Source organism: Pezoporus flaviventris, unplaced genomic scaffold (genome assembly GCF_033815535.1).
Source record: "Pezoporus flaviventris isolate CSIRO_AGI_PZ_B2104156 unplaced genomic scaffold, CSIRO_AGI_Pfla_v1 ptg000021l, whole genome shotgun sequence".
NCBI classification, from domain to species: Eukaryota; Metazoa; Chordata; class Aves; order Psittaciformes; family Psittacidae; genus Pezoporus; species Pezoporus flaviventris.
In genome coordinates, this window is record NW_026892569.1 from 11772508 (window position 1) to 11916686 (window position 144179).

General features: G+C 44.8%; 1 protein-coding gene across 2 annotated transcripts; it reads left to right on the plus strand.

Moving 5' to 3' along the window:
* The first annotated feature begins 49286 nt into the window (after positions 1-49286).
* On the plus strand, positions 49287-109309 carry TXNRD3 (thioredoxin reductase 3). 2 transcript variants are annotated; one of them, XM_061456069.1, is made up of 17 exons: positions 49287-49291; positions 90403-90536; positions 96798-96858; positions 98374-98483; positions 98656-98769; positions 99919-99991; positions 100828-100947; positions 101346-101488; positions 102848-102963; positions 103072-103297; positions 103525-103620; positions 104043-104119; positions 105426-105582; positions 105768-105875; positions 106702-106797; positions 107655-107789; positions 108058-109309. In XM_061456069.1, the coding sequence occupies exons 2-17, from the start codon at positions 90414-90416 to the stop codon at positions 108118-108120; spliced, it is 1818 nt and encodes a 605-aa protein (XP_061312053.1). In that variant the 5' UTR covers positions 49287-49291; positions 90403-90413; the 3' UTR covers positions 108121-109309. The 2 variants fall into 2 exon arrangements, 1 of the variants encoding a protein (XP_061312053.1); XR_009743864.1 differs by lacking the exon at positions 108058-109309 and having other exon boundaries at positions 105811-105875; positions 107655-107696.
* The last annotated feature ends 34870 nt before the right edge of the window (positions 109310-144179 follow it).

Consider the following 144179-nt stretch of genomic DNA (forward strand, 5'->3'; position numbering starts at 1 on the left):
TGCTGGTTGATAAGAAAGTCCATCCCCCAGGAGAGTCTGGAGTTCTGCTGTCTCTGGGGGGGAGATGCTGTGATGCTGAAGAAGGGGGATAGAGGAAAGGATGCAATTTTCTGAGCACCAGCACTGTGTGCTCCTACCCAGCCTGCCTTCCGCAACAGGAGAGCTTCTTGAAGTCTCTTCTCACCCATTTTCCTTGCTAAAATTTCCCCAAAGTTGATCACAAATTAGTGAGAAATTGATCCAATTGAGTTAGGATGAGACAGTGCCTCGTCATCCTGTGTCTAAACCCAAGCTTCTTGCACTTCAAGAAGCCACTTTACAAAGAGGGACTGTTCAAGCTACTCAGACTTGGGTCTTTTAACCCTTACATAAAACCTGAGGGAGCATTTGCTTGAAATAAGCTGCTGTCACCACTTGTGTGATGTTTCCACCCTGAAGGTCAAGAGAAAGGAAACGAAAAGGGCAGTAAGAGGGTCTGGAGGGGTTTTGAGGGTCTTGCCTACAGTGAAAGCAGAGAAGCTAATGCGGGACCTATGTATTTTGCTCACACTCTCTGAAACCAGCTCTTCATTCTCCTGCGTTTCTGGTTCTCTTAGCGCTGTTCAAGGGAAGGTGAGTTCTTTGCTCAAGTCCAGGCCTAGTTTCATACTTCAATGGGAATAATAAAAAGCTTTGTCAGACAAAGCTTGTTTTCCTAACACCCCCTGCAAGCATATGTCCAGCTCACATGCAGACACACAAACAAACACAAAGGCTTCCTCATTATCCCTGGCTTTGTACTATCCAACTTCCACAACTGTTTTTTCCTCACTGTTTGCACGTTGACCTGTATTCAGTGCAGCATCCCTGCGTGAGTTGTGTTTCTCATAGTAACCGTGGTACCACGTACCCGTACAGATTATGCATGCACCAGATCTTCACAATTCCCTTGTTGTGCCTGGCGCAGGTTCAGATGAGTTGAATTGGAAAGCGATGGCTTTCTCCCTTCTCATCACCACATGTAAATCTTCATCAGGCTGGTGACTTTCCAGCACATCACACCCACTGTTACTGTTTTGTTTTGTTAATTTATTAGCTCAGCAGATAATAAATCAGCCTTAGAAAGAATTAGCACTGTGATGATGCCTTTCTGCCTCCCAGAGCACCTCTCTTTATGAAGGTGACTAGTATTTCTTCCCATGAAGAGTCAGTGTGTGAATTCTCTAGCCACCAGCAGAGCATCTTCTCTAACTCCACACTCTGAGCATCTTCACCAGCCTGTCAGCTGCTGTTTCTCTTGTGCTATGGACTTTCACACTGCTCTGGGAAAGCTTCTCAGCCCAAAGATGCCACCTGCTTCCTTGTGAACTGCTCCAAAATTGCTTTGGAGCCCATCATGTAGGACGAGTAGCTGTGGGAGATGAACCAACCTAGAGGGATGTTAAGGGTGCCAACTGAATGCAAAGTCTACTGATGAGGTGGGTTTGATTTGGTCCTTTCTATCTGTGAAGCTTAACCCTTGGTTTTCAGACCTGATGCCGTGTTCAGCCCTTACTTCCCAAAGTTCAGAGCTGCTGTTAGTGTATTAAGAGGTGGTTTGCACAAAGAGCTGAGATCCAGCAAATAAGATATAGAAGGTTCAAACTGAGCCCACGTAAACATTTAGTCCCTAATTTTAAGACAAAAGCAGACTCCCATTAAGAAGGTAAGCTGAAGAAGTGGCTTATTTCTTCATAGCATCCTCATATATATGCTGAAATGCATTCCTTCCCCATCAATCACAGTAAAGAGCATATTTGCTTAGAGTAGTTGTGAATGAAAGCAATGTGATGAAATCGCTGTCAATGGTCAGGCTGGGAATTCATCAAGATGTCTACTGATCCTCTTAAAAACGTATCATTGTCTGTTGAATTGTGGAGCCTAATGGAAGGGAAATTAGTCGGCAAAGTCGGTTTTATTTTCCCAGAGTTATGGACTTCATCGTATTTCCAATTCGCTGCGAAACAAAGCCATGAGCCTCCCTTTTGTTCAATTCCAAGCATTTAATGACTTCATAAAAAAAAGCCCAGGCTGTTGAAATTTATATCCATAAGTTGCCGTCTTTGCCTTATTTTCAATTTTCCTGTGAAGTTATTAAAACATTATGTGGTCGTAATATATTTATGGGGAGGGGGAAACGAGGTGTAACTCTGACTGAGGCACAGTGATTTGATAAGAACTGTAAAGCATCAAGAGCCACCGACTTGTACAGAGGAAGACGTGTGTGTGTGTGTGTGTGTGTCTCTACACTGAGTGGAGTTTTGAGGACATATATTGCATGCTTGTTGCATGGAGTTTTGGTTCTCCCAACCTACATAAATATTAATGAGACTCAAAGGTATCAAACTCTGCTCAGCAAGTTGAACCTGGACTCCCTCTTGCCTTTGAACTGCTCTGCCTTTTTCTTTTGGATACTGCATGACAGAGGGTAGGTGTTTTGGAGCAAATTTGGTGGCAGTGTTTTGCTGCTAACAAGCCCATTATTATTCCCTGTGCCTCTATTCACGGGGGAGAAAAGAACGCTATTAATGGCCATAAGTAGCTTTCTAGGTTTCTGTTCTGCTTTGTTCTGTTAGGTTATACTGCACCTTCCCCGTGGTATCTGAACTTCTGGCCTGTTTAGACAGATGGGTGCAGAGCCAAGCTTACTTGTGTAAGGATGCTGAACACGTTGATGGTAACAGCTCTGGACAGGGATTTTCTTTCTGCAGCATTTCTGCACAGTGTTTCATGCAGGGCTCCTTCCCTAGGACTCCTATGGCTATGTTAAGAGCTCCTAGGGCAGCACCAAAGACAGACTGACAATTTAGAGAGACCATTGCTCTCAGTCTTTAGGCTTTCTCTCCATGGAAAGAAGTTATTGAAATGTCCAAGCTGAACATAGCAGACAGGTCTGAAAGATGTTTGTATTGAAAGAAAAAGGGACCCCTGATTTTCTGAACAAAGCCACAGCCTTCTTTTCACCCCAATGTGGCACTGTTTTGAACATATTCATCATCGTAGGCAAAAGCTGGACTTGGTATAAATCAGAGTAACCCCTTGTCTTGAGCAGAGCTACTCCAGCGGTCGAGGAACAGTCCAATCAAACTGATGGCATGTCAATATGAGTGATAGGAGGCGTATGTTTCTGTGTGCTAAAAGCAGCACAACACATTGCAAGGGATAGGAAACTGGAGCGGTTCCGACAGAGTCACATATGGCTTCACATATATAATGTGCAAATTCATCAGTCAAAAATATTGAAACACTTCTTGAGGGTAAAGCTCCGCTCCTGCAAGGGCTGCGATCCCACAGGCTTCAGGGGAGCAGAGCGGAATCAGTGCCAAGTGCTTGCCGAATCCTCCCACAACAGTGTTTTCCAGAAAGTGGCTCACATGTGAGCAACTTTCATCTTGGGAGACCAGGCTTCAGGTCTGGCTTCAGCCATATCCAGCTGAGTGATTTCACTCATCTTCCTCTGTCATACACATAATATCTTCAATCATCCTGGATCAGGAGAAGGTCTCCAGGAGAAGGCAGACCTGTGACAGTAAAGGAGCTTGCAAGTCAAATGCTTCACCCTGTGTCTGTAGACGATGAAGACAGGGGGTTAAATCATAGCTATGGTGGTGGTCTACAGCCCCTTGCTGGCCAGGGTGCTCCAGAGCTGATGTAAGGGATGCCAAAGGTTGTTGAAATCAAGCACAGAGGAGTAGAGGCAGAGTTAAGCCTTTGTGCCAGAACGAGGCCATTTCAGGTCAGGAACAAAAAGCCTTGGCAGAGCTGAGTGGGGAATCCAGCAAGGTATCTGCCCTCAGGATTTCTGTCTCAAATCTGAACTCATATTTGCCTCTTTCAGTGTTACATCCACTCATTAAAAAGAAGATGCAAAGAAAACACATGCAGGAATTTTTCCCTGCTAAGTGTTCCCCAACAACATTAAGCTTCATGTTTGCACACCCGAAAAGCTCTCCAGCACCAAGAAATGAGTGTCTGGGCCCACCAAAACTGTACATTTGTCTTTCTGGGACCATAGCAGTGCTTTGCACATACCTGTGCTTAGCAAGGTGTATTTCAGTTGCTAGTATGGGGTTAATAAGATACATGGAGCTCCAGAGTGTAGCTCCATGCACAGACAGTGCTGAACTGAGAGGACAGGTTCATAGGGCCGTTTGCTGGCACGTAGAAGAAATGACAAAAGACATCAGCTACATCAGAGCTATTGAAGATAACCCTGAGAGTCCTTCTTACAGGCAGCTCTGCTCCTGCTGACTCTAACTGTATAATGCTAGAGCAGGAAGCCAGGCCCTGTGTGGCTGGTAGGAGAGGGGTTTAATTATTTTCATTCTCCATTTCCATTTCAGCCTTCCCAGTAATTTGTGTTGCCTTTGTCAGCAGAACAAGGGAGACAAAAGATTGTAGATTCCTTTAAAAAGCAGTTCTCATGCTAGGGAAAGCAGCCTGCCTGACAAGCTGCTAAAACCAAAGCCCACAATCCCACACAGGTTCAGCATGGAGCACAGACCCAGGGTGGCTTTTCTGGATCACAACCCTCTAAGGGCATTAAAGGAATGCAGTCTTCTGGACCAGTTCTTACCCTATGTGGTGGGGTTGCCAAGAGCAAGATCAACGCAAGCCTACCCTCACACATGTATTATTTACTGTTGTAGGTCATTCCCTGGCAGGAGCTGAGCAGGACTGCTGCCCTCTTCCCCCTGGATCACCAAAGATGCTCTTGATGGAGTTAGCTCATGGTGATGGCCACAGCAGCTGATTTGGAGGCAGGAGCCGCAGAGTGAACAATTCTGTTACTGTGCTTGATAAAACTGCATCTGTGTGTTGAAAAGGAAAGCAAATCACTAGCACTAATGGATGGGTGGCTTGTTTGAGACAGTTCCAGACACCCAGGAGACCATCCTGTTTTCCTCTTGGAGTTAAACTGATGGGTGTTGTTCCAGAGTGCACTCATGGGAATGCTCTTTGTTTTCATTTCCAGCTCAGAAAGCGTGTGCCCACCATTTTCTCATTGGGAAAACACACTGTTTTCTGTCCCTGCTTATCATAAAATAAAAGCCTGATTGTACCACATAGCTTTCCTTCCTAACTGCTTGTGCGCATAAGAGTAGCAACTGCAAAACGCTGTGAAATAGCTACATCCACAACCAGAAATCTGTGTGTCCTCTCTGCCTGTCCTCTGAGCTGGCCATTAACAAACAGGCAACTTTCCAGCAAAACATATTAATGAGGAATTCTTCCTTCAAAGATACAGGAGTACAGCATCACCAGGCCTTTTTCTCAGGGATATAGAATCATAGAATAGTTAGGGCTGGAAAGGACCATCTAGCTCCAACCATATCACCATATCCATATATAACCATATCCAACCATAGATATAGGTTATAACCATAGATATGGTAATATATAACCGTATCTAGTAAATGAGGAGAGGGGAATAAATAGGTCTTTGCTATTAGCTGTCCAAACTGGGACAGAAGCAGCTGAGCATTTGAAGTAGGAGGTCACACAAGAGTCCATGAGCTTGTGGGTGAATTTACCTGTACCAGAAAAAAAGGAAAGAGGAGCTCCATCAGAACTGTTCAGAGATGGATCTCTCTTGTTGGAAAATGCCAGGGTTTTAATATAGAGATTACAGCATTAATCTGTTGCTGGAGGCAAAATATGGCTCTATACATTAAAAATATTGAATATGGCTGGCTACTGCGTGGATACACACAGCTGATGCAGTCGGAATACATTCATTATTCTGGGAACAGATTCTGTGCTTTGCTGCAATTTGCTGATGCTCTGCTTTTCATTCCATTTGAACCTGTTTCCCTTCGTGTTAAATGTTTTCTGAGTAGAGCTGGCTCTGCTGGTTTTAATGTCCTTAGAAGAGTTTGGAGGTCACTATAGCAGCGCGACTGGTGAAGACAGCAGAATTCCAGCAGCAATTGAACTGCTTCCATGAACCGCTCTTCATTGTGTCCTCTGGACATCTGTTGTGCTTCCTTAATGGGGACTGTTGGCTTTGCTCTTCAGGAACCAAGCACATTATTCTCGAGTTCAGAAATGCTCTTCAGAGCTGGTTAAGTCAGGTCTAAACACAAGCAACAGAACAGTTTGCAATGCTTTGCCTCTCTTCGCATTGGTTATACCTACACCAGCGCAGAGGAAACTCTGATTATCAACTGCAATTCCCTTTGCACTTCTTAAACAGCATGAGTCTCATAAAACCTTAAATCCTTTCAGCCCCACGTGATGATGAGGAGCGAAAAGTGTTGGCAAAGGGAAGGTGAGAGAGGAAGCTGGAAGGCTGTGGTGGGCAGGAGTTTTCCATATGCTGCAGCACAGGCAAGGGCAAAATCTGGCTCTAGCTTGACTGCAGAAGGCAGAGCCTCTTCTGAGCAGTCATAGAATCGTAGAATAGCTAGAGTTGGAAAGGACCTTAAGATCATCCACTTCCAACCCCCCTGCCAGGGGCAGGGACACCTCACAGCGAAGTTCCATGGAGACCTCATAGCAGCCTTCCAGTGTCTGAAGGGGCCTATAAGGATGCTGGGGAGGGACTCCTCATTAGGGACTGTAGTGACAGGACAAGGGGTAACAGGTTAAAACTTGAACAGGGAAGTTTAGATTGGATGTAAGGAAGAAGTTCTTTACTGTAAGGGTGGTGAGGCATTAGAATGGGTTGCCCAAGGAAGTTGTGAATGCTCCATCCCTGGTGGTGTTGAAGGCCAGGTTGGTCAGAGCCTTGGGTGAGATGGTTTAGTGTGAGGTGTCCCTGCCCATGGCAGGGGGGTTGGAACTGGATGATCTGAAGGTCCTTTCCAACCCAAACTGTTCTATGATTCTATGATTCTAAGTTTCCAGCAGCTCTTTGGTAGAGGGAGTTGGTCTTTCACAGGACTGTGCTGCCTGAAAACGTTAAGAGGGTTTTTTCCCCCAGTGCAGGCTCCTGTATGCTATGTTGTCATACTTGGCAGGAGGACGAGGGGTAAGGAAGTGTTAAGTTATAATGTAAATTGAGTTTATTGCTGTCTGGCAGAATATTTTGGCAGCCTCTTGTGACAAAGCCTCTGCCACAAACACTTCTTTGCATTTGGAACCAGGTCAAACTGTTAATCTGGGTGTCTGCAGGGACATGCACAATACTACAGCAGCTCCTACTGTCAGAAGACGGATGCATCCCTGGCTTCCCACTGAACACGCTCACTTACAATGATGTTAGAGGCGACAGGTTTTGCTAGCAAGAAAGGTTATTGGGGCAGCAGGAAATGCTGGATTCCAAAGGGTCTGCATTAAAAGCTATCCGAATGTTTCCAGTTTCTGTTTCAGGACAGGCACCACATCTTTCTTGAGGCCATCAGAATGAGAGCACAGATAATTGCTAATCTGCCAAGCTGCTAACTTCATGGCTATGGAGGAAATCTATCCCAGCCTGGCCCTGAGTAGTTCCCACTTGGGATTCTTGCTGTCATAAGTCATGTTTAGTGTCAGAGACCATCACAAAAAGCCCTAATGATGTGGTACCCACAGAGCACAAGGGGAGAGGTTGGTCAGTGGGTCTATCAAGAGGAAGGACTCATCCCATGTGTCCGCCTAGAAGGGCCTTCCAGATCACTGTGTGCCTGTAGTATCATGGAAAACATCCATCACATTATAATGAGTGTTTCTGTCATGATCCATTCTTTGTCATTTCAGCTGAGGAAGGGAGGGAGGGAAGGATGGCATTGAACTGCACTGCTTTCCTTTCTCTGGTCCAGTTAAAATTAATGGGCCTATTGTGCGTGTGCACATCGGAGAGGATTTATTTGACAGAGCTGCAGATGGAAGGGTTAACTATATGCATAAAATGGCTTCACTCCTCAAAGATTTTCTTGGAAAGCTTTGAAATGGGAAGGCTTTGTAGTGGGTTTTGGTTTTTTTTTAATTAACATTGATCATTGGCTGTAGCAATTAATGCAATTACTTGGTCCAAAATAAAACATCCTATCAGATCTGTATCATATGCTGGTCCTCTCAGGAAAACAATTTGGGCAGAGCAGGCTGAGGAAAGGGATTAGCCAAAGAAAATGTTTCTGTTAAGAAGAATTATCCTTTGGGTTTTTTTCTTTAGAAGCAATGATACATTGGCTGCATGCGGAGTCATAACCTGGTTCCTTTTCAATAGGAACTAAATGTGTTTAATCACTGGGCTGTCACGTTAACGATCTATTACTCTTTATTTTTAAAATGTGAAAGAAAAGAACATTAGAATCCAGGGAGTTGTCTCAGTATTGGAATTTTCACTGGGAATACGAGGTAGGGTTTGAAGGTTCAGCAACGGTGGGAGATGGGGGCTCTTCCACGCATCCACATCTGATTTTCCCACTTCATTTCAGTGATCAAAGAAGTTTAGAGGTGCTGTTAGTTTCCCAGTTCTGCATCCAAAGGATACACTGGCAAACAGAAACATGACCTGAGTGTAACCTCCCTCTGATCTATAATCTACATTAACATGACTGTGGGTGGTGGGGATTTGTATGCTTGGATCCAGCGCTTCTTTCCTCTAAAACATTAAGCCTTCACTTGAAACCCACATATAAAAGACTTGGCTCTTCAGGACCAGATCATGTGTTTTCCAGGCTGGTGGATGCTTTTGCAGATCTACTGGTGGGAATTTGTTACCTTCAAACCCAAAATGAGAGCTTAATTCTGGATTTGCCTGAAGGCCAAACCTTTTGCACAGTTCTAATCCACATCTAAACACCAGCACTTTGATCTCCCCTGCTTCATGGACTCCGCTCTTTCACCCTTAAAAGAGAATCAGCCAGATTTGTGGTGGAGATTACACCTTCCTTCTTCGTGCTTGCGCAAGCAACAAACCCCACCATCTCCCACCCGTTCCCTCTCTCTGGGTGGTGAAGACCATCCTGCAAAGGTTTTCCATCCCAGCTCCCTGAGACAGTGCCCTCCAGACAAACTCGGAGACAGAAGCAAAACAAATGGGAACAGAGAGAAGACCTCCAGCTTCAGTCTCCACCCTGCATTTCCCAGGCTCTGGTGGGCTCTAATGGGGTTGCTCCTTGGCATGTCTAACCATGATGCCACACATCTTCCGAATATCCCTCCAGCACAGTAAGCAAAGTTTAGCTCTATCTATCTCTGCAATGGACTTTTTCCATTGCTTTGTGGGGCTGTTGAAGCAAGTCCCAAGGAGGCCATGGAGCTGCTGGGAGGGCTGGAGCAGCTCTGCTCTGGAGCCAGGCTGAGAGAGCTGGGCTGGGTCAGCCTGGGGAAGAGAAGGCTCCTGAAGGGGAGACCTTAGAGCAGCTCCAGTGCCTAAAGGGGCTGCAGGAAACCTGGAGAGGGGCTTTGGACAAAGGCCTGTAGGGACAGGCCAAGGGGAATGGCTTTAACCTGCCAGAGGGGAGACTGAGATGAGCTCTTAGGCAGAAGCTCTTCCCTGTGAGGGTGCTGAGGCGCTGGCACAGGGTGCCCAGAGAAGCTGTGGCTGCCCCATCCCTGGCAATGTGATCCATGATTCTATGAAATGTTACTTTGCATATGAACTTTTCTATTCATCAAAGCTGCTATGGGGTCAGGGGACTGGGATTTATCTCCCCCACCTATGCTATCAGCATTCTTTACTCTTGTCAGTTACCTGAAATACCTTTTTTTTCCCCCATTGATCTTTAAAGATTACCTGAGCAATCCATACCCTGAGTTTTGGCATGGGATGTAAAAAGATGGGTGTGAGGGGTTACCTGCGGTCCCTTTTCTAGGTCACCCCTCTGGGGCATGAAGCACAGAGGAGTTTGACTTCTGTAAGCAGGCATTTGCATCCAAGGACAGAGATCACAGGAGGAGCACAGAAAAGGGGTGGACTTTGTGCTGTGCAGATGAATGGTGCCAAGCCTGGAGGACAGAAAATTAGGGCACTCATTTGGCAAAAGGACTGCAAGACACAAAGCGAATGGCACTGGTTCAGCTGGAAGTCTCTGGGGCCATGAGAAGTCCTAGGATGCTGTATGAGCCCTCCAGCACCCACTGCCTCAAGGGGCTAGGAGCTAGAAATGATTTAAATGATTTAAAAGAATCAAAGCCAATTGGGGGTTAAAATCAGTGGGGATTCAGTGTGAAGCAGATGCTGCTGGGGCTGCTTGAAGGCTGTATGAGATCTACACTTACTAGCTAGGAACTCCCCAGAGCACTGACCAGGCTGTTCCGTGGTTGAGAAGTGCTCTCCCTCAGGTATAAGTTGCAAAAGTGCATGTCAGCAGCCGGGTATGAACACCACGCTCAATACCTGCAGCACCATAAGGGAGCTTAAAAGTAGGTCACAGCTCAGTGTAAACTCAGAGTAAACTCTTCCTTCTCAGGTGCACCAAGGAGCTCTTTCATGTGCTACTGAGGCAGGAGTACATGAGCACACAGAGCATCTGCAGTCCGTGTCCTGCAGTACCTGTGCTGCGGTCTCTGGAGATGCTGCCTTCACTGCATGGTGAGGGGTCTGGCAGGGGGATGGCAGCACTTGCCACATGTCACAACATACAGTGAAAGCGGTATCAGACAGCTTTCAGGTCTTACGATGCTTTTCTGTGCCCCTTAGCACTGTGTGGTGCTGCTGTGATGCCCCGCAGCTCACAGAGCAGCCCTGCTCTGCTTTACTTTCCATGTCCTGGCTGCACTTTTTTCTCTCTGCCCTTATCAAGTCCTTCCTGGCTCAAGCACATGTGTTTTCCCATGGGAAAATGCACTTTTTCTTAGCAACAAAAGCAAAGCACGAGATAAACCATCTGAGAACAGCGAGATTAACAGGGAGGTGGAGAGAAAATAAATGTGTGGTCATCACCCAGTGTCAGAAGCTTCAAACAGATAGGAAGTTGAATGCTCCGCTCACCATTTTTCCAGGCGAGAGGCAAAAGAAGCCAGAGAAATTGCAGTTGTCAGTTACTTGAAGAAACGAGTTCTTTACCTCATCCCTTCCTACCTGCAGTGAATGAATGATAAGACTTCCCCTTCATCTCTAGATTGAAATCCCACACACTTGCTTTAAATATCACCAGGGCCACTTCTCTTGATGGTTCCAGTTTTCTGCCCTGGGAATATGGAAATGTGATCATCACCTACACTGCTTCCCTGTACAATTACAGCCAAGGACTGAAACAAGCAGACTGTGAATGAGAGATGGTGCTATGAAAGCTCACCAGAAAAGAAGGGAAATGTGCCACATGATGAAAGGATGGAGCCAGCGCGAATATTTTCCATTGGAACTGACTTTCTGAAATAAACAGCACCTAAATAATCCCATTTGCAGGGAATACATGCTTCTCATGGTAAAATGTCAGTTCTTCAGATAGAGAAATACATTCAAATGTCACATGTCAAAATACATCAACCGTATTTTGTCTGAGCTAAAAGTGAGGTGGGTTTGTTTGCAGAAAATCAAGCAGGGAGAAGTTAGACTTCTCTGACTTTGCCAGTGAATAATATCCAGCTCACCTACAGCTGGCTTCATCCACAGTGCGTCTGTAACTGCATCCTCGCCTTTCCACATGCAGGAAAAACCTAAGATACTTGAGTGATGAAAACGGGAGAAACAGGGATCTTGAAATGCATTTCAGACCCACAACTGAAGGGCTCTGCTCTGGCCCGTTTCACCTGAGATGTGGCATCTCTTAAATGACCCAAATTTAGCAGGCACCAGCAGGCAATTAGTTTGTGAACATAACTCCTGTAGTTGCATATGCCAATGAGCCACACAGTGACCATCAGGACTGCTTTAAAGACATTGGGGTATAATTCTGACCCTGGCTTATACCACTAACAAAAAACATCATCTCGACCATCCCTGTGCAGAGGATTCTCAGTTTGAGGCAAGGTGAGTTATGATGCAGCAGGCTCATCACAGCTATAGAAATCCTTCCTAAAGCAGTAAGAATCGTTTCCATCCTTCAATACACAAAGAAAATAAACTTACACTGAAGTCCCAGTAGCTTGTCCAGGGTTTCCCTCTTAAATCACTGCTGTGCAACACCTGAAAAGAGCTTCCTGAGTGGCTTCCTACCCAGAAAATAGAGGAGACATCAGCAAGGACACACCGACAGCATCACAGATGGGTACTTGGATGCAGCCCTAAAGATTAGAGCAATAGCATCATCCACAGTCAACTAGAACTCCTCTTTTACAGGCAGCAAATATTGGATTATTTATTTTGCATCATGACTGCCTTCTCCTTTCCTCTCCTTTCTTATTTCTTTCTGTACGGTAAGGAAAGAGCATTTGATGAGTGTGGTATATAATAACTGAATATTAATCTCTTCCATTCAGTCAGTGCATGCATTCATTTATATGGATGATTTGCTAGTTTTGTTTGACTACACACACACATATTTAACAGTGAGGTTTATTATGAAAAATGCCGTCAAATTAAGTCTTTTATAAGATGCCAATGTTATTGGCAAGAATTGCATTTTATTTTCTTTGTAAATGTGCTGCTTCTTTAGATATTAATTTCTTTGGAAATCCAGTCCTTTTCCAAACGCAAAGGCACTGGTGATGAGCAACTGTCATTCCCACATTAAAAAGCAAAACCAAGCCTTGATCTTTCTACAGCAGATTAGGGAGTGAGATAAAAATGAGATGAAAGCCTCAAATGTCTGTTCCACTAGGTTCCAGGCATTCTTTTTGTTTTAGTTCCGCACTCTGCCTCTTTAATTCCCCCTGGCTCAAATGCCAATTTTCTGCTATGTTGGCATGACTGCAGAAGAATTGCTTCTGTTAATAAACTGCACAAAATAGCTGAGCAATTAGGCAATTAAACTGTTTTAAATTTAATTTAAAACCCTGGCATTTTGCTAGGAGTACTCTCTGGGTTTTTTCCTCTTCCTTTAATCCCATCTTTTCCATGTGGAAGGAGGCAAAGGGCAAGTTGGAAAGGTGGGAATGCAGCACGATGACGAGGGAAGAGTCTGCTGGGACTGGAGTTTGCTCAGGCTTTGGCTGCAGATAAGCACCAGGGCTGCCCGCTTTGAGAAGCACGTTGCAGCCCATGTCCCTTATTAGAACAAGTCATTCTTTCCCAAACATTTAACACACAAACAAGCTTAATCTGATTTCTGTCCTGATCCCAGATGGGTATCAGGGCTTGTAAGCAAATGCTTTCAAGAGCTGCCTACCTGCTCCTGCCTGCTAATTCAAAACAAAAGGAGCAGTGAGGAAAACATAGGAATTATGCCCGGGGGTGAGCAGCCAGCTCTGCTCATCACTGCTTGTTCCCACTGCATTGAAGGGCACTTCTCCAAGTTACCTGAACCGTAGGAAAGTTTGTCCTTTGAGCCTATTTGACCTGTACTTACAGAGATCCCTTTTTTGCTACAGCTTCTGTTTGCATTTTGATAAATGCTGTCTCCCTGACATGCCATTGACAATGGCACTGGGATTTATGCTTGCTGGAGATGGGCTCAAGAGGAGATGGCTTCTTCCATCATGCCCTGGCTGCATCCCCAATCCCACCACTGGCTGCCTTGCTCCATCACCAGCCAAAACCTCTCCTGGGCCACTCACACAATGGGGACAAGCTCTGGCAGCGCACCTCCATCTTGATACGCCCTTCTCCAACCCAGTCATCTCCCCAGATCTCTGTTCCTATCCACACTTCCAACCCACCCTATTCATGAACCAAATCAAAGTTTTCCCAATGACCATAAAGCTTCATCTACCCAGCAACATCCAATCCCTTTGCTCTGCAGCCACTCTTCCACCCTCGCTGCTCTTCACTGTGCATCTCAGTTGACCCCTAACTCTACCACACATTAGTTTTTCAGAGCAATCTGTCCTCTTCACTTCTCAATGCATTAAATCACTTTTCTTACCATAATGGCTAGAGGAAACCAAACATTCTCCTCACTGCCCTGCAAAAGCTTTCCCCTAATAGAAACTGCCCACATCTTCTGAGCCTTTCTGATCTACCTACCTCTGAACAAATGATGCCATAGTTAAGCAAAATATAGCACGATGTTGTATGTTCTGCAGTGCTGAGTGTCTCCTCAAGGAAAACTCATATTTCCATGGTCACGTAATGGCTATTTTTAGTGAACCAGTCATTCTTGTTATTTTCCTAGGCTTTGAAATTAAAAATAATGGAAAAAGAATTAAGAGGATTCTTCTAAAGGTTACAGTAGTCACATACTGTTTGCAAAATCCAAACTGAAACTTCCCCCTCTGAGCTAATTTGGGGATATCAACATTAACAATATTCACGTCATTGCAATCAGGCTCACATTATCATTTCCACTTAATACACCATTGGGACCAATCCTGTGCTAGCAGGGGAAATGTACTATAAGTTAATTCATTATTTCTGGTACGATTCGGTGCTTAATCGAGATCTCCTGTTCTGTGCAATGAGCTTACTTGTTACAGGGAAGTCAGGTGCAGGAAGGTCCTTACTGCAGACCTGGGTATCTGCACACCTCGGTGCTGCAGAGGAGCTGTCAGCAGCGCAGGCTACACGAGGGTGTTAATAGAGATACAAGGGCTGGATGTACTGCCTGACTTGGAGAAGTGAGATGTGCCATGGAAACAGGCTGCTCGTGGCGGTGGTTTGGAGCAATGCAGAGGATTGGGGCAGCAGCGAGACTTTCATGTCCTGCTTTCTGGACATCTCAGAGCACCATTTCAAAACCCTTTTCATCTCCATGTGTTAGCATAGATTGCAATATTCATTTCTGTCCTCTCCTCCCTCCTGACATTGACTTTCCACCACTAGCCCTTTGGCTGTCCAGTCTATTTTGACAGCAGGGTCTTCAGAACATCCTCTCTCTGTATATTTATACAGTGCCCAGCATGAAGGGAAGCTGATTTTTTGCTGGACCTTTCACTGCTACTGTAATGCAGCTAATAATAATATTACATCCTTAAACTATGTGTCCTGTTTCAACACATCTGACAACCTTCTTAGAAAAAAAGAGGTATGTATTATGCGTATGTGAAGAAGCTCTAACATCAAGTGGACAGCACATAATTCCAGATCATCTTCTGAGCGTCACAAATAAATGAACTGTCACAGGCATGACATGCGGAAGGATAATTAAGATAATGGGTTGGTCAGTATGTTTGCACATCAACGGCCATCAACAGAATTACTGGTCAAGGCAGATCACTCCTCGAGCCTCCCACCTAGCAACGTGTAGTCAGAACTTCAGGATAAGAGAGTCTACGAATTATTCTTGTCCACGATGAGATTTTCAGGCACTGTAACGCTTAGAAGAGAAACATCAATTTTCCTTATCCTGCAAGTGTCATAGCAAAATCTTTGTGTGGCCAACACCATGCTCTGGCAGTGCCGCACATGTAGAAGGTGACAACAGTTCCCCATGGGGTGCCAGCTCTTCGCTGGCTTGGATTGGACACGCAGCTACACCCTTGGCATGATAATGATGCCATCCTCAGTGATCAGCACTGCTTGATTTCTACCAAGCTTCAGCATTATCTAGCAGGGCCTTTCTTCTGGCGAGAGAACTCAGCTCTGATGTGGTTCAAGAGCCATATGTTGGTCATGAACCACACCTTGGGCAATTCTGCTTCGTTTTGTGACATAATCACTAAAGGAGATGCAGGGAATTCAGTCCTTTATTGTAGTTCCTGCAGATACCAGCAGAGGTTGTATTGAAATGTAAGATAAACATGTATGCAAATACTACATTGACTCTGATTCAGTCATGATGACTTCGCCAATAAATATACAATCACTTTATCATGCATTGCGTTTGTATGTTTGAAATGACCGAATTGATAGGAGCATGAAAGCATTAAATTACCATATAGCAAGACAACTACACCAAACTAGGCATCTATTAACATACTACACGTCAATCAGTGTTTTACCAATTAATGGCTATCTAATTATCTTGCTATAATGAGCTTGTTAAATGCCAATTAAATGGCAAGATGTTTGAATGCATTAATAAGAATGTAATTACACAGTTATTGGTGACATAATTTTCACACCATTAACTAGTAACTTATCCTTATTGGATTTGATGAGTATATTCTTTTAACTTCCCATTGATCCCGATTCAGGATACAATCACTGGTGAGTTAAGACTGAACAAGATGGCTGTAATTATCAGGATCATTATTGGAGAAGTTTCATGTCCCTGATATTATAAATAAGCAATAACTGAAGAATGAACTGGAGGAAAAGCCAACAGGAAGTATAATTACATGCTGCGCACACAGAGGCAAACCTGGGATAGCTCCATCCCTGGCAGCGTTCAAGGCCAGGTTGGATGGGGCTTCGAGCAACCTGCTCTAGAGGAAGGTGTCCCTGCCTGTGGCAGGGGGCTGGAACTGGATGAGCTCTAAGGTCCCTTCCAACATAAGGCAGTCTGGGATTCTATGATCACCAATGATACTGAGGTACCCAAATGTGAGGGGCTGCACAAAGATTGGTGTCAATAGCAGCTCCTCACAGAGCAGGTCTGAGAGCAAGTTAAAGCTGCCCATAGGAAGCTGAATGAGATCTTTGTCATTAGGGTGTCACAGCTTGTATAAAAGAAAATAGCCATCCCAAAATCTTTTATTTATGAAAAGGAAATAAATCACCTAGTGCATTTCCACACCAGGAAAAGCTATTTAACCAAGAGAGCATGCGTGAGCCATGACAAATGCACAAATAGTTGAGTTAATCTCTTCCTTCTCATCCCTTTTTTGTGAAAGATTGGGCTCATACTGTATCTACTGTATTTAAAATGAAGAAAGAGATTGACTGTCAGTTACTGAATTAGGCACTGTACTGACAAATGTAACTAACTCGGCTCTCAGCCCCAGTGACTTAACTAGCCACCCCTCATTAACCTTGATGAGTGCTGCAGATCCCAGCCCAGTATGTGCCCTGCATCCCAGCTCTATGTGCACTATGGAGCTTTGCCAGTATTTCCCAGACACCAGGAGACAAGAAGATGCTCGGTGGTCCACCACGGCTCAGCAGAGAGCTGCAGCCTGCATGATTAAGTGTTTTTTTCTGAACTCGGGCCAGTGGAAGTAACTCCTCAGTCCCAAGGATGTAACCAAGCCGTCTTCTAACAACTCTTCTTTCTCTTTTCATCTATCTTTCTGACTCCTTCGGTGTTTTATTAAGAGAACCAGGGAGGTCTGCTGAATTCCTCTGCCTCCTGGGATGTATCTAACAGGAATGTGTTCTTCCCATCTTGGACAAGTAAGATAGGCAAATGCATACGCAGACACCACAGTAACATCATCTTCTATTGATCTCTACTGATCCAGGCACATTGCGGATGTGCTTTGTTGGTTTAAAGAGTTGTTTCCAGTGGATACTTGTCAGGTTCCTTCCCTCCCTCATTTTCATCTCCTCATAAGACAGTTTTGTGTGAAAGCACAGAGGATGCTCTCCTTTTCCTCAACAAAAGGGAAAAAAGAAGGAGGGGCGGGAGAGAATTCTCAAACCCCTACACAATGTTTTTGTCTTTCACCCCAAAAGCAATATGAAATCGCTCTGAGCAGGTATGTTAATAATCAGCACTGACTGGAGTAATGATGTGTCTCCTGCGCTGAAGCTCCTGACAGCAAAATCATGACCTGCTCCCCACAGGTATCAAAGTCACTAATTACCCATCATGCGCTCAGGATCCGTATTCATTAGAGGAACTGACACTGTGTTATTCAGTTACGGGGAGTCTCTTTCAAGTCCCTGCACTTTTCCCTTCTGTAGAAAAAGACTGCATCAGCACAGGCTCCACGTTTGCTTCCTGTCATTGGGCACCATCCACACCTCACCGCGTGGCACGTGAGGTTCAGAGCTGAGGATGTGGCAAGCTCAGCTGAAGGAGCAGCTCTCATCGGTGCTTGGGGAATGTTTAATACCAGAGCATGGATGAGCACATTCCTAAGCTCTGCTGCTGCTGCTGCTGCTCACTCAGGTCTGCAGAGCCAAAGGGTCTAAATCACCTCAGCAATGTTCCCAGTGCTGTCATCTAGATCCAAGTCTTTCTTTTGCCTCGCAGATGGGCACCTGCAATATCGTAGGATCCCAGACTGGTTTGTGTTGAAGGGACCTTAAAGCTCCTCCGGTTCCAACCCCTGCCACGGGCAGGGACCCCTTCCACTAGAGCAGCTTGCTCCAAGCCCCTGTGTCCAACCTGGCCTTGAACACTGCCAGGGATGGGGCAGCCACAGCTTCTCTGGGCACCCTGTGCCAGCGCCTCAGCACCCTCACAGGGAAGAGCTTCTGCCTAAGAGCTCATCTCAATCTCCCCTCTAAAGGTTGCTTTTCCAGGGCTAATCTAATCAAGATAGTTCCTCTATAATTGTATACATAAGCTAATGGGATGATAGGTAGGGTCCACCTTACTAAAATCAAATCCAAACATCCTCATTATCTGCACAGACCGGCTTTGCCTGAAGCCCTGTTTCAGACCCATCTGTGGTGGGATTTATACTTCTAGCTCATATCCATTTCCATGTTACAGCCTTTCTCCTTCCAGTTTTATTTTCCTAGGTTGCTATTTGCTTTTACCCCATGTCTCTGAAACTGAAAATGGTGGTTAACAATTAAGAATAATTATTTTATTGGCATATTACCTCTACAGTGGCACTCACCAAAAGAAAATAATAAGGACTCAGCACTGGTAATGTGAAGCAATTTATAGGTTGCTTAGTTCAGAGAGACACTAGAGCCCTTCTTTACACTGAAACATCCAGCACTGATCACTGTTATAGCGAGAGTATCTTGCTTGGTGAACCATTAGTGTATTGTAGCATAGGAATCCCTATAGTGGCTGTAAAACATATTTATACATCTATAAAGCCAAGATGCTTTCGTCTACTGAAAGCACTTAGATACTTTGATAAAGACCAACATATAGAAGCAGGATGTATGGTGGAAGGGAAGAAGGGAAGCTCACATTCCGAGAGCAGTGCTTACTTTCAGCTGTCTGCGAGGAAAGCCCATCCCTTCGATGATTATCTGAACCTATGTGGAACATCTGTACGAAGCTGAGAGCATTCCATTATGTGGAAGCTGCTTTAAAAAGCGCCTCACTTAAGGTTATTACATTGCTGCTTTGGGTTATTTTTGTTTAATTCAAACTCTGCAGTGGGTGAGACCCAATTTCAGTTTAAACAATCACTTCAGTGCCTTATCTTTCTCATCATCTTCTGTACCTACTGAATCTGCAGTGTGCGATTCAGATAAATAAATACATGATTACACACACACTCCCTCATCATTTGCTCCATGACATTCTGTTTTCTGTGAATAAAGAAAATGGCTTTCAGGGTTGGTTTTTTTCCTTCTCCTTTCAAGTGAGTGTTTCCAAAGGGCCTGTCTGTCCGGAACAGATTAACTCTCTTGCCTTAGAATGAGGCCAAAGCACAATTTCTCGTGTCAGAAGCTCAGTTTTGAATCCACAGTAGTTTCTGTTCAGAAGCTACCTAAGAATACACATACAAAGAGGCTTCTCTAACCTCCTCCATCTGAAGAAAGGATTCAAGTATTTACCCATTGACCCAAGAAGATTCTTCAAATGAACAGCCCTATTGATGAAGTGAATAAGATAATGTGGGCTGTGATTTTGCCCCACACTCTTGCCCATAAGAAAATGGGTATTTGACAGCTTTTGAATTAGCTTGAGATCCCAGTGAAAAGGCTGTGTGATGTTTCCAGACGTACCAAATGCAAACTGTCAGCATCCAAAGGAAATACTACAGCAACATCCTCTTTGGAAAGACCTTTCCACCAGAAGAGCTGGTTAAACCCTTTCACCTAAAAGGGGTCCCAACCACGTAACAGAAACCAATAGTCATTAAAGAAGGGACCAAAGAAAATGCTTTCAGAATGAATACTTCTTTTCTAAAGTACTTAAAACAGAGCGTTAAAACCCAGACTTCCCCTCAGGAGAGCCTTCATGGAGGAACCTGCTTCTGGGAATATGCTTCTTTCACCATCCTATTTTCATGTCCCCATCCTTAAGATTTCCTAAGTCTATGTAAGAAGAAAGGGACATTTTCTGTAGACCTCTTTCAAACAGCAGCTCTCCTCTCAGCCCTGTGAACTCCCCCTTTACACTTAAGGCAAAGTGAATGCCTGGTTTTTAGAATTCAGCCCAAGCCACTCAGGTTCAGGTCCTTTGCAATGTCACAGCAAAAGTTTGCAGCCGCTGCGGATTGTGTCTTTCCTCTCCTCGTGATAACTTCTTTCCATTTGGGGGTGGCAATGGCTGGGCTCTGTGAAACAACACTAAATCGTTCTCTCAGGCATGATCTTCACTCCCCACATTAAAGGGGAAGTGTGAAAGTTTAATTGTGCTTCCCTCTGCGTCCCTCCTCACCGAGCGGTGGATTGGGGTAAATAGTGAATGCGCTTTAATTCTGCTTTAGCACAAGCCTGGTAGCTCATTACGCCCTCTGTTTCTTCTCCTGAGATGCTATAGAAATACAACAGTGTAACTAACACTTCTCCTCATTTAGAACCGCAGGTGGTGGGAATACGTGTGATTTCATTGTCTTTCCTTGGTAATTACAGGTCTGTTCCTATTCCCACTGTCTCAGCAGGGTGCTTGTATGGTACACATAGTTAAGTCCTTTCAGGTGCTTGCAAGGTGGATTAACAGAGAGTATGGTATCTCTGCAGAGTGATACCCGCTCTGGTGTGCTTATGGCTGCTGCAGGTGGAAGGGGTGCTGGCACACAGGCTGGTCCACCTGCTTGGATTGACTTAATGGCAGCGTAGAGTGTGGCTAAGTCAAAAGTCATGCCAGGAGGATGAGGATAGCTGCGATTTGGGTGCTCTCCACACCCGTGAACACAGCGCTGACCCCCAGCACGCACACATCAGCTCACTGCACTAACCTGTACTCACTCTCTATCTCCATTCGTTTCCCCAGCTAAAGATGTCTGAGGATGTGAGATGTGATGAGCTGTGGGGGCAAGGAGAGCAAGACTGGCTCAGCCTGTGTTTTAATGCACGTGGCAGGTCCATTTCAAATTGTAAGTATTATTATCCTTTGATTTCAGCTTCTGATTCCTCCAGACGTTTGTGGTTGATAAGCTGGGCTCCCTTCAGGTCCTGCCACCTTTCATCAGTGCATATTATGTTTACCAGGCAGAAGCCAATGCATAGTAGGAAGGCACATTGCATATACATCCTGTGAATGTGCCTCTGTGTTGACTCTATGTTTATGCACCACATTCATGTTAACACTTTGGGAAGCCCAGTAGCTGGAGCCAGCGTTGCTGACAGAGCAGATCCTTTCTGAATTTCTCTTTGAATTCCCTTTTTTGCTTTGAATTGGGATATTAGCATGAAGGCTGGAAGCCCTAACTTTCTCCTATTAAAGCGCTGATGATCGTTGCCTTTCTTCCATTGGAATATGCTTGTGAGTTCAAGGACTGAATTCAGCATCGTTCAGAAGCATATGCTTAAACTGATAGGATTAAATCTTGGGTAAGGCAATGAAGCTTGGAGCATGTGTTTATCCTTAAGCACAGGCTTAGATACTGTGCTGAGTAAGCACTGCAGGACATTTGAAGCAACCCAAAGCCCTTCACTGTCTCCTAGTTAAACAAAGCCAGAGGTTGCCTGTGCAACCCACAGAGGAATGTCAAGCTGCAGAGGTGTAGACACCCTGATGTCTCCAAGGCACCAGTGTAGGTGCACAAAGCTATTCTGAAGCATCTGGAAATGATGAGGACTTTGTCTTCAATTCTTGTATGGAAAGAGAGAGAAAACCCAGAGTTACATAGACTAAAATAGGATTCCACAAAAGGATGTGGCTCCAAAAGATGCTCGCGGGAAAGGCTGAACATACGGGGTGCCAAAGGGCTGTCATCTTTGTGTTAGTACATTCGATGTGGCAGGTGATCAAAAGTCAGAATCCAAGGTGCAGATACCTCTCTTCATTGGGAGCACTTGAAATGTGAACCACTCCACATGCTTTGGACACCACTGGTCCCAGGCACCATTTAATGTCCAGGAGCCATACAAGAAAGAACTAAAAGCTATAGTTTTTGTCTGCCATTCCCTAAATGCCTAAAAAGCAATCAAATCCATAGTTATTCATGGAAAACTGTCACATTAGCCATAATGGAAGTTTGCTTGTTTGTCTTTAATAATAGCTTACTCTTCCATCTCTATAAATTAAATTGCCTCAATGATTTTTAGTATCAGTCTGTATTAGCTCAGTAGTAGCTTCAATGGATACCTCAAAAGCTTGCTGTTTCCAACCAGTGCCTTAAAATCCAGGGACAATTGTCCTGCCTCTTTCCATCTGAAAGATAACTAGCTCGAATGATGACTGGATGACAGTCTTATCATAACAGATCCCCAAAACATCATGGACCACTGAGCTCTCCTTTTCCTCCTGGGTTTCTTGACCCATGGCAGGGCACAAGCTGCAGTCAGACAAAGCACATCACTCCACAGTGCTCACCAGTATCTCCTCCCATTTAAGGGCAGATGAATGGGGATGCATTCTGGCTCTTCACTTGCCTTCGGGTTGCACTGCAGGAACAGAATGAAAACACCTATTTTTCTCCAGGGGAATGGAGAAAACGCTGTATCTAATAATAGAAATCACATTCCATAGTCCTCCCTCCATCAATAAACAGGTCCAGTGTGTCCCAGCCCACCTCAGTCTCCTCCTTCCAAGTTTTCTCCTATATTTCCTATATTTTTTCAGTATGTTTGCTTATAAACGCAACCATTTCAGAAGGAAGCACTTGAGGAACATTCACCTGAGGTCTGAAACGATGTTTTTTGTGGTATTGTGAGCACTGGAGAAGAATGCAGAAGGCATCAGCAGAATGTTGCAGCGTGGATTATAGATTGCCGCTCAGCGGTTGGTGGGTTGGCTCTTCCATTTAATCGCTGATACTGTGTTTTCAGACAGTGCTGATCTTATGGCACTTTTTTGTTCTGGCCTACTTTTCTGCAATTAAGCAATTTGGCTGACAGTTTTAAGAGTTTTTCTCATAAAATAAATGCTCCATCGTACAGGTACACGTCTGCCTGTGCATGTGTCAATGGGCATGTAGACAACGCAGCTCGCACACACACAGAGGCGTGCATGTAAATCTTGTTCTGACAAGGGAGATTTTCTTCCATCTCACTTTAAAGCTTTTCTTGTACTCACTGAATACCCCAGGATTTTGCTTTCACAGACAGTTCTCGTTCATGAGGAGGTATTTCCCAATACTGACTTGAAAAACCCATATACCCAGTGCAAAGCTGTTCAGTGTGTGCATGTGTGCGCGCACCTCTTCCAACCGCAACGTCCGTGTCCCAGCTTCAGCTCCTGAGCTCAGAATAAGCTGAGCTCACCTCCAAGAGTTATGGCTTTAAGGAATGTAGGTAACTGCAGCATTACCCCTTTTCTTTGTTGCATATTTTCCTCCTTCAGCCCGTTCTTTTAGTTTATCACACATGTGGGCTAATTACAGCTTCCTGCAGGACATTTCATCCAGAATAAATAATGACATAGCTCAGGAGGGCTTTAGCTCCCTTTTTTAAACTCCCTTCCAACTGTGCTGAAAGGGAGGTTGCTGTCTAAAATATCTGTGCCTGGGCGGAAGAGACAGTTTTATAATTGCATTTCCAGTCTTCTTTGTATTCTTTTGTGTTCTGTGCTTGTACAAGGAGAAGCTGGACAGGCCTGTTGGATAGCAGCCAGGCACAACTGTCAGCGAGAGAGAGACCAGACTGAAAATGAAATAGGAGGGGGGAGAGAAAGAAAAGATATCAGGAGGATCTCCAAAAACAATGACTGAGATAGTGAAAGTGGAGGAGAAAATAGCAAATTTGGTTTGTGTCAGCTTCTGAGGCTTGAAAATTGTCTTTTACTTTCTGTTTTTTCGGGGGTTGCCCCCAATTGTGCAGAGAAAACAAGATGGGGGGCATGTGGAACTGGGACAAAGCATTCATTTTCTGACTATAACTTGGGAGAAACCAGGATGCTTGCTCAGAAAGGACATGGCCAGGGCTTGAAAGTTGAGGCTCTGGGAGTCTCAAGGTCATATTCCTATTCTGGATGAAGGCAGCAGTTCTTGGTTGGGGATTTCTATGTATTAATTCATTCATTGATTAATCGGTGAACATATATTCTACATAATGTATATTCTATATAATGTGTATTCTATATCAGGCAGAGAAGGATCAGGATATACAACTCTAGGGACGGTACCTTGACCCCGATGCTGCTGAGTGTGAAGGGCTCTTCTGGTTTTCCTTCCTCTTCTCATCTTTTCTAAGTCCCTGCTGACTTCAATTTCCCAGGCTGACGTACTGGAAAGTCAGTAGCAAGCAGGTTAGCCCTGCTTTGAGTAAGGGTGGGACTAAATGACCTCCAAAGATCCCATCCAACCTGACTTCTTCTGCATCTATGAGCACCAGCTAGCTGTAGTCTTTGTTCCAGACAGCCCACAAGTCACGGTCAGCCAGCCTTCACAAGTGGTGAACAAAGAAAAGGAAGAAGAAAAGGAAGGCAAAAAAAAACCCCACCCTTTTGAGCCTTGAGATGCGATTGTTTGTGCAGGGGCAGATTGAGAACAGCTGAAATGAAAGGAGAAAAGTAAATGCGGGTCTGTGTGTAGCTGAATGGGGAGCACATCTCCTCCACGCTTTCCTTGAAGGCACGGCGTGGAGATGTACTTTATTCATAATGACAATATGATGTGATTCATAGCAATTGCTTCTTCCTGGTGAATTATTCTAAAGATGCGTTGTTGTGCCACGTTGCAACGGCACAAATGAATGATGTTAAAGTACTGAGCAGACAAAATGATAACACCTGTTACAGAGCCACTTATAAACCAGTGCGCACGGAGGCATTTGTACCTGTCTCCATCACACGTTGTGAGTTACATGTCTTAGGATGGTTTATGAAGGAGAAGGCAGTTTCTGTTATTCTGTATTAAACATTTCTCAGTGTTCCCTTAATTCACAAACATCCTCTTGCTGTTTGCTTGACATCAGCTCCTGCTCTCTGGCACACAGTATAGGAGAGAAATCACATCTACCTCAGCACTCGGGTCAGGTCTGGAAGGAACAGTCACAGCATCACCACATGTACAGTGGCATTTTTAATCCTGCCCCATGGTAGCACATAATTACCCACACTGAAGAGGAGGAGGGAGCTGTACCAGTGCACAGTGGGGCAACCGAGGCTATGAGATGGCATGAGCAGTGAGGGCATTACCTCTAAGGGGAATGGCTTTAACCTGCCAGAGGGGAGACTGAGCTGAGCTCTTAGGCAGAAGCTCTTCCCTGTGAGGGTGCTGAGGCGCTGGCACAGGGTGCCCAGAGAAGCTGTGGCTGCCCCATCCCTGGCAGTGCTCAAGGCCAGGTTGGACACAGGGGCTCGGAGCAAGCTGCTCTAGTGGAAGGGGTCCCTGTCCGTGGCAGGGGTTGGGACTGGAGGAGCTTTAAGGTCCCTTCCAACACAAACCAGGCTGGGATTCTATGATTCTATATCCTAAATTTCCATTGATTTGCACAAGTGCTCAACACCTATGTGGGATCAGGCAGGTCAATGCCTTTGTAGGTCTGCCTCTAATGAGCCTGGTTTCATTGCCCAGCCAGACACCTCCTGTCAGGTCTCTCCCACGGAAATGGAGCCTTAGCCCGATCTGCTTTCCTGGGGTTTTGGGGCCAGTTTCTAGCCTTACAAATGAGACACTAAGCTTAATTTCTTCATTTCATCTTCTTCTCCTTGTTCTTTTTCCTTGATGCAATGTGCTGCTTTTATTAAGATGCTACCTACAGGACTCTCTCCTAATGCTCACAAGTGCCTCTTCCATCCAGAGGCAGCTGGTGAAGCTGCTTCTCATAGCACCAGACACTTAATTAACAGTGAGATGAAGTCTCCAATTCACTTGCTTTCTCACTCATTTGTCCTCTTTCACGCTGTCTAGTGCAGCTAGAGAACGTGTAGCAAGGTCTTGACCAAACACTTTGAACTGCAATCATCTTGGGATAGCCAAGGAAGCTAATTACCAGCTTTGTTTCTCTCTCCCTTACCCCTTCCTCCCTCTGATGACAAGGGGATGAAGCGGATCCTCAACATCTCTTCCTGTAGACAGAAAGGCACAGATTTCCCTCTCGCTTTCCCCACTAAGGAGTCCCCTGTGAGATATACTCCATGCCCTCTGATGACAGCACTGACATCTCTCCTCTTAACTAGCCCGGTCCCTCTGGGAGGTGGTGGGGAAGTAATTTGGCTCCCAAGAAACTTGGAAGCTCAGGTTGTTTCGGGAAGGTTTGTCAGTGTGGAGACAGACAGCAGGGACTGGGGTCAGGATCCTGGCTTTGCCATGGAGAAAGACAAGCCCAGAAGCTTTGAAAAGCCTGGTATTGTTGCGCTGTGCTGCAACACTGTCCTCTCTCCAAGGCTGGGAGCTTTAGGGCTGGTCTGGAGCTATGTCATGGGCATGTAGGGCAGACCCCTGCATCACCCTGGGGGAAGGAAAACTCAGATACCATCCTGGAAGACCACCACTGCCTCTTATCGTCATAATTTCTGCTTTAAGGCACAGATTTTACTGTTTATCATCAAACCTGGCCCCTGAATACCAGCCTACAAACCAGATAAGAGGACAGGTCTGTAACCCAGCAAGCTAAAACCCTGTTTGCCAACATATTCTGCCTCTTCTTTTTACCTGCAGATCACTGTACAGCAGTGGAAAGCTCAGTTAAAACCAAGCCCTTGACATGTTTAAAGCTCTGTGCAAATATTAGCTAATCAGTTCTCCAAAATCCCTTCTCTGTACCAAGCAAGTAAATGTTGCTGGGGCTGATTCAGTCTTATGGTGCAACACAGCCTCACGAGTCCCAGGCAGGAGGAGGTCAAATAGGAGCAAGCACACAATCACACCAGGTCGGAGGAGACAGGCTTTCCACTGTCTAAAACAGCTCTTGGCACAGTGTTGCTGCAGATTCCTGTACCTAAAACTATTTTGCCCCAGGCACTCTAATTTCCCTCTAATCCAGTATCAAATCTCTGCCTCCTCAAGCCCTGTTTCAGACCCGATCTGTACCTCTTTTAACCTTGCCACAGCCACCACCTGACTTTACAAACTGGTTTCTTGGACTCCAACCATCTCCCTTACTTCTCTGTTTTTAATTGTGCCCTCGCCTTGCCCTTTGGATTAGCACATCTCTGCCTTCCCTTGGGTTCTACCCAAGGGAGCTGATTCCTGCCTTAGTTTCCCTCACTCCACTCCTTGGGCCTGTAACGTACCTCAGTCTGTTCAAGCTCATTTTTCCAAGGCATTTCCCAGTAGAGTTCTTTGACATCTCAGCTGTCCAGTGAAGCTGAAGTATTTGGCCAGGGTCCTGGAATCAAAGTGGTCCTTTCCCTGGAGGTGCCTGATAGTAGCAGTGGAGCCCTGACGCCAGCTTGGGGGGATGCACTTACAGCCCCCCACCTCCTATATGGCATTCATTGCTCTGAAAAGGTTTAAGACAAATCTCCCACCCTTTTTACTTAACTATATGCCTTGAAGATTCACATACCTTTAATTTAGCATCTTGGATCTACTCCTGCCTCCCTGCCCAGGGTAGATCTGCTTTTGCTTTCCAATCCTGCTTTTACCATCATCTTCTATTCCTCCCTCTGTCTGTTACCCTCCATGTGGCTGTAACCCCACAGCGTTATCCCTGCTGGAGGGAACCTTGTGCGTTATCAAGTGTGCATTTGCAACCTCTTCAGTCCTGGTAGGCTGGGCTGTCTGTGCATTGAGGAGGGCTGAGGGAGATTTCCCTACCAAGCTTCATAAACAGCACACCCCTTGACTTTTACATGATTTCTCAACAGCAACGTGCTTTATACACACATCTCTTTTGGACTCTACATGACAAATGCTATATCGATGCCAGCTGTATCAACAGCTGGGCTCCTCATCTGCAATGGGTTTGTATAGCCTGAAGTCTTTAGACTTAGTCTTATTGCCTTCATGGCCCACAGATCATTAGCAGTACGAATCCTTCAAATGTTGACTTGGCTGATTTGTGTGTCAATGGGGTCTGTGTTGCAGTTTAGTGTGAAGCTGAGAATGTGAAAGTGGCTGTTGTGTTATCCCATAGGGATGCCCTTAGTGCTAGTTCTGCAACAAGGAGTTATGCTTCCAGAACAACTGAAGGACACCAGGCCACCAAGCTTAGGATGGAGACAGGACTGTATCCTTTCCTCTTCTGAGAGGCCATCTCTGTTGGAAGATTAGGAAATCACTTGTTGGCTGGCTGCTCCCTTGGTACGTGTAGGCTGTGGGGAATTATCAGGCTCCGAAGCAAACTCATGTTTTCTAGTGTCTGAGCACCAGACACTCCTTTCTCTGCAGAAAATGAAGGTGGCCATGAGCACTGGCCAAGAAAAGCTCACATCAGTGGGTGTTGCAGCTTTGCTTCAGCATTTTATCTCATTTGCTCAGCCTCCAGCAGAGCCAGGCAGATCCTGCAAGAAAGAACAGGAAAACAAATCTCCCCTCCAGCATCTGCTCATATGCAGAAGTTAATTCGTTTTATGCTTCTCCGTTGTTGAAAGCTCAGAGTGAAGGAACAGTGGTGCTGCTGCCTTGGCCATCTGCCTGGGGCTGGGATCTGAGGGTGCTCCCCAGTCCTGCCACAGGGTTTCTTTGCTTCAGATTAGATAAATAAGCTATTTGTGTCTCAGCTTTTCAGCTGAGAAATAGGAACAGCACATCTCTGTGCCCCAGGGACACCTTCTCCCAGCCAGCATGGGAATAGGTTACTGTGGCTATCTGGGATCCCATAGCAAAATGCTGCTAGATGTGCCCAGCCATCCTGGCATGAAGAGAGGTACCCATAGCAAAAGACACTTCCCTGAATGTCTGCTGAGGCTAATGCTATGACATTGCTTTGTTGCTTACAAAACTGCTTCTCCATGCAGCCTCTAGACCCACTGAAACCAAAGCAATCACGACAACTCAGCATCACAACTCGCTCACCATCCTGGCTACTTGCATGTTAAACCAAGATTCACATCTTGGTGTTCACTTTAAGGCTTCTCGAACCAAACCTAGATTTTCTGGTCTTTATTTCTTCCTTCTCCTAATATTGTGTGTGTTTATTACCTAAATAAATAAGCGCATGAAATGCAGACAAGAAGTAATGGGAAAGGGTTTGTTGCTGGAAGCTCCCCCTTGAAGCCTCCATCTCCTCCTACGGAGCCTGTATAAAAGCCTCTTGAGGCAAATAATAGAATAACAAGCCAGGCTACTAAAGTGGGGAACAATCAGAAATCAAGTAAGATGGAAAGTGGAAAAAATTACTACTAATAAAAGCAAGAATGAAAATGGTATTTCAACAGTACGGGTGCGGAGAAGATCACAGTTTTTAAGCCAAAAGTGTGGTTTGCAGATGATAATAAAAACAATTAACTTCAAGACTCTTCCTTATCCTTCCACCCTTTGTTCCAAACTACAGACTCTCCCAGGATCCTTTGACACAAAAGCAAACGTTATCATGTTGGGTTTATCCTCTGCAGTTTAATACAGCAGTTTTAAGGCCTGGGCCGTGGTCTTCATGAATGGGTGGTTAGTTTGGCTGAGGATTAGGCTCTGCAGGGATCCTCCTTTCCTTTGATTCTCTTCACAAGGATTTGTTGGAAAAATCTGTATATTGATTTATGACCCTTCAGCTCATGCAACGCAGCATGGCAATTCCTGGGTCTCTACCTCTTGTTCTCTAATACTAGCGGATAGGATTGTTTTGGTCTAGCTTTGCGCCTGACTAAAGGAAGGAAAGTGGGGGTTTTTCACAAGTATTACTCATTTCAAACAGATTAGCCTTTTTAATCCTTCCCTTTGTGCCTGCCACAAGTCCCATCCACTAAGGCCAGACTGGGAAACACATTCCACAGCCTCACAGGGACGGTGGTTCCTTGCCACATCCACTACCAGCATCCCTCTCATGGGGTGCTGTGACTCTTGCACCAAGGCAGGATCAGTCACACCAGACAAGAAGGGTCAAGGCTCTTGAACACAGTGCAGGAGTGGGATCCAGAGGGAAATGCTTTGAAGAAGGGATTGCTGGAGTAGCGCAGTCCCCTGCTTCTCTGCTGCTGGAGCGTGTGTCTAAAACAGGAAGGTCAAAGTCTGAATTGTTGGATGAATCATTGTGAGGGCTTAAAATCTGTGCATCCAGGGGACTGGCAACCGCTGGCAGGGCTGGGTCGGATTATTGCTGTGCTTTGACCCAAGAAGTCAGCAAATCATTTGCCTCTTTGAAACTGTTTCTTTTGCAGATTTTGACAACGGAGCCAGGTGTTTTCTTGACAAGCAATTCTATTTCTTTACAAAGCATGTCTGAAATCCCAGTTCCCAGGACGTGGTCAGCATTGAGCAGTTTCCTCGCTTACAGCTCCCAAAACCTCCTTTTCCAGAAAGTTCATTGCTCCGAAGAGCATCTCCAAAGTCCATTGTTCCAAAGAGCATCAATGGACTCTAAAGAGTCCATTGCTTCAAAGAGCATTGGTCCAAAGAGCATCATGTGCTGTCTCACACCCCACATGGGATACACTTATTTTTTGGTTGTCCCTGACTGCCAGATCTCTCACCAAGGCTTTGAAAGCCCAAATCAGACTCCCATGAAATGATGCAGGCTTCTAGCAGGATATACCTTATGCAGTGCCTTCTAGCATTTCAGTTCTCTTGCTCCTCCTGATTGCTTATGACTACACTGGAAGTTTGAGCAAGATCTCTAGTGACACATCTACTCTCATCTACCTTTGAACATGACATATAATGACTCAGCTAAGTGTTGTACCACTGAGCCAAGGCTTTTCTTTGAGAAAGATGAATTATGAATAGGTTGGTTTTCTTTAAATATCTGATCTGCTCTAGTCATTATCCTTAATGCATCGCCACCCTAGCAAACACCAGCCCTTACTGACGTTTGAGCATGTCTATGTCTTGCACATAGCCTTTGGGGTCTGAGGGAATCTATTCTCAGCCTGGGAGGAAAATGCCTTGTTATAAAAGCCAAGCTGTGAGTGGGATGGGGAGGGAAGGGAGAGGTGGATGGAAAGGGGAGTTATACGCTTCAGTCCTCCTGACTTCACTCAGCAGAGCGTGTCCAAGGAGCGGGGCTTGGAATTCACAGCTCAGTGGCAAGCACTGTGTAAATCTGGCAGCATTTCTGTTTCTGATGCACTCAGGTGGAGCCAGCAACACATGCTGCTCCTTGGTGCCTCTGTTTTCTAAATTCCTCTCCTTTAAGTACTCCCCAGATCCCCTTTTTCCATAACTGAGGTTTTTTCTGCAGGACCCCAAGCCCCATGTAACTGAGGCAATGCTTCTAAGGGGGAGGCAGAGCAGGGGACTGATCCTCTTCATAGAGTCATAGAATAGATAGGGTTGGAAAGGACTTTAAGATTATCTAAGAACCAGAATGGGCATGGAAATCTAACATTAGACCATGTCAACCAAGGCTCTTGCTCATCACTCATGTGATGAGACATGGAGGGGCAGGAGATCTCAGATGCTGTGTGACCCAGCACGGGGCTGTTCAGCTCTTCAGAGCTTTCAGGGCTCCCTTCCACTGCAAAAACTAGAAAGAGGGATGTTCCAGTGGAAAATGCATTGATTTTCTTACTCAAGTGAGCTCCAGATCAGCACAGGCTTGTCTGTTCCTTCCTGAAGAAGATACCCAACTGGCCTGGCTTTGTTCACACCATCACCAGTGATGTGGTATAGCCAGAGGAGAGCTGTATCACCCTCCAAACGGGGGGGGGGGTTGAATTTTTTGGCATTAAATGCTTTTGCTTGGTATATTGCCTTTAAAACAGAGAGAGGCTTTTTTAAAAGCACTTTTCCCTGAGGTGCCATCAGATGCTAATAAAATCTGTAATTAATTCAGATTCGGATGGGCTCCCATTCCTCTCGCTAGCTCACAACTTCAATCAAGGGTTTTTTCCCTTTTTATGACGCTGCTTTCATGCCACTTTTCACTGCATTTCTGATTTATCTGGAATTGTGCTATACGGGCATATTGGCAGGAAAGGCTGGGATAAAAGAAGACTGGGATGAGAAAAATCATTAGCACAGGATGTATTTTTTGGGGTGTTTTTTTTCTCTCTTTTTCAGAAGAAAACCCAAAAGGTCCTATTGTTGTTACGAATCCCCCAGGAACTCTTTAAATTACAGACAATTTGCTTGATTGGTCTGCACTGGTCTTAAGCATTAGAGAGAGACAAATCACTCTTAACAAATGTTAGATCAAATAAGATGGACAGAAATCTTGATAATGCGAAATGAATTCTGTAAAATTAAGACATCTGCCGAATGCTCACTCCATAATAAAGCAATAATCTCCCTGAAATGGGGCCTGTCTCATTATCAGTGTGATGACTGCACGAATGGTCTTATCTGATACTGGTTAACTGAAAAGAAGGAAGTGATATATTTTCTCTTCTGGCCCCGGTAAGTGGGAAAGGCCCCTGTCAGTCCTTCCCCATTCACTTGTCATCTTTTGGATTAAAGATTTACTGTACCAGGCGCTTAAACCATCCCAGGATGGTCAGAGAGAAGCATTTCGGGTACCTTCATCCAAAGGTGAGCAGAGCAGGCTGCTGGCCAGGAGGGACACTGCATGCAAGGTGATGAAGGGCACTTAGGAAGGGCTGCTTTCGTTTATAGACTCTCATTTCCTTTCCTACCTCAGCTCCTTGCTGGAATGATCTTAGAGGGTAACCTGACCTGGAGTCTCTTGTACTCTGTGCTCTTAAATGGCTGATCAATAAGCCCAGGAAGGAAGGAAAAACCCCATGTGCTTGAATTTCCTTAAAATATACATGTAGACATGTTCAGTAGCTAGGGATTGAGTTCAGTGCTCAGAAGACCGAGGAGCATTTAGAGCTGCTTCCCTCCCATGATGCTTCCCCATGCCCCTGCTCCTGCAGGAACACGTCCCTGATGCCACACTGCTGCAGGGAATTGTAGTCTTTCTCTCCCTTTCCCCTCCAGGCTCTTGGCATAACTTCTATATGGAAAAGAGGGAATTAACTGCAGGAGAAATGCCTGATGCTCTAGGGACGATGCTCCTGCATGCCCCTTCTGCTGTGAATTACCACGAGGTGATCCACCCTGCATGTATCTTGCAATCTCACTGCAGATCACAGAGCACTCCCTTCTGCATAAGCAGAGTGCATTGGCCAAGGGCAATATTCTAATTGAATAGATAAACCAGATTATTATCTCTTTGATGTGCAGCACAGAGCTGCAGCACTCCCTATCATATTCCAGTAGACTGAAGCCAGGGAACTCTTTCTAAAGCATCCGTGCGACCAGGAAATGTAAGCAAAAGGCTCTTGAAATAGTAATAATAACACAACATATCTCTAGGGCTGACAAGTGTGTTGAGTACTGCAGTTTCACCCATAATCTGTCATAAAGTCAGACAGTTCTATCAATGGGGAAATAAACAGTCGGGATAATGAAAGGTGAGTGCTGAATAGCAACCCTTCGGCTCCCTCCAGGCTTTATTAGGGTAATTGATTTCAGAACATTAATAAGGATATTGATTAGCTTTAAGGAATTGAAACTCAGGGGAGGGAGGGAGGGAGCAGGGGAGGAGGGAACTGCTGCTCTTGACTACAGCCTCGTGGTAGGAGCAGAGCCCTGTTATGAAGAGTCAATCAGGCGTGCCAAGGGATTAACTTTTATCTTCGGCATGAATTAGGGAAGTGGTTTCTGCATCCATCCCATCCACGCGATGAGGGTGCTTCAGACGCCACGAGGCTTGTCTTGTCGCGGGTCACCTCACACGCAGTTCCCATTTCGTGATCCAGCAGCTGGGAGCAGGCAGAGGGAGGCTTCCACCACATCTGGGCTGAGGTGGGCGGGGGGAAAGTCAAGCAGGAGGTCTATAGGTAGAGGCTTCCATGCAGTAAGGAACTGATTAGATCAGGAGCGCAATCAGCTCCCTGAGCAGGGAGGTTTCACTGATCACTGAATTTCCAGGCTGAAAGAGAATGCTCATAAATATGGAATCTCACTCACTTTCTGTTCAAGATCGAGTGCTTCACGTGATTATTTTTTCCCTTGCGAATTTAAAGCACCGACTTTCTGCTACATTTTAGCAGACAATTGTTTCCAGCCATCGAGTGAACTAAAGTCATGGGCATCATGTTCGCTCTTCCAGTCAAATGGTAGCCTTGAGAAGCGCTGCAGCATATGGCGAAATGAGAGCGCTCTTGCATCTTAGATGCTGTTGTGGCCTAACAGAAGTGCCAGGGGGTTTCCCAGGGTCTTGTTTTGACTGATTTAAAGACAAATCTGGACCTGAATATGGCTTGTGGCCACATCTCCCATGCACTGAACTTGTGAGTTGTTACATGCAACGTCCTACACAAGCACACGTACGTGTTTAAAGGAGTTTTCATGTAACTGGAGAGAATGTGGAATGAAAGGAATTTCGAGGCAGAAGCTCTCAGGAGCAGCTTTGCGTCTCAAAATCATGCAAATCCTTCTGCACACCAGAATGTGAACATCTTCTTTGATGGGCCTCTGGTGATTGCAAGATATTCAAATTGGAGAGTGAAGCTTTCAGTAGTTTCTCACTGGTGCACAGTTAGGTTATATGGTCCCACTGGAGCACCCAAAGTACCCCACAAAAAGAAGACCTCCTATTAAATTCAGGTACATCCTGACCCAGGAAATGGCTAACAAGTCATGAAATGCAAAGACAGCAAAAAGCTGCAGCCAAATCCCACCTGGTTTTGAATAAAGACGTTGTATTAACACCTTTTAGCCAAACATCACCTGGCCACCCAAGGAAACCACTTACTATACAAGACAAACAGGCCAAAGAGGTCTCTTAATGGGAGTTATGCTCCATCTGCAACCATTTGGATACTCATTCCAGGATTGCCAGTATTTCCTCCTTGTACTCCGCCTTCATTGCCCAGCACAGCTATAGGAGAGCCTCATACTCTGTGACCATTCACAAGGAGTGAGATCTGAGGGTTATTCCAGCCCCACAATTCCCTTTAACTTCGGAAACAAGGGAGATGCTTTTGTCACATTGCTGCATGTGGGCACGGGGAGCATCACTAGGGCAGCAGGGGCTTACAACGCACAGCTTGACTGTTCCACGGCAGTCACATCCATGCAGTACACACAAAGAGTAACTGATGCCCACATTTCCTTCTTCCCGCAGCTTGTCTTGTGTCCTGGCCCCAACGAGTAGGCAGTGAGTGGAATATTTGGAAGAATGAGGCAATGGATAAAGATTATAATAGACATGTAATTATAATAAAGAAAGAATTATTAGATAACTGGATAGATAACCGAGTGGATAAATGTGGATAGAGACCTGATGGGGTTTTTTCTCTTTTGCAAAAGCCCTAAAATAAAGGAACCCTTGCACATACATAAATCATCTAACTCCGGGATAGGAGCAAAGACAAGTTCCCATAGCAACAAGATCTATGCTGTAAAGCTGCGCTGCCCTTTGTTATGTATCATTGTGATATTTCTCTCAGACATGTCATTGGCAATTACCCACCGAAAGAGAGCTCAAATTGTTCAGGAGCCCGGCGGATCCACCTTACATTATTTTCTGTAATTAATGAGATTATTGAATTTCCACGCTAAGAAAGCATGGCAAAGAGTCTGAAAACAACTCCTCTCTCAGCCAATTTAGGGTGATCCCTCAGTGCAGCACCCCCAGCCCTGCACACACACACACACACACACACCTCTGCACAGACCTTGGTGCGGAAGGAGAGAACAAGCGTGAGCCTTCCGCAGCGCTCTCCTGCTCTGCTATGAGTCAGCTTGCCAGAGCAGCATTGACGTTTGTGTTGCCAGGAGGTGAAACCCTGTGTAAATGTTCCTAAAAGCAGTTTTCAAGCTATTCATCTTTGATAACATTGTTTCTTTATGAATGCTTGAGCTTCACTTAGCTGCCTATGCATCACTTTTTGACAGGTCTCCGTCTATTCTGCTGCTGCCTGCATGCAGAATGCTCCCTTTTCTATAGAGAAGAGGCACTTGCTTAAGTCAGTCCCCTCTGAGGCTTTGTGCCGATGAAGTTCGCATTCCAGGCGGGATCTATCCTGCCCTGGATGACAGCAGATTACAGCCCCCTTGAAGTGGGGCAGGGAAGGAGCAGGACATAATGGCACTGTAGGGTTGTGCTGCACTGGGAGAGGCAGCTCAGGCACTTCACAAATCAGGATGTCATTTGTGCGTTGAGCAGCAGTGATTTTGTACTGGCTCCTGAGGGGCACAATGAGACAGGGCTTTCCCTTCTCCTGCCCTCCTCCTCCAGCCTTCCTCTGTTCTTATTTTCTATCTTTAATTATTTTTTAATATCTGAGGAGAAAGACATATGTGGCAAGAGGCAATTTTAGAGTAAGGACCCAGGAGGGGACTCTCAGAAGGAAAAAACCACAGTGGGGTCTGGTTCTTTTATTACTGAGTGCACGGAGGAGGACAACCTTCGCCTTGATGTGCCTCCTGCAGAAGAGAGGTCAGCATCCCCAGGAGACCACTGGACTCACCCTGCATCCACTTGTAAACACTTTAAGATCTTCTAATGCTACATTGATAGATCGCGAGATGAAACACAGAGGACTTGTGCCAGCATATTGGAGAGTACTGAAGAGTCATTACCTCATTTTGCAGCTGTTTTTTTCTGCAGTAATGCCGTTGTGGGTCTTTTAGAGATGCTTCCTGCTATTCATCTCTTTCAAAGGTTTCTAACTTGCATCTGCCTCCTCGGCTCCTGGAAGCATTCTGAAATTCTCCCATGACACGTGCTTCCTAGAGGCAGAACGCTGCTGGGATCACTGCAAAGCCCTTTCCCTACCTCTTCCCTTCCTTGCTATAACAATGATTTATTGGGAAGGTGTTTGCCAGGCCCTCGCTATCATGGGGGAGATGCAAGGAGACGAGGCCCCAAGGACCTGACATTCTCTGTAGACGGCAGCGGTTCAGGCAGAAAGTGCAATGGACAGCTGGGGGATGATCCATCGTGGAGCACAGCAACTCATCTTACCATGGTTTGAGGGAGGTGGCACTTCCCCACCCCTCTCCCTCCTGATAAGTTATTGTGCTGGGCTTTCAGAGAGCAGCGGCACAAGGAAATATCTCGCCTCTTTTGGTGTGGAGCTCTCCCATCATCTAGATGTGCTCGGTGCTGTCTCATAGAGCACCATGGGGTGAGCAACACGGTCTTGATCCTGCTCCTAATTCGAGCACTGGCCTTTTGGGTCCCCATTTTTCTCCTCCTGCCTTCGCAGCTGTCCTTGTAGAGAAAACCCTTATGTCTTTTTTCTTTAAGCACTCCGAGTTCCACCAGGGGAAAGCCCTGAAATGGCATTTACACCCTCCTTTTATTTCACTAGCCTCATTTATCTCGCTTCTGTTTAGGTTTCTTTGTGTTCCTTTCTCTCTACCTACCAACCTACCCACCTATCCACCCATCGAGGCTGTCTAATCTCTCCACGGTAATTCTCTCCATGTTGCCAAGACAAAAGTGGTTATGTTCTCACGTTCAAATGCGTTCTCTGCTGAAACTCAATGGCAAACCTGTCGTTATTTCTCACAGTGCAACTCATGATAATGATCAGATAAATATCTATGCTCAACATTCCGCTATTCTTCTTGCTGCAGTTTGCCAACTAATTGAAGAGCATTGTGTTTCCCTGTGAATGTATACTGAAAAGCTCAGCTAGTAACCTGCCAGCAGCAAACTGCTGTATCTATAGTTTGGCTTAGCCTGCTTTTCCTGAGTTATTGGCAAGTCTCAGGATCAGAAGAACCAATGCTACTCCCTTTAAAGCTGAATGGAAATGTCAAATTCTGCTGCTTAAGAGCTGCATAATGTAGAATTTCTGCTGATGTGACACAATATCCTGGGAAATTGGGTAAACCATCTTAGAAATGTAGCACACAGCTTCCAAAGTGAGCACCCAATCCCAGGGAACCCCATCACAATGAACTGGTAAGTCATATCCCTATGCTCACTGAAAGCAGATCTTTTTAAGACTTCTTTCTAATTTCTAAGATGAATTGTTATCCTGTCACATGTACATGCCTTTGTCAAACATAAGCACAAACGACCCTGCAGCACTGCTTACAGACCCTATGGCAATGCTGTCCTATGGCAACCCTCCTGGCTGAGGAACACGTTTTCCTGAGCATCTCTCTGCAATCCTAGGCTTAATACACCTGTATTAGGAGAAACTGTTAAGAGCAAGAGTTTAGAGTTTGACTACAGATTTAAGGCAGGTTCAGTATCAGTCACATCCCAAAGAGGGAAATGGGATCACTGGTTTCTCCAGCCTACAATGAAGTCTGCTCCATAACTCAGCCTCACTGCTGTCCTGTGCCCCTGCGCTGGTGGGGAAGAGATGCTGCTGCAGCTCTCTATTGCTCATGGCTGCATATTAAGCCAAATGGGTCCAGTGTCAGTCTTGGGAACATTGTTTTATTGGCTTTGCAAGGCAAGGTTTGATAGGAGGGGGGCTACAGGGGTGGATTCTATAAGAAGCTGCTAGAAGGTTCCCCCATGTCCAACAGAACCAATGCCAGTTGACCATGCTGCAGCAATTGCAGCCATAGCAAGGAGTGAGAATAGACGGGGAACACACAGACCCTGCAGCCCCAAGGTCAGGGAGAAGGAGGAAGGAGGTGCTTCAGGCACCAAACAGAGACTCCCCTGCAGCCCATGATACAGATCATCATGAGACAGGTTGCCCCTTGCAGGGAACCCACCCTAGAGCAGTGTGAAGCCCTCAGAGCCCAGCAGAACTCCAATAGCTGCTGACATTCCATTAGATCCCAATTTCTAACTCAAGAAATCCCTAAAGGGCTCATTGCCAGGGCTGAGTCGATGTGATTGGAAAAATCATTCTACCCAGGAATTGCTTTTTATCTCCTTTCCCTGGAAAATCCATTCTATTTCGGGACAAGATACGGGGTGAGGAGAACTTCTGGTCTGATCAGTCCAGCAGACATGATGTTAAACAAAACATAAATCAAGCTGAAAAGAAGCCCTTTAACATGAGAGTAGTTTGCTCTTGAGATCCAATTGGAGAGGAGCTCAGACCCAGCAGCTGCCTCCTCTGGTGTTGCTCAATGCAGAGACCATCCCTGGACAACTGATGCGATTTGGGCTTTGCCCAGCGTTGTCTGGTTTTACCTTTACTTCCAGTCCGGTTTAAAACCAAGCATGGAAACCTACCTCATTCCTTGCAAAAGGAAATCTACCCCCCAGGGATTCATTTAGGAGTAATTCAGACTTTCTAGATCAGCAGTGGTTGAGATTCGTTGTTATTTTATGGACAACCCTTAAGACATTTCAATTAGAAAAATGGGTTTAAATGAAAATTAATTTGGAGAACAAAAATAAGAATGTGTTATTCCCAATGGTATTTTCAATATTAGCATTCTTCCCCTTTCCTTTCCTCCAAAACAAAATTGGGGCAAAATTTGGCATCATTCAGGAGTCCATTCCATTCCAAAGCTGCATTCTCTGATTTTAAGTTCTTCCAAACTGTTCTACCTTCAATTTACCTCTGGCCTTTCCTGGTTTACCCCCTCCCCTGGCTCCTGCAAACTATTACTTCAAAACGAAAATACATACAGATGACAATTTCCTATGAACCTTTCTGTTCAGACCTTCTATTAACCTTTCCCTTTGTACATAAAAACACCACTAAAACAGAATCTCCCCTCGGAATCCTGCAGAGATTTGTTCCTTTTTTGACCTAATGCACAGGTTTTAGCCTGACCGTGTTTCACTTACTGTTTATTTTCTTTCCTCTCTTCTCATCAGGCTGGCCAGAAGAGAATGAATCCCCAAATATCATCCAAATTAGAAGCTTTTTGGGCACATCTTTCCGATTGTCTGTCAGTGCGATCAGGCTATTGTGTGAGGAGAAGGAAGCAAGAGCCTGTGAAAGAAAGACTGCAGTGAAATATTAGGCTGATAAGTGCTAATGTTCCCTCCAGGTACAAGAGCAGAGAGATTCTTACACACAATGTGCTTCCTGCTCCTTGTTAATAAACTTAGCTTCCTGCTGAGCCTCACTGAGTGCCTTTAATCCATCCTCCTCTCAGTGAGGAAGATAATGGGATGGTTTTCATGGCCTAAAGGGTCAGTCCATCCATCACCCCTTTGCCCAGGGTTAGGCTCATGGGGGAGACCTTATTCCATATCCTGTTATGTGACAGTGTTTACATGGTTTATAAGCACTTCAGGACTAATCTTCCTGGATGTGACATCCATAAACACCCACGATCCTGCAAAAATAATGAGTGTGTTGAATATTTGAAAGCTGAGAAGCACTCACATTCCTGTATTTTTAGTGCCTGGCACAATACTGAACAACGAAGGGGGAAAACTTTTACTGGCAAGTGAAGCAGGGGAAGGGTCTCTTAAATCTCTGCTTTTGGTAGTTTTCTGCCATATAGTCAAGATGCAGTTCAAGCATTGCAACAGCAATCTGCCATGCTTTTGTGTTCACTAAGAAACTCAAGGAGGCCATCAGGGTGACATCATTCAGCATCCTTGTCCTCTCTTCTTGGTGACATGGGAATAACACAAAGCTTCCAAAACTTTCAGGGTTTGGGATTTTTTTTGCAGCCCACAGCACAGAATGGCGAGAATCTGTTCTGGGATGTGCATTAGGAAATAGGCATTGAATTGCAAATGTTTTTCAACAAGGAACCCACAAATTGCTTGTTTCTTCATTTATTCTGCTTGTTATTCATCTTTTGCAGCTGGCTAGCTATGGACTATTGTTTCTGCTCTCCAATGGCCTGGCTAAATAAAGGTATATTGGGAGAGCAACTCACTCAGTGCTGCACTGTATCCCACCTAAGCATGACTGCGAAATGAACGTCTGAGTTAAGCTAAAATACATGAAGCTTTGGGGAGATTTGCAAATAACATCCAGATATTTGCAAGTAGCAAATAATCTGATCCTGAGAATTGAAATAAGACAAACTCAGCCCTTTCCTTTTCAAACAGAACCACGCAGCGCAGGACAGGAGCAGGAGGCTGTTTATTTGATGATGGATTTCTTATTTTCTCTCCCAACCCAACTGGCTGTAATCTTTTGCATCCCACAGGCTTTCCCCCCTCCTTTCTCCTCTTTCCTGATCCAGCACGGGTCAGAGCAGCTTTCTAAAATGTAAAATGCTTTTTAGCTGTAATTCTTCCCTTACAATTTCATATTTTAGAGATTAAGCCAGCATGTCCAATATGATTTCATCCCAAAGCCTGATTGCCACATTTCTATTCCCAGCATGTTGAGAGGCAGCCCTCATGGTAACTGTGAGCTTTTCATTCTGGACACCTACTCTTTGATCTTCATAGCACAAAGCAGGGCCTGCTGCTTGGGTAAATTTATGGGAATACTGCAGAGCAGGACAAGGCGTGTGGGGAAACGTGAGCTGTGATGGTGACAGCTCTGCTATGTGGACACCAGCTTCCAGCTCCTTCCAGCAACTCTCCACCATGAACCTGTTACATAGCCAGGCATTGCTCTTCCATAGCTTGAGGTTTTGGAGGTGGGAAGGGGTCAGACTTTGAGAGAAGTGCATGGTGAGGATCACCTTTTTGGTGCCTTTAGAGTTTCTTCTCTCATCCTTACCCTTCTGGCTGAGACCTCTGCAGAATAAAGGCCTTTGAAAAATAGCCCTGAAAGAAGATAGGACTGGAGTATTTTGGATACCCTGGCCCTAGGGAAGTGGATACATCCACTCTGTGCCTAAGTGCCCAATCCATATAACAACGTGGTATTGCCCCATCTCCCTTCAGGGGCATTGTAGTGATGGTGTGTATTCATGACTGCTGAGTTCCCAGATACCACAGTAAAGGGAAGCCTTGGCAACTAAAAGGCAGAGTTAAGGGAGCACAGTGAATACTGACAGCTTTATTTCAGTTCAGACATGTTCCATGTTAAGCAGCAGAAGGATGGCTGGAAGTACGTGGGCAACACAGTCATGAATATAAATTTCCAGTGGGATGTTTACAAGGGTGAATGAAACCTCTGATAAAATCACGTCTGGTCTTGTCCTTACACGCTATCAGCTTAAGGAGGAACTGGCCTCTCAGATGACAAAGCACTGGGAGTAGGAGCTATGCACATGGGGCACTTAATGCCCTGAAGTGCTGATGTGTTTACACGAATCTTCTAGAGGACCACCAAGAACACAAGTAAAATCCTTCAGGGCATCTGCAGTGCTCCAGCAGTTTCCCTTTGTGCAAGTCTTCGTGCACAACTTCTTTCAGGGTAAGTTTGGCCTTGAGAGAGAAACTTTTTGCTACACAATGGTTCTGCTTGGAACATGACGGAGAGGTCTATTCCACTTGCATCAGCTTGAATCTGAGTATACAAACCTCTTGAATTTACATCCCTTGCTTTGTTTAACCAAAGTCTGCTTTAGTGGTGAGGCTGGCATCCCTTCAAGTATTTGGTATCATCTTAATCTCCCTTTCCTTGTGCTGTATCTTTGTTGATACCCAGTCCTGGGAGCAGACAGCACAACAGTAAACACATTTATTACACCCTTGAATGCCACACTTTCCCTCCTCATATCTCCTTTTACTGCATGGCACCTGTGTTTTGTTTTCATTTCCTCTGAGCAAGCAATAAAGCCTTAATTTCATTCAAGGAACAGGGAGGAGAGCTCATGCCACTGAGCTCCGAGAGGGAGGGAACGCAGGCAGCATGGGTGGGTGAGACGCCTTCACCCTATGCCAGTGGGGGAAGATTCCATATGCAGACATATCTGCTGATGGATACAGTGTGCTTTGCACCATCAGAAAGGTTGCCATCAGTTTTGGATGGCTTTTATGAAGCGGTCCTCTAGTTCTGGGGGTTGAACTCACTCAGCCAACAACAGAGCAGCGCTTCAGAGCAATCTGACAGCTTCTGTGAAGAGAAAGTCCTGGGGAGTTTGAGGTACTAAAGGAAAGCCCAGCGAGGAAAAACAGCCATAAACTAAATGACAGGCAACTAAGTGGGAATAGAACAGCAATAGCTTTGGTTCACCTTTGGAGAGAAAGGAAGAAGTGGGCTCTGAACCATCACTGTTCCAATGTCAAGACCAGAGGCATCCCCTGCCTAGCACAAGTCTTTGCTGTGAAGACAGGGTATCTGGGTGTAACTAGATAACAGTTTGGCACGCTGGCACACTGTCTTCATGGTCTCTTCTAGCCATAATTCTGTTAGTTAATCAATACAAACTATTAGCCAGATAGTAATAAGATTAAGGTGCATGTATATCCTATCCTATACAGAAGGACTTGGACATGTGTGAAGGGTGAACATTGTCATGACTAAAGGGTGAACGTGGTGACTCCAAGTGAGGAGAGCTGCCACCCTGCACACCCAGTGAGACTGAGGGGCCATGCCAGTACTGCAGACACACATGAGAGATGTTTATCCCCCTGCTGCAAACTCACACCTTGATCAGCATTGACTTATAATGAGCCAGGCCAGCAACTCGTATAGCCAGCCTATTTTGTCTTAAACATTCCTCCTTTGAAGTGACCATATTTGCAGTGGCCTTATGAGCTCCAAGCATCCAAACACAGGCCACTTAATTAACTGCATGTCCTCACATCTCCAGTACTAACGTGATGGCACTGGGGTAAGTTCTAGTGCTTTTAAAGGCTGCAGGCTATCACCTAGGGCAAGTGACACTGATTGCCAGCAATATACTCCACCACACTCAAGCAGCTTTTCAGTAGCTTTTCCAGTTCCCTAGCAACGAGGCCAGCAAGAAGACCTAAAAGTCTTCCTTAACAAGCTCTGTTTGTCCAGAGTATGCACTTATCACTGCATTGCAAACAGCGAATGATCTCCCAGGCCAGCTGATTATTAATAGAGTGAAATGCAATGGAGACGGGTACGTCAGGAGGGACTATGCCTGTAGATTTGTAAGGCAGTCAAATATTTGTCAGTGCTGGGGGGGGGGGGTGTGTTAGAGAGGGACACAGATGCCCTAATGTGAAAGCTTTGTGTTTCTGTAGTCCACTGGGCTTTTCTAACATGCTTCAGGGTTGTTTATGGGCAGTTTTCCTGAGCTACAGAGTGGGTATAGGGGAGATCAGAATCACAGATTGGTTTGGTGGGAAGGGACCTTAAAGCTCATCCAGTCCCAACCCCTGCCACGGGCAGGGACCCCTTCCACTAGAGCAGCTTGCTCCAAGCCCCTTGTGTCCAGCCTGGCCTTGAACATGGCCAGGGATGGGGCAGCCACAGCTTCTCTGAGGTGCTGTGTCCCCTGCTCCCCCCCACCAGGCCTGTTTGTTGCGTCTCACTGAGTTTGGGGTGCAGTAGGAACCTGTGCATTAGTGAACACACACATGTAAGAGCAAGGAAGCAGCCTCGGGATTTAAAGGACATGTGAGGGTTAACTCCTTTAATATTGTTTTTTTCCACAGCTTACACAGCTAATTAACTTCTTTTCCTCCTCCTCCTCCTCCTCTTCCTGCCATATTTCTTTCACCAGTCAATGGATGTGTTGAAAGACATCCCTCCTCCACACAGGTTCTTTTCACTACATCCCCCTAACCATGATACACTCAGGATAATATATGTGGCTCTGCCCCCCAAGCAAAGATTTCCTTGGATAGCTCTGAAGGGACAAATCCAGGTGATGTGCTGAGCCACTGAAATGCTGAAAGTTTCCAAGACATGCTGGAGAAGTTGTGCCAACAAGCGGAGACGGAGAGAAGTGGAAAAGAGAAGGATAGGGAGTGGGACACAGCCATCTGCTGGGATTGGAATAGAATAAGCACTGAGGGGATATAACAGGAACTTCTTCAGATGCTATGAGAGGGCACAAGTGGCAGCAGGATGCCGACACAAACAGAGGCACGTGTTGGCTGGGGAATGGGACACGCTCCTGACCAGCAGCCCAACTCCCAGATTCCCTGGTCACCGCTCCCCTAGGCACGAGTGCAGTGCTGGAAGTCAGAAAGGATTAAAGCTGTTAGGATTTACCCATAGAAGAATATTTAATGTCTGGGCAGCAGACAGAGAAGTATTAGAGAGAGCTGTCTTGTACTGCTTTTGCATTGCTTAGCACTGGAATAACTCCTTTCACTTCAGTGCACTTATTCCCATTGATTTATGCAGGTGTGAGAGCAGTCTAGCCGACAAAGCTCAAATAGATCTTTCAGACTGTAGGTTTTGCCAGTAAAAGTGGTAGATCCCTCATAGGAATATTTATGTGTGCTTGTCAATGTCTATTTAAGTTTTCCATGTAAGGATATTTATAATAAGGCCAGGTTGGAGCAACCTGCTCTAGTGGAAGGGGTCCCTGCCCAACTGGATGAGCTATAAGGTGCCTTCCAACCCAAACCAGTCTGTGGTTCTGTGATTCTATATTCATATCATCCTCCTCGGGTACCCTCTTAGAAAGGAATAGCACTTTGAGGTGTTCTCCATTGACTAACAGAGCGCATTGGTGTCAAGATTAGGCACAGATGACTTAACTTTTAGATGAATCAAGTAGACCAAGGCAAGGTCCTTCTGTGGTCACACACTTAGGTTTTGTTTCTTGAAAGACTCACCCAATTGCCTAGTGGTTGTGCAAACAGCCAGGAGATAAGGACAGGAGTATTCTGCTAAAAGAAGGTGATACAATGCAGAGCCCTCCGGTAGTGACTGAAGCAAGGAGAAGATATTTCCCCTGTTTGCTGTCATTTCCACTGGCATTCTGCAACACGAGGTGCTGTTGACTATACCCTGCAGGTGCTCATTTCTTTCCCCTGACTATAAAGGCTGGGGAGGCATTTGGAGGCTGCTTGCATACAATTTGGGGGATTGTGAGTTTTGAAATTAAAACAGGAGAGAGAAAAGCACTTACTGAGATTTGATCAGAGCAAGCAGGGAGGAGAAAGCCAAAATCTCCCTCACCTCAGATGTGAATTCCTTTTTCCTTGAAATGAAAGATCAGGATGTTCTGAGGAAGTTACATCCCAAAACTTAAGTCTGGACAGTCCTTGAACAGCAAGTGATGGCAGAGTCAAGATCCAAAGGCAGCTGCGTTTTGAGCTTGTCTCAGTACTTTGGAAACATCTGCATTCTTTATCAACATCCATAGCTGGTAAAGAGATGAAGCAGTATTTCTGCAGCTGCAGTGGAGTGATGTAACTAGCATACATTTCATTTTACTTCAAGTTTTGGCTACCTCTCATGCAAGGCAATAGGGGATGTTACAGATGGCTTGCATGCCAAAGATACTCAGGGACTGTGGAGTGATGAGAACTGAGCTTTTCGTGTCACACAAGTGCAGAGAGAGTAAAGAGACAGAAAAAGCAAGTCTCTCACATAGGTATGAATCTGCAGTGGGAACCTAACCCTGGTGCTCACTGGTGAAGGCTAAAGAGCAAGCCTGTTGTATGTGTGGAACAGAGGGATGCTTGAGCATTTACTCCAGATAAAATGAGAACAAGCCCAAATATGGTGTCTAATATGAACTCTGAATGATGGCTGTGATCAGAAAATATGTGATTGAGAGATAGTCTGCTTTATTTTCATGCAGTCAGGTTTTGGCTGTCTATGCTGAAATACTAATAAGAGGGTTTGATCCCATGCTATTTCTTGCCTTGAGGACAGGGAGATAGCCATACCACATGCTAAGCTCTTCTTAGCTATCAACCTTTTGAAGTTTGCCTGTGCTGACTTATCTGTCAATCCCCAAAAAACCAGAAACACCCTAGTACCTGGCACTCCAGTGATCCCCTTGATAAAGATACGGATTTCTCATTACATGAACATATCTATTTAGGTATCTGCTAACACAAAGATTGGACAACAGCCTCTGCATCACAGATTGCTTTGATGAGACTTTAAGGGACTTCTCCAAGCTTGACAAAGACCAATTGTAATGAACGTCACAGTCTGATTTAGCATGAGATGCCTCCACAAGTCAGAAAAATAAGCAGTGCCCAGCTTATCAAACAGAGAGAAGACAGCTTTTATTAGTAATTAACCAGTATCGGTTCTCTATCTCTCAGGGCAGGATGGCTCCAACTACTTTGAGCACACCCTTCAAGAAGAAGCAAGCAAGCTCAGGACCAAACATACGCGCGGTTCCCGTGCCTGAGTGTGCAAGTCTGATCAATGGGTGTGCAGGCTGCTAATGAGCCCCCTCATTAGCTGCAGCAGGAATACTCACCCAGCAGCCAGGCACTGCAGGGTAATGGCACGCTGGAGCACAGCAGCACATTGGTGAGCTCTGAACCATCCTGACATCTACGAGCGGGGATCTTGTTCCCATGCTGCCGCTGCGTTAACACGGCGCCGTGTCGTCATGGGGTGATATTAACCCGAGTTATCTCCTTCTCCACCACCACCAGCCTCAACCACCTCACTGCATGTGAAAACAGCTCTTTGCAGCTCTTCACTCCTGCACGGGCTGCTCTCCATCTCCTCCCAAGTCCTTGATGCAGCTCTGTGGCTTTTCATGCCAGGAAACAATTATGCCTGGAGCAGGAGCGTTCCCCAGCCTGACTGATGCTCGGAGAAGATACATGTGTGCTTACTTTCAGATGTTCATTGCTCTAATGGTGAATCAGGCCCGATGTAGACTCTGTTGTGCTTCAATTCCTGATATGACTTGGCAAAGTAATACAGAAGAGCCCATGCTTCCCACTGATTGAATTGCAGTCTGACCTCTCCTGCCTCTTCTCTGGCAAGACTTTAGTTCATCTTTTTTTCTGTGCAGTGCTATCCTCCTCTGATAGCCCCCATTCCAGTCTGCCAGCAGTATTTATTACCTTTTCCACAGTATGGCTCTGTTCAGTTTTCTTACATTTCCAATTATACTGCACAGTTGCCATTGATCTGTTTTCTGTTAGCATGAAAATCAGAGCTGGGATCTATATAATTTAAGACTCTACCTTCATTAACCTTCCCTTTGTTTTTAAGGCAGACTATTTAAATTGATCTTTATTAAATAAAATTACAAGGGCTATCAATCCTCGTGCTTCATGGTGTAAGTAAGTTGATCAGTGCCTAACTCAGGAAGTAATTGCCAGAGGATCTTTTTGTTAAGCCACTGTACAATTAGATGTGTTTGAGCAGTTTAATTCCTTCCGAGGAGTACACGGCCACCATCAGGGACAGTATTCTCCACTTAGAGCATCACTGGTTCATTATGATGTAGAATAAGACAACAAATGGATTGGAGATGTAGGAGCTCATCTCTCAGCTGCCACAGTGGCTAACACCGCAGGGCTGATGTATTTCCAGGGCCAGCTCCTTCAGTGACATACAACAGCACAGATCATTGACTTGATGTGATACAAAGCCCCTCAGCTGGTGTAACTCAGCTCCAAGCACTGGAGGGAGGGACCTGTTGTTTTGTCCTCTCTTGTTGCCAAATAGAGATGGGCATGTGAATGATGAACCTACTTATGAAAGACACCATTCTCATCCCGTTTCTCCACTTAGGCTGCAGCTACTGATTGTCAAGGGGATACCGCACAGAATCAGGCTCCTGTGCCATGCAGGGAAACAAAAAAGCTTTAGCTATGGGATGCCTGCATTCTCTAAGATATCTCCTCCCTTGCTGTGGCTGTATGTATCCTAGCTTCTTAAATTGACTTTTCACAATGTCTAAACATATTTAGACACAAGATTTCACAATTACGGGGAAGTTGCTTTCAACCTCCTCCTCCTCTCATTCAGATCCATTCTCTTCTGCTCTCATGTTCTTATCATATTTAAGAATTCTGTGTAAATGAGCATTAATGAACCAATTTCAAATTATTTTTCTATGAGCAATTTCAGCTTCAAGATGCTTGATTATGTGAATCCAAATGATGGGGTGGGGGAAGGGAGAGCATAAAACGTGTCTTTGCTGCAGTAACCCGTGACCAATTTAAGTGATGGAGCAAAGGTAAATGCAGGAGGGCTGAGCTGCCACCTGAATGCTGTCTGCACAGCTCTGGGTGGAGAGGAGGTGGTGCAGGGCTGTAGGTGCAGAGGAATGCACATGATCGCATAGGGGCAGGCGGAGGGGGAAAAGCTCTTTTTCGCTCTCTGTTGAAACCCACTTCCCTGCCCTACCACTGCAGGACATCACATTGGTGTCTGCAAACCCATGGCCCTTCTTTGGATGGGGAAAGCAGCCGGCACAATCACTGGGTGGCAGAGAAACAAGCATTAGGTGGTTTGTGGGATGGCTGCCAGCATGAGGCACAGGGAGGCTGGGATATTTACACTAGGGCCACGTCGGATGGGGCTTGGAGCAAGCTGCTCTAGTGGAAGGTGTCCCTGCCCGTGGCAGGTGGTTGGAAGTGGATGAGCTTTAAGGTCCACCCCAAAGCGTTCTATGATCCTATGATTTGTGTCACCACACACAGTGCATCAGTCCAGGGTCAGAAGGGATTTAACAGCCATGCCTGTAAGGCACAGTAGCTTGTAGGGACTGAGAAGATGATATCTTAAAACCTGGTGTTTTCTACATTAATACATTGTTTTCAATGCCAGGTACATTCTACCTTTAACTCTACAGATTTCAGAGTTAATACAGAAATAAGTTATTCAGCAGTGCAATAAAACATGACTGCCTTTTGACAGCTTTGTTCTCTTCTTTCTTCCTGAGGCATGAGCAGAGGAGCTGGTCTGGTGCAGAAACCTATAACTACAAGTTAAACCACAAGAGTTCAGAGGGCTTGGTCCACCTCCTGTGGAAGTTAATAGGCATAGTCTACTGCTCAGAAACCAATGGGATCCAACACACAGCAGCTGAATCATGGCTCCGTACGTCTTTGAGAAGGAAAAATCTCAGTCCCTTTCTGATTTTGGGGCTGCCTTCCAGCTTCAGGAAAGGGTTAATGGAGTGGACACTGCTGACTCTGGACTTTGCTCCCTCTGCATGAAGGGCTGCCTGGTGGTTGTAGAACAGCCACTGGTTTCCATACTCCTGTTTTCCCCCCTCAACTCTGCTATTGACTTTCTCTCTGACCTTGGGTACGTCAATTCTTCCACTGAAGTAAGTGGGAACTCAATTGCATTTTATGTTTCTTTATGAGTCAGATTCCCTTTCTGCAAAATGAGGATCATAACGCTTAACTACCTCTCGGAAGTGCTCTGAGGCCGAACAACAAATTAATGTTCAAGATCCTTGGATATATATTTTTAACAAAAACCCTTTACAGATACGCGAATTTCACTGAAAATAAAGTCAATTTGGGGAAAAGTTCTGCAGATGAGGATTGTTTTCAATGCATTTCTTGCCTTGGAAAAAAAAAAGAAAGAGATTGAAAGCATCATTGTGAAATGGTTGAGATGCCCTTTTTCAACATTTCACAAGTGAAACATTTTGGGTTTTCATTTGGAAATTACTTTCCATTTATTTTTTTTCATTATATTCTGTTCTATAAATATGACACAAAATCAAAGCAAATTGAGGCATCGCATCTCTGTTTGTTAAAGTGAACTGCCTTGAATTACCTGAAAGGACATTACCTTCCTTTTTCCCCCCTGCCTTAATTCCCTCTGCAGAGAACTCTGACACCTCCTGGATTTCTCTGGCTGAGCATCTGACCTGCTTTCAAAAGCCACTGGGAAACGGGATTTTGATCCTCCTCAGAACCTGTGAGGGCATCAAGGCTCTGTGATGCTGCCCCAAATGTCAGTGGGGCTGAGTCCTGAGGAGCTATTCTGCTAGAGTGATAATATATCATAGAGACGCAAGAGCTGGGGAGGAAGGTGAAAGGCATCATCTAAAGATGTCCAGTTAAATGCAGTCCTGTGACTGGACACTGATTTACAGAAACCCAGTATTTGAGCTCTGGAGGAGGCTGCCTTCAATGGCTGCAGAGTCTCTGTCATGGGAAACTTCAAAATGATCCTAGACACTTGTAGGAAAGGCAGAAATGAAGCTGACCCTCTATGAAGCAGGATGAGGAACAGATGAATACCTGCGGTCCCTTTCAGCCCTGCAGGCTGATGCCGTTGTTTGCTTGGGCAGCATGGTGCTGATACCAGGAGGTGCCCTCGCAAGGCAGAGGGACCACAGCAAGGAGAAAGGCAGGGGAAAAAAAGGAGGAAACTGAGTTTTGAAAAGGCACATAGAAGCAAAAGAGAATGAAAGAGAAGCAGAAGGGGAGCTGGCTGGACTCACGAGGCATATTAGCCAAGGGAGGAAGCAGGAGGTAACGCCAGAGGGGTCCAAACACAACAAACACTAAAAGCAAAACTCAACTCAGCTGAAACTGGGTCTTTAATGACCGTTGTGCATTGGATCTACAACAATTTGGACAAGAAATGAGTTACTGAAAGTTATGCTTCTTATCATGAAAGTTTCTTCTCATGTCCTGTCCTTTCCACACGAGCCACAACATCCCAGCCCTTCCTCACTCACATCCCAAGAGCAGCTTTAATTTGGGCTCCCCTTCTGTGTGTGTTTGTTTTTCCCTTGTTCCAGCAGCACAACTACCCCAGCCATTGACCAGGCAGGATCAAACCTGCATCCCTGAGATGAGAGAGCTCCCAGGCAGAACACAGGGATGTTCAGCACAGCGAGCGGCTGATCCAGCAGAGTTCAGGGAAGTTGGACAAAGACCAAGCTGCAAATCCTTTGTGATGCCAGCTGCCAAATGTCTTAATAGCCAGCAGCCCACTTTATCCTTGACTGCAGGGCATACAAAACACTGCCTGAGAGACGTGGCATGAGGTGGGAAAGGGGCAGCTTCAGCCCTCCTATCCCAGTCTCTCTGTATTTGTTCCTACACCTTGGTAAGATCATAGCAAACACTGCACACCAGTGGGGCAGCCAGGGATGTGTGACAAGGGTCTCCCTGCTGTGTGAAGGTCAGTGGGCACTTGCAAACTGATCTGAACTGGGTGAAATGTACCTTGGGGTTGCACAGTGGAGGTTTCTAATGCCAGTGTGGAGCCTGCACTGCTGTCAGCACCCTCCTGCATTGCCACAGCCCTCCCATCTCAGAGGACATTAAGCAGTGCTGCTCCATCCCTGGCAGTGTTGGATGGGGCTGCTCTAGTGGAAGGTGTCCCTGCCGGTGGCAGGGGGTTGGAACTGGATGAGCTTTAAGGTCCCTTCCAACCCAAACTATTGATGATTCTATGACATCTCAATGGCCTGTGGGCCCTGTGACCTTTCTTACTACAGTTCTCCTGGAGATCAGATTAAAGGCAGCAGAGGGATCTGAGCTCTATCTCTGCTGACACTCTGGATTCCCACTATTTATCAGCTTCTCTTTAAAAGGATTTCAGATTGCATTTCCGTATCTGGCATATGGAGACTTTCATTTATTTGACAGGTTGATTCTTTTATCAGACATTTATAAGGATTTACAATACTAATGCACTCCACATGCAGTACAGGATTTCACACAGAAAAAGGGCTGGCAAAAGGACGAGGTGTCCTCAGAGGAGTTTTCCCTTCTCTTTCTCATTCCACCTTTCCTATGCCTTACAGAATCACAAAGGTTGTGATAACACTAATGCCCTTTCCAAGCATTTTCTGCTGGGATACGTGATGATGGATGTAGGGTTTCTTCCAAAAGCAGAGTGCATGAGGCCCTTCTTATGGCTGCATCCAGAGGGATGGGGATAGAGGCAGCAAGAAAGACCTTGGCAATAGTCAGCAATAGGCAAAAGAAGAGGAGAAAGGTGCTGAACCCTGCAGGGGATGTGCAGAGAGGAGATAGATGCTGGCTCTGCTATAGACTGAGCTGCAAAATAAAATCCTCTGGGACAGAGACCATAGGGCAGGCATTTCTCCTTTATGACAGCCTACATACAGTGAATGAAGCACAAGATAGCCTCCTTCTCTGCAGAGAGCAAGGGTATTGGGAGACATCAAACTGCGGTACAGAGGAGGCACAAGAGGAATGGAGACCCAGCTAACTGCCTCCCAGACTCCTGATTTCTTGTTCCAAGCAGGAGATACTGAAATAATGTAAGTCTTCCTTGTGTTCCTGTTGGAATAACAGAATATAACTTCTTTCTGCTTAGGGGTAGCAGACGGAAATAAAGCTTGTTTGGTCTCCATCTTTTGCCCTCACCTCCGATTCAAAGCCTGCATTATTTCCAGTTGCAGCAAAGGGCAGGGGAATAGCAGTGGTATTTGCCAGGCATAAAGTTGACTTTCCCATTTCCAAACTACACATAGAATTAGTTTCTCAGATTCTTTCAGGGCTTTATAAGGAGAGGTTATTTCTGCTGCCTAGCTGATGATTTGCCTAATATAGCTCCAGTCTCATACTGAGATTCGCTCACTGATTTGACTTTGATTTGACAGTTGCATTTGGTCTACAACGATCAATAACAGATTCACTTTGGTAATACAACTCCTTGATTTTCAGTTTGAGCTGGTTAAGTGCATGGGTAGAATCTGTAAAGCACCAGAGGCCCCTCTGGCTCAGTTAGGACCATAGGAGCAGCCCTTCAAGAAAGGGCTGACCTAAGACTCTGTCCTGCTCCCTGCCTGAGTGCCCTGGGTACAACAGGGTGATGCTTGATGGCAGCAGACCCTGCCACCTTCAAGAGTGTTGCCCTATTTACCCTTGTGCAGACACCCAGTGAGCTGGTTAAGGGAAGCAAGCCACCAGAGAAGGAAATAAGAGAAAGAAATGCTTTTGTCCTATTTTAGTTCAAACTGGCTCAGAGCATCAGATGTGCTGGTTCCAGGGGCAGAGCAGCAGCAGAGCCGGGTGGATTTAGAGAAACAGCCACAGGATTGCTCCAGCAATGTTCCTCCAGGATAATTACAATGCAAATGCAAAGTGGGTTGAGGAAACTGCACTAACCCATTTATTGGGATTTCCTCATTAAACATTAAAGGGGCTTCAGCTGGTGATGCTAAGCATCACATGACACTGCCACTGGAACTGTGAATGGCCACATCTACTTGAGCTTAATGAGATTTAATTAATTGATAGCCACACCTTACTTCCTCAGTATTAATCTGCCTGCAATGCCTGTATTGTCTTTAGTCTCTTCCTCAGTTTGAAGAGGGAGAAGATATGTTGGATGACTACATGGCACTACAAAGAAGGTAACTGGTGCTGTCTGTACAGAGGCCTTTCTGATACTGCGAACAAGGTATTTTTGCTCTTGCAAGGGGATTGTTTTAGCCTCCTATTCTGCCCATGTCCTGCTAAACAGACATGAAAATAAAGGGAGAATAGGGGAAAGCCTCAGGGTGTTTAAGAAGGCGCAGCACTGAGAAGGCTATTAAGAGTTTGGTTTAAACCTTCATCTAAGAGACTGGCAGGCAAGTGCCATCCATCCAATATGCAAGCACAGTTGGATAATGTTAAGGGTGATGGCTAGCTGCAAACAAATCTTGGGTGCCTGTTATTTTGCTGTGAGTTTCCATGCTTTTTGGAGAGTTTAAATCAGAACTTTAATGGGCTTTTGATGTTGTTGGAGTTTGGTGAATAGTTTGCTGTTGTATCTGCTTATTCAGTGAAATAGCGAGGAAGCGCTGTTACAGTGGGAGATGACAAGAGACTATAGAAGCCTATCTCAGCTGCATTTGCACAGCAGAAGCCTTTAAAAATCACTGTGCTATGAACAAGGCATTTCCATATTTCACGGCTATTTTTGCCGAATGCCAAAAGTTGTTGATACAGCAAAAAAAGATTTGAAGGGAAAAAAGGGAAGGAAAATGTCCTTCTGCTATTCCTTTCTTTCAAACAATTTGCATTTCAGCCATGTTGCTTGGCAAAGCCAAGTATGTTGTGGCTGTAAAATGATAAGCACATGGGCTACACCAAGGATGTTTTTCCCCTGGCATTTAGTTAGGAACACAGGGATTCGGTATGAAGTGGAACATTATCTTCATTTTTAGCTTTGATGCTCCTCTCTGCCCTAAAGCTTACTAGGGCAGCTATGTCTTTTGGGACAAGAAGGTCAGAAGAAATCAAGGACACTGATTATCAATGTGTCTTCCCATTCAGGCATGTGGCAACAGAGTAATTAGCTCTCTGCATTCTTGACAGCCATTATCCCCTATACCCCCCTTACTTAGTCCTACAGCAGCCTATGAGGCTCTATAGTTCATGGTCTAAGAAAGCATGCATGAAAAGCCCAATAATGGGGAAAGGCAGCCCTGCTATTTGGTTGTTTGGTGAGTCTGTGGGACATGGCATTAGACTGAGGATGCTAAACATTAGCAAAGGGAACAGAAATGGAACTTCAAGGAATGTTTCCTGCTGTATTAGTCTGCTGTGATTCCAGAGAGGTTGCTCAGGGCTTTGGGGTATTAGGTCTTTCCGTGGTGCTGTGCCCAAAATTGTTGGTTGCTTTTCAAAGCCCCTGGAGTCTGTGTTTGCTTCTGTATCATTGATGCTAATGATCATCTGTGACCGTTCCTTAAAGACCTTCCATGTGTTTGGCAGTCATTTGGGACCACTGTGAAAGGCATAGTGTATATACTGAAATGCTCAAATGAAAGCATGTGTACCTCTGCAATTAGCTCAGTTCTTACAGCATTGCTAAAGAAGGCAAGTCTGGGGTATGTTTTCCAAGGATTTGGAAAGATTTCTTGGGCTGTGACTGGGAAATCTGCTTGTGGATGATGGACAAAGATCCCATCCATGCTACGTACCAATGGAGACTACCAATGTGCTGGGTGTCTTGAGCCTGCCCTGTGACTACCTGGTAGCCCAGCACACTGAGGGCTTTCAATGTGCACCACAGAGAGCAAACACTGCTCAACAAGCTCTTTTTAACCCAGCTGCAGCATCTTGTCCTTGACCTACCTTCAACAGCTGTGAAGGGGATGAGGTTTTTCCCTTAGACCAGCAGCCCAAATAAAAGCAGAGACCTGCAGTTATCCTTCACTAAAGACTAAAGTTTCTCTGGGTTGACATCAATACAGTGACTACAGGCAGCCCCAGACTGGCCAAGGGGCTGCCAGTAGGGACACAGTTTTAAACTGCAGGTTGGGACACTAAATTAAGCTGTTCCACCCGAAACCTCAGGCTCTGGGGCTCAGGCGTGTCCCATATGAGGAGGGGGAGGCCACAGCACAGGGCTGGCAGTGAAAACCCAGCCAACCCCTCCCAAATCGCTGAGCATCCCTATTGCTCAGTGTCTCCATCTATAAAAAGGGATTTTAACACTTGTCTCAGATGGGTGTGTGAGGGTCTGTGGCTGTAATAAACCCTGCAGCTGTTGGCTGGAATGCACCGTACCATCCCTTCACTGTTACTAGGGAATAATGCTTTACATATGACCACAAACTGAATGAGGTTGTGGAGGGTAGCTCCGTGCTGTGTAAGCTATGGTGGTGTTGGCTCAGGATAAGCAAAGGGTTTGAAAAAGTCAACTCTCTCCTGAAGGTTGAAATACAGAAAAAGCCCATTTGATTGGTTTTTAATGGTGGGAAGATCGCACAATTCTTTTGTTCATATGCTTTGGGGTCTGGGAGCAGTGAAAGAGCGTCAAAACACTAGAAAAGCAAAGTGAACATCTACCATTAACCTGACCCTCAACAGAACAAGGCCGTTTTCATCAGGTTTCCACCATGTTCATAGGAGGACTGGGAACAATTCTGGAAATAACATCTAATGCGGATTGCTCTGCTGAAATACCTGCAGAAGTGAGCAACTCGTCCTGTGCACCAAGGAGGGGCCTGTGGAAACAAGTACAGCTTTCCATCAAGTAAAACTTTCCTGGCTTTGGCTCCGTTTGGGTCAAAATTTAGGGGATTACGGCAGTTTCCCCAGGCTAAGAGCAAAAAGCCAAGGGATGAAACACAACTGGAAACTTCCCATTCACAGGGCCATACCCTAACACAGATGTGCCTATAACATGGAAGAGAATCCAAGCCCGGCACAGCCACTGAGTTTTTCCTTTCCCTTTACAATCCCTGTTTGGATTCCAAGCTCTCCCTAGGCTAAAAGAGGCAAAATTGGAAATTAGGTCAGAGCTCTGAACTCCCATTGGAGACACTGAGGTCACTGGGGCTGTTACCAGAATGAAGTCTTTGGCTGCAATCGGTGCACGTTGCATACCCGGAGAGGAGCCAGTCCCCTGTGTTTCAGCGAGGATCCACTGGCCGCAGCATGACATGGTATAGGGTTTAATCAGGTTAGCTAGGTTTTCTCTCTTGATTTCACAGACTCCGTTCAGCACACCAGATTATAAACTTTCAACATGTAATTGAACCTGACTCGAGCAGCCAATTGTGTTACGGTGAGCTTTAAAAGGGGGAATGGCAAGGGCTAAAGTTTTCATTCAACGAATGCAATTTCTATGCGCAGAAATCAATTCAATTGACATCAGTTGAGCTTTAATGCTGAATTAAAGAGCTGCCAGGTTTCCCCCATGGGGCTTTTACAGTCCAGGTTTTATGAATTCATTAAAATGCACACACAAACTTTTAGGGAAATAGCATTACACTGTAATAAGAGCTACAAATCGACCATATTCCTCGGAGAGAGAAGTCTAATTTGAGTTGCCTAGTTGGCAAAATTGTTTTCCATCGCTTTGCATTTATTAGCAGAGGGTGTCATATTTTCCCTTGTTTCCATTTTGGTTTCCTGCTGTTTGCTTAGCAGGGGAGAGCATCATGTTTAGAAATAGCAAGGGGAGATGGAGCCTTTCAAAACTAGGTGCCCACTTAGGAAGCTGTGAGCATCATAGGGCTCCTCGAGGCAAACCGTGCCTCAGTGATGGGCTGGATGACTGAAAGATTCATAGAAAGTTTTGGGTTGGAAGGGACCTTAATGCTCATCTGGTTCCAACCTTCCTCCAGTGGAAAAGAGTTATTATTTTCATTATTGTGGAAGACTCGGTGGATATCTCTCGATTGATGGTCTCTGCCAACTGGAAGCTGGAGTTGCTCGGCCTCGGATGGAGGAGATAAGCAGGATGTCTGCAAAGACATCTGTGCCGAAGGAGAACTCGGCTTCACTGAGAGCTGAAGCTGATCTGAGGGCAGTGAAGTGAGAGAGCCAGACATTTTAGAAGAATATGTGTAGTTTCAGTGCCCTTCCCCTCCATTAATCTCACAATCCCACTGCAAAGCAGCAGCCCACAGCTTCCATCGTCTCCACTTTATGTGCGGGCACAATTAGACTCACACATACTGGCTTCCTCTGAGATACTGCCAATATATGGCATATATGGGAAGCTGCAGGGACAGCCACAGAAATCATACCCATGGAAAAGTTCTTTGACCGGGTCAGCATCACCGGGCTGTGTTGTGCTGCTCCTATCTCGCGCATTGCAGCTCTCTTTCTGATAATAAGCATTCTCAGGGTTTTGTTAAGTGTGCTCTCTAATTGGATTGGTGACCCTGGTGATTGGAGGTCTTGACCTATCCATAAAGCAAGTGGGACTCAGAAAGCACTATTTCCTCATCCCGCTGTTTTCCTAGCATGACTTGGCTCCAGCTTTTGACGGATGAGGGAGTCTCTAGGGCTAATTCAGCTCCTGCGGAGAAGGCACAGTCGATGTCATTTGGGATGGTGAATTCTGCATTGGGGACACACATGCCTGTGCAAGGAGACTGTACAGACAAATCTGACAGGCAGCCAACCCTCTGTCGAGTGGTAATAGATAACAGTCACTGCCAACTCCCATTTCCAGGCTAACTTAGTGATGTGGAATGACTCCATATGCTCTAAACAGATCTGATCTCCCACTCCAGTGGGTCAGGAGGACCTACAGAAGCAACAGAAAGGGGCACAAAGGGAATCACCCAGGACAGGGCCCTTTGCTCCCAAGGTCTAAGGTATTCCAGTGCTTCCTCCTTTGCTGGAGGCATATATGGTACTCCCTTCGAACAAACAAAACTAAACCGCACCTCTATCCCTAGCGATGGCATACGAATTATAGAGAGTAGCTTAAGGAGACAAGTTAGGAAACAGATTTATACAAAAGGCATATGCATCTGTTGGCTTTCTTCACTTGATTCTATTGATGCCAAAGTAGCCAACAGATCACAGTGTGACAGCAGTGGGATGGGCAGTGTAGAGAGGGATTCTTCGTGCCATTTCCTCAGTGTTTTGCGCAGACTGAGTTTCTTGTAGCTGCTCATGAAGGGTTTCGAGGAGGAGATTAGTCCAAAGATTACATCAGTGCATTTTGCTGGACAGCTATCACTTTTAAATAGCAGATATTCTCCCTTTTTTCAAATGCATCTCTCTCTTTTCTTCCCTACAGAGGTTTGCATACACCCAGGAAAGAAAATACAGCACAGATCTGCTGATGAGCCAGCTAACGTATTAGAAGTGGGGCAGTGGGGGTCCTCTCCTCCTTCTTTTTCCCTTTTCAGTGGATCATGCTGAGTCTTTCTAGATGAAAAGAAGAGTTATCATCTCTTTACACTTACAGAACTCACAGGAGAAAAGGGGAGACAAGAGGTAACTAGACCAAACTCTTACAATGATCCGAGCCAAGAAGGAAAGGAAGCGTGTCCTTTACCCATATCCCCAAACACTGTGACTACCCAGGTGGAAAGCTCTACCCAAGCTGTCTGGAGACCCAGCAGCAGCAGGACTGGGACCCTTCTTTTTAACCTGTAAATTGACACAAATGGGCAAATTACAGACCCAGCAGGAGGGATTATGCCTGAGGCTGGCAAGATGTGACTCACGCAGCCAAAACGGGGAGAAGGGGAAAGCTCAGTGCATCCGTTCCTTGCCTAATCCCTTTTCCTAGGTCAAGAAGCAAAACTCCTTGGAAATCACAGTGGGCACAGCAGGGCAGGGAACCTGCTGCTGGCCAAGCCCTGCGGGCAGGGGCAGAAGCCACGTGCTGCATCAGCTTCCCACCTGGCTCACACGCCAGAAGCTGCCAACTCCAAATGTGAAGGCTTTCGAGCTGGAGAAGCTGAAGACACTTGACAGTGTGCCTGTGGATGCAGGGAGTGCCTGTGACAGATAGACTGCTGGAGAGAGCTTAATAAGAACAGTTCCTCAAACCAAATGTTCCAGAACTTCGGCCAAAAGAGACAAATCCCATGGGTCTAAGGAATATTTCTTAACAAATTTGATACTAACCCCTTTCCCATTAAAAGACATTGGGAATCAAAGCCCATTCAAACATCTCCCATTCAAACTGTCTCCTAGGCTAATATTAATACTACAGGTTATAGAGAATCCCCTTTTATTTGACTCCCCTCTTCTTCTTTATACTCCCAGCTGCATCCTCTACTACACCTGACAGTGACTGCACTGGACCGTGGAAATCCATATCCCGGGGGATGGAGAAGGAACAGACAGGTTGGATACTCCTGCAGCATCCTGCCTATGGGGAGTGCTGTGAAAAACAGCCGCGATTCCTGACCGGCAGCACCAAGGTTTGTATTGTCTTGCTCTGGGGTCTATCTAGCACAGGCACCCGTCCATGTCCCCCCTGCCCCGGGAGGAGCTCGGGATGCGCCGTGGGGTGGTTCACTCGCGGGGTGCGAGTGACACCCTGTGGCCACCTCTCCCCACATCTTCCCGGAGCGCCAGCGCTGGCAACGAGCAAGGGATGGGAATGGGATGGTTTCAGACCTCTCTGACCGCCCTTCCCAAGGGATCTCTCCCCTTTCGGGGTGTACAGAGATGGGGCTCTTGCAAAGGAGGGGGAGAAGAGGAGCCACCGTTTAGGTCCTATGGAAATGGCTCTCTCCGCCTCCGGAGTGGGACCACAGGTTTTCTGCCCCATGTGGCCAATCCGTTTCGAACTGCTGCTCTCCTGCCCCTGATTTTAGTTGGCTCATCACTCCGTATCTGCGGTAATGTGCCCAGCTCTGGGGCACCAACACAGGGACATGGACCTGCTGGAGGTCTCTGATTCTGTGATAAGATTTCAGGATCTTTCGATAGCTCTGGCCTGAGCAAAGTACTTACACTTCAGGATATCTTTGCTTCTGAGATTGCCACTCGTGCTCAGACAAGAGTGGAGAGTTGAATGGTTTGGGCAAAGAATCACCTTGTGCTCTCCCTAAGCCAACACAAAACACAGCAAAGAACCAGTCATCTTTGGACCCAGATCCAGACTCTCATAACTGTTCAGGCATGATGTAGATGCAAGATCCCCTCTACTCTGCTCTTGTGAGACCTAACTTGGAGTATTGTTCAGTTTTGGTGTCCTCAACATAAAAAGGACATGGAACTGTTGGAACAAGTCCAGAGGAGGCCACGAGGATGATCAGGGGCCTGGAGCACCTCCCGTATGAAGACAGGCTGAGGAAGTTGGGGCTGTTCAGCCTGGAGAAGAGAAGGCTGCGTGGAGACCTCATAGCAGCCTTCCAGTATCTGAAGGAGGCCTATAGGGATGCTGAGGAGGGACTCTTCATTAGGGACTGGAGTGACAGGACAAGGGGTAACGGGTTCAAACTTAAACAGGGGAAGTTTAGATTGGATCTAAGGAGGAAGCTCTTTACTGTGAGGGTGGTGAGGCACTGGAATGGGTTGCCCAGGGAAGCTGTGAATGCTCCATCCCTGGCGGTGTTCAAGGCCAGGTTGGACAGAGCCTTGGGTGCCATGGTTTAGTGTGAGGTGTCCTTGCTCATGGCAGGGGGGTTGGAACTGGTTGATCTGAAGGTCCTTTCCAACCCACACTATTCTATGATTCTAAGGCCATTAACCCAAAGTGCTCCCAGGCTCACCAACACCAGATCTGGATGCAGGTTTAGACAGAGCTCTGTCATAGCTCAGACCCAAGCCCCAGCTCTACAAGTGTTTCCTTTCATGGATAACTGCATATTTGGATGGTTTGAGGGCTTCTTCTTAATTTTTCCACATGATGACATGAAGTAAGGAAGATGTCTTACTCCCGGCTCATAGAGGGAATCATCCAGTGCACCGCTGCTTAGTTCTGAGGGTGCCGAACATTCTGGCTTGCTGCAAGCAGGGAGGAAAAGCATCTCTTACAAGAGCAAGAAAAACCCCTGCAGTGCAATCACGGAGTTGCTGTATGACTTTGGATCAAGCATTGTTTTGTTCCAAATGTCAAATTCTGGGTGCCTGTGTTCAATCCAGAGAGGAGGTAGCTTGAAAACCATCCTTCTGTCACTGTATTTCCAAATCACAGAGTAAAAAGCAAGCGGAAGGAGCTCTGCCATGAGGTTTGCCAATTCCTTCCATTGCAGCAGCAGGCCAGCAGTTCTCACATTAATCCACTGCCCCCAGCCCAGTTAGGGGCTTATGAGTTAGGTTTTCCTGCAGAGAAGGGAGCAAGCGATTAATCTCTTTATTAGGAATGGGTGGGAGGAGAGATTTCAGTGTACATCCGTTTGAATGAACCCCAAACTTTGGGGTACCAGCCCCCCCCCGACACTCACACAGCATTCCTCTCAATTGGATAATTTTAGACCTTTGCATACCTGCTAATATCCTCTGCAAAACAAGGTGGGGGAAAAGTAGATTGCAAATTTGCATACATTTGCACATATTTGCATACATTGCAGCACATTCCCTCAGACGAACATCCCCTCCCGTTAGGAGGGGATTGTCCACCAGACTCTAATGAGAAAATGCTACCACCTTTGTGTATTCATCCATGAATACGTATCCTGGGCTGTATCCCAGCAGCATCACCAGCAGGTCAAAGGAGGGGATCCTGCTCCTCTGCTGCTCTCTGGGGAGACCCCCCTGCAGTCCTGGGGCAGCAGCACAAGAGGGATGTGGAGCTGTCCGAGTGAGTCCAGAGCAGGCCATGGAGATGCTGTGAGGGCTGGAGCAGCTCTGCTCTGGAGCCAGGCTGAGAGAGCTGGGCTGGGTCAGCCTGGAGAAGGGAAGGCTCCTGAAGGGGAGACCTTAGAGCAGCTCCAGTGCCTAAAGGGGCCACATTCTTCACTATGAGGGTGCTGAGGCGCTGGCACAGGGTGCCCAGAGAAGCTGTGGCTGCCCCATCCCTGGCAGTGTTCAAGGCCAGGTTGGACACAGGGGCTTGGAGCAAGCTGCTCTAGTGGAAGGGGTCCCCGCCTGTGGCAGGGGTTGGAGCTGGAAGAGCTTTAAGGCCCCTTCCAACACAAACCAGTCTGGGATTGTATGATGAAGGAGGCACGCAGAGGCAAGATGGGAGATTCACAGGTATTTATGGACTAAACAATTTCCACCGCACAACATCTCTGTGATGGAGCAGCTCAGCCTAAAATACAGGTGATTAAATAATTTCATATCTCTCTATTCTTATCTGCCCTAGAACACACACCGAAGGCAAAGGCTGCTGCAGGTGATCCCAATCAAGCACTTGCCATTCTGCTTCTAGATGGCCATCTGCAGACCCATCTGAACAACCTCAACTCCATTTCTCCTTCCACAAGTAAGAAAGGTTTGTATCAGCCTGTAGGTTCGAGCAACCACACACAAACACAACCAGCCAAGAAATCACAGGGGCTTTGCTTCTGCCAGGCGTTTTCCAATGCAATGGCCTAATTCCATCATTCTCCACCTTGAGAGAGAAATCATTATGACAAACAGCACTTCCATGGCCCCATATGAAGTTCAATGGTGGTCTTGGAGGATGGCCTTCACTGCTATCCAAACCAAACCAGCCCCCCCCGTACCAGCTCCTTCTAACCCTTCAGGCTGTGACAATTATCCTCCTAAAGTAAATAGCCTCAGTAATTAGGATTGTTGAATGTACAGTATGGAGGAATGTGCAGTTCATGATTTTTTCAATGAGAACATATTAAATTATGCCTTTTGATACCTCTTTCCCAAGTGCGGATGATCAAATTTTCATGTGCTGGATGTGTGTGCTGACTCTGTCCATACATAGCAAATGCACTCAAAACACTAACGCTTCCTCATAATGGCTTGATTAATGAGATTTTGCTTAAAAAACAGAAGGGAAGAGAGGGGAATCAGATAAAAGAGGCTGGTGTCTGGAGTTCTGATAGGAATATCTGTGAGTTCCCATTCACTCCGCTTTCAAATGATGCAGAAAATGACTGAGCCCTTTCTGAGCTATCAAGGAGTAAAACTGGTTGCTGTGGGCCAGATCGTAGCTGCTCTAAAGGGCATTAGTTGCACCTACCTGGATGAAACCGTTGTTTTACATTAGGTGACATTTCAGTCCCGAGATGCTGCAGTACAGGACCTCTCGGCTTTGTCATGTCTGCAGCGTGTTTGGGGTGGTCACTCCTCCTGCAGCTCTGTCTGTGGGTGCACCAGGTCTCAGGCTGACCTTGTGCTGAGTTTATAGCAAGTAATGAGCACCCAGGATGTTATTCTTCACCATCCTTAAATACATCTGTCCCATATCTGTCAAGTCTCCCTTAATCTGTACGAAGAAGTAAATATGAGGCACCAGCCTTGGAAAGCTGAAGTCTCCTGCCTTACACTTGCCCTGGCTGCTAAGCAGATGGTTCATTTGGAAAGAACTGAAGCTCCAGTAATTCCCCCTCATGCTGCAGCCTCAGATCCATCATCCTTTAGCTTTCAATAGCCAGAGGGAGGCAGGCGTATCTGTGCTTCAGAATAGGGGCTGGAAGATTAGTCAAGCCAACCCCAGTATAAATCCAGCACCATCAGGTCTTTCCCTGCAGCTATGTACTTCCTCACATGTGATTTTAGGCAACGTTTTCCAATCTGCTTTTTGGTACCACCATCGAGCAGCACTTAGGACGCTATCCCAATATTCACACACACCCAGAAACCCCCTTTTCCTCCGATCAAGTATTTCCTCCCACCAAGAGAGCTACCAGGTTGTGGGCACATCTGGTGGCTTGCTTATGCTTTAATGTCATCCAAGTAATAACAGCATCAGGAGAAAGACAACAAACCCCAGCAAAGCCTCTGCTGGGGTTGGTGCTGCTGCGTGTGCCTACGGTAACGACTGTGAGCATTAAGATGAAGCACTTCAAGCATGAATAATAATAACAGAAATATATTCTAGGAGATAGATTAAAGCACCCCGGCACTTTGTACTGTATTTGTAATGCAGATAAAGCGTTTGTACTCTAATTTCCAGCACCACCAACAAAATCAGGGAGTGTGCTTGGATTGCATTTTTTTCTTTCAGAAACGGCTCCCAAAATTATTCATATTGAAGGAAAACAACTTAAACTGGATTTAGAAACACAATGCAAGCAGGGAAAGTTACTCGCTGTTATCAGCATGACAAGCGCAACCTGTTCCTTTGATAAATGGTGCTTGAAGAAAGACACAAAGCTCATCTGCCTTGTGTTTTAAGTTTAATTAAGTAGCGAATTAATGTTTGCAAAGTGCTTGGAGATCCTTCATCAGACAAGTGCAAAGTGCTTTCAGCATGAAAACGCACTTCCAGGAGTTGCAGGAACCTATTTATGTCTTTCTGACAGCCTGATCTGCAGCCTGAAGTGGTCAGGGGAAAGATCCCTGCTGACTTCAAGGTGTATCAGATCAAGCCTGCAGGATGTGAGTCTTGATTTACTAGGCAAGTCCTATAGGAGAGAGCTGGAAGACTTCCACCTTAGAGTTGGGCACGTATTTAAGTAGCTTGCTTTAGAGAGTGCATATTGATATGCATGCTATTCATTGAGTCAGATTGCTCAGGGCCAGAAAGGGCCATTAGCACAGCTTGGCCAAGCTCCTGTTTATTTCAGGCCATTATATTTCACCCAATAACCCTGTGTTGAGCCTAACAACCTGTGTCTGCTAAAACACATCTTCCAGAAAGTGCCTCCAGGCTTGTTTTAAGGCCAGGTGGATATAAGAAATCTACCACTTGCTTTGAAGTAGTGCTTAATCAACCTCACTGTTTAAAATGTGAACCTTAGCTCCTTATTCCTCCTTTCAATTTACCTGACTTTAGCTCCAAGACGCTGGTTCCTGCTATGCCTCTGTACCCTGGATGACAGAGACCTTTAGAAGACAGAGAAATGATCAGCAACGTTTCCTAAGGTAGCATTACTTTTTGTGCTTGGGGATGGAAGTTCACTGCTTGGGATAAGAAAGAAATGAAAAGAATTAATGTTATTCTGTATGGACTCAAATGTCATAGGTCTGGTACAGAGACACCTGTGCTCCTGAAAATCCCATAGCCTAGAATTATAGGACCATAGGATAGAATGGGTTGGATTGGAAGGGACCAGCTCCAAGACCTATCCAACCTGACCTTGCCCAGAGAAGCTGTGGCTGCCCCATCCCTGGCAGTGTTCAAGGCCAGGTTGGACACAGGGGCTTGGAGCAAGCTGCTCTAGTGGAAGGGGTCCCTGCCCGTGGCAGGGGTTGGAGCTGGATGAGCTTTAAGGTCCCTTCCAACCCAAACCATTCCATGAGTCCATGCAGTGAAAGTAGATGGGAAGTGTGCTTGGCCCATCACTCTGGCAGGCAAATGAAGCACACTGATGGGGACCTGCTGGAAGTTAGGAGCTGGATACAAACTCAAACCTTTCAAGTAAACACGTTTAGAAAGCCATATGCCACCAGCCCAGGCAGTCAGGAGAAACCGTCTGTTTGCTCAGAGCCCATGGCAACGGAGGTGGAGCGAGGTGGGACTCAGGAAAGTACCCCTGGTTCTCATGTTGTTATTACATCTAGGCTGTCCCCATAAAGCCTCCAGTGGAAAAGGCAGGGAGTCTCACCCCTACATGAGCATCCAGTGTTTCCACATCCAGGATGCCTAACTGCTCCGTGATCGCTCTGACAGTGCTTCCAAACTGCAGCAAGTGAATACCATTAAGGTGCATCTCCCAGCCCCGGTGCAAGAGCTTTGTCTGCTTTCCTGTTGGCTTGGTAACAGCTGCTGTTACTGTTCGAGGTGGCAGGAGGGCAGGAAAGTGCTTATTGCTGGAGAGCTCTTCAGGAAAGCCTTGTAGTGTCTTTGGCAGGGTTTAATCGCAGGCAGGCGCTCCCTGGAGCGATGCTCTCGGGTTGTGCTCTCTGGTGTTGTAGCAGTGCCCTTGCCGCCCTTGTGCAATGCTCAGGGCTGGGGGCAGAGCCCAGGGCCAGGCTGTGGTACTGGGAGCACCAGGGAGCAGTCAATGGGCACAGACAAGCCCTGATATTAGCATTACTCTATAGGGATCCAAGTGCAATAGTCTGGTACAGAGACATCTGTGTTCCAAAGATCCCATAGCCTAGAGAGACAAAAACACTGAAGTGAGAGAAGAGTAGGGGCAATGTACAAAACATAACTGTATGTAATGGGGCAATGATGTGCAGCTCTGTCATCCTTATTTGGAAACAGTGAAGGTGAAGCAGGCATTGCTCCAGCAGTTCCTCAAGCAGAGTCTCATGGGCCTTTCACATTCAGTGGGGCAGCTGATGGGAGGCCCGTACAAAAAGCCACTTGCCTCCCTCTCTGTCGTGGTTTAAGATCCTGTGTGTGTGGATACGAGGTGTCCATACCCATGACCTAGGTGTCCACAGTGGTCATGGCATGGATCTCCGCAGCAGATGATGCTGAAAGACAGTTTAGGTCCCATTACCTAGGAAATATGACATTAAAACTACACCAGCAACAAAATCAGGTTGTTTAACAAGGTTTGTCTCCTGGTTCCCAATGGAGAAAGAGCTGGGGCAGAGCTCACTGCCTTTGAACTCCTGAACCATCAGGAGCTAAGACAAGCCTTTAAGGAGGAGCCCTCTGCACAGAATGCATGTAGGATATGAATGATAAGATGTAGGATATGTATGATAAGATGTAGGATATGTATGATAAGATGTGGGATATGTATGATAACATGTAGGATATGTATGATAACATGTAGGATATGTATGATAACATGTAGGATATGAGCGTGGAGAAATCCAATGACAAGCACTAAGGATGCAAGAGCTGCCACTGAACATCACCTTTCTGCCCGTCACAGTGGGAGGAGATGAAGCTGTGGCTTCATCGGCAGCTTAAAGCCCTAAACCTCAGCCTTGCAGAAGCACATGAGATTTAGCTGACACAAAGAGAAAGAGTGGTTTCTTCTGGGTGATTTTTTCCTCATGCCCTTTCTGTTTTGCCTCCCTCTGATTCTAATCAGGATATTGCAAGTTTACCAGACCATAGTTTTAATTCTCTGCTCTCTCCCCTCTAACTCTCTGGCTCTCTTGACCTGCTACCATAATGCGCTCAGAGGGAAAAGCAATTGTGGGAACTCTGGGCCTTTCTGCATTGTGAAGGACAGGACTATCTCAGGGCTGCCATTCATTCCATCAGCCACTGCTCAGGGAAAGCACAATTTGCTGCACGCTGACACTTAGCGGGATGGGAACGTGCTCCAGCCTGACAAGGAACAATCACACATTGCATTAAAGGAAGAAAGGGGACAGGGAAGAGAGAGGAAAAGAGGTAGAGAAGGAGAGAAAAGGGAAAAAGGGACTGGTTTGCTGTTCAGAAGATGCCCTGTAATTTGAGTGTCAGTAGTAAAATGTTAGGTCAGATGTTTTGATTGGATGTCAGTAGGAATTGTATGCTGGAGCATCATGCTTCCCACTTTGCTATCAGAGAGAACTAATGGGGAAATATTCCAAAGGGACTGATTTTGGGGCCAAGGCTCTCTTACTGATGTCTCAAACAAGCACAGGAAATGCCATTGCATGAATAAATGTGGGTGTTTTTTTGCCATGTGTTCATATAAATACATAAAAAAAGATTAAAATTGTAAAGTCAAACTCAGCTGAAAGAACAACTGAGTCCCTGCAGCCCAACAGGGAGAGCTGGGAAGTCTCTTTGGGGTCACTTTTGCTTTTAACTCTCCCAGTCAGATCAACATCATAGAATCCCAGCCTGGTTTGGGTTGGAAGGGACCTTAAAGCTCCTTCAGCTCCAACCCCTGCCACAGGCAGGGACCCCTTCCACTAGAGCAGCTTGCTCCAAGCCCCTGTGTCCAACCTGGCCTTGAACACTGCCAGGGATGGGGCAGCCACAGCTTCTCTGGGCACCCTGTGCCAGCGCCTCAGCACCCTCACAGGGAAGAGCTTCTGCCTAAGAGCTCATCTCAGTCTCCCCTCTGGCAGGTTAAAGCCATTCCCCTTGGCCTGTCCCTACAGGCCCTTGTCCAAAGCCCCTCTCCAGGTTTCCTGGAGCCCCTTTAGGCACTGGAGATGCTCTAAGGTCTCCAGTTAAGAAGCCTTCTCTTCCTCAGTCTGATCATCTTCCCCCCACAGCCTATGTCTCTTTGGAAGAACAGCACTGTTAATTTGCTCTCTCACATGACTGGATGTAATACAGTTCTCTAACCTTTTAACATCTTGCTGCTTGCATGGCATACCTGTGTCTTACTTACTGCTCATCAAATTATGTGGGGAACTCTGAGCCCTGCTAAGATGCTTTAAATACACCCGCATCCAAAACACGCTTCTGTAATCCAGGCAGCACAAAATCATTATCCCAGCCTCATCTGCATAATAGGAGCCCTTCTCTCAGCCTCAGAACATAGCACTGAAATAGCCAAGCATAAAGGAGACGGAGAATTTTCCTCAGGTGGCGTCTCGTAAATCATCAGTTTCTAATTTATGGATTATTTCTTTTCCTCCGGATCTCCATCTACTTATTTATTTATTGCTTTCCAGAATAGAGGGTAATTAACATCATCCCCTCTGCACGCAGAAAAAGGTATATGTGATGCCTGAGCACGTCCTCCAAGTCCTCGTCATTATGAGCTTGTGTGGATGGGGACAGGTCTGGAGCAAGAAGAGAGTGGTTTAGGTTTTGGCCAAGGACTTCCAAGTGCTGGACATGGCTTGTACCTCTGCTCCATATGTCCTGGGTGACCTTGAGTAAACGCTCTGAACTTTCAAGATGGTTTGAATGCCGTTGACTTTCAGAGGGATGTACTCCTCAGTCTGGGCAATGGGAGCTGGTGGTGGGGCAAATGGCTGCTTTAGAGGTCTTTCCCTTTTGTTTCTCTGTGGCTTCACCTGAGGCTATGCAAGGCTGCTGTGGGTTGTGTGCTAGTCAAGGCATAGGCTGTTCTTCTCACTGCATGCCCGTAAGGTGCTCCGGATGGCAGGTTTCCCATTAGTAGCAGTAAATTTCACCGCACACAAAGAAGCAGGAGATCTGGAAGCTTCAGTGTTTCACAGCTGGAAACAAAACCTGGTATTTTCTCAACCTGCCCATGGATTTCTGTGCCTCTGCCCTATGGGTGTCCAAGCTGAGCAAAGTGAAAGGGACCCGATTTCAAGAGAGTGGTTTTGTGTAAAGCTGAATGCCAAAAGAAATCATCACTGGTGATGGAAAATGTGCGCCAAAGCTTTTGACTTGCAAATCTCCAGTTCCATTCTGGCTCAGGCAAGCAGGCACTGGGAGTTGTTCCTGTCTGACAGTTGCATCTGTGGCATCTGGAAAATGAGCTGCTAAGTTTCAGCTTAATTTCTCGTGAATACATTACTAAAAAGCCATTCAGTGCATACATCCTGGTACCTACCAACTCCGATTGCCTATGAATCATCAGGGATGCGTTTGTACAAATGGTGCTACCACAAGAAACAAATGGTAGTGATTGCATCATTGTATCCTCGGCATAGAAATCAGACACTAAATCATAAAAAACATTCTGTTTCTGGAGGCCAGGAGCACAGAAGGAGAAGAGAATGGCCCAGATTTTGGATCCAGAGCTAGATAGGTTTATGTACCCTATGAGCTGCTCCTGCAATACAGCTGAGAGACCCTTTGGGGACTGATAGAGGCAATGGCCTCAAGGGAAGGCAAGGAGGGCAAACTAATTACAATGTCAAAGTTAAACTGTGAGCCAACTGTGAGCCCAATGAACCTCTCTAAAGTAGGAATTCTGCAGCAATTAGGAGGACTGTACCCTCATAAGGGTTACCCTGTCACTGCTACCAGGGTGTGATTTTTTTCCCCTAAACCCATATGTATATTGTTTGTCAGGAATGAATTTTATCAAGATTATGCTGTCAGAACTCATCACCAGAGTGATGATCACACACATGGTGTGTAGTAAGTGCTGGGTGCTCAGCACTTGCTGGCACTAAGGCTTTATGGGAGTCAGGGATATAGAAACAATAGGAGCCTCCAAAGGATTCATGCATTAAGATAGTTATACAGGGTGGAGGAAGTGATAGTATCTGGAGTATGCTTTTTATTAACCATTTTGTAATCACAATACATGCAAGTACAGTCTGACAAGACATTGTGAACGTGAACAACATCTGGAAGCATACCGGGTCTTCAAAATGAGTCCAGTTTCATTTCCATTAGTATTTGCTTCTGCTGAGAGTGGCAGTAAACTGTAGTTAATAAAGGAAAGCCAGCTTTTATGGGCTCGGAAGACAGTAAATATATGCAAAATGGTTTGTTGAATCTAGCAGTGGGGTGCCATAAGAGGCTTCATAAAGCAAGGATAGAGTTTAGCATCATTCTTCTAGGGCTGAGAGTGATGCAGAATAAATCTCTCTTGAGTCTACTGACTGGCCTGGTTCAGATAGTGCATACGCACTCTGTGCTTCTAACTCTGCAGTTTCTGTTAATCACTGTTAATGCCAGTCATCAGATCACTCATCATTTGAAACAAGAAGCTGCAGATATTAAGGCAGAGATTCAGAATGAGATAAATAGCACAGATCTCCCACAGGGCAGGAAGAAGATCTGAGTGCCACTGATGCTGCCTGGTAGAGCATGAGGCTGTTTGCCTTCCTCATCCTTACTGTGATAGGAGCTACTCTGATCTGGCACAGAGGAGGAGGCAGGAAGCTTGAGAGACCTTCACAGGGCACAGGGACACAGGGATGGATGTGGCCAGACCTGGACCATGTCCCTGTGCAGCAGATGGAACAGCACAATAAATGTACCTCATGGCTATGCACTGCCAGACTTGAAGGCCATGTGCTTTGTAGCAGTTTGATTATCGAGCTGCAAGTGCCCATAGCCATACATTGAATCACTTGAGCAGCCTTGATGGGAAGCCAAGATTTCTCTAGCCCCACATCAGCCCAACCTGATTCTTTCCATTGACTACGCAAAGCCGAGAGCTGAAGCAACACCATTTTCTCTTGCCACCAGGGAGGGTTTAAGAGCAGGTGCACAGGCAGGAGCTGTGGCTCTGCTGAGGGCCAATTGTGTCTGGGTTTATCACTTGCCATCCTGGAAACACACTCCGAGTTGTCTAAAACCAATCCATTTCTCTGCTCAGAGCAAAGGCGATGAAAAGGTTATGCCACTGCGGTGCAGATTTCCCTTGTAAATCAGGGCCAGGAGTCAGTGCCTGGCAATCGCCTTCTCTGACACATTTAAGATCCTGAACCAAGGGCACGTGCCTGCGGATGTCAGAGTGTGGATTTACATGGCAGTTTGGGATGTGGGTTCCTGGCTGAATTTGCATGTACTACCAACGTCAGCTTCGTTTCATCTGATGATGGCATCGGTGTCCTCGGCATCAGACATTGCGCGATACAGGATCTGCCATCCGAACACCTTGGAGGTGTTGGAAGGGGGGGGACAGCAGTACTAACGTAGTACCTGGTGACTCTGAAAGGCAGGACTACATGATTTAACAAGCAACAGAACTGGATGTGCAAGGGAGCAGGAGGGGAGGAGGGAGATTAGACTCGTGGCTTGATCTTGCCCAGAGCTGATTTCAACAGACTCCATGGGAGTTAGGACTATTCCACACTTAACAGTGGGAGTTCAGGTAATTGTGAGATTGAATCTCACAGGAGACCATGACTTGCCAAAGGGGAAGTCAAATAACATCAAAGCAATCAAAGGAATTCTTCAGGAATTACTGAATGAAGTAGTCTGGCTCAAACAGCACCCGAGGCTGGATTTGTTTAAATGGGTGCATCTAGACCTAAGATCTGCAAATATTGCATGTTATGTCCATTTCTAGTTTGTTCCTGCTTCCAAGACTTTACCTTGAAATCCTGATGTGGCTGGAGGAAAATGAGGAACAAAGAAAAGAGGAGGAGCACTCAGGTGATGTCTTTAGGAGGGCTGTCTAGAGACAGGGGTGTGAATGCCCTTGGAGCAGATGGGTGAGGGCTAAATCCTGTTTCTGTTCAGTGAATAAATGGAGACAGAGCCAAGCAGGGTGCTGAGATGGCCCCAGGAAGCCTGCGTGTAACCAAGACTGGAGACACCTGCATCAAGAGATTGTGTCTGGCTAAATTCCTCTGCACAGCTCAGACACCCAACACAACCACCAGCGGGGCTGGTTCCAGAGCAGCCTCTGCGGCACCACGGTACAGACCAACACCTCAACCATTGTCTCACCCATCACAGAACAACCACATCCCCCCAGGTCTCTCCATCCGATTACATCCCAAGCAGTTGTGAAATCCTGCAGCACTGCAAACACTCATCTTACTGGAGAGGAAGAACAAGGTGCGCCCATCACCACTCCTCAGGTCTTGCCTTCAAGACCACTCTTCCTGACCCTTTCAAGTCTCATCAGAGCTGAGGAATCTCCACTGTTATTCTAAGGATCTCCTTGGGCTGTGCTGGTAAATGCCTCGTTGGATTGGCAATGATTCAATGAATTGTTTAATCTTTCTCAATTGATTCGCAGAGAAAGGGATGAGACAGTTGATTTATTCTTTTATCTCCTTTTTCTCTAAGCTTCTTTAGGAGGGAGTTCCTTCCTCTCTCCCCTCTTCCAGCACTCACACACTCACACACTCACCCAGGCCCTCAATAGCAGCTTTCCTCATACAGACCATATTGATGCTGGTGGGTAACATCTCTTGAGCAAAAATATCTGGGAGACAGTGACCTTTTTATAGAGCAAATCAGTAATTTGCTTTTATTTTGGGTGAAGTGCAAGCTGACGCACTGTTATGTTAGTTCTACGCGCGAGAGCTCCTCCATATCCTCTCCAACTGCCTACCAAAGTACCCCCCCCCAACAGAAACTTGCAAAGCATTTGCATAATATAAAGAGAGGTTGCTCCTCCAGATTGCTGTGTTTCCTTCTAAAAACTCCCAACTGTTGCTTTTCCTAACCCCACGCTGCAGCACAGCACATAAACCTCAGCCCTTCTGGAGATGCAGCTTAGCTGCGTGTTGAGTGTTGTTTATGCACACTTTGAGGAGCATCTGCAGTGACTAAGGTGTTACTGGCCTGCATTGCCTTGATGAAGTTAATATCCACAGCTTGTCTGTCTGCAGCTTACTGTGAACATGGGGTGTTTTTTTCCTCAATTAAATCCTTATGCAGGCAATTAAGCAAATCTGCATTTCTTCATTTCAAAAGCAGAAAGCTGAAGCAAGCCCTCTAAAGCCTTGCTGAGGAGCTTAATGAAGTGGTCTGACTTCCAGGAGGGGCTGAGTACCTGGCATGTCTGATGTAAAATCAAGGGCTGGAAATCATACTCTTCAGATGAAGTATGGTTCTTATTAGCTCTATGGAGAGGTGTGTTTAGCCTGTGAGCACAGTGGCGAAGCCAAGTTTGTGCTGCAAGACAGGGTATATCCATCTTCCATCTGCCAAAATTCAGTAGGATTGGATGCAGAGTTTAGGCTTAGCTTTCTTCCAGAATACAGACACAAACATAAATTCAGTAGGTAAATAAAACAGCCTGGTGGGAAAATACTCATCATAATTTACCCTTCTAGGAGAGCGAAGAAAGAGTTTCCCTTCAGTCTGAGCCATTAGAAAACTGGCTTAATGAAACTACTAATTAAGCCAGTCGTGTTTCTCTGAATCATCAGCTATGTTGTAACTGCTACCACACAAAAGGGTCCCCCGGTTGATCTGCTGTGGCCAGAGAAACGGTACTGTGAATTATTGTTGTCGTTTTATGACAGCATTTAACCTCCATCCTGTTTGACCCCTTAACGTGGATTCCCTCCTGCCTTCCTCAGTTTGACTCATGACCTTAAAGAGTGGCTCCTGTCTCAAAGCTCTTTTCTAAATGGGAAAGATATATGATACAGGTAAAATAAGACATACAAAAACGAGGAACTATTCTTATTTAGATCCATCATTAGAGATGTTATTGTAGTTTACCTATGCTATATATGTCCTTCTAAGAACCTCCATCAGCTAGAACTAGCACCGATTCCTTTAGTCTCCCTCTCAGACACGTAGGATATTTATGATGAATGAGCTTCCAAGAGCCCAGATATTTAATTTGCAGCTACCACGGTTAGTGATGATTAAGATCCTCTTGTTTTTACAGTGTTTCTTCAATAAAGTGTAAACACGTCCTGTCCAACTGTGTTAAACAGGGAGACACGTGGGAATGCGAGCGGAATTGCTTAAGGAAGATGCTGAAACCGGCCAGGCACAGAATAAATACACATGCTCATACATATATACATACACCTATGCATGGAGCGTGTTTGTATATTTGGAAAGAATGCATGCTTACACAGATCTAGATATATAGGCAGCTATATGTATTCCTTCTGTCAGGCCTTGACTGCAAGTAGGCTCAATGTCTGGGGATTTCCACTAAAACACCAGCTTGATTTCCCACCAGGAAACGTGGGGAAATTAAATCAACCTGTCTGGTACTCAGTGAATAGAATTCCCTATTCATAACTGATGAAGCAAAGATGGACCTAACCTAAGAGTACTCGCAGGGAAGTCACAAGAGGAGGTCCATCCAGTTCCAAACCCCTACCATAGGCAGGGGACCCTTCCACTAGAGCAGCTTGCTCCAAGCCCTTGTGTCCAACCTGGCCTTGAACACTGCCAGCGATGGGGCAGTATTAATTAAATCCCAGTTTGTTAAAAGCTGTTTTTCCTCATTCCTTGGCTCACAACTTCTCTGTCTGGGCGCTACAGGATCACAGGCAGATTCCCCAGGCTTTTCACAATGCAGTTTTACATCCTGCATTCCCTTCGCTCTACAATAGAGTTGATTTTAGCAGAAATTGCCCCAAAATGCTTCCGACCAGGAAATGTGAATTTTCCCTGTGAAGAGGCTTTCTATTCAATCTCCTCACTTCTCACCAGATACCAAGGCAATATTTCTGTCCTTCTTGTTTTCTGCCCCTCAAGTGCTCTCCAGATGCTGCTGATCTTCTCTGAGGCTTCAGTCCACCAAACACCCCTCTGTATTTCCACACATCCATACATGTATATACAGCTGTAAGAACTAGCAAATAACTAAACAAACAGACAGAAAAACCTGTTACACACTACAACTGCTTCATGAGTTTATAACATATGGCGGCAAAGCACTATAAAAACTGTAAACTATAAAGCGGGTTGCAGAGCCCCATTCATTTATCATGTTACAATGAGTAATCTGTGCACTAGGCAGGCAAGAGAAAACCCACACAGTTGGAGAGTGCATATGTATTTCTGAGGCTCACACTAGAGAGCCTTTTATAAAACATACACATGATTTGAATTCCAAAGTGAGTGCACTGAGAGGCAGTGCACAGGCTAATATTGGTATAATGGTGTACGCGGAGCACAGGGAGAAAGGGCAGGAGCTGATGTCCTTTAATGATAACAGGAGGGTCAAACAGCCTGGGCTTCTGTACAGTTCAGTCCTTATCCATTCAGAACATGAGCCTACAGCTATGAAGCTTCTCTTTTGTGCTGTTACACTAATGGCAAGATGATGCCTAAAGAAGAAACCAGGACTGGGTGCTCCTTTTGCTGATTTTGATCAGGTTTCCCTCTTTTTTGCCTCCCTTTGCATGTCTGGTGGGGGTTATGTTGAACCACATTCCCAGGTGGGTCTCCAAGCTGGCTTTTACACTCAAATCCCCATATCATGTAGAGACAACGCACGAATGGTGAATTTAAGCACTGTATTTCTGCAGAGGGTTTCTGACCAGCGTAGTGTCTCACACAGCATATTATTAAATCACAGGTATTCTCCAGCTAGCACAGAGCCCCATAATTCACATCTACCTGTTCCTGAGCTGACATTTCTCTTCTTTTCTCCTCCAGTGGCAGAAGAGCTTTTATGAAACCTATAACACATGCCACATGCTCCGTCCTGGAAATGGATTTGTTTTCCCAGTGGGAAAGTGAATGATGTAGGCTATGTCCCAGTTGTCATGTCCCAGTGCAAATGGTTAAGATCTTCTTTTTGTCTCAGCAAATGCCCTGTGGAAGCTTGAGCTGGGTTTAGGCCCTAGGGTCATTGCTAAGCAGTTTCTCTTTCATCCTTTTTAGCACCAGCAGACGCAGCTTGAAACATGTATACAAGATGCCGCTTTACAGCATCCCTTATTCACCGGTACCTTGGAGACTCCAGTTCATTGAAAGTAATAAAACCAGATCATCAAAAGGAATTCTTTTGAACAGGCTTTGGGCTCTGCTGTGCTACTTGGTTACGGATATTCATCTTCCTGGAAACTGTGCTGTTTGATACAGCATACCGGCATGAAAGCATCAGCTGCCTCCCTGCTGCATTAACCCCTCGAGTGTTGAAATCACAGTCCTTGAATAGCAAAATAGTTATTGCTTATAATTGCTCGAGGGGGTAAGCAGATTTTATTCTCCCAGATGCAGGGAGGCCGCACACTGGGGTCGGGGGGTTTCCCTGTCCTCACCCTCAGCATTACTGATGCAATGGGCTGTGGACACAAGGGGAGAGGGAGCAAAGAGAAGCAGACTGTTTGTGACAGCTCCAGGCAGGCTGTAAGGTGACTCCTGTATCAAAGAGTGCCACAGCACTTAATCCAAGCTGAAAACACAGATGTGCTGGAAGCACAGATGTGCTGGAAACACAGGCATTCTGATACTTGGCGCTTTAACCTTCTGCTAACTTTACATATCCTATGTATCTTACAGAGTCCTGATGCCAAGGCTTCAAACAAAAATGCTGTGAATTGGCAGGGGGAGAGTTGTCACTGTTGTCAGAGTTGCCAGAGTTCTGGTGCTTTCCCATTGCATCATCTGTCTCAGTTAGAAGGAAGAGTGGGTCAACACTGGCATCATGAGCAGAGGTGTACAGACCCTGAGTTTCGTTTCCCTAAGTGAGGAATGAACAAGGATGCGGCAGCTGGGCTAATTTCTTCCTGTTTGAGAGACTGGCACACTACTGCATCCTATTTGGATCTGTGTTTGCAGCCAGAGATGGGGCAGCCACAGCTTCTCTGGGCAACCTGTGTCAGCGCCTCACCATGATCCACAACATCCCTCACTGCTCCTCTCCTCAGTAGTTCTGAAGTAACGGATACCAGTTGCAATAGAAATAAATACATTAAAATAGATGCAAAAAAAAAAGAGAACATTCAAGTGCCCCCTTTGAATCTGCCACTTGAACCTGAGCCATGTCTGCCCTACATCGTAACACCACGGAGCCTGTCTCAGGCTTCAGATCCAGATCCCACCCCAGCAGTTGCCTTCACAGAATCCTCCTTTTCCTAGAACAGGTTCTCCCAGGGACAATGAAAGAAGGCAAATGGTTGGAGCTTCAGATCAGCCGAGAACAGATCAATGCAGGATCCCCAGGAGGTTGTTTATACAGAACCACTCTGCACCAGAACAGTAAGAAGAGGAGCAGGAGTAAGTAACTGGCATTGATCACACCTGATTACTTATTAAAGTTTATAAGAAATGATGTTGGAGGAGTAAAAACAGCAGGAGCATCTTTAATGACTTGACTAGGAGGGTTAGGGTGGAAAGGGAGGAGAGAATAGCTCAAAATGGACTTCTACATTGCTCTTATATTATGTCCCATGGTTTTCTCTCTAGATTGCACCCCTAGTTCATGGGTTCACACAGGCTAAGGTGAAACTCTTTTGTGAGAGGCCTGAGTAGAGTCAGGCTGCAGGCAATGATAAATGCACCATCACATGAGTAAACCTTATAAAAGGATGCCTCTTAACTGAAGTGCATTTATGACTGCTCCTTCCCATCTCTGTATAGACACATGCCTTTGTGTCTGAGGACAGGCAGCGCTCCCTCTGCATGCATGAGCATGTTTGCCCATACACATAGATCTGAGAAGACAGAGATCTTTCCTCAGGTGGCAGTTTCGTAGAGTACCTGCATGTATGTGCAGGGGTGCATTCCCATCCATAGGGCAGCATTTCTCCCATTTCTCCACCCGTGTGTGTGTCTGAACACAGACACACACACACACACACACCGAGTACTGGTTTGTATGCAGAGAGCCTCAAGCAAATGGGTCCTCTGCAGAGCAGCTCGCTCGCTGCTGTGGTGTTAGTTAAGAAAGCAACATCTCTCCAGAAAGCCTAAAATAAGCCCTACATCAAACCCAGCCCAAAACAACTCTGAACCTCTAGGCTACTGCGGGATTATGCAGGTGTGAAACACATTATCCAGCCTTTAAAGTCATCTTTGACTATCTGCCTGCGGTCATCCAGGCAGCTGAGACTCGTGGCTACATGATGCACAAAGAAGTGGAGTTTCCAAGTGTTCCAGGAAGGCAGAACGTTGAGGTCCAGGTTCTTCCTGCAGAGGCCAATGGGATTATACCTGAATTCCTTGTTTGCCGCAGTAATAACCAGCTCCAACACAAACTGCTCTTAGAGGGAGATCTATTGTGTTTGTCAGCAGCAAGAGGGAAAACAAAGAGTTACTGGACTCCTGTGAATGAGTCGTTGCATCCAAGGCCTGGAAGCAGCAGACTATTCCATAGCAATAAAGAAGCAAGACACAGTAATTTCCAATAGCAGCCTTCAGATGGATCTGCAGGTAGAGCTTTCTATTTTATCCACAGCAGGCACACCAGCTTCTGCCTCCAGTTGCTGGTTCTGGTTAGCCAGTCAAGCTTCTAATTGGATCTCCTGTTGGACATTATCTCTGAGACACACCAGGGCTGAGAGAAGGGGGCCAAGCCAAGACAGCCAAGCCATTAGGCATCATCCTGCATCGAGATCCAGGCACAGAGGGAGGGGTCTGTGTGCAAAACGTTATCCAAAGCACCATGTAGCCATCAGTCCATAGTGATCTTATGCCTTCATCCCAGGGCAGGAGTCAATCCTCCATGACCCTCCCATATTGGCCAACACACAGGTAGTCTTGGCTGTCTATCCCCATCCCAATTTCCTATATTCTTCCCAACAAGGCCGGGAGAGGGCTGGGATCTCCAAGGAGAATGAAGCAGTGTGAATTAGCTTGTCAGCAGCTTAACCAAAGGACAAGCCAAACCAATGCTGCCAGCACGGTCAATCCCAGCTTCACTTCAATAGGCAGCTGGACACTTCAAGTGCAAGGAAATAAAGGTGCCCTGGGAAGCTCTGCGACTGGTCTTTGGTTGACATTAGAAATGCTCAGCCCAGGAGGTCCATGTGCTGTGGGGAAAGGAGGCTTGGTGTGAGTGGGCACTAAGGAGAGAATCTACTCCTTACGAAGTGATGAAACCCCTGGCCTTGTACCTATCTGCTGGTGCTTATGTTGCTGTTGGTCCTTCACAGCTGTGAGATGCTTGCAGTCAGTTGCTGGAGATCTACAGGGGAAAAAGCACTGTCTGTGTTTCCCAAGGAGCACAGTGGGGATTGTCCTGTTTCTAGAGCTGGAGACACTTGTGTTCCCATGCCTGTGGCTGTGTGTACAGCTGAACCGCTTCAGCATCCCTGTTCTTGTGATCCTGGGCTCAGCCTAACCAATGAGCCAGCTAATAAGTTGGTGTTAACATAAGCAGAGGCAGTAGCAGTGAGAAGAAGACACCAGAAATCAAGCATGAGAAAAGGAATAAGGGGAAGAGGATTCATTCAGTTCCTCTTTGCAGCCACACATGCTTTCCACTCGCTCTTAAAGTGACATTTTCCCTGCCATTCATTTCCTGTGACACCTCCAGCACTGCCTTCCCTCCCCACAGCCAGTTCCCTCAAGGACAGAATTAAATCCAAGCTGCTGAAGTTGGACCTTTCTGAAGCAAAAAGAATCTTTAAAAATGGATTTCTTTTAAAGGTCATTTTGCACTTTATCTGAGCACACATGAAGACGCAGGCCATTCAGCTAAATAATGCCATCTGACCACCTCCTGTCACCATTACTGGGATAAAAACATCAATTATGTGAGGGAGAGAGAGGAAAGCTTTCCACTTCTTCCTTTTATTCCTCTTCTAATTTGGGGGGATTTTTAATGCTGTTCATTTTTATAGCTGCTTCTCCACTTCCCATTTCCTTTAACAACCCATCTGAAAGGTCATGAACTTACACTGAAATGGGACATCTGATTTTGACCCAAAACAGGACAGACTGAACCCCTTGCTCCCATGGGATCTAGCTTTATTCTCCAAGGCTCTACCTGCTCCTCACCCTTAGCATGTTCTGCCATGTTGGCATTGCCCTGACGGGATGGTGTCAGAGCAGTCCATCCTCTTCCCTGGGTCTCTTTCCCTTTTCCAGTAATCCAGCTTCATGAATTAAATATAAGCTATTTATAAGAGCACATAGTGATAGGCCAAGGGGAATGGCTTTAATCTGCCAGAGGGGAGACTGAGATGAGCTCTTAGGCAGAAGCTCTTCCCTGTGAGGGTGCTGAGGCGCTGGCACAGGGTGCCCAGAGAAGCTGTGGCTGCCCCATCCCTGGCAGTGTTCAAGGGCAGGTTGGACACAGGGGCTTGGAGCAAGCTGCTCTAGTGGAAGGGGTCCCTGCCCGTGGCAGGGGTTGGAGCTGGAGGAGCTTTAAGATCCCTTCCAACCCAAACCAGGCTGGGGTTCTATGATTCTACTATCATGTATCTAACTAAGCAAATGCTTAACTTGAAGCACAAAAGCAATCTAGTTGACCTCATGAGCCTCTTTTGCAGGCTTATGCTTCACTGTACATGGGTATAGTCTATGAGACCTGCCCCTGCCCCACTCCAGCAGAGTCCTTACCCACCAGAGAAACCTTCAGCACTCACCTGAAGCATCTAGAATTAATTGACATCTTAACAGCAAAGGCTGGCAAGGGGAGATGGGTTTGCACTGCCAGGCTCCAATCTGAACAAACAGGGCCTCTTAAACCCATGGACTCTGTGTCCAGATGCATCAGGTGCCATTAACAGAGGTAAAGGGGGTTGCACCGCTTGCTGCGCGAGAGCCGTGCGGCAGAGCTCAGTGCTGCGAGCACACTGCATGCTATCTGCTGCCTGCAGTTCTCTCCAATCATGCCTTCAACAAGGCCGTATTTCTTGAGGAGACACTCTAAAACGTCCCACGACATGCTCTGTGTGAACAGGGACCTCCCGCAAGCGGCATTCCAGCATCCCACCCCTCCCTGCATCCGCATCCGTGTCCCAGGGCCCAGCTGCCCGCTCTCTTTGAACAAGCTTCCCTTGACCAACATTCACATATACAATTTGCCGAGTGCCATGGGAATCCCAAAGGTTTGGAAGAGCCACCCATTACAAATGACAAACCATGACACTATTGCAGGCAGCCTGCCTACTCCGTGCCATCCGTCTTCTGCGCTGCGCCTTTAATAAGGTTGTCTTTCAGATCCTGCACATTATAGGAAAAGACCCTGATGCTAGCACTTCCCAGGTGCTCTCAAAATGAAAACAGCCAAGTCCTCGCAGCATAAAATAGGCTGCTTTGGAAACGCTGCAACCCTCGTGTTCAGAGGAAGCGCTGTTACTACTCTGTTATTTAGCTGTACAGGCATCAGGAGGAGGCTACTCCCAGCCACCCAGTGCGAATGAGTAAGTGTTCCCCTGAATCCTAACAACACAGTGCCCTCTGCTGCATTTTTCCTTGACATATTAAAAGCAGGGCGGGGGGGGGGGGGAATCAACCCAACCCTGCCATACTTTGCAGCCTATCCTCTGGCTCAAATTGAGATAAGCAGATGGTTTGTTAGCACTTACCAATGACTCCGTAACATCCAAGGTGCTACATAAACCACTTTAGCTAGCGAGGAGTTGAAACAACAAAATGGATTCCATACGAGGGAGAGCAAAAGCAACTGAAATATCAAGTAGGGAGTGCAGAAGTGGAGCAGCTCCTCGCCTTAGCCAGCCTGTCCCTCCTCTCCACACAGAGCTCCAGGTATTAAAGTTAAGTAACTACTTGCTATAGTCTTGTTGCTTTGTCCTTCCCACCACCCTCAGCCCCATTCACCACATCCTCCTGGGACAAAAGGCTTACAAGAACGATGTGAACAAACCCAAGGACACGCAGGACTGGCAAGACCAAGGATGATGCTAGTGGTGGACTTGGTAGTCCAGGGGTAAACGTTGGACTTAGAATCATAGAATAGTTAGGGTTGGAAAGGACCTTCAGATCATCCACTTCCAACCCCCCTGCCATGGGCAGGGACACCTCACACTAAACCATGGCACCCAAAAGACTTGATAATCTTAGAGGTCTTTTCCAACCTAGTTGATTCTATGATTCTATGAATTGGAGCTGGCTGGAAGCACCACCATTTCAGGAGAGAAGGATGGGCTAGAAAGCGGTCATTCCTGTCATCCCAAGCTTGATTCTGGTAGCAGTGCTAGCTGCTGGGGACAGGGATCTTTGTGGATTACTGAAGAAGAGAAGGACAAACACAAGGCAGCCATGGGAAACCTGAAGGCCAGTGACAGCACTCTGGCAATTCTTCCTTTGAGCTGCTATCACTCGGGGCTCAGTTAATTAAAATCAATAACTGCATTTGCTGTGATTTGGATTTTAGGCCGTCACTGAGCAGTTCTAAGGCTTCCTTTCACAGATTCACCAATGATAGAGTCAATAACTTAAAATTAGCCAGACCTGCTGTGAATATTGTCCTGGCGATGTAAAGTACCTCTGAACACAGGGGCTGCGCAGGCATGAGGGTTTGAAACCAGCAGCCTGCTGGTGCTGAGGCGGAAGAGCAAAGCCATTTCTGATACTCCAAAAGACTATATTAACTATATTAAAAGATGATATCCAATCAAACAAGGCAGTTTGGGAGTGTTTCATTCTGCTTAAACCTGCTAGAACAATAGGCACCGCCTGCAAACTGAACCCGGAGTCAATCAGATGACAAGCTCTAAAGAGCTGACTGTTGAGTCTTGCCTCTAAAGCATACAAAGATCAATTGGCTCTGAAACTGTGCCATTAAGAAAGGTTTAGTCCTTGCCACAGTTGGCCTCACATTTGAGATTGTCAGACCCGTGTTTCCAAGCCACTGTTTGCAATGGAAGCTTAAAAAGAAGGTAGAGTTTCTGCCCCATCGCTGTTTCAAGCAAAACACAGGAATTGAAATGCTGAGATGTGACAACACGCTGGGTTTGTGCCTGGGTTATGCTGTTATCTGGCAAGGCCGTGACATCTATTCCAGCACAAATCTGGGTTTATTTGATCCTTTCCTGAAATCATTCATCTCTAAACCCTCAGTAAACACAGGTCTGTTTTCTGTCTTCTCCTTTCCACAAAACCTTCCCTTGTGCTTCCTGCATCTCCCTGGGTCCCAGCCAGGCCTGGGAGCACCAAATAACCACAAGAAAGATTGCTCCTTGAGATCACCACCCAAGAGCAGGAAATACTATAAGCCTGTTGGGCGGGCCTGTTTTTACTGCAGGAACCACCTTACTTAGCTGATGCAAAACCTTGAATGGATCCAGAAATCCAGCCAAGAGCTTCTCCTCGTCAGCATCAGCTACTATAAAGGATCACCTCATTCCACTTAGGCAGCAAAAGTCCTTAAAGGATGGCTTCGTTTGACATATGCACATAGCAACACTATTCAGATCAGCAGAGAGCAGAGGATGTATGAACCAAGAGGCACTAAGGGCAGAGATTTCAACTCCATGGTTCCAAAGATGCCCACAGAAAGGAATTAAGAACTGAGAAGGTGACTGCCAACAGGCTGGGAATGCAGACGTCCAGAAAGATATCCCTCTGATGCAGCTACCCCAAGGGTGGAAAACGGGGAGAATCCCTGCTCGTTCAGCACCGTGTTTAATTACCTAAAGAACCATGTACGTAGACTTGAGGAGATACACCGGATAATAAATGTATGACGCAAGGCAATGTAGGAATCTGTGCTTTTGAGTTTATTACCTGACCTCCCTGCTGAGCACTCCTGCACGGCTGCAGGATGAAATAAATTGGTCTAGCTAAAGAAACGGTAGGAAACATTTGGATATTCCCTGTTCTGAAATGTCAACCTGTGCTACTTCTGACGGTGTCTCTCTCAAGTGGAGAATGGCACAGTCATAGCGCACAGATCAAGACACTGGGAATGCCACTGGAAGTGAGGAATGCCACGGGGAGCAGACCCCAGGCCAAGACCCCTGCACTGGAAGTGCAAAAAGCATTTTCGTCCTAAAGCTGACTAGAATTGAAAAAGAAGAAAACAACCTTCATTAAAATACCCTCCTGAGAGATGTGCAGCATATAACTGCTTAAAGGAGCCGGTTTTGCTTAGAAACACAGCCAAGTTCCCATATTTCTAAAAGATTAAGGACTTTTTCATCCTTTCTTTCTACATTTCTTTTCTTTTCCTTTTTCTTTTGAAAAGCCTTCCTAAGAAACTTAGCATGGAAAGGTGACTTCGGTGCACGGGAGATGGGCACCACGCTGTTCGTTAAAGCAGAAAAATGAAGGGCTCATCCTGCAAAGTAGCTGAGCACCGACAGTTGCTGTCAGCCCCAGAACAGCTTCTGGCTTGCAGCACTTAACACAATTGAACCACAGAGGCCATTATTGTGTAGGTTTAGATCCTGGGTCTCTCTGACTTCATTAATGCTTCACGTGGGCAAAGGGTGAAGGTCTGCACAAATCCTTGGAGCCTGACAGCCTCACTGCTTCCAGCCACCTGAGGAAGAAGACCTGGCACTCTCTATACCCCTGTTTATTGTGAAATACATATAATACCATCAACAACCCTTGTGCCCTGCACCTATGGGAGGAGACCTTCCCTGAGCCTAAGTGCCGGCAATGGAATTCCAATGCACTCAGAAAACCTCCTGCCTACAATTAGCGCTTTATAATACTGATATTAATCAAAGTTAAACCCCGTTCGAGGGATGCTAACCGGACATTTTAACCTGAAAGCGTGACAGGTAAGAGTAGATGGGACACATTCAGCAGGCTCCCAAGGCCAGGCTTTGAAACAGAGGACCACCACCACCACCAGGTCTGCAGAACAGCAGCTCTACAGCCACCTCTCATTTACAGGCACAAGCTAGCAGATGGTCTGCAAAGCCAGGAAAGCAAACTCAAAGCACCCACTCTCCCTTTGACAACTTCACAGGCAGGAGTTGCACATGGAAAAAGCCGTGCATGTACATCATTAACAGATGCAGGTCCGAACTCTTCCACTTTGATTATTTCTTTTTAACTGCCTTGTTTCTGATGCCTTTTCAAAAGGAGCAGAGCAGCTTCTCACTATTTATTCAAGTGCTTGAAGAAAAAATATTCCTGGTGGGTCTTGAGCTCCCCCCATTGACTTCTCAGTAGCACGTAACATCCAAAACTCATTTCAATGCTCTACCACTGCCCAGACAAGCTTTCCTGGGTGGAATGTCGGATCCTTACAACAGTGAGGATGCGACTGCCCTCTGTTGTGTGTATGCTCACTACTTGGGCACTACCACTGCTAACAGAAGTTACTGCTATGACCAGCCCTTCCTACAGAGCACTGCTACTCCCTGAAGGCCTTATTTTCCTCTTTCTTTAGTGAATGAATAATCATTTCTCCCTAAGATCTTTCCCTCTCACCCTGGCCAAAGTCTCTTATACCCAAAAGACTTTCCCAATCTCAGAACCAGAGCACAGGGTTATTAGGGCTCTGTATTATGATGGCGATACGCTTAATAGCGCCAAAATCTATGCATGAGCCAGACTTCATTTGCCACCAACACTAAACCATAAAACTCTGAGCTGCAGGCCATCTGCATGGCACCCAAATGACTGGCTATCAAAACAGCTTTTCAACAGCCTCCAGCGTGGTTCGGTCTCCATGGAGTCTCCATTGTTAGCGTTGACAATGGGTGTAACCATGCTCATGGCTAAGGACTTTGACTGTCTCCTGGCTTATGACCAATTTCTAAGGCAATTCAAAAGCAGACACTTGTTATTTTTTCTGAGGAAATTACCCTTCCCTTCATTTTGCTTGCCTTCCCTTCCCTCTTATCCCATCCCATTCCATCCCATCTCTTCTCCTTCCCTTCCCTCCCATCCCCTCCCCTTCACTTCCCTTCATAAATCTCCCCTAGGAGTTCCTACCTCAATGCCTTCCCATGGTACCTTATGCCACATCATTAAGAACTATTTGATGTGGTTTGGTTTTTACTAATCCTCAGACTAAGCTGAGTAATGCAGAGGAAAGGACTGTCTTAATGAGACCAGTTGCTTTGGAGAAAGCAGTCCAAGGCCTTTCATGTGGAAGGTAGGGAAGCCTACTATCATCCATAAGCTCTTTGTGTAGCTGCTCACTGGCCTGGAGGGAGCCACAGTTCAAGCATGCTTAAACCTTTATTAAGCAAGTCTTTCAACTTCTACGTTTAGAACAGTTTCCTGACTCTTTCCACAGCCACTTGCCCCTTCCTCAAAATCTCTTCTTGGAAACCACTTCACTCACAAAGGTTTACAACACTTCTGCTGTTTCAGGTATTCCGACACAGTCTCCTAGTGAGTGGAATGGGTGCCAAAAGAGCTCTAGTCAACACCTTCAATCTATCCCCAGCACAGCTGAAGAGTAAGATCTTGAGAGCTGAGTATGATCTGGTATCCTGAGGGAGAAAAAACCAGCAGCACAGAACAAATAACAGATTCAGGGCTTATACTGTTAACAATAATCAGAGCTACTCTAAGCTATTGGGGTGCACAGGAGGATGCTACTGCTGTGGTCCTTTTCTCTCTAGAACTGAGCAGTCATCTTCCCTCTTCTTTCTCCAGAGTTCAATCCTTTCTTTTTCTCTCAACATCAACAGCAACTGCCAACGTGGCAAGCCCTCACCTCCCTGCTCTCTCCTCCACTCCATCTTTGAGGAAAGCAAAGCTAAGCAAGATACTGCATTATAGTGCTTCCAGATCACCATTTCTGTTCTAGGTTGAGACTGCCCCCATCGTCCATTCTTCATAGATTCAAAGCACAGTTTGGGTTTGAAGGGACTTCTGAAGGTCATGTAGTCAACCCGCTGTGTAATGAGAAGGAACGTCTTCAACTAGAGCAGGCTGCTGAGATCCACATCCAACCTGACCTTGAATGTGATCAGGGATGGGGCATCCACCACCTCTCTGGGAACCTGTGCCAGTGCTTCACCACCCTCATCATGAAAAAGTCTTCCTTATATCTAGTGTGAATCTACCCTCCTTTAGTTTAAAACCATTACCTCATCCTTGCTCTAAGGTAACAGTGATATTAATAATCAACAGCAGAGAGAGCACAGAAGGGAAAAAAAACCTCTCAAGTGACATACTTTGCCTTGGACATTTATTCATCAGGGTGCTCGGCACGTTGCCATCAGTGCTGAGAAAAAGGTATTTTGAGTATTTATTACATTCTCTGACCTTTCTGGAGCTGATGGATGCCAAGTGCAAGATGAAAACCCACCAGCCTCCAGACGGCAACACAAACCCTTGAGCTTGTGATATTAATTCCTGTAAGAATACTAAGGGTAATGATGTTTCTCATCAGATAAAAGGTTAGTTCGAGAAGGAGGGAGAACAACCAGGCAAAGGGAGGAAGCAAACAGGCAGTTTTGGCTGGGCTATGAACAAAGTATAGAGGATAGTTTTAGCCCCTGCATGTTATATCAAACCTCAGTAATTGCAGTGACCATGCTGTCTGAAAAGCAGATTCATGCCCAGCATGCAGTAACCCAACTCCATATGCTCCGGAGAGATATTGCATTTATTCAGACCTGGGTGCTCAGTGAATTGTTCCACAAATCAGGAACATCCAATGCCAGCTTCTTCATTACATTTGTACACAAAAGGCACAAGGCAGTACACTCCCACTTAAAACGATTGGTTGTAATCTACATATAATTATAATATTTGCTGTGTCATCCCTTCTAATCACTACGCATGCTCAGAGAAGGATTCTTCACCTGGGACAGGGTCTTTTTGACCTGTGGGTGTGATTTTTAGCATTATAATGAAGCAATATTCCTGAAGTTCACTTCAGGAAAACTTAGTTTCATTGCCAAGTTAGTTAGTCAGATGGTCACTTTGCCAAGCTGTCAAATAACTCATCCTTGCTACAACCCATCCCAGATGATCTCCTTTGATCTTTCAAACCAAACCGGGACCTGGTTTTATTCATGAATGCCTCAGTTAATGAAGGTCATCTTGACCCAGGCTCAAGATGCAGTAACTATGACAACCAACCACAGATGTACAATGTATTGCATCAACCGTGTCCGCTTTCTTACACGCTGCTACTGAAATAAGAACCTGTCAATCTTAAGATTTGTTTTTCTCTGTAGTGAATGTAAAGAGCTCTTGGTCTAGAACTCTTTAATTGCTAACATTGGGATAATATACATCTTTGTGAGCACCACAGATAACCATAATCAAAAAGCAAGTTAATTCAGTTGTCTCCCACTAGGCTCATTTCCATCACCAGGGGCATTACAGCTTTTATACGTGGTTATATTTAGCATTAGTAAATAGCAGTAGCATGGCATGGGAGGGACCACTGGCCTTTATTACCTGCTTAGTTACAAACTCCTACTGAACCTTACTAAACCATTCTGTCTCTTGTGGAAAGTAACTCCCATCACTCAGGAGCCTGCAGGGATTGACGTGGTGCCATTAGTGAAGTTCTCAGATGTTAAATCAGGCCAGCCCCTTGTGAATGGGCACAGAAACCTGCTGTAGCCATTGATAAACCCTGGCTCGCTCTTCTTGGGACCTCGGCATGCATTCCCCAGCCAAAACCCACTGGTGCAGGGAATAACCACACGGGATTCCTCCTGCTCCATGCCCTGATACAGGCTCTTCCCACTGCTCAGGCCTTCAGTCCTGACAATTACTGTGATTCTCAGGAGGAGAATAATCGATTCAACCAGAGATCAGTGCAACGATAAGCAGTACCAAACGCTGCAGCATTCCCTGCCTTTAACCTTGGGATGTGTAAGGAAAGGGAGCTCCTTTCTGCTGTGGTGGCTAATGTGTTCTTACGGGATAATCCATTTTATCATAGAAGAATCCATATTATTACAGCAGCTCCATCTGCATCTGTGCATGAGACCAACGGCAGAAGGCAGCTTTTCCACTCAGCCCTTACCTAACAGGGCACACAGGAGGGAGCACCGGCCCCCGCTGCCCTGTTTATTCCACACCGGGACACGGCCCCATGGCCCCCCCCCCCGGCCCAGCCCGTGCCCCCCGCTCCCTGCCCGCCCCAAGGACGGCCGCTGCGCCCATAGACACCACGGCGACGACGACTCTCCCGCCACCACGATGCCCCCCGCGCATGCGCGCTCTCTTCTACCTCCTCTTGGGTTATTCCACCCCGCCTCTCAGAGGGGAGGAGTGGCTTTATAAAAGTGAAAGTTTACCCTTTTTTTTTTGCACCACCTTTAGGTGAGTAGCGACGCTCCTGCTTCTGATAAAAAAAAACAAAAACAGTTTTTATTGTTTTACAATGAGTCACTCTGCGTACGGATAAAAGGCAGGCCGGGAAGCGCCCCTTGGCAGCGTGCCCCCCCCCGCTCCCTGCGCATAGGCCGGTCGGGCTCGTCACCTTCCCCGCTCCGGAAGGGGTCAGTGCGGGTGTTGGGTGGGTGCCGCCGGGCGCTTCCCACCTCAGCAGCCGGCCCCGCCATGCCGCCGCCGGGACAGACCCAGCTCCCGGACTGGGACGGCCTGAAGCTCCAAGTGCGGACCATTATCGCCTCCCACCGCGTCGTCATCTTCAGCAAGAGCTACTGTCCCTATTGCAATAAGGTGAGGCGGCGGCGGGAGGCTCCTTGGAATGGGCCAGGCCGGGTCGGGGGGGGGGGGCTCTTGGAGCCGCTTGCCTTGTCCCGCCGTGAGGAGGACTCAAGGCCTGGCGCGGCCGCCGGGCGAGGCGGGAGACATGTGCCCTGAGGCGCTCGCTCGCAGGCTGGCGGCCCGCCACGGCGAGGGGAGCAGCGCTGAGGGGATGCTGCTCCTTGGGGTTTGCAGGGCACAGAAACAGCTCTTTATCTGCCCTACGTAGGCATTAGGTGCTGACCCCTTGGGAACCCCCGTTTCGGTCTTGAAAAGAGCCTAACTGGGGCCGTTTAGAAGAGGAAAAGAGCTGGTGGCTCTTTCCCTTTGTCCCGTGAGTGAAGGGGGAGATGCATGTGTGGGAGGCTCCACACAATGTGCTTGTTCCCACCTCGGCAGCTTTTGTATCTGTTACGTGATGGTCGTAGTGCTGGTTATGTTGCTGCCTCACTGAAAGTTTGAGCCCTGCATTTGTGTTTAACTTGGATAAAGTTGTGTCCTTAGGGAGGGGCTAGTTCAGTTTCTGCCCGTTAAGCTAGGTGGAAACTACGGTCTGTAGCAAGATTGGAAGTTCTAAATGCCAGCCATAATGTGTGCGTAAAAAACCCAAGCGAACATTATTGGTTACTTGTGATGTTTAAAGAAAAATGTGTTTCCACCCCTGGTTATGCAGTAGTATGACAGGGTAGCTGTAACTAGTGAGCCAGAGTCATTAAAGAAAACCAGCATCTTCATTAGAATATTACAGTACCAACGCACTATAGTCATAACCCATCCAGCACCTGGGTGTTTGTAGGTATTGCGATTCTTGGATGTTTGCAAAGAGCATGTTATGAAACGTTAAGTTAAACCTCATAATACCGCATGTGATGTGGCCATGGTGGAAAAACAAAGGACTGAGTCTTGGTGTTCCTCAATGGAAATGACAACCAGGAAAATGCTCAGAAGTTGCACTCCCATGTCGAAGTTAGGTTTAGCTCCAGTAGCTCTTGTAAGGGAGGAGATATTATGACCTTCGTGTAGGAAACTTACATGACTGTATCTTCTCTCACTTGCAATTTAAATGAGGTTTTGGGAGGGGAAGCCTCTGTGTATGAGAGGGTAGGCAAAACCAATCAATGCCTTTCTCTCCAAGACTGCTTTGGCAGATATTGTAGCACTGTAGGCAGCTCAGATCCTCCTAAAATGTACTTGCTTACCAGCAGAAGTTTTTAGCAAATGAAGGGTTGGAGACTTGCGCAAGTCTAGTCCAGTTGACAAAAATGGTACTTGTTGTTGAGGACTTTGTTGCTCTTCATTGAGAAATACTTAGTTGTATCAGTCTGTATTGCTCTGTGTGCTTTTAGTGTTCATGATTGCTCAAGTGTTGATATGCATGACACTCATTCCAGTGTTTTTGAGATCATACAATGGCACAGTAATGTCTTAAACCTTGCAGTGTTTTTCTTCATCTGTCTCTGATATTGCAGTGGGGGCTAGGCTAACACAAAGAGCTTAAGGGAGATACAGACTTGATTATAGCCCAGTAATTAAATTCCAGATTCTTGTTCTTTCCTGTATTTTGTTCAGAGCTTCTCCATTAGGCAGGATTGCTTGCTTCAGGGAAACAATCAGATATGAGGAATGTTATCTCTGTTGTCTCAGAAAGGGAAGGAATGAATATTGTGAGTAGGAGGGCCCCCTCTCACATCCATTTATAGAGTTGAAAGACCATATGAATCTTTATGAAGGAAGAGGTGATAAGGGGGAGGAGGAAGAGCTGATTGCTCTTGTAGGTAGATTTTCTTGGCCTACTTTTCTGTTTGGAACAGAAGAGAAAGGAAATATAATGAAGAAAACATGTAGAAGAGGTATATATTGCAGAGGGAGAATTGGAAGAAGAAAGCTTATGAAAGGAAGCCACACATGAGGCATCAAGTGATACACCAGAGAAATATCTGCAACAGTGTAAGTATTAACCACTCCTCCCACCACAGACTTAGAAAATAGTGAAAGGAGTGGAAAACAGTGGATAATGGTGATTGTCATGGCAATCAGGAGAGGTGCCTGAGGACTGGAAGAAAGCAAATGTCACCCCAGTTTTCAATAAAGGCAAGAAGGAGGACTCTGGGAACTACTTCAGGCCAGTCAGCCTCACCTCAGTCCCGGAAGGGTGATAGAATGGCTTATCCTGAGCACGTGGAAGACAAGATGATCAGAAGTAGTCAGCATGGATTCAGCAAAGGGAAATCATGCATACCCAACCTGATTGCCTTCTCCACAACTGCCTGGATAGATGAGGGAAGAACAGTAGTTGTTGCCTACCTGGACTTCAGCAAACCACTGTTCTTGGCCAGGGGATAGGACAAGAGGCAGTGGGCATTAACTAAAACACAGGAATCTCTACCTGAACATAAGGAATAACTTTACTGTGCATTGGAATAGGTGCCTGGAGAAGTTGTGGAATCTCCTTCCCTGAAGATAATCAAGAGCCATCTGGAGACAATCCTGAGTAATGTGCTCTAGGTGAGCAGGGCGATTGGACTGGATGACCTGTGGTGGTCCCTTGGCTCAACCATCCTGCGGTTCTGTGAATGCAACATTCCTGTTAGCTGATCTATTCTGTAGAATTAATGAAGTGGATATAATTTGAAAGTGTAGTTACAGCTTGGGTACTTAGCCTGTAATCACACAGTTTTGAGTTCTTAAAGACAGATGGATATGAATAGTGTGCACTGCTCGTGCCTTTTAACGTGGATGGTTGTTAGCTTTGGTCAGATTAAGTGAAAAATTGATGATGTCTAGCACTTCTGCAGAGAAGCTCTAAACTCGTGCTCTAAAATGACCTAATTTGGGATGTGGAAGGGATTCTTTATTTCAAATGGAGGTAGCCACACTGGAAGAAAATTAAGATTATGCTTTCCTTTAGAACAGCGCTGCAAATAAATTCTCTAAATGAATGAAGCAGTCGATTCTGTTCAGTTTAGCTGGTAGCATGGCCAGGCAATTGTGCAGTCCTGTTTCTGCAAATGAAATTTATTGTTCACTTGCTTTAGCCAGGCAGCAGTGGAGGGGGTTGTGTGTTAGAATAAATTCCTTCTCATAACTTAACTTGACTGTTCTTTAGTTTCTTACCACCCTAAAAATATTTAATATTAAAAAAAAGATATAAATGCATAAATAAAACATGGGGGTTTAGCATGAAGAATTGCCAAATCTGAGCACTGTGATACATTGGAATTATTTTAAGAGCAACAACTGTGGCTGCATAGAAGTTGCAGGTCATTCTAGTTATATGTTATGCTGTCACTGATTTTTGTCCTTGACCCATAGGGGTTTCTGGTCATTTCATCTGTAGCTATTATAGAATGTTAGCTGAGAGGTGAAACCGCAGACCTAATGGCAATAATGCCATTATTGCTTTACTATATGAAGCATATTTTGAACCTGCTTGGCAACCCTAGTTGCAGAAAGCATCTCCAGGCAGAGTTTTCTGATGTGTTAGTCCAAATCCTCAATTATCTTCTGTTTAATATCTGGAAGGTTTTCTAGTCTCTTTTTGTGAAAACTGGAAGGGTTTAGTAGGTAAAGAGGCAGTTGCATTGGTCAGAAGGGAAGTAAGTGGCTGTATCAGTGACCGTGCAACCTGGTATCCTGTTTCAGACACTTACTAGGGAAATTCCGTTTTTGGGATTGGGGTATAATGAAAGTAATTTCCCAGTGTCCTCCTGAAGTTTCTAGCACTGTGAGGCTCAGGAACTCCTTGACCTGCGTTTGTAATTACTTTTGAGCTAAAAGGTTTCAGTGGATCTTTCTTTCACTAGTTAGTCTCATCTTTTTTTGATCTCCTTTTAATTTTGGCTTTGTCACTGTCAGCTGACAGCGAGTTCTCCAGTTTATGTATTGTGTGGAGGTTTATTTCCTCTTCATTTCAAAATTGGTTTCTGGGAAGTGCAGTTGTTGCTGTTTGTTCCAGTGAGTATTTCCCAGAAATCATTTCCTGTTCACCTTATCTAGATATTACTATATATCTAGTATATATATATATAGTGTGTGTGTGTGTATATATATATATATAGTGGATGTTATCTTTCTACTCCTAATAGTTTTCTTTTCCAAACTGAACTAATCTGTTGCCTGCGTTGAAGATTTCATAACTGGCCGTATACTTGTTGCTTTTCATTAGCACAGCACAAGCATGATCTATTCATAAGCATGAAGTGCAATATTTACTTCTAATTAGGATGCTGACATCCTCATTCTTTACAGTGAGGGTGGCCAAATGTTGGAACAGCCTAGAGAGGCTGTTGTACCTCTGGCCTTGTAAATGCTCAGAATTGGAGGGGACAGTGCTGGAGCAATGTCATCGACCTTTGTGTTTGGCCCTGCTTTGAGCAGGGAGTTTGGTTAGAACTAATGCAAAGCTTATTTTTTTTTTATATTATGGTTGATATATGGTAGAGTAAGAAACTTGCAACATGGTTGGCAGAGAATATAAACACTGTGTGTCTGCATAAAGCTGAAACTCCAGCAGAAAGCACTGGAATACTCAGCCTTTGGGCAAAGTAGCTCACAGTAACGTTAAAAACATTTTATTCATCATGTGTTTGACATCTTTAAGTTTATTAGATGTGACTCAACTTTTTCTTAGTGAAGTGCTGTCAAGAAATGTGAGGTTCATCACAAAGCTGGTTGTAAAAGATTTATTCTAAATTGGCAGGAACTTAGTGTGCTTCATTGTTCAGACTCCTGCTGGCAAGTGGATCCATCACACAGGCAGTTAGTGCTTCTTGCTAGAGCTGTTTTCACATCCAGACAGTTATGCTTAAAGCAGGTATTTTCTTTACACGTTGCCTTACAATATCTATTTGCATGGTTAAGTCTGCAAATTATATTTCAAAGGAGTAAATACTGCCATATGTAATCCTAAATCCTGTGCCATGAGGTATGGCATTGTCCATCTGGAAGGACAGTTCACAATTTCAATACTGCCAGTTTAACAGATAATGTTACTATAAAAATCACCGTTCTAAAAGGCTTCCTGATTTGAATCTGGTAATGGCACACTCTATCCATCCAGAACTGATGTTAGAAAAACACCAGGACTCTGCTGGGGAGGTGGGGGCAGTAAATCTCAACTAAGTTGTCATTTAGGATGTTGGTTTTTTTTTTCTTTCAGACTAGCTTCTATATAGAGTTATTTATTGCTCACTTCTGAATGCATAAAATGGGTTTCTAGGACACGTTCTAGGGATGCTGTGTCTGCGTTTATTCATGGCCATGCAGGAAAAAGCAGCCTTTTAATGACAAGAGCATCTTCAAAATGCGGCTTCTGCTTAATGGAGAAAAGGAGCTATTCAAAAGGTTAAAAACCATAACTGTTACCTTCTGATATTAACTTTGAACATATCTCATAAGCAAGATATGACTGGTTTAGTAAAACAATGGCAAACGAGTTGGGATCACTCCTTTCTGAACCTGGACACTGAGAGAGATGAAGTTAAAGAGAAAGCCAAAAATCAGAGCTGGAAAACAACTGCAAGAGATGATTTAGTCTTGTCCCCTGTGGTTCAAACGCTTCTGACATGTACTTTGAAACCAGCCACTGATGAAGATTGTCATTTACCTAGGCGATACATTCCAGTGCCTTGCTCTTGGGAAAAACTCCTAATCTTTTGATGCACTTGGAGAGCATTAGTTTGTACTCCATCCACCACTGCTTCTCTTCTTCTTTGAGGTAGCCGATGATTTATTTAAACACAGCTCATTAATTCCCTTCTTTTCTATGCTAAACACAACTCATTGACTCCTTGCAGTAGTTGTTCCCTGCTTGTACTAAAACTGTGCTCAGATACACTGGGTTTGGGCTTTTTTTTTGCATTTACTTGACACTGTTTTGTGTTACATCTTATCCTCTACTCCCTTTTTATTTCCTTATTACTGTCAAGGAACCTGGCTGTTACTTTATCTCTCCTCTTGATGTTTTTTTTCATATGGCAGTTATTCTGCAGCTAAGCAAATTGTATATAGGAAGTAAATTAGAAGTAATGAAACTCCTATTGGAAAGTTGCTGTGATCTGAGGGCCTTTGAGCAACCTGATCTAGTGTCCGTGGCAGGGGTTTGGAACTGGATGGGCTTTAAAGTTCCTTCCAACACAAACCATTCTATGATTCTATGCCCATTCATCAAGTTTACTCTCAGCTATCAGGTCTTGTGAAAACACTGCACTGGCACTGTGTCTGTTTCTGTTGTAGGTGAAAGAACTCTTCCGTTCCCTGCATGTGGAGTACTATGCATTGGAGCTTGATGTAACTGGTAAGTAGAAGAAAGAAAATCTATCACGTACTGCTTAATGTAACTAAAAATGGATGCATGACTCCCTAAAGCTGCCTTGAACTAATTGGAGGATATATAAAACAATTAAAATAAATTCTAATATATGGGGCTGTAAAAGCAATTAGGCTTCAATGGATTTTTAATATAGGATGTGTTTTCTGATATAACTGAAGGCTTTGACTCTTTGTGTACAAGTCATCAGCTGATAGAGGTTGTGAGATCTGATTTCCCTCTGAGAAGCTTTGTCTGTTGGGAAAAAGCCTGTGGTATTTTTCCTCCTGCCTCGGATTCTTTTGTGGTGCCTTCAATGAGTTGTTAATATTTGGCTTGGTATAGGAGTGACCTTCCTAGGGAAAGTTGCTGAGTCACTGCAGGGCAGGGTAAATTCCAGTGCCTTGGCTGTTGCTGGTTTGAGGTTGTGGTGTTGTTTTTAAAGCCCGAGCTGCTTTAGCTTTAGTACATGTATAGCTGCTTATGCGTAATGTACATAATGCGTGTAGCTTTTAATGTAGCTTTATGAACAAGTAAACTCATGTCTGCACTGTAGGTAAACTGTTGAATGTGTAATATTTTTTCCTGTACAAAACTTAATGTCTGGTGCTTTCTTGAAGTGCTAATACTTTTTTTGTGTGTGCTTGTGCCTAAGCAGTGTTTGGGAAGTGCACTTGTTTATTAATCCGTAGCATCTTTTAACTGAAAGTTGTGATACTGTGAACTAATTACAGCCCAAGATATGCAAAGTACAATGCACAATATTTTTTCCTGGAACTCCTCAATTAATAATGTATTTCCCTTATAATTACTCTGATTTCTGCTAATAAGGAGATACAGTCTTGCAGTAAAAAGATTTTAGTGATTACTGTAAACTCTTGTTCCTACATTTACTGCTGAGAGGTCCAGATTGAGCCTGGTTGCAGGTGCTGATGGATGATTTAGGTGACAGGCCAGGCAATGATAATCTTAGAACTGGAAGGTTTAAGACACTGTGGTGGGTAGAGAAAGTCTGAAGGTGGAATTAGGGTAAGTAGGAGATTCTTCCCATTCCCGTAGTCTCATAATTCAAAGCTGCTGGGTGAAAGTATGTGCATTTACACAGCACATACTTCCCAGCCAGACAACTCTCATGAAAGAAAAGCTGTTATGATACCTGGAAAAGAATTTTTGTGTAGTGCGAAGTGTGACACTGCCAGGAAGAGGCTGATAAGACTCCAGGAAAGATAGGGGCTAAACTTTGTTACTTCATCTTTACTCCCTTCTGTAGAATTATAGCTTGAATTACACTAACATCCTTGGTATTTAAGCATGCTTTTTTGAGAAGCAGTTTGTGAAGGCTTGCTTATGTTCAGGAAGTCTACCCATGTCACGCTTATAAGAGAGTTGTTTTCTTGGCAGCCCTACAGTATATTGCAGTCCAAATCTTTAATACTTCAGGTTGTTTTAAAAGCTGCCTTCTTGCAAATTGTTCTATAATGTACCTCTTTCTTTTATTCTTAGCTGATGGACCCAGCATTCAGCAAGTGTTAGTAGAACTAACTAACCAGAGGACAGTGCCTAATGTATTTGTGAATGGAACTCACATAGGTGGCTGTGATGCAACGTACCAGGTAACTTTAAAATCAGCTGGAAGTAGACAAGACTATAGAATGAATTTACTATTTGATCATGATTACATTTTGTGGGACACATCAGGCTGGGTGATCTGGGTCAGAGAAGGGAATGTCAGGTTTTGTTTGCTCACGAGTGTGTGTTGTGATTAGATTTTTACTTTTCTCCTAGGCTTACCAGGATGGATCCCTGCAGAAACTTCTTGGAGATAACAAAGATGCTGAACCCTATGATTATGACCTCATTATTATTGGTGGTGGCTCAGGTGGACTTGCGTGTTCCAAGGTATGACATGAAAATTGCATTAAAGAACAGGTTGTATATGAAACTTCTTCAGTAGTCTCTGTTAATCACAGTAATATGAAACAGTCTGTATTTTGATGGCTACTACCATTCAACTTGTTATTGATGTGCTCACTGTGTGGACCAGTTTCTAGCCAATGTCTATTCAGGTCTCAATCCTAATAACAGGCTTTAGGTTCCTGGCTAAGGGTGGAACCAAGAGTTTTTAAGTATTTCCTCTTCATGTGTAGTACACAGGCACTTTGTTTCCAAATGGTAATCTGGAAAACTAAAGGCTATTCTTGAAGTACTTTTAACTGGTTAGGATTCAGGATCATCAGTTACCTAAACTGAAGTGCTTTCAACTGTTCTCTCAAGGAACTGCTTCACTTTTTAGTTCTCTTTCTAGAGAAAGAGATTGTGTACCTCTTGCACAACTGGCTGTTGTTCAGAGTACCTCAGGACCTAAGGTTTGGAATAGGTTTTCTACCTGAAGCATTTGAACACACTCTCACACCTCTCAGCCATGTATGTTAACCGTCAGTTTATGGTTTGGGCGTAGTGATGTTGTCATTGACAGCCTTGGTGATTGCTGTGCAGCCTGGTGCAGTCATCTTAATGACCTTCTCATGGGTATTAAAAATTGTTGCAGTGTCCTCTCCAAAGCCACCTTTTCTGTAGGCTGCATGTGTCAAGTTCCATCATCCTTCTCGTAGGATATGTGCTTCAGTCCCCTGTGCATCTTCATGGGCCTCCATTGACCAGTCTCCAGTTTATTAATGGCATGCTCATGAATGAAAGAGGGACAAGTCAGTCCTGCCCTCCTGAAAGAAAAGGAGAGCTAACAGCATAAATATTTGAGTGACATAGAAGAGGATTGTATGCTGATAGATCTCATGCCCTCTTCAGATGACAGCATTTGTATGATACGGGTGCTGCACTGAACATAAGCATCATTCAAAGTTTGAAAGAAGCTAATAGTTTGTGAGGGATTTCAGTTCTTATCTAGTGAAGGAGGTAGGAGAGCCATAGATGATAATGAGACTAAGTAGCAAAGGAGCCTTCCATTAGTACTGTGTATATTGTGACCATAAAGGAGCAGAGAGGCTTTCTTGGTTCAGGAATGCTGACTTGTGTCTCTGTCTTTTATAGGAAGCTGCTGGCTTTGGAAAGAAAGTACTGGTTTTAGATTATGTTGTTCCAACACCTCTTGGAACCTCATGGGGTAAGCTTCTGTGAACTTGGATTTTACGGTGTTGGAGTGCCACTGATACCTACTGAGTTGTTAGATATTATAAATTGGTATTAGAAATTGTCTGACTCCCTGTAATACTGGAACACAGATACCAAAGGAGCCATGTTCCTTGCACACCTGCTTTTCTGGACAGTTATTTCTGGTTTGTGCATTGCTGTCACTCAGATGTTCTTCTAGTTCTGTTCACTTCACATTCTCGTGTTTGGGGGAGTGGGGGGGGAGGGTTGCCTTTTAGTTAATCTGTTTCATGGACAACTGATCCAGGTTACCTCTAGAACAGTGTGACTATATGGCTGTGCATTTCTCACCCTTACATAATTGAAGACAGTTGCTCTTTAACCTTGTTAATGCTATTGGCAATTGAGAATGAGTAAGGGAGTTTAATTGGTCAAGTTTTATCGAGTCTAGGAATGAATGCCCTTTCATAGCTAAGATTTCAGAGGAATACATGTTTGAAATGCCACATAATAGATGATACTGAACTCTAGGTTTTTTTGCTTTGCTTACTTGCTAATCTGGCTGTAATCTGAAGCACGTGGGAGTTAAGTGTCCTGGTCTAAGACAACACACTGTACCCTTCTTGGTTCAATGAGTCAAGTCATCTTTTAAACTGAATCAAACTTGTAAGCTTTGTGTGTTCATTGTATTTTAAAATGTCTCTTACAACAGAGATTTCATGTTACTTGTGTGGCTGTACCAGACATCACCAACTGATAATCACTGATGGCTGATTATACAAAGCCCATGATAGGCACAACATAAATATTGTGTCCCTACAGGTAATAACATGGTTCTTTCCATCTTAGGTCTTGGTGGCACATGTGTAAATGTAGGTTGCATTCCAAAGAAGCTAATGCATCAAGCAGCGCTTATGGGTCAGGCACTCCAAGATTCAAGGAAATACGGATGGCAGTATGAAGAACAAGGTTAGTAAGAGCACAGAGGGCAGATCAAGACGGTGTACAGATGAGACTTCCAGCTTAAGTTCATTCTTTTACTTTGGATTTGGTAAATTAGAGGCAGAGTTCAGTAGTTTTAAGTGAATTGGAAGGCATCCTCGTTCTTGAGCCATAGAAACCTCAATGGTTGCAATGTTGAATGTGTTTTGCACCCTGTATTACCTGAAAACTTCTAGAATGGGATTATTTCGGATAGTAACACGTCAGCTAAATATTAGCATAGCTTAACAAGAATTTAGTATGTATCATCATTACTACTGATAGTTTTTTTTTAACATGATGTGCAATGAGTAAGACTTCAGTTTTTCCTTAAGGATTCATTGTGCTTTGATTTCCTTAAATACAAAATTACTGTCTTGTTTCAGTTAAACACAACTGGGAGACCATGGTAGAAGCAATACAAAACTACATTGGTTCTTTAAACTGGGGCTATCGAGTGTCCTTAAGAGAGAAGTCTGTGACGTACCTCAATTCATATGGAGAATTCGTTGAACCACACAAAATTAAGGTATGTGCTGTGTTTAAAGCATTTAATTGGGAGGGAAGACTCATACTCTAAAATGCCTTGTAAAACCCAACAAATAAAAGGCCTCATTGTGACATTGCCAGCTTTAGTCAGCTGAAGGTAAAGACTCATTTGTGAAATAAGTTACTGATTCAAAGTATTGTACTTCAGTCCATACCACAGTGTTTGCAAACCTAGTAACTGTTACGTAAGAGTGACTTGGAGAGGGATGTTTGACAAGGGCCTGCAGGAATAGAACAAGTGGGGGAGCTTTAGCTGTATGATTTTGCCACTTGGGGAATCTTTGTACAATAGCATAAAATCTGAAATGGAATTCAGATTAAGTGCTTGCGTAAGAGCGCCGCTGGAACCTTATGCTGTATCAGCGTAAGAATTCAACTGTCAGTTTTGCAAGACAAAACATGTGCTGGCAAGGTTGTAGCAAGGTTAACTTAGAAGAAGAGCATATTGAAGGCAACTGGTTCAGTGGGTGTAATTGTCTGTTTTCAGAATGAGTTTATGAAGGCTGAATGATGTGTGTTTCAAACCAAGTGACCAGCATTGAAACGACAGCAATATGCTCAACTTGCCTCATCTACTAGCTGTTCTAGTGTCCAAGCATGCAGGTCATCTGCGTAAGTGTCCTCCTAAGGACACTTAGTATAAACCATAAGTATAAGTATAATAAATATAAACTATAGATGAAGTAGAACAGGAAGACTTTGAGCAGGAGGTTGGACTGAATGACCTCCTGAGATCCCTTCCCACCTGAATTACTTGGTGACTCAATGGGAAATTTCCCTTTGTCTGTGTTGGAAAGTAACTAAGGAGCAAGAATGAAGGTCCTACTTTGAGATGCATTGGCAAAATGAAATTTCCCAAGACCATGCAGGTCCAGAGGTCGTATTGGTTTGAATTCATTTAAGGCTGAGTCTTCAGCCCTCTGAAATAATGTAACTAGGTGCTTTTAATTTCTGCATTAGCCTAAGAACTTTTGTGTTCCTCTGTCACCAGCATTGTGTTGGAAGTGGGAGGCCGGAGGGACTTAATTTGTTGTGGCTTTTTATAGCTTGAAAGTAAAACTATGAACCATTCAGTGTAAATGAATAGTTGAAATGGGCAGGATTCAGAGTAAATGATTTTAAGTGCTCTTAATATCAGGAAAGCCTGAGAGTTTATGGTTGAAACCTATTGTTCTTCAGTGACCTGTGTGTATTCTCTAAATGCATTAGTTCTTGTTGAAATTCCTTGTTCTTGATTCTTAACATAGCCACAATATTTAAGGGAAGAATCACATATTTTATCTTATGTTAAAACCTGTTCCTGTGATAAAGAGTGTCTTAACTGTGTTTCTGTAAACAGGCAACTAACAGAAAAGGGCAAGTAACCTATCACACAGCAGAGACTTTTGCTTTGGCAACAGGAGAAAGGCCTAGGTATCCGGGTATCCCTGGAGATAAAGAATACTGTATTACAAGGTGAGATGAAAAGGCAAAACAGCTTGAACTTCCTCAGCTCTAGTGTTTGTAAAGACAAATGAGCTTGTGTTGAAAGAACCTTGTAATTTACACTTGTTTTCTTTTTAGTGATGACCTCTTCTCCCTGCCTTACTGCCCTGGCAAAACTCTAGTTGTGGGTGCTTCCTATGTGGCTCTAGAGTGTGCAGGATTTCTTGCTGGTCTAGGTATGGATGTCACAGTGATGGTGCGGTCCATACTCCTTCGGGGCTTTGACCAAGAAATGGCAGAAAAAGTAGGCGCTTACATGGAAACACATGGCGTGAAGTTCATCAAGAAGTTTGTACCTGTTCAGGTCAGTGCTTGCTTCGGGTGTCTTGTCTCCATGCAAAACTACTTTAAACAGCACAGTCAAAGGCACATGCTGTCTGGGAAGGCTTTGGTTGTGTACACAAATAAATGTTTTATGAGATCAGGCTTTTCTTCCTTCTGAATGATGGATTAGTAGGTCAGGGTTTGAAGTGACAATGTAAGTGAGCTCTACTGCTTAAGGCCATTCTAAGCTTACATATATTTACATAGGTTGAACAGCTGGAGGAAGGCATGCCCGGAAGACTGAAAGTGACAGCAAAGTCTACTGGAGGAGAACCAGAAATCTTTGAAGAAGAATATAATACTGTAAGCATTTCTGGATTTGAAATAACTGAACATAGAAGCACACAACAATGTCTTAAAATACTTTAAAAGCTGTTCAGGAAAAAATGAAAGGGAAATCTTGCTTGAAAAGTTTTTTGTATAAAGCTGGCAGAAACAAATACATGAAAATAATATATTCAGTTGAGCCCTGTCAGCAGAATAGGTGGAACTTTATGTACCTGGCATTTAGTTCTTACGAATTCCACTTTTGTTCTGTTTGCTGCATCTCTGAAACAAGTTGCACACTGAGGACCCTGTACTGTTGATGACTCTTCTAAAATGTATTTGGAAAAGTCACTTCAAGAATCTCTTCACTGCTCTTCAGAAAAAGACCAAAGGAAATGTTCTGCTAATTATGATTTTCTTGCATAGAATTACTGCATTTAATTATTCTTTTATTTTAGGTTTTGCTAGCCATTGGTCGTGATGCATGCACCAGAAATATTGGCTTAGAGACAATTGGTGTCAAAATCAATGAGAAGTGAGTATTGCTCAATTCCCTTAACCCATGAATGTGGTGGGGTTTTTAACCTCTTTAACAATATCTAACAATCCTTATGCTTTTATTATGTTTTTAGGTTTTTTTTAATACAATCATAGAATAGTTAGGGTTGGAAGGGACCTTAAGATCATCCAGTTCCAACCCCCTGCCATGGGCAGGGACACCTCACACTAAACCATGGCACCCAAGGCTCTGTCCAACCTGGCCTTGAACACCACCAGGGATGGAGCATTCACAGCTTCCCTGGGCAACCCATTCCAGTGCCTCACCACCCTTACAGTAAAGAACTTCCTCCTTATATCCAATCTAAACTTCCCCTGTTTAAGTTTGAACCCGTTACCCCTTGTCCTATCACTCCAGTCCCTAATGAAGAGTCCCTCCCCAGCATCCCTATAGGCCCCCTTCAGATACTGGAAGGCTGCTATGAGGTCTCCATGCAGCCTTCTCTTCTCCAGGCTGAACAGCCCCAACTTCCTCAGCCTATCTTCAAACGGGAAGTGCTCCAGTCCTGCTATCCTCACTCTCATACGTAGCAGTTACGTGAACCCTTGAAATCTTTTGTTTCCTGGATTTAAGTACAGTTGTCCACTGAACTCCATTTCTTTTATATATATTTCATAAAGAAGTATTTTTAGTTAAGCACAGTGGCCAACAAGTAGAAATTAAGAAATAGATTTAATACATTTGCTTAATTTGCTTAGAAACTACAATTTAATATTCTGCTAAATGAAACATTTTATTCAGCTCATGGCAAGTTAATCTAGAGACTTAAAGAGGGAGCAAACTAATTGCTTCCTACAGATTCAGCTTGGTTCTTGTTTCTACCTGGTATTGGTGCAGAACTGATGCAAAGGAAGAGGCAGGATTCTGTTGTTCAGAAGAAATACTAAGATCAGGTTGCAGCAGCTAGCAGCTTACTAAGCCAACTTAAACATGTGAGTGATATTGCAGCCTTTCTTCCCCATAGGGAAAATGTACATTGTAAGCTGTATAATAACCAAATAAGTTCACAGAAGTCTGAGTAACTTCATTGTTGTCAGATGCGCACTTTTGCTCATGTCAAAACTGGCCCACTGAATACTGACTCCAGCCATGTGTCAGTCAGAGGTAATTGATGCTCTGAAGAGCTTGCAGTTGAGGTAACAAAAGAAGAAGCATATTTAATAAAACGTGCTCAGTAGTTAGGATAAAATCTCAGTAGCAGAACTTCTCCCCTTTGTGTTTTGCTGAGCTCTGAAGAAGGTTTTGATACTGATCTCAATTCTCTTTTCTGTATGTTTTAAAGGAATGGGAAAGTACCTGTAAATGATGAAGAACAAACCAACGTGCCTTATGTTTATGCTATCGGAGATATACTGGAGGGAAAGCTTGAACTTACTCCAGTTGCCATTCAAGCAGGGAAACTGTTAGCCCGCAGGCTTTATGGTGGTAGTTCCACAAAGGTAAAGCTATAAGAGTACAACTTATTTCTATGCTTTTTTGCCTCCAAATAGCAATTACACAAGTTGATTTGTCCACTTGTCTGTGGGCACTGCAAGTGTTCAATAAAAAAACCCAAACAGCTCTTCCTGTTATATGTTGTATAGAACTTGCATAGTCTAAATATGAATTTTGTTCTTTATTTTAGTGTGACTATATCAATGTACCAACAACAGTGTTTACTCCTTTAGAGTATGGCAGCTGTGGGTTACCTGAAGAAAAAGCCATAGAAGAATATGGAAAGCAAAACCTGGAGGTGAGAGCGCCAAACACTTGTTAACTTGTAGCCTGAGCATGTGTTTTCCTTGGGCCTTGCTGCTGTACACTCAAGGCATGATGTTAAAACAAGATTAGAAGGTTAGCTAGACAGGTCTGTGATCGTGGGAAGTGCTGTCATCTGGCTGACAAAGTATTGGACTCCCAGAAATCCAGGACTGAACTTGATAACTTTAGGATTGTGCGTAGCTATTGCATGCTTCAGAGAGCCATTTGATTTCAGGCCAGACCTGGGTGGCCAAACTGTAGGTGGCTTTTTATTGTGGCTGTGAATTAAAGACTTAACTGCTCAAGTGTACCAAAGTTGGGATCAACTTGTCTTTTGGCTTGTTTGCTGTACTTGAACTGGGAATTAATTTCTCCTTGACCTTTTTTTTGTGGCTATAAGAGCATCAGGTGTAACTTCCCTGTTTTATGGTAATTTCTGGCTTCTGCACTTCCTTGAAGAGTTTCATTAAAGCTGTTTGTATGCCTTGTGTTTGACTCCTTACGTCTTTCAACCACGTGGCTATTTAGCTTCTTCTTTTAACTGTTTTGAAGAATAGGTTTAAACTTACAGTAACTAGGTATTAACTTTGTATTAGTGAAGCACTTCTCTTTCTGAAAGTATGATCTTAAGATACTGTGTCTTACAGCTGTTACAAGTATTTAAATCAGGAGTCTAGTGGAGTCTAGTCTTGTCTAGTGTATGTTATGAAAACCTGGTGGGTTAAATATCAAACAACCTATTTGTGAAGGCATTAGAAATCAGAATTATATCTGAACTCCTCAAATTCTAATGCTTTTTTTTCTTGTCATCCTCCAAGGTTTATCACAGTTTGTTCTGGCCACTCGAATGGACAGTAGCAGGCAGAGATAACAATACTTGTTATGGAAAAATTATCTGCAATAAACATGACAATGTAAGTAGCAGGCTGGAATGGGTGTGCTGAGTGTAGCTTGGAAATGGCTTTTCAGACTAGCCAGAAGACTTAACCTTTTATTTGGCCTCCTGAGGCCAGCTCTACCCATTCTGTTAACAGAAGTATTAGTTTTAGGAAGTCTAATCAATCTGGAGAGAGCTGATTGTTTTGGTTTGAGGGGTTTTTGGTGTAACAGCTGTTTGAGCAAGTGGTAGCTTTATACATTATGACACTTCATCCAGAGTTCCTATTTAAGGATAGGTTTGTGAAGGAATTTGCCAGGGTTTTTATTCCCAGTGGGTTTTGAATAACTTCACTGTCTGGCATCTTGCTTCACGTTTCTGAGCCTTGTGTTTTGTGCCCTTTGCAAAGGGCAGAGTTTTATGTAGTCAGTAAAAACCTGGAAAACATGTGCTTGGTCCTAGAAAAGTGGTGAGAAATAGGAATTTCTAGTGATCAGTAGGTTCTTATTGTTGCAAAAAAGAACAACTTCTTTTGTTAGCCACAAAAGTGCCAGTGCTGTCTGGGAGAACAGACAAAGGAAGATCTTTGGTGTTTAAAATTACTTTGGAGAGAAGGAATGATAGGATGAAATAGCCTAGCTTTAAAGCTAGGAGGAAGCAAGCTCGCTCTTCCTTATTAGCCCCCTAACCCTTTCTCAAAGACTGCAAAAAGGCTAGAAGTTCTTGTATTGGAGCCTCCCTGGAAATGATCTGGAGTAATTCACTTCTTGTAACAGACTTTGCTATTGACCTGCTTCTGCAACATCTATTTTTAGTGTAGTGGGGGTTACATACCAGAGCTTTTGTTAATCATTACCTAGTACTAACTCTGGTTTTGCTTTCACCTCTTTAAAGAATCGTGTAATAGGATTTCATGTTCTTGGACCTAATGCTGGTGAAATCACCCAGGGTTTTGCTGCTGCAATAAAATGTGGTCTCACCAAAGAGTTGCTTGATGAAACAATTGGTATCCATCCAACTTGTGCAGAGGTAAGAGAGGGGGAGGACACAGCTTGATTTAAAACAAACTACAAAATACAACTACATTGTGTTTTGAGATTTATTTGGTATTTGCTTAACTTGTAGCCACACAATATTGATGTGTGATAGAAAATGTGTTCATTGTGCACTGCAGTTTGTTTTCCATTGTAAGAGTTCTAAGAAATCTGGCATTGTTACTTTACAAGAGGAGACCAATAGCTGTGCGGGTGATAATACAGAGCAACAATAAATAAGCTGTTCTTTTGGTGCCTTACAGGTGTTCACTACAATGGATATTACAAAATCATCAGGACAAGACATCACTCAAAGGGGCTGCTGAGGCTAAACCTGCTGCTTTACGTGTTTTCATGTTGTGCGCATTTGGTTCTGTGGAAGCCCAAATACAACTGCTTTGCAGCAGAGCAAAAACTTGCATCGGTACCACTGTATGTAGTGCAGCGGGGAGCGGTGCCTTTGTGAGGCTTCCTCAGCAAATAGTGGTGCAAATGGAAACAGTAACACAGCAGGGAAATCTTGAACTGTAAATCCTGACTTTGTTTGGAATCGGCACTACTGTGCTTTTATGATGTTCTAGCTCGGAACCTTACTGTGAGGTGAGCTACAACTGATGGCTGCCACGCAAGGTTGGGAGATCGCTTTGTCTGGTCAGATGACTGAACTCTTCCTGAAGGAAATTAAGTTGCACAAAGTAAAGCTAATGCTTCTAGGCTCCACTGTCTTGTACAAATGCCTGAGATAGAGGACAAATGTATAATGGAATGATTCTTGCCAACAGTTTACAGGTGATTGATTTATCTTTTTGGATGCATTTTGTTTCATTTGTCTGTTCATTTGAGGCAAGATGGCACAGAGAAGATGCAGTGTTGAGCAGTGCGGTTCAAGCACTAGTCTCTCACTTCACCCAGTCTGAAACTGTAAAGTAATCTCAGACATCGCTGCTGTTACATTTGTAGTTGTTTGACCTCAGGTGATAACGATGTCTTTAAGATAAAAAATCCAGTTGTAGGCATCTTGTGTGTCAGAGGTGAAGAGCATAAGCTCAAGAGACTGGTGCTGCTAGTCTCGGATCCAGATTCAGCTCTGTAATGTAAAACATGACAGAACCCAGAACTGCAGGTCTGCGCTCCTATGTTGAGTAATGAAGTCTTGCAGGAGCAGGGTCTGAGAGTAATCTGTCCCACTAATACGGTAGGTGCCTGCCCATGATGATAATGATTGTTGTATAGAATTTCTTTGAAGCATGTATTGCAGCAAAGAACAAGCTCTTGGTGTGCTGTCATGCTTTGTGTAGTGTTATGTACAGTCTGTACTCTGAAGCTTTCTTCCACCCCCAGCATTCTGCTCTGGGGGAGTTGTGCTTGAATTTAGCTGTTTAGTTTTGTCCAAAGAGATGTTTTGAAAGACTCTTCTGAACGTTGTATGATAGTGAACAAACAGTTTTTAACTATTTAATCTATGATGTACCATGGGATTTGAATTCAGTTCAATAAACAATGCATACAACACTCCATGGTGTCTGACCTCATGCTTTGGTATCATGTGCTTGAGATTTTTACTGTGCTTCAATTATGCTATCACAGGCAATACTACAACCTCTGGAGACCAGTGCATGCTGTAATCTTTCAAATGAAGAAACAAGTTGTCTTGCAACCTCTGGGGGCTTGCTCAAGAAACCTAATGTGTTTTTATTTTGGTGTGCAGAATTCTGTCTGTTCATGCTGAGAACAGTTTCATACCACTGCTGTGTATTCCAGGAGAACCTAAATGCTGATGTTGAAGTGTTAACTGCAGCATAGCTGAAAGATGCCCAGTGGAATCTAGCTACAGTGTTAGCAAGGTCTTGCTGGTGTTCAGCTTTATTGACTCTTGAGGTTTTGCTGTGGGTGCCTAATAGTACTGCTGAATGTTTTCACTTGACAGTGGGGACATTCACTGAGCTTCTGGTGTTGTTTTGCTACGGCACTGTGGGGAGTTCCCTCTTCTGGTCCCATAGAAATACTCAGTAGAACATCTGCAGCAGTGACTTGAGCGGCCTGAAAGTTTCCCTCTTAATAGGTCAGAGGTTATAGTTTGAAAAGGCATAATAGTAGTGTACAGGTAACCTTAGTCCGAGTTGAAGTGGATGAACCAGACTCAGCTGTTTTACAAGGGGAGATAAGGGTGGACAGCTCATAGCAGGTAATATATTACAGACTTTGCACAATCTAAACAGCTGAAATGGAAGTTGGCTGATAAACCACCCATTCAAGAGGCTTTTTATGATGAGAAACTGGTAATGGCAAATTTCACCTTGTCTAGCCATGTTGAAGTGAAGGAGGAAACAAATCAAGTCAGTAAATCCCTTCCTGAATTTACTATTAGTGAGCACTAATTGAGTTTTATCTCGAATTCAGATTTGATTTGCAGGTTCAAGGTAATTGATCAGTAATTACCACTTGCATATCTGTAACTGTACTAATTGCGGATGTTCGTTATGTCAGCTTTGCCCAGGCTGTCAGCGCTCTAAGTGATACTTTACAAGCATTGAGCACTCCATACAATTAGCTTTTAAGCCTTAAACTCTCCAGTTAAAATGTACAATAAATAGCTTTGAGCAAGAGCAGTGGCTTAAGTGAACATAGTGCTTGTGTTTCAGTGGGTGCCACAACAGCAGGATATAAAGATGAAAGCCAAAATAATAGGCTCGACAGTGGATGTTGGAGAAAAAGGTAGAATTAGTGAAGTAAAGGCCTACAACAGCCAATGAAATAGCCTTGAATGCAGATCTGACACTGGTTTTTCAGTCTCTTTCAGTTTGGTCTGTGATTGAGTTAAATAAGAATGGCTTCTTGCTTCAACCTTCTCTAAAGTATCCTGAAGCATTCTGTGCCTGGAGTGTAGCTGTGATGTGACCCGAACGCTCAGGTTGTCACTTCTCCCAAGGGTTGGGGCTATGTCATCTCATTCTTCTTTTGCCCAGCACCTTTCAGGCTTGTATCTTTGTAATGCATGATTTATAGAACTGGAACTAAAAAGTTACAGGCCTGGTATAATGGCCAAGTGTGGGGAGAACTTCCTGATGCAGCTCTGAAAAGCCTTTGAAACAGCTTTTACCTGTTTATGGTGTTGCAAGGTCGCTGGGCTGCCTCTGACAAGAACCCTGTGGGGAATTACGTGCGTTCTGGTGCAATGAGGTGTATCAGCTGGGCTTTGGCTTGATAAGACCTGGGAGAGATGGACATAGGTTTACACATGCTGATTAAATGATCCTCTGTAGGCTGAGGAACTGCAGGGAGTCAGCACAACACTTAGTGTGTATTTGCATGACTGACAGGAGTAGACATTTAGAACTGCAGGGAGAATCTTTGGCTGTTAAACCTACCTAAATAGCATTTAGATGAGTATTTGCTTATGTTTGCCCAGATTTCAACCTTGCATTGATGGTAACTCAGCTAATGTAGGTCTAACGCGGCTTACAATGAGCTTCAACAATCTTCCTTCTAGCTAACAGGGAGCAGATGCCTTGTCCTGGAACTCATTTGCCTTGAATCTTCTGTGAGTTTGGGTAATGCAGACACTGAAGCATTGGCATTAAAGGCAAAATGGTGTGCATACGTCTTTATTATCCTAAATGTTGTTCACCAGATTCTGAAAGGGGTATTCATGGAATCCCAGACTGATTTGGGTTGGAAGGGACCTTAAAGCTCATCCAGTTTGAACCCCTGCCATGGGCAGAGACACCTTCCACTAGAGCAGCTTGCTCCAAGCCCCTGTGTCCAACCTGGCCTTGAACACTGCCAGGGATGGGGCAGCCACAGCTTCTCTGGGCACCCTGTGCCAGGGCCTCAGCACCCTCTGGTTATGGTTATTATAAGCATGGAGAACAACCATCAAATGAGTAGATGGCTTTCCACATAGCATGGGTTTTAATTGCATTTTGAGCGCTATAAACTGTCTTGAGTAACGTGAGCAGATGGTTGCCCTGTGCAAGAACTGAGGAGGCAAGTGAGAGACTAAAGGGGAAGCTGAATACTCTGTGGTAAGCCTTGAAATGCTAGACTAAGACCTGAAGGATTGTTTTCCCTGTGTAACAAAACTGTTTGATATTCAGGTTCTCACTGTTTCCCATTGGAGTGGCTTTTGACAACAACTTGAAGCGTTTCCCTTCTTTCAGCAGGTCTCAAATAGTGGAAGAAAACTAAAGACTAAGTAGGGGTTTTTAGCTCCAAACTGGAATTTCTACGTGCCTAAGTCTCGTCAAGCCTCCCCTGAACACTGCCAAGGGAAAAACTGCTGGATGTGCTTTAGAGGAGGTGGGAACAGCAGAGGAAGGAAAGGTCAAGTGTTTTAACTAAAAATAGACAGTGGATCTAATGGAGCAAACCACTTATGTGTGGGTTTGCAGCGCTGCGTAAGCTATTCTCCAGGTTGTAATTCAAGTAAATGGAGAGACTGGTTAAGAACTCCTTAAAGGACCTTTCCTAATTGAGACGGCACAGTGAGTATGTGCTCTGTGACGGAACAGCTTCACCTTCATTACAGTGCATGAGCTCACAGGTAGGAGCTGAGCTCCCTGGCTTCCAGCGCTGCCTCCAAAAATAGCATCGGTCCATGCAGAGAACTGCTTTGCACGGCAAAACCAGGAGCAGTCCTGTGCTCAGTGTTACCACACGTTTGGGATGTAGCACTGATGCCTCTGAACTGCAGGGCAGGATAGGAAATGCTATTGCTTGATGTTGCAGAGCAAATATCACTGATCCAATGGTTACTTTTGGACCAGCAAGTGTGACTTGTAGTTGTTTATGTGTGCATTGTGGTGCAGGACAGGGGTTACCCAATTCCCAGAGCTGGCTGTATGTTTGCTGCAGATGGGTCTGGATAATGGAGAAAAGAATCCCTCTCTTATCTAGAGATAGCAGAGTTTGGAGGTTTTTCTGAGCTATGGTATTTTCTCCTGGCTTTCATTTAAATAACTTGCTATTCTGACAAAGCTTTCAGTCCAAGTATTATAGTGGTCAAAATCTAAACGGTTTAATCTCTAAAGAGAAACCATCGGTGATAAACAAGGTTTGTAATCATTGAGCAGCTTTGATTTGTCCACTGTAAGGATGAAAGTGCTATCTCTTTATTTAACTGGGTTAAAAATGACTTACCGCAGTCCTATTTTTATCTGGAATACAAGATTAGGGGGATTCTGTCTGTATAAGGAATTCTGTCCTCAAAGAAATTCCCTTTGTCTCCCATTCCCGCTACCCCCTGCCAAGTCCCCCGCTGTGATTGATTTGACTTGTCTGTGCCTGCTGCTCCAAGCAGTGTGCCTGCTAAGTGGAGGTACCTGTGAGCTGTAAGTGGATTGAGAACCGAGGTGTGTGAGCCTAAGAGTGTCTGAGCAGGAAACTCCCCTTAAGTTGCGCTTCCAGTGTCGTCGGTGTTGCATCCAGCAGAGGCTGATGGCTGTGGGGAGGTGCTGGCATGGTTCACCACTGTCCTGCCTTGGGAACCTGTGACTCTTGGGAGCCTGGTGCTGGCTTCCTTGTCCAATCTTCCTTTTGCCATGCTCTGACTTGGGGCTCCCGTAGCGCGTGGATGGAGCAGTGATGGGGTCTGAAGTGCAGCAGTGGTGACCGAGTGGATGTCCCTGGAGCGCACTGTGTGATGGTAAAGGGACCCATGCTGTCAATGGCAGGGCAGAAGAGGAAGGAATTGGTGTCTGCTCCTCACTCCTGCCTTCTCTGGGAGTAGGCAGTGACACCAGCAGGTGAGGGCACTGGGAAGCACAGATTTTACTGTGCACTGCTCCCTCCAGTGCAGGCAGAGCTTCCTTCTGCCTGATTGACTCTTGCTCTACCTGTCTGTCCCCATTGACAAAGCTTATGGCCCACACTGTGGGATATGAGATCTTCCTACTCTCTCTCTCCAAAATAAAAGGCCCCATATTTTCCCTGGAGCAAACACCTCTGCATAATTGCCCTAATTCTTTCCCTTTCCAGGCTGTTGATTAGAGTTGTCATTTCCCCATTGCTTTTCTATTGCTCTTTCATGTTCCTTGTATTGACCTTTGATAACCCACTCCCTCCTTCCAAGGACAACCTTTACAAGCATTGCTTCTCTTAATGGTGAGTAAACGTGCTCCTTGGTTGCCAGATGGGCAATTCCATAACATTCAAGGTCTGGGCCAGGAAGGTGGAGGAAAAAAGCTTGGGAAACAGGCCAAGGGCCTCCCACATCGGATGAAGCATCCTTCAACAGTCCCTTCCCTTCAGGCTCTGATTTGTCCCTTCCCTTCAGTAAAGGAGTTGAGTTTCTAACTTGGGAAACCTGAGTTGCTGCTATTGAGGTGTTCCCATTTGATTTAGCTGGCCCTCAGCAGGGGTTGGAGTTCACCTCACCGAGCCTCACCTCAATCAGCAGCAATGCACACATTTAGAACGTGTCTGTGTCTCTTGTGCTCGCCTTTGCTTATGTGGGCAGTGACAGTGAAGGGCAGGACTTTGCTTTGTCTCGCATCTGCAGTGTGACTGCCGGTTGCTTAACATCACTGGGGATAAGCAGCTATTGCATGAGGGAGAGGATTAGTTCTGTTTGCACAGCGTTTAAAGTTATAAAATGAGATGCGTCGCTGACAGGAGCTGCTGGATGCTGATCTGCTGCTGGCTGGGGACCAGCAGTTGTGTTAGGTCTTGTAGGGGGCCCTGGGAGAAACTCAGTTCCTCCACTTCTCTGTTCAAGCTCTTCTAAGCCAGGTGAGGTGAGTTAACCTTGGCTGGGCATCAATGCCCACCGAGCTGCCTCCTCAAAAGGGCAGGGAAGCTCCAGGATTGAGATGAGGACAAGGAAAGCACTCACTGGTTACTATCATAGGCAAAATACGCTCAGCTTGGGGGAAGAAAACCCCACTTACTGCCAATTGATACTAGAGTGAAATACTGAGAAATAGAAACAAAACTAAAACCACCTTCTTCCTCGGCTGAACTGCACTCACAGCTCTTCTACCTCCTCCCCTGCGGCACGGGGATGGGGGGTGGAGGGTTGTGGTCAGGTCATAACGCTTCATCCCCACTGCTCCTTCCTCATCATCCTGTATGGAGCCAGGCTGAGAGAGCTGGGCTGGGTCAGCCTGGAGAAGAGAAGGCTTCTGAAGGGGAGACCTTAGAGCATCTCCAGTGCCTAAAGGGGCTCCAGGAAACCTGGAGAGGGGCTTTGGACAAGGGCCTGTAGGGACAGGCCAAGGGGAATGGCTTTAACCTGCCAGAGGGGAGACTGAGATGAGCTCTTAGGCAGAAGCTCTTCCCTGTGAGGGTGCTGAGGCGCTGGCACAGGGTGCCCAGAGAAGCTGTGGCTGCCCCATCCCTGGCAGTGTTCAAGGCCAGGTTGGACACAGGGGCTTGGAGCAAGCTGCTCTAGTGGAAGGGGTCCCTGCCCGTGGCAGGGCTTGGAGCTGGAGGAGCTTTAAGGTCCCTTCCAACCCAAACCAGGCTGGGATCCTATGATCTCCAGTGCTCCAGCACCGGTTCCATGCCAGGGGATGCAGTCCCCAAACCCCTCCAATGGGGGTCCTTCTCACAGGCACTCAGGTTTACACTTCTGCCTTCAATCCCTGTTTTATTATCAGCAGTTAATGCTTTTGAGCTGTGATTTTACGGTTTGGCTCTTCCCCTGTTGTCCTGCCACTGACCACAAAACAGTATTAGTTGGGCAGAGCTGTTCCGTTCAGTGTCACACCATCTGTGCATCGCTCTAGTATTCCAAGAGTCTGCACTTGTAATCAGGGAATAAACTGTCTTTGCACTTCATCCTAGTGGCATCTGACAGCAAGGATGGATTGCTGCTAAAAACTGCAGATTGAGCCTTGAGTTACTTCCTTTTGGAACAGTAGGGAAACCAGCTGTATTTGTCAGGCATGGAGGAATCGATACAGCTGAGAACTCGAGCAGCTCTAAGGTGAGGTCCCGAGCAGGGTTGGGGCACATTGTGCTTATGGGCTTGTTTTCTTCTGTTCTGAGAAGAAATCGTTTTCAGCATGTTTCTTGTTATCACTAAGGGGGTTTTTAGTGATTTTTGTGTATAAGAAAGTATAAGATGGAAAAAAAACCCTACATTTTATTGCCTCCAGACTGGTTTAGTTGCTGTCACTTGTGTTTCCCCTTATAAATACCTGTTACATTTTACATGGGGGGGTGTCTTCTTTCTCCTTTTTGTTTGTGACATCAAATTTTGTGCTCAAATAGAAGCAGGGAAGAGCAAGCATAAGGCAAAGAACTGATTTAAATGCAGCTCTTCTGCAAAGCATTTTGGCTGGTGTTGGGAAGCAAGGGGTGCAATATGCAGTAGAAAAGGGGCTGTGTTCATCTCTGGCTCTGGTCAGCACTGGTGCCTTTCCCCCAGTAGCACTGTGGAATCACCCATCACCGCTGCCTCTGGTGAGGTGACTTGGTGTGCTGAGCCATGGAGTGTTCATCTTGCTGCCTTCTCATTGCTTTCTGTGCTGTAAGATGATTAATACTCTGATGATCAAAATAGCTTTTCCACCCAGCCCTAAAAATAATGTACATTAAAGAACCTAATGATTATCAAAGTGAAACATAAAAATGTCAAGGTAATTCTTATACTAAATTGGGGTTTTTTTATCCTCCTAAGTCATCTTTTATTACAGTGATGAGACTTTAAATGTAGTCATTAATTACTTCAACCTGAAAGATTAGAATCGTGAATTTGAGGAGTTCTTGCCTACCTGGAAGAAACAAAGTGATAGTCTCATAGCCTCTATGTACTTATGTATATCATATTTGTGTATATCTACTGTATATCTATTTGTGTATAGCATATTTGTGTATATCTATTTATTTGTATATCTATTTGAGTATAGCACATTTGTGTTATGCTAAAATCAGGATGCCAGTGGCCTTGGCAAGGATAGGATATTATATGGAGCCCTTCTTTAGCCTCAGTTGTTGCTTGTTTGTGTTGTTTCCTTCTCTTCTGCACTACTACTGTTTTCCACACGGTGATTTGAGCATGTTGCAGTGTAATCCCACTCCTTTGCTGGAGTTTGGGAAGCAGGTTTACTAATTGATGGAGACAGAATCAAGTTCTATTGCCGTCACAAAGGGGTCTCAGTAAGGCCTTTTATACTGGGCTTTTACATATTCCCCCTTAGTTAACACTGCTCTGATCTTGCCAATGTTAGTTTTCCAACACAATCTCCACATGTGAGTACTGGTGTGTGAGCAGAGCCTGTGTCAGCGTATGGAAACGTATTGGTTTTATTGGCTGTCACATCTGCTATGAAAGCTCAGGGAATTCACTATTCCAGCTTGTTCCTGCCTGTCCCTGCCATCCCTTTGTGTGTCTGTTATCACACCCTGGTCCTCTTCCAAGGACCCTGCAATGAGATGGGCATGGGCTGGAGTCCATGGTGGCAGGTTTTCATCTATCTCATGTTCTCATGAGGCAACAGTGGCGCTGTTTGAATGAGCCACCACTGTTTTAGCTCAATCTGCTTTAGTTCTGAAGGGACCTGTGGCAGTGTCTGCTCTTAACGCTCCAGATGAGCACTTCAGCTGTAGTCAGCTTCCAGGAGGGGCGGGTACTGGGATCAGTGATCCTCAGGGCATTTCTCATTCCTCTCATTTTCAGACACAGAGCTCCCTGGAGCCTATCAATACTTGAAATGATGGATGGTGTTGACTTGTAATGAATATGGATGTTGCTAGAAACTCTCCCCCAGCTCCAGCAGCTACACAAGTCAGGTTCTCCTCCCTTGTCCATTAACATCTGACCTCACTGAAGGACTGTTACAGGAGGACATCCAGGATTCATTCTCTGGGATAGCCAAGGCATTTGGCTGCTCAAACCGAACTTAGAGCGCACTGATTCAGATGTGTTTGTATAGTTCTGTTATCTTTGATCAGGGGACTGGAGCACCTCCCGTATGAAGACAGGCTGAGGAAGTTGGGGCTGTTCAGCCTGGAGAAGAGAAGCTGCGGGGAGACCTCATAGCAGCCTTCCAGTATCTGAAGGGGGCCTATAGGGATGCTGGGGAGGGACTCTTCATTAGGGACTGGAGTGACAGGACAAGGGGTAACAGGTTAGAACTTAAACAGGGGAAGTTTAGATTGGATATAAGGAAGAAGTTCTTTACTGTGAGGGTGGTGAGGCACTGGAATGGGTTGCCCAGGGAAGCTGTGAATGCTCCATCCCTGGCGGTGTTCAAGGCCAGGTTGGACAGAGCCTTGGGTGCCATGGTTTAGTGTGAGGTGTCCCTGCCTATGGCAGGGGGTTGGAACTGGATGATCTTAAGGTCCCTTCCAACCCACACTATTCTATGATTCTATGATCTTCATTACTTTACAATAAGGTGTCAATGGTTCTAATTGCTGCCACCCCCCAGAAATCTCTCCCATAACCTCCTGCCCCTCACATGTCTTTAATTTACTCTTAGGCTGGCCCAGACTTTGCATTGCTGTTAAGCAGAAACATCTGGTTGTTGCTGTCAAAACCAATGCGAAACGTTAGAATAATTCCAGGACTATGGCTTTGTTGCAATCTTCATCAGAAAAAATATGATCACAAGGTTTATATTATAAATATAAATGTATATAACTTAGAATATGATAAAGTATGGTCTTAACGTTTTTTAAAGCTTCTTTAGAGGTTTAAAAAGCCCTTTGGCTACGGCCCAACTTCAGCCTTTATGGGCTTGTCATTACAAAAAGTAGGTTTTCCTTTATCCCATGATTTGTCTGTTTTCTAATGGTGTTCCCAGGAAAATAATGGGATGGAGGAATTCTCTATCTTCCTTGGGAATTAATCTTAACGCATGTGATTTGATATTATTATGGAAAGCAGCCCCATGCTGGAATAAAAAGGGCTCTTTGTGTGTGTCATGGACATAACTAGGTTGTCACAAGTCTCCTTTTGCACCCAAATACTTCATTTCTCTTTGGGTCCTTGGATGGGGCAGTGACATTACTTTAGTGGACACAATGCGGGTGTTTTACAGGTATTGCTGAGGAGATGAAACATTGAATTCCAAGTGACAAAGAGGTGATTCTTTAAGGAAAAATGCAGAAAGAACTTGGATTTCATTCAAGGAGGGCTTTTTGAGGTGCCACACACTCCCTGCTCAGCAAGAGGTTAACAATGCTAACACAGGTCCTGCTTTCCAGCTCCTATAGTCAGATTTGATGCTGAGGTTAGGAGATGACTTGAGCCTTCTCGACTCACAAGATGAAGAGCACCATTTCTGCTTTTAATTTGCTTGTGGGGTATGTCTGACTCTGACCCCAGCTGGGTTTAACAACATGGCAAATACTCAAGGCTTCTCCTACCCATGAATCGTAGCAGTTCTTTTGATGGGAATAGGCAAAGTCATACCAAAAGCATCATTTAGCCATCAATGCTTCTTTTCTTACACCAAAGATCAATATAAAGTGGGACGTCTCCATTCAAAGACCTCCCTTATAACCTGTGTCTGTTTGTGCTCTACAGGCTCAGCTATGCAATGGCCTTTCAACTCACAGCACCAACAAGAGAATGAAGCAGAGCGCCTTATATGTTATTTGCAGTCTATCTTCTTGGCAGGAAAAACCATGAAGCTTCTCCCTTTCTGAAGCATATGTAACCCATAAAATCTGCAAATTGCTTTGAAGCGCTGGCCTTGTACAGCGCTAGCCAGTGCAATTGGCTTTTTCAAGAGCCCTCTGCATCATATGCTTTAAGGTACGTGCTAAGTGATTTAATAGGATATGTCATTTTTAATTACCGTGGAAGAGCATTCACGAGCCTAAAAATGCAAGTCATGTCCTCTTGGCATCACCGCTTCCCAACGCAGTTTTCTGTAACCTGCAGGAACAAGCACGGTGGTTTTTGATCCTCTCTAAGCGCGTGATGGGTTTACGTTTTGGGGATGCGCAGGGTGAGTTCGGTGCACGATTAAAGGTAAATGAGTCTTAACTGAGCTCTTAGAAAACCTGCTGCCAGCTCCTGGCTTTAAATGGTTTAAAATTAGCTCATCCAGCTCCACAATACATCACTGTCTTAGGAGCATTCTACTTCTCTCCACCCTCTTAATACCATTTAATGCAATATAATCTCTACTAACAAGAGGGAAAAAGCCATGTCGTTGCTATTGCCGCATCCATACCACTGCTGCATCTGATTCCAGTAGCCATTAGTAGCAAGTAATTGATATTTGGGGTTTTTCCTGATCTTGAGCTCTCAGCAAATTACTACAATCTAAAAACTACACAAAAACCTCTTTATAGGAGCAGGTGATTTGCTTTGGGAGAGTGCCACATGCAATATAACCTGCAGTCTGTCACCACTGATGTTGGCTAGTCCATGGTTTTCTCTGCTGTGTTTGCCCTACGTGGTGAAAGAGCACTGATTCCTGACGAAGTGGAACCTGCTGTGCTGTTCTTATTACAACCTCCAAGCATCTGAATGGTCTTAGCCAGGTCTGGGGTTATCCATAATCCAGTCCTTACAGGGGAGGTGGAAAATCCATCCGAGTGCTGACGACAGGTCTGTGGATTTAATGAGGATTGCAAAACATGGGAACATGCTATTCCAGAAAGAAGCCTACCACAGGGAAGGTTGGGTAAAGCTCTGAAGTTCGGAATGAGGAGTAGATTCACTAAGAAATGCCTGGGAAAGGTCCCAACCAACCAAGATCTTAGCAAAAAGCATGGCTTCCAGCAAAGCTGGAACTGGTCATCTTCAAGTAGGGTTGGTCTTTCATCATCTGCAACTCTTCTATCACTGTTTGAAAGCTTCCAGTACTTTCTAGTGCTTAAATAATGTATAAAGCATGTGCTGATTCCATCTAAACATGTCAGTTGAGACAAGCTTGTAGCATGAAGTGGATATGTAGGACTTCATTGGAATACATTATAACAAGGCCTGCTCTTCAGTAGAGGGCTAGCTGACTGGAAGCCCTATAGGGTAAATTCAGGTAATCCTTTTCCTTTAGTGAAACTTCAGCTTTACCTTATCATTTTCCCTTGCTACTTTTAATTTATTGCTAAGATCAAAGCATTCCTCCTGCACCCATACACGATGCTCTGTCTGTGTCCTTGCTCCACCATCAACCTTCTGTACAAGTACCCCAATGGAAGGACTCACTTTGGATACTGTAGGACATCAGACCCTACATGGCAAGGAGCTGGTTTTACTTTTGCCCTCTCACACTGTACCTTGTTCAAAGCACTGCTTATTCTAATTTATCCCTTAGTTGCTGATGTGTTCCGTTCAGGTGTCCCTTTTTCTTCCTTTCTTGGTAAAGGAAGAACTAGAAATAAGGATTTCTATCCAAAACTAGATCAGATAATGGTGTTTGGGGGTGCATATATGAATGTAGACAATAAGAATATATCTCTTCTGGTTCCTTATAGATGTCAGTGACTTCTGGTTGAAATGTCAGTATTGGTCCTCTTCTATGGGGGGAAGAAAACAGAGAAGACATAGAAAAAGACTTCTAAAGGTGATTTAGTCCATCTTCTTCAGGTAAGGTAGGCACAGCTCTCAAAACTGATCTGGCTCAACCACTGAGCCTTGAAAAGCTCTGTTACTTGTTGAAAGGCTCTGTTAGTGATTTGCATTAATGAATGGATTATGAGAAAGAGGTTAGAAAGAGTTTCTAAGGAGAAAGAAGCGAGAAGTTTGAAGACATGAGAAGCATGCAGCAGAAGGGAAAAAAGGACTGGAATTCCCAAGCTATTAAACTGTATAGCACGGACTGGAGCCACTTCATCTTACTTGGACAGACAGGTAAGTGTAAATATAAAGGCAAAGAGGGTGAATAAGTGCTTAAATAGGGAAGAAAGAACTGCTGGTTCTATACTGCTGCTTGTTTTCTCTGTAAGCCTTTGCTGCCGGAACCTGTTTATAGCAAATGGAGCGTTGAGAGTCTCAAATTAGCTGAATGCTTTTGCTTCCCTTATTTATGAACCTCACATTATAGAAGAAGTTATTCTGTGACTTGACTATAAAGGAAGCTGTGCTGTTTAAGTTTCTCTTCATTATACTATAAAAAATACCAGGGCTTTTATGCATTAATACAAGCTTTCACCTTGCTAATACTGTTTATTCTGCTGGACTAAATAAGAAGCTACGAACACTAAATTGCACCTTTGCTGGAGATGAGGGGAAGTGAAAGGAAGGAAGTTTTGATAAAAAGAGTCAGAAAATTCATTTCCATTTTAATAGGATTTTAGCTGTGTTCTGAGCCTGCTTCAGGTCTAAATCCAACCCTTAGAAAGCCCAGATTACAAACAGGGAGCCTACGTGTTTTGTCTCCTGAAGTAGCCCCTCTGCAGGTAGCACCCTGAGAGCTGATGTGTGTGCAAAGAGGATGGAGTGTGAAATGGTTTATTTACATAAACGGCTGTGGGATTTAGGGGTGTCACAAAGAGTTCCCAGTCCCTCTGTACTGCAAAGCAACTCTGCTTGGGGTTATGTGGAGATGCATTAACCGAAGACAAGCAAAAAATGCCTGCGGGAATAGCGCTCATCAGAGCGCGCTGTATCTGCATCAGCTGTGGGCACAGGTATCCAGGAGACTTATCCCGTGCAAATACTCAAGCAAACACTTATTAGCTTCATTTTCATCTTGTTTCAAGACTAGATGTATAGTTTCTCCCCTAATCAAAATAAGATAGCTTGAGTTTCACTAGGAAAAGCAGTACTTATTTCTCTTTAGACCCCCTAAAACAGTCTCTCCGAAGTAAACCAGAAAATACCATTTCAGGTAATGACTGCATTCTCAAGCAGGCAGCGTTTCCAGCTAGACTATGTCTTACTGTCTAATAAAATAGTTCCAATCTTGCTAAATCGTGGCTCCTGTATAATGTAATAGTGACTCGTAGGGGCTTTCATTTGCTTTGCAGCAGAGCCAATTACCAAAGGCTATTCTAATGTGTTTCTAGGGAATCGCCAAGTGATAGAGCAACAATTCCATTATCTCATTTGTATTTCAGAGAGAGGAAAAATACAAAAAAGGACCACATCTAAGGTACAAAAAGTAAAGCAAAGTGTTACAGCACTCGCAATATGAACTATGGTTTCTGCTGCCTTTCTGTCACTGTAAGTTCTCACATTCCTTTTCAACAGGGAAGCTTATTGCATTGCTGCTCCAATTCTGGCCAGGAAAGCTTTGCTTTTACTGGTGCGCTCAATGAATTGCGAAACCACAGTTAAAGCATCAGCACAACAGTTAATGGATGTCATTCATCCATAATGGCAAGGATTAGTTTGGATTAGCACCCATCTGATGTTTATCTCTGGTGATGGTGTGCCATGGAGAGCTAGCATGCAAACAGCTGGAGGCATGCAGGAGACCTGGGGATGGTGAGGTGACCTGTGCTGTTGCTTGTGTATGCATCTATGCATGATGCGTCCTTTTACATTATTAAGCCTGTGGATTGAGTTGGAGCACTGAGCATTAGGCTGTCATTCAAAGTCTAGTTTTCATTGCGTTTCCAGTTTCCATTTCAAAAAGCTGTTAACCAGATCCTTCAGCAAGGCACATCCAGGAGTGCCATGGAGCAGGTAGAGAAGAACCTAATGTGCTATGAAGCATCATGGAACCACAGACTGTTTTGTGCTGGGAGGGACCTTAAAGCTCATCCAGCTCCAACCCCTGCCATGGGCAAGCACACCTTCCACTAGAGCAGCTTGCTCTCAGCCCTGTCCCAAAGGGCCTTGTACCTGAGCAACTTTCATTCCCAAGCTACCAAAGGCATTCAACAAGTGTACAAACTTCTTTAAATTAACCATCAGAGGTAAGAAACCTCCATCTCCTACCCAGAGGTTAAGGTGCCAAAGCAAACCAGGTCTGCTCTCTCTGATAGTTCTGTCCTCGTGGTTCTGATACAGACCTATGGGTGGAAGAATCAGAGCCAAATCCCTTTTCCACTGCTTCAGAGCAGAGATGGGAACCAGGAACTACTGCGTTTTGAGTCGGCAGTGCTGGGGTGACAGCGGGACTTGATGATCTTAATGGTCTTTTCCAACCCAGTTGGTTCTATGGTTTTACAGTAATGTAGGGTGTGGATTGCTCACAATCATTGCACGCACTCAGCCACGCAGTCGCGGATTGTTAAACCCAACCAGTATAGGTCATGGTGCGTTGGGCATTAAGTGAAACTCCTCCTAGACAAATTCCCTACTGTACTTTTACCATGGCAGTTCCCACTGCACAGAAAAACCTGTGTAACACCGGAAGTCTCAGAGGGTATGGAAAGGGGTATTGGAGGGCAATGGAGTTTGGTTCTGCACCTGAAAACTGCTTGGGAGTTGTATTGATGGGATGCGAAAAATCACAAACTACAAACTGGGTTCTGTAAGAGCTGTAATGCTGTTTGCAAGGAAAGGTTATTAAATCATCCGTTTTCACTAAAATGAGTGTAGAGAAATGGATTGCAAGTACAGGGCAGATCTACTTCATTGTTTGTCATTTCTTTGTAGTAGTGGTGTATTTTAAACTGTACTGCGCAAACCTCTGCCTATAAATTGCATCCTCAGACACGCCATTGGTTTCAATGGTTTCTGCCTGAAAGCCGTGAGAGAACTACCTGTGTAGCAATAGGAAAAAACCCAACAGAATCCTTCTTCCTTCTTACACACATGTGCACTCATACACCCAGAGGTGTAATAATCCCTATTTAGTTGCCAGAGCGAGTGGGAGACTAATGGTGGCCCCAGGCAGGGATTAAGGGGGAAGTGCATGGAATGACTCATTGTGTTATCTAACCCGGGGTCTCTGTGGAGCCCTAAGTGGTTGTTACCTGACCCCTGGCTCTGTTGGAGCCAGCTTTAACTCCAGAATCGCTGAAGGAAGCTGCCCCACAGCTCTGGGTGAATAATGCAGCCATTCTGCAGCACTGTGCAGCTGCTGAGAACCAAGGGTTTGTTATGAGTCAGTGGGTGAAGAGACGCTCACGTGGTGAGCGTTGTTCTCACACGCTTGGCTGTGTGCGCTGCTGAGGTTCACCTGAGTTTACTACGTCTTCATGGCGAGATGAACAGTGGGAAGGTTGTTACCACGCTGACTTATCCATGGATGGATGGGTGTGACCCTGCTGGAATCCTAAAGGTACCGGGAGTCGCATTGTGCAATCCGTGGGATCGTTGCATGTGAAAAACTGCTTCTAATATTCAAACCAAGAACTGCGACTGAGCAGGGCTGAGCTCTCCAGGCATCAGGAAATGATGCTTTCTTGCGCTGAGTACTCCTGAGCTTTATTGCAGTGGCAATTTGCGATGTGAAGATGGAGCAATGAGTTATAGGCACAATTACAGACACTCCACTTCCCTGAAAAGCTTGTGGAGAGGGGAGGAATCACAGCAAGAGCGTGGGGATGCAGGAAATGAAGTGACTGCCCAAGAGTTGTACTGAAGTTTGTGCCAGAGCATCAAATTAAAGCACTGAGGTAGAACTGAGATTTTACCGAGAGCAAGAGGAACACTTCTCAACTAAATCAGCAGTCAGGAAGAGACGTGGACTTGAATCATCAGTGTTTCCTAGGAACATACCAGCTGTATCGGAATCTGTGTCAGGGAAGGAATTGTCCCAGTGCTCAAGATTTCATCCAGGGGGTGTAAAGTGCAAGTTCACACCTTGACTGGTTTCCTCATTCAGACTGGGCGCTTCCATCTGAGTTTCCCTCACCCAAAACACCGAGGAATTCTGGCCTTTCACTTCTTCCATGCGCTAGCCCTGTCAGCTTTGCTTTTGAAATGGACATGCCAGTATTTGGGAGTCAGTAGAGTTTAAAAGGGTGGAAATCCTCCCTTTTTTCCTTTAAACATGTAAATGAAAGAGCTGCCTTGCTCATGCTGCTTGTACTAGCAGAAAAATAGTTCTGCTTCGATGGCTAAACCCCATTTGTAATCAAGGATAAATTTAGTCCTGGCCAATTTATTAGCCTTGTTCTTGTGAGAAGAATGTAATTTAGGTTTTCTTTCCTCTCTGGTGTGCTGATCATGGCAAGTTGTAATATATTGTTATTAATGGTAATTATACATAACAACGCTTCATCCAAGGCACGGAAAGACAGCAATGTGAAACCAGAAAAACACATCAAGCCAAAAAGTGTTTTAGGCATTTACCCAGCCCTCTATTATTCTTCTTTCTTGTGTTGTGATGCTTCTGTTTACCTGTTTGGTTTGGTTTTTAAGCACTGAGTATGCCAGGGCTTGTACTTTGTCTGCTGAGTCCATTCTAGCACGGTAGGAATATGTGCTTGGGTGAAGCAAACCCAGTGTTCCTGCTGCATCTTTTCTAGGCAAATTCAAGTTCACTCTACTGACATGCAGTTGTGTGAAGGCAGCCCAGAGCTTAAGCTGATACCTCTGTCCACCTTCTTCTTAATACCACACTGACCATAGCAATCTGGCTCCTTCTACTTGTTCGCAAAAGGGCTGGTGATACGCAGCACTGCAAGATACCCAATATAAAGGGGAAAGAATTATGTAGAATCACAGAATGGTTTGGGTTGGAAGGGACCTTAAAGCTCCTCCAGTTCCAACCTCTGCCACGGGCAGGGACCCCTTCCACTAGAGCAGCTTGCTCCAAGCCCCTGTGTCCAACCTGGCCTTGAACACTGCCAGGGATGGGGCAGCCACAGCTTCCCTGGGCACCCTGTGCCAGTGCCTCAGCACCCTCGTAATAAAGAATTTCTCCCCTATCTTTTTACATCACCATCTTTCTGGCGCTCTCAGGTGGCTGGAAATAAGCAGAAATGCTTTAATTGCAGCAGGAGTAAATGCAGATGAAGGATTCTGAGAATAGATTTGGATAATGTCGCCGTCTTCACAAGGGCTTGGAGTTTTCTGGGCGTCTGCCAAACGCAGGTAATGAATTGTTGTTTAGTGCTTTGGAAACGCACAAAGCAAATGCTAAACACCAGTTCCATTCTGCTGTGTCCAAGTCACGAGACTGCCGAGAGGACTGCCAGTGATAGATGTCCACAATTATAGCATAGAAGTGCCAACAGGAATTACTTAGGGTGGAACGAGGCAGGGCCACCTATGAGTAATTAGATGGACTTAAGGAGAAGAGAAAACTTCCTTGGGAGAGAACTTGTGAAACTGGCATCTTTGACCAGAGAAATACTGACTATACAGGAAGAAATACTTTTGCATGAGCCTCTGGCTTATTTTACTATTTCTATTTCATGATTTCCTAACCCTAGTACAGAAAGTGTACCAAATCATTCATAGAGCCACGGTATCCAAGGGCTAGATTTGGTGCTCCTAATTGGACACGCAAGGCACTTTCTACTGATGTTTTTGCTCTTTGTAGTATTTCATATAAGTCACTTAATGTCTGCAAGAAATTTAGTGATGGATAAGGTAGGGAAAGGTTCAATATGTGTGAATAGGTCCAGCTCAAGTTTCCAAGCCAGATTTTCTCCATGCACAACAGCATCAGAACTTTTGGCAAGGAAGTACACTACACTGATTTCTTTCATTTGTCCTACTTACTGCTTTATTAGCAGTTCCAGGGGAATCTGCTGTTTCAACCTGATTTTACTATCATTTTGCTGGATTCGTGGTAGAACCATTATAATAAATCAGTGAAGGACATTGAAACACTTGAGGTTTGATCTCCTTTTGCACCTGGTGAGTGGATGTACAGTGGATGTATGGAAGCAGTGCAGGCTGTAGGAAGAAAATATAGCGCCATCTGAACAGAAGGCATCCCTTATCTTCATGAGTTCCTTTAATTAGCTTGGCATAGACTTGAATTGCTATCCCTGCAGAAAAGATGTTGCTGCTCACTTATTCTTTGTTTTCTGCAGTCAAACCATTTATAGAAATGTGGTTTTTTCCCCCAAAGAGCCTTGAAGTGTTTAAACTTAATGCAGGATGAGAGACAGGTCAATGAGTGAGGAGATTATTCCTGTGGAAAGGGAAGATTCTGGTCTGTGACAACACGAGTTCTGTAGAGTGGTAGGAAAACAGAAAAGCAAGAGAAGGAGGTGAGTGAGGATGAAAAAGTGAAGTGGATGAGGGGATCACAATGAGGACAGAAGGGGAGAAGAGAGCTGACACCTAACACTATAGAAACAAGGTGCAGGAGCAATATTTGAAATGGTAGGAAGAACATACCAAGAAGAATATCTCCTCCTAAACAGGATGGTCAGTTGGACCCTGTCAAGTTGGTTCAACAGAGAGGCTCTAAATCCTATATTCAGGATTACACTATAGAAGTACAGAAAAGACCAAAGCACAGGATGCTACCAAGGATGTGTAATAACCACAGGACCCGCAGAGGAGGAAGGCAGAGCTGGTGTTCAAAGGGCTGGATCCATGTTAGCAATTCAGTTAGCTGTCTTTTATGAAGTCACTTTAGAGCCATCTGTAAGCCCTTTGAATATGCTCAACAATTACTGCGCCTATTTGCTTTGCCTTCCTGGGGATTGTGAAACTTTAATCAAAATTACTCTCAACAGAAGTTTGCAAAAGCGGAATTCTTAATGATTTTTCTCCCCACCACTTGCACAATCTGATCAATCTTTAATAATGAGAGCCAGTGAAAAAAAAAAACCTACCATTTTCTTTCCAGACAATGCAATTTCATCAAAAATGAATCATCGTAAGTGACTACATTGATTTAGATTAAATTTGATGGGAAAATATCAAAATGAATAATTTTCCCTTATTTCTTTCTGGCAATGCTGTAATATTTTATATTGGCATTTTATTTCTTTCATTTCCACTTCTATGATATTTACATTATTTTGATATTCTTTTACTATTTCATATAAGAGTTTCGGTGATTCAAACTCGGAATGTTTTTTATTTGCAGTGATAATAAATGTCAAAACGTTGGAATTTCCCATGGGATGAGAATTCCACTCTCTCTTTACAGTACAGTATGAGAAGAAATACAGTGCTCCAGAGTAAATCTGACCCTTAGTACCTCTCGGCTCTGGAACACCAGTCAATCTAACACATGGATCAGGATTGTGCAATAAGGCTTCTGAATGATTTATGCCAATCATCTTTTCATTACTTACCCACCAATATTGGCAGTGGTAATTCCTTGTACACTGATTCATCTTTTTCCATCCATCTAGATACAACTTTTATGGAATAAACTACAAAGGAGTCTCCTTGGAACATGGTTTCTAGTTTATAGAATTGTTCAGATAATTCATCTTTTTGGTTGACTTAGGTGCAATGTTGGTCAATGCTTGATTTGAATAATCTCTACTATTAGCATGGATATTTATTACAAAGGTTCTGCAGTGTTGGTGGGTTTCAATCCATGTGGATGGAGATAATAGCAACTGTCCTTATGTGCTTGCTCATAAAATTGATCTGAGAGCTATCAATGTCGGTCTTTAGAACACCAAAATGATAGTTAAAAGCTATTGGTAGGGGATTTTACTTTTATTATTAAGCACATAACCAATCTTGATGTAAAGACAGATGGTTTCAGTTCATGGTGAGGAAGTGATTAACGCATTAGCTGGAAGTTAACCTATGCAAACGGTGTTCCTGAGGGTAAAGGAAACAATGTGTTCTAAGTTTGCTCATCAGATTTATGCCCATATAATAAATTACTGATTTGATAGTCTCCTGAAATAACAACGAGGTGCACAAACCCTTCTATCAGTTTGTCTATTGGAGAGAAACCTTCTGCAGAACCCCCTCTGAACCTTTCATATCAGAGGCAAACTTGAATATGTTTGAATTTGGCTCAAGTTCAGGTCACATCACCCCATCTTAAAGATGTAGGGTTTGATCTCTTAATAAGCTGCCTTCTCTCAAAACGCTGACAAGGAGGTCAAAGAATAGCCTCAAGTTTTCCTATGCATCATTAGTCTTGCTTTGTTCTCCCTTCTACCTGCTCTCCTTATAGGTTATACTTGGAAACAGTGCAGTAAATGTAAGCAAGCTTACACAAGGAAAGATGGTAACCAGAGCGTCTATAACAACCTGTATTACACAATCTAAGCCTAAAACAACACACAGAGTAAATGATTCTGTTATCAACAGAATCTGCTGGTGATCTGAAAAACCCCAGGTTCTCTATATTTAGTTTCTCAAATATGGATTTAAGATGTATTTGCTGATGTCTGCTGAGGGGCAGGTATGTGCCTGGTGGAAGCTTCCAGAGCACCTTGGGCATCCTACTCCACCTGTAATACTGTGTGAAACCTCTTTGTAGAAACCCTAAGGGGCCAATGCAGAGTAAAGCCTCTGCAGTTGTGGCAGAAACAGTCAAACCCAGAAGGTTTTTGCTGTTTCTGTCATCTAACACAGTGTCAAACCTAAATATGTTAAACGGCTCTGGTTTCTCTAATCGCAGTAGTCTTGCCCTGTTTCTGTCTGCAGGGTATCCAGCCTGCCTTCCAAAACAGAGCAATTATTGCTATGAATAAAAACCATTTCTGGCCTCTTCTGGGCACAGATTTGGTGGTGTTCTTTTTATTTATATCAACGAATACAACCTGGAAGGTTATTCCACCAACCAGGGACACCTCAGGAATTCCTTGGCTTTGAAGAACACCATCATCCTCTCTTCTCTTTGCTTCTTCCCTTCTGGGATGAGATCTGGTTCATGGTCATGGCTGGGTAAGAGTTGGGTCCATTCTGCCTTCAGAGGCTGTTAGAGGATGGTTGTTGGGTGAAAACCTGCTTCTGAGCAATGTATTTACAGGATTAAAGCCCTGTTACCTTGGATTTTGTGCTGACAGACTGATGTCATAATAAAAATATTGCAGGGAAGTGAGTTAGTAAAGATTTTGTGTTGTCAGCTTTTAATATCATCCTTAGCATGTGGGTTTTATTCCTTCTCAGAAGCAGAATATGGTAATACATGTTGCTGCGTATCAAACGTAATACTTGAAAATATATCAAGAAACCAAAAACCTGCTATCTTTCAAAAAAGAACCTGCCTCTAAACGCAGGTCATGCATTTTGTTGCACATGGGGCAAGTTTCTGCAGCTAATACTACTCTGTTTACTTGTCTCTGTTTTTTTGCCAAGCTAAACCATCCATTACATGACATGTCACTTGTATAGACAGTCTGTGTTTGAACTGGGGTTTCTAGATACCCCTTTGGGTTCTGTAAACAGAGGCTTAACTGATTGTCTCAGCATTGTTCTCTTTGTCAAGAAGAGTTTAAACCCGGTCCTCTGCTGGCAAGCTTCCCTCCTAATTGCAGCAAAGTAGCGTTGTTGATGTTGTTGTAGTGGCTGTTAGTAGCAGCGTTTTAAATGACAAGCTCTATGCTAAGGCAAAGAAGAAAAGCCCCTGCCCTCTGGAACCTTCTGTATAAACAGATAAATGTGTGTTGGGTTTATAACTAGTGCAGCAGATCTTGCAGAGCAGTCATTTGTGGTTTTAAAGAAAGGATCTGTCTTGTAGGGCTGATGGACTGAAACGTAAGGATGGAGGGGATGCACTAATGAAGTGTACTTACTTACAAGCTTAAAGATGTGAACAGGCAAATTCTGAGCCAGAGCATGTGGATAAATACAACAAATAATACCTGATATACAGGCAGAGCAGACACAGAAAGGTCTGGGTTTGCTGCTGAAGATGGGAGGAGAGGATGGTTGATGTCGAGCTGGTGGCTGGCCAGCGAGTGAGGGCTGAATTATGCTTTTCATAGAGGATTACAACTGTGGGATGGGGTTTGCTGGGGAAGGTATCAAAAATCACAACAGCCAAAGGACAAACTCTTTAGACACATAATTTTGAAGAGAAACGAGGTACCTGGAAAACAATTGTGGCGGGGACAATCCAGAAGGACTGTGTGTGTTAACAGTGGTGTGGATGCTCCAGAAGGACACAGCATGTGTCCTGCACTGAGATTGTGAGCCACAATGACAGGATAAATGCTTTATTTTCCACCTGCAAGCTGCCAGAAATAATAATTACACTTAATGTATAGTTTTCAGTTGAAGATACATTTGATGGTTCTCAAAAGACACTCCTATGTCCGAAAGCACATTCCAAAAGCTCCTATCCCCTCTGTAATCATCCTCTTTTGTTACTTAGAACAACATGTTTGTTCTCCTCTGTATCTACCTTCAGTACACAGTGTTAGCAAATGCAGACATTACCGTGCTGTTTGTTTTCCAGGGAGGTGAGTGATGATTATAACACCGGGGCTGAGCATCTTATGTTGATGAGGTTTTCCTGCAAGTCACTGCGAGGTAACGGGAAGCGTCTGTTTTAACGTTCTTCACTGTTTAAATTCGTATTGTATTCAGTTGGGGTGGGTTTTTTATAGCTCTTGATTAAAGTTCATGGGAAAGATGGATTTAAGACACACTTCAGGTTTGTTCCAGCTTGCCAGTCACCCTGCCCGAGTTTGCTGTGTACTTACAGTTCCGCGTGGTCTAAATCCAATTGACTGGAGATGAGGAGCATTATTATGTATCTGTCAGTGCTGCTGCTCTTCGCTAGCAGCAATGAGCAGTCGCTGGCTTGTTTCTGACCTAATTCACACTGATGTAAACCAGCAGTGATTTCACAGAAGCAGGAAACAGATGTAGCTGGTGGGAAAGCAGAAGTGGGCTCAGCGCTGCTCCAGCAGTGCTCATTTACAGGTGAGTGGACAAGTAAAGCCCATTTAAAACACTATATTTCAAGTTGGTAGGAACAGAGGTATGTTGTAGAAGCTGTTCTGCTGATACAACAACATAACTCATCATTTTGTTTCACTGATTCTCTTAAGACAATACTCCAAAGAGGAAAACAGTCCGGGCTTTAGAGCCTGGCCTCTTTATAATACTTAATTGTCTCACCAGAAGTAAAGGTCAACAGATCGAAAATAGACAGGGTTTATGTAACATACCAAGTTACAAGAACTGGAAAGGTTAATTTTCTCTATTGAAATACTATAATTCCAGCAGTCTCATTTTTATAAATTCATGTGAATTAATTGAAATGGGAATGTCTGGATTTCTCTGTGATTGATTTAACAAGGATGCCTTGTTTATTAAATTCCCCTTACTGATAACAAACAATTACTACTTCAGGTAATTGATTTAAAACATGGTGGAGACCATTTGCAGCGGACACCTTGCCAAGAGTTATAGTCCAAATTAATGCAGACCAGAAGTTTATGTGCCTTGTACTTGCTCCACCAGATCAATATGCGACTAAGACCCTGGCATACACCAGGATCTTGTCTGGAATACAAATGTACAGTACACTGCTGGTAGGATCTGGTTTTACTGTGCATATGATTTGTCTTAATAGCTGGCTTTGGGAGAGCAGAAGGCACTATGATCTTAGTGGGAGCTTGCAGGGAGAAGCTGAGACTGTGATCTTGCCTCTGTGAAAATTGATTGTAATGGGATGGATCAGGGGGCAAGCTCCGATACTCCTGAGGGTCTTCCTGCAAAATGCAAATAGGAGATTGAAAGAGGGAGTCTTGTGTGTGCATAGCCAATAGCAGTCTTTTTAGGTCTCTAAGATAGGAAGTTAGAGGGGTCTGAGACACCTTAAAACAAAACCCTCATCAGAGCAGAAATGTTCAGCTTCCTGTCAACACCGACAGTTAAATAACTCAGGAGCAGTTAAAACAATTGCTTGGACCAGAGACAGGAGCTGCAAGCATCTTTGCTCTCCTAGTTAAAGACAACTCCATGAAGTCACTGGAGAAGGGCAAGAACAAACATGGTACTTGTTATCAGACAAGTGAATTATTGTCCTCTGCCCTCACAGATGGAAAGTGGTTGGTAGTGATTTACTGCTGAGGAAGAGTCATGGTGTGACATATGCTTTTCCAAATCAGATTTTCAATGTTATTATATAAATATTATTATATGAATCAGTAACAGTAAGGGGTCAAATTAAGATTTGAAGTTTTCTTCCTCAATTAACTTAGTTTCTTCCCTCATTTCCTCAATAGCTTTTACCTGATTGATGTCAGCAGAAAGCTTACTTGTAGTTACAGGGTTATTCTATTGAAAATCATTAAATTACTGCAATTTTCCCTCAGAATTTGGGCTTATTTGCATAGGGTATACATCATTTCTTCCTACTGGGCTGCTCCTGCTGCTTACAGAATCACAGAATGGTTTGGGGTGGAAAGGACCTGAAGACCATCTAGTTCCAGCCCCTTGCCATGAGCAGGGATATATTTCCATTTGACAGAGAAGATGCCCTCTAGAACTTGCCATTTGGGATCTTCAAAACTGAGACCCTGAGTACCATGGGTCTCTTGGTGCTTTCATTGGACAACCCAATTCCCAAACATGAAGGTTTCCAGTTTGCTTTTGCTCTCTTGGCCTTTAGAATGTGTTTTCCACTCTATTTTGCGCTAATGACTTGTTGGTTGGGTTTTCAGGCAAAGTTCAGCTACTAAACATGCAAATGTGTTTGCAGGAAGGTTTGTGCCAGACATTTTCATGGGTCGCTGTTCTGCTCCTGATAGAGCAACCACCATGATTTATTCTTTCTCGTTCTTTTCCACTTTGGTTAAGAAATGATAGAGCAGAAAGAGTTGGAAACATGAAAACAAAAGTCCCTCTGACTTCTCCGCAAACAGAAATCTACCTGATGTTCTTTCATTGCCTCATTTTAAGCAGCCCGTTGGAAGATATCTGATCCGTGAGGAATTAATAAGCTTTTAAACCAAATGCTCTTGTGGTAAAAAGATTTAGGAGGGGTTTTGTGGTGAAATATTTTCAGTTCCTTCGACTGCAAGGAATTGGTGAGCAAATTGTGTAATAGTGAAGCTTTACTGAAATGTGCTTTGCTGTTTCAGGCTTAGTTATCTTCCACACTTCTCACTTCTCCCATTAGTATCTTTCAATCTATTTCTCTCCTTCCTCTTGGCCTTTGATAGAAATAATACCCGTGACATAGAACATCTGAAGCCTAAACTAGTCCCACCTCTTGCTTTTGAGTAGTAAGAAAAGCAACTCAAGGACATAGTTGTTACCTTCCTCCCTTTAACCTCCACTGGCATTGTTCAGTATTGACTTTAAAGATGTGGACAATGCAAACTAGTACCAACCCCAGCATCACTTCACCCGCAGCTCACCCTCCCCTTTGCGTTGCACAGCATATTTAGTCTGTGTAGGTGTTGCTTTAGGAGCCTACATCAGGTTCATGAGCTGGGGCAAAACTACCCTTGTTTGTTCCTCTCCTCAGGACAAAGATTGACAGAGCTCAGATTTAGTTCTTGCGCTTCTGTTATGCCAGAGACAGAAATAAAACCTATGTCAGAGCTAGTTCAGTGGTCAGCTGGGAGAACAACACCGCTTACATCAGCTCATGTGATATCCTCTATTACAAACACACTTTCCCTCCCTCCCTCCCTCCGTCCCAATAAAATGACTTTTAAAAGCTGTATTGCCAAACATGAAATTACCCAGCAAAGGCCTGGAATATTAGCTCTGTATTCCCTGAAGTATTAGGGAAATTTGGTTCAAATCCAACAGGACCAATCCAGATGCCGTTGGGAAGATCTAATTAGATTTTCCTACTTTTGTAAAGTGCCTTTTATTTCTGAAAGGGCGCGTGGCTGCTGTTACATCTCTCAGCAATCGTGTTTACAGCCAAAAGTGTTCGATTTGTGTGTGATATGGAAACTGAAGGCAGAAACCCAATGTTCTAAGAGCTCTTTAGGCTGCACAGCAGCCCAAACAGAAAGCCAGCGTTGATGGGACCAACCTACAGCGTACTTCCTGGTACAGAAAAAATGGTGTGCTGATGGTTCTTCTATCAAAGGAAAAAGAACAAATGGAAAACAAGGCTGAAAACCCTGTTAGTAAACATGCAACAAATGCCTCCCAGCCCTGCCTCAAGCATCCACTATTGCTACCTTGTGATGTAGTGGGGCCATCTGTAGATCTGACTTGCTGAGAGGTTTTCATTAAAGCATCAGTTGCTGTGGTAACAGCATGAAGAGCAGATCAAATGGATGCCAGGACCAGATGGGTTTCTCTAAGAACTCCACACACAGGAACGATTGGTGGTGACCCAATTCCAAAAGGTTATCAACACAGATTTGCACTGCAGCTGACTTGACGTTGCCTTCTCCAGGGGTCTGGACCTTGTTTCTGGTCCTATGGGATGCTCATGAATTAGCAGCCCCTGGGGTTTCATCAGATACTCATGGACTTGCCACAGAGGAAATGCTGGTGGGTTAAGAGAAGTGATGCAGTTTCATACTCACATGTTTGTGCTGCCTTCTCATTGTCAAGGGCTGGGCTGGGCTGAGCCTTGGGCTCTGTCAAAGTGTTGAGTAATTATCACATGATAATCATACACTGCAGGTTCTCCCAGGCTTAATCTGATTTCTGCACCCTGGTTGCTTCCAACCCACTTGAATTCCACCCACGTGTAGTTTAGCCACTATAACTGATTAGATTCAATATTCCATGGTCAGAGCCATGTTACGTATTTAACCTTTACTCGGGTCTTTTGGGTTGGTTCTTTTGCATTTTGAACTGGTTCATTTGGCTCTCGTGCATAGTTGGGTGAAATCAATGACCTGGTGCCTACTCTTCAGTACAATCCTGACTTTCCCTTCACTGTTTTGGAAGCTTTGGGTTTCTGTTTGGCTTTTGTTTTCCCCAGAAATGTGTGAAGGGAGTGTGCATGTCATGGTTCAGACACAATTACTTGGGCTGAGCTGGGTCAGCGTTCCAGCTTTATCTGGGAAGGGGATGGAAGGCAACTCCTTAAACATTGCTTGTTTCCCTTCCTTTCCTACCTCCAAAATACATTCCAACCTGTTGATTTGTTGAAGCTTGATCCAGTCTTGATTATGTTGGGTTTTTGGAGAAATAATGTTATCTTGAAGATTAGGGGGTATTTGGGAATACTCTCAGAACAAGGTCCTGCCTGTTCTGTATGGCTGATGTGAGTCCCTTGTCCCTGTGGGCTGCCAACAGCATGTCGGCAGCTTCACTGCCCTGAAGTTGGGTAGATAAGGAGGTGCGGATCTTGGCTTAGAGGGGTGAAACTCTACTTTTTAAAGAGTACATATTATATTTGATAAAAGCACATCAAAGTTCATTCACAGAATTGAGGAAAGTTCTCAGTTCTGCTTTAAACTGCTGCATACTTACTAGTTTGGGGTACCCTGTTAGACAATTCACGCCTAGGTGTGCCATGTAGGTGTCAAGATGTCCTCTGGTCTTTAAGCCTGTTGCTTCATGGCCTCACCAGAAGGTGTTCAGCCCATTCAAATGGCAGGTGATTTTGGCCCCCTAACATTATCTTGTCCCTCGTCAGCAAGCACAGTTCTAAAAACGTCTCTGTCAGGAAGCTGGGAATAAGTCTCCACATCAATTAGATGCTCTCAGCTTTGCCAACCACTTAAAGCAATTAGATCTGAGAACAGGCTGGCTAAATTTATATGGAGCACATCCTTTCTTCCTGCCTCTTTCTTGCATGTATTAGATCGTGTTGCAGCTGGAGATAGACTGCTAGTACCGGAGAGCATGTTGTGCCTCCAGCTCTGGGCTGTGTGTGGAGGGCAGCCCCCCAGTTCCTGTGGTTGTGTCTCAGCAGATTTGTGTGCCCGTGTTGCTGATATGAACCACAATGTGCTGGTCCTCACAAGAGACAGGGTCCGCTCCTCCACGGAGAGAAGCTTCAGAAGTGATTCATTTCTGCACTGTTAGCTTTGTGCTTTGAACATACAGATGAAGAGGAAATACCTGGCGATAGGTAGAAAGCCAGAGAGCAGCAGACCAAAAGAAACAGCAGGGCTGTGAAAAGTCCCTGGGAGTAAATGGAGAGACTGGGGCATTATTTATGGAACAAAGTCAGTGAGTGGAATAGTTCATTTACATACCTGTGGCTTTGGACCTGATTTTATGTGACTGCAGCAGGTGTGGGAGATGTTCTCAGCTCAGGACTGAGAGTGTTCTCATTTCCACACCTTATGATGGAAATGGCAAGATTTCAGTATAGGGATCACTATGAGGGTGCTGAGGCGCTGGCACAGGGTGCCCAGAGAAGCTGTGGCTGCCCCATCCCTGGCAGTGTTCAAGGGCAGGTTGGACACAGGGGCTTGGAGCAAGCTGCTCTAGTGGAAGGGGTCCCTGCCCGTGCAGGGGTTGGAGCTGGATGAGCTTTAAGGTCCCTTCAACCCAAACGAGTCTGGGATGATGCTATGACTAAGTTTAGTCTTTCCAGAGAGTCAAAGCTCAACTTCTTACCTTTGCGTTTTAGGCAGGCTGCTGGCTCTGTGCTGGCTCAAGATGCCATGTATCAGTGTTTGTCACTACAGGCTCAGCTCTCTGTGTATGTGGAGCCACGTTGTTAAGTCTCTATGATTAAAGCTGCCTCATCTTCAACTGAGACCGGCTTTGCTTTTCCGAGGTTAATTTAGCTGTTGCTTGCTGAAGTTGCTCACTGCCTCACAAATGGAATAAAATTATCAGGTGATGGATTCTTCCCTTGGCAACGTGGCAATAAGTTATTCCCCAGAGAGGAATCCGCACTCAGTGTCTGCATCACTGAAAGCTCCATTCGCGACCTATTTTGGGGAGCTGATGGGTCTTAGGTCTCCTGAGCCTCATCTAGTGCGGGATGAGTTGTACTCACAGGCGATTACTAAATCAGCATTAAGATTGTTTCATAGATTGTCTTGATTCCTTGATCTTCCAGTGCAAGCTGTTCAATACAGCTCTGGGCTATTTAGGAGAATTTGCTGGCTGAGAGCCTTCTTGATAACACTCCTGTGCTTGTTTCCTGACTGCTTTTGAAGCGTTTAAAAAGGATCTTTAGATCTTGCTGTGCAGTTAAAGCTCTACGCTTCTCACTCCCATGTACAGATGTTTCTTGGATATAGAAAGTGGGAATGTGGAAAAAGCCCTTCCCATTAGAAGTTAGTGGATGTTCCCTGTTCTTTGGCTGGTTTTGGTCTGTTTTCTTTATCTGCAAAATGCACTGCACCAGTGAGCAACATGTAACCACTGTAGAAAATTGGGATAATCTGAATTTCAACAAGAGCTTTTTGACTCACTTAATGCTGACCTTTTCACGGTGTGAATTGGAATAAATGCCCAAATAAATGAATGTGTAAGGTTAATTCTGTGTGGAAGGCAAAAAAGCAGAACTCATCATATAGATGCAAATCTGAATTGGGGAAAAATATCCTTCCAATTCTAACATCTAATTAAATGTTGTATTTTATTTCAAGAATACCTTTGGTTTTTGACTTTCCTCCATCCTCTGTGGTGGTTGCTGGTCACACATAACAGAACTGGGCTGTTTGGTGTGGAGAACCCAGAATAAATCACCCTCTCTTCACTTTCGCACTAAGCTGCTGACGAAAGAAAATAGCAGTGTCATTTGGAGGTAAAATAAAACAGGAATGGGGCAGGGTTCCTAGAGTGCCATCTTGATTTCTAGCTCTGTAAGCATCTTCATATGTAGGTGAGGGAGGTTTTAATCTTAATGTTCCTAAAATACTACTCTTCTTATGTCTTTACCACCCTCATCCATCTTTGAGAACCCATCTCAAAATACCAAAAGGGAGAAAAAGCTGATGTTGCTAGGCTCACTGGCATTGACTCTTACCTGGAAGGTAGGATATGTTACATACATTTTATGTACATGCATATTCTGGATGAGAATGTAACATATGAACAGCCATAATAAGACAGAACATGTAGTCTCTTATAGAGGAAATGAAGAGGGCACACGCTCCATGACAGTCCCCCAGTACATCTTCATAGCAGCCAGCGCGCTGTAGCATTGCTGCTACTTCAGCTTTAACTGGGACCTCACATGGATTTTCCTGTCTTGGGTTTATCTAATTGCTTTTGAACCGGTGAAAACTTGAGTTGAAACTTGTACTGCTGCGAAAGGCAAGGAATTGAATTCTGAATGAGCTGCTGCACTCAGAAGAATCACTTCACAAGGAGGAAGAATTGATCTCAGCAGCAAAGCCTGCCACCGTGTGCTAACTGTACCTAAGAACAATGTTTTGCTGCAGGTGTCTGGAGTCGGGCAGTAGGCAGTGGAAGGAAAGAATGGAACCTTGTGTGAAATCCAGAGCCAGGGCACAAGCTTTGCAGGAAGAATGGCTATTCTTCTGGCCAAAGACTGGAAGATTTCACATCCTGCTTTGCTAAAGAGATGCTTCCAAAGCAGAGATTGCTACCTGCTGAAGAAAAGTGAAGCTTTCATATTACACACATACTAAACTGGGCAAACAAGCCGGCTTTTGAACAGGAATTCCCTTTATGTGCTGCAGGTTGGGTTTCTGAAGGGCATTTCCTTACAAATACTACATACAGAAGCACTGACTTAATTCTTCCCCATTCTCCTCCCAGCTAGCTCACTGGTGCTCTGCTCCTATGTTCCGTTGGCTGAACACAGAAAGGTGAATTGGAGAAGTAAATGATGCTTTCTTTATGAGAGTTCTCATCTTGGTCTATAAAAAAAGAATCCATATTTGAACATTTTCATTGAAACTTCAATTTTGGTGAAGACAACGAAGAGAAATGGAGGAAAACGCCATTTGATTGATTACGGTTAGGAGGTTTCACTCACTCGTCACAGATCCTTTGTTAATCCTTTTTCTAAGGATTATAGGAGAAAATCCTTACCTGTATTTTTGTAGTACCAGGTACTAGTAACCAAGACGCAGTAAAATAAAGGATGCAGAACACTTTGTGTGAAGGATGCAGCGAATGAAGGCAGTAAGCAAGATGAAATATGCATGTTTCCTGGGAAATAGATGGCTTGTAAGCCTCGAGTTTTACCTTTGTATTTTTACTGTGAAATATTTCTTTTGCCTATTCTGACATAAAAAGGCACAACAGAACGCGTTCCTTAGCCTGTTTAGTGCCGCTGCTGCTCTCCTGTGCACCATTTATGTCTTGCCTAAAACATCATATTTGAATTTCACTCACTGATGGAAAAATATATTTTCTATGAGACTTTTGATGTCACGAGGCATTTTTTTAGCATATGCATGGTACAGGTGAGGATGTGACAGCTGGAATCTCGTGCTTCTGAATGCAGATAGGGGTGGGTTTTAAAGGCATTTTGGGCTTTCTTTTATCAACACCCTTCTTATAGGAATGTTGATTTTTAACCATCCTGATATTGCCGTTGCACAGCCTGTTAGCGCTGTGTCAGAAACCCTCATCATCAGCTCACAGCAATGAAGAGGAAAACCAGCTCAGGGATTGCCTCTTCTCTATCTGAAGGAATGATTGTAACAGTCGGAATACTCACTGGGGCCAAAGCTTGCAGGCGACAGGGATTTGGAGACTCCTAAGTTTGGAATCTCCCTGCGTCTTTCCTTTGTCAACGTGTGTTGGAGACGCGGCCTGAGGAACAGGTTTGTATGAAACCATTTTGCATCAGGACACAAAGTGCAGCAGTGTGTCATGGGTGTCTTCCTCTAGCCCTGCACCCAGACAGAAGAAATGATGATGAGTCACGTTTGCTTTGGCAACCTCCTACTCGGGTTCCTTCTCAAACCTCCTATCGGAGCTGGGTGCCTTTTGACATCCAAGTGGGAAAGCCGGAATCATCACCCTTTACTCCTGGTGACATCTACTGGTAGAACAACCTCAGTTTGTGCACTTGCAGAAGGTAGCTTAGTTATACATCAAGTTTAATATATGTATCTGAATGCAATGCAGAATTTATTAGTGTAAATGTCTCTGTATTTGGGTTATTCTGTGAGCGAACGGAGGTTGATTTGTAGCAGGAAGGCAGGGTTTTGACAACATTAAAATGAGAGCAGAATAAATCACTGCAGTGGGTTTTATAGGCAACACTTCAGCTGAGCTATGCTATCGTTGCCTCTCTGTTTCTTATTTAGTTTGCTTGTTCTGCTTTCCTTACACATAGGATCTTTCGGTAGGAAGTGTTACACTATCAGAGGTTACTGAAAGCCAGCTGGGCTATGGGAATCTGAGATGGTACTTTTTGTTTCGAATCAATGCTTTCTGGCTGCAGCATGTCACAGTCTGTTGGTTTAGGAAACAAGGGTCAGGCTTTTCTTTCTGCTTATGGCTTGTCTTATGTGCTTTTTCAGGTTCCTGACACTAAAAATGAACCCCCTGATAGGCAGACCTTCAGAATGCAGAAAGGAAAGAACAAAGTTGTAAGTAGAGAAAGAGCCCCAAAAGATTTTTTTTCTCTCAGCCATTTTGGCAGCCAGAAAATAGGTATTTAAGGATGATATCCCTGTCCAAGTTATTAGTGAGACTGTGTTTACTTCATTCTATGGATTCAGAAGCAAAATGCACTGTAACTATAATGGTTTAGCTTTTGAGGGGGGCTTGAATTCTCTTCATGCACCTGATCTGGCTTTATCCAGGGTTAAGTCCTCTCCTTGTCCATCTCTTATTTTCCCCTTGTAAACTTGCACAAGGTACTATATGGCTCAGTTAGTGCTTCCTAAATGTGATGCCCCCCTGCTCAAGAGCTGAACTCAGGCTGGCTCTGTTCTGAACACACATCAATATGCACCCAATTAAGCGCAAGAGACCAGTCGTGTGGTATGTTCTTATTGACCCTGTTCTGAAGCTCTGGAAATAGAATCGAAAAGGCTTCTAAGATAGAAAGCTCTTCACTGGGGGGGAATAAAGGTATTCTCCTTCACTGTAAAGCCTTGAGCTGGCAGGACACCCCCAGTAGTTTGTGCTTTTAGTAAGTTCCAACAAGAGGCCTAAAGATGGTAGTTGAGATGGAGTGCTGCTAAGCACAGCAGAAGGGGAGATAAGAAATGTAAGGTCTCTATATTCAGAGAAAAACACAGAGGTAAATTTGATATAGACAAGCACATTGATGGCCTGCTGAAAATGGAGCTTAAGCAGACCTCCAAATCCCATGAGGCAGATTTAGTGCCACGAGCAAGAAATGATCCTGTGCAAGGAAACTGGAATCATCAAGTTTTAGAGAGCCCTGGAAGACAAGGTTGGTCAAAAAAGTCTGGGTTTTTTGTGTTTTCCTCTATGTGTTCATCTGGCTTTGTAAGAAGCAGACATAAAAACCCAACACAGATGTAGATTTCTGAGGCCATGTGAGATGTAAATACCTCTTAGATTGTTTATTCTCTTCTATAATAGTAAGTAAGTTAGATATGGTTATATAAAAATATACTTAGCCCAAAAGCCAACTGTATCCTGGGCTGCATCAAAAGGAGCATGACCAGCAGGTCGAAGGAGGTGATCCTGCCCCTCTACTCTGCTCTCGTAAGACCTCACTTGGAGTATTGTGTGCAGTTCTGGTGTCCTCAACATAAAAGGGACATGGAACTGTTGGAACAAGTCCAGAGGAGGCCACAAGGATGATCAGGGACTGGAGCACCTCCTGTATGCAGACAGGCTGAGGAAGTTAGGGCTGTTCAGCTTGGAGAAGAGAAGGCTGCGTGGAGACCTCATAGCAGCCTTCCAGTGTCTGAAGGGGGCCTATAGGGATGCTGGGGAGGGACTCTTCATTAGGGACTGGAGTGACAGGACAAGGGGTAATGGGTTAAAACTTAAACAGGGGAAGTTTAGATTGGATATAAGGAGGAAATTCTTTACTGTTAGGGTGGTGAGGCACTGGAATGGGTTGCCCAGGGAAGCTGTGAATGCTCCATCCCGGGTGGTGTTCAAGGCCAGGTTGGACAGAGCCTTGGGTGACATGGTTTAGTGTGAGGTGTCCCTGTCCATGGCAGGGGGTTGGAACTGGATGATCTTAAGGTCCTTTCCAACCCTAACTATTCTAGGATTCTATGATACTTTAGAGCTATATTCCTAGCTCTTAAGCAGGATGTTGATATGTCCTCACAAAGTCAGGTCATTATCCAGTATGTGCTTGAACTTGCCTTTTAATTATGGCTTGAGAAGATTATATCCAGGAAGTTTACTAAACCAGGAAATACTGCTCCCAGAAAGACACAAACGCCAAAACAAGTAAGTGTTCACCCAGTGACGCAGGTACTTACTGTTGTAAATGGAGGTGGTTTTGCATGGGAGTGTTCTCTGTTTGCCTCCGTTGCTCTTGTGTAAGAGGCGAAAAAGCCCCTGATGCGCAGTTGGACAATGAGATCACTCTATTGCTAAAGAAAACTCTTGAATGGTGATAAAATAGAGCAGCTTACCTTTGTCTGCGCCTTTCCTGGGACGTGTCTCTGGGAATGGACCCGCATTGGAAAGGGCTTTGAAAGTTTTCTTGTTCTACCTCTGGAAAAGAGCAGTGTTTGTATATGAGCTTTCATTTTATATCTCAATAGCAAGCCAAACAGGTGTCCTGAAATTGGCCCTACCAACAGAGCACAGAAGAGAGGGGACTCCTGAGAAAGGCTCGCGATAAGCAGGAGGTTCCTGTGCTCCAGCTGGACTATTCCATCTTTCCATAGCTATTTTCCACAGTTGTTATCTACTCCATATAACTTGTAGGGAATGACACATTTGTCACTGTGTGGAGATCGTAATGACCACTGC

Bases quoted from the DNA above. Each gene is read 5' to 3' on its own strand.
- TXNRD3 (XM_061456069.1), top strand. From the start codon at position 90,414: ATGCCGCCGCCGGGACAGACCCAGCTCCCGGACTGGGACGGCCTGAAG. The intron at 90,537-96,797 runs GTGAGGCGGCGG...TTTCTGTTGTAG, and splicing joins ACTGTCCCTATTGCAATAAG to GTGAAAGAACTCTTCCGTTC. The intron at 107,790-108,057 runs GTAAGAGAGGGG...GGTGCCTTACAG, and splicing joins TCCATCCAACTTGTGCAGAG to GTGTTCACTACAATGGATAT.